Source organism: Pseudophryne corroboree, chromosome 7 (genome assembly GCF_028390025.1).
Source record: "Pseudophryne corroboree isolate aPseCor3 chromosome 7, aPseCor3.hap2, whole genome shotgun sequence".
Lineage (NCBI taxonomy): Eukaryota > Metazoa > Chordata > Amphibia > Anura > Myobatrachidae > Pseudophryne > Pseudophryne corroboree.
Window position 1 is genome coordinate 48,800,256 of NC_086450.1, and position 144,179 is coordinate 48,944,434.

Consider the following 144,179-nt stretch of genomic DNA (forward strand, 5'->3'; position numbering starts at 1 on the left):
ATAAAACAATTTTGTTGTCAAAGATTTAAAATGGTAAGAATTCTGCTAATATCCTGTTGAGGTGCTACTATAAACTCCAATTATATCATGATTAGCAAAAGAAAAAGAAGAGATTTACAATATGTGAGACAAGCACAATTTGTAGTTAACAAGGCCACTAAGACAAGGGGTTACATTTACTAAGATGGGAGTTCTATTTAAGATGGGATGTTGCCCATAGCAACCAATCAGCTTCTACTTCTCATTTATCTAACACCTTCTAGAAGATAAGAAGTAGAAGCTGATTGGTTGCTATGGGCAACATCCCATCTTAAATAGAACTCCCATCTTAGTTCCAGTAGGGGATGTGGGGGGCCACAAAGAGGCATGTATTAACCTGGAGAAGGCATAAGGAAGTGATAAACCAGTGATATATGCAAGGTGATAAAGCCACCAGCCAATCAGCTCCAATATGTAAAATAACAGTTAGGTTCTGATTGGCTGCTGCCTTTATCACCTTGCACATATCACTGGTTTATCACTTCCTTATGCCTTCTCCAGGTTAATACATCTGCCCCATAGTGCGCACCGCCACAAATGGGGGAGCATTGTGATGTCTTTGGGATCCCCATGCAAAAGTTAAGATGTACATGGGCCATAAAGAGGACTGGGTATGTTTTGGTATAGTCAATGGATTTCAACTGCAGAGAGGACAACATTGACGGTTAAACTATTGATGGTTCAGACCTGCACATGCAAAAACGAACAGGGTATACGGCCGCGCATATGTATGGGACCTCTCCTATTGACGGTAAACACTGGCAACCATCCATGGTGACAGGCCTACCCTCACTCACCACTTATATACTGCAGGCTTACTCCAGCCTGTACAATGAAAGAGCTGCGGCATGAGAAAACTGGCGTAGAAGTAAGCATCGTACTCTCCACCAGGGGCAAATTTAGAGGTCAAACCCTAGGTGCATTATTGTCATCCCCCATCACGTCACTGCCCCCTTCATGTTAGGCCTTCCCAACTGCCAAAGCAACACTTACCTAACCCCCACCCCCCCTCCTCCATTACCACCATGTTCTGGCCACAATTTATAGACCATTGGGCCCCAACCCCTCCCACCAGTTATTAACAAAAAAAAATAATAATAATCTGGCCTCATATTGCTTTCTCCCCCAGCAAGTGCCACCCCTAGGCACGTGCCTCGCATGCCTAGTGGGATATTCACCACCACTCTCCACCTATCTGGCAAGAGTGCTAGGTTGCTCATTCTAGGAATAGCTAGTGTCATAGCTTCACTGCTAGAACATAGTGTATCTGCTCAGGATACAGCAAGGAAAATGCTCAGTACAAAGCTGTCTCCTGGGCTCCATGTTTTTGCTTATAGTGCACAATGTAGTAAATTAAAGGAATATCATGTGCAATGACCTGTTAAAAGGTCTGCTTTTGTAAAGCCTTTAATTAGGGTGACATTAATCCAATTGTCAATACTATATCAGTTCTTCGTCTTCATTACCAGCTGGCCTTAAAAAAGCGAATCTCTCAGAAATGGTTCTTCAGATGATTTGTATACCTCAGCGGTACAACAGTCTGTAATCCTTTTATGAATAGGAGGTGCTATAAAAATGCAAATTGCAATTATTATGTAACTGCTGAAAGCCGGCGGAAATAAAGGTAAACTTTACAAAAGGTCTTGAAAACTGTAACATGTCTAATTAAGGGAGTCTTATTTATCTGTCATTGTTGCTCATGAAAAGAAAGCGTGGCTGATTAATTTGGAGTTCTGCTTTGTCTCATTCAAATCTTTGTGATTGTTAATGCTGCCTGTATTACCGGCTTATCTGCCATTAAAATAATTACACATGCAAAGCTATTCTTCTAATATGGTGTCACCCATACCATGGTGTGTTTTGTTGTTGTACATTACATTAGGGAAACTGGGGTAAATTTACTAAAATGGTAGTTCTATTTAAGATGAGATGTTTCCCATAGCAACCAATCAGATTCTACTTCTCATTTATCTAGCACATACAGAAGATAATACCTGCAATCTGATTGGTTGCTATGGACAACATCCCATCTTCAATAGCACTCCCATCTTAGTAAATTTACCTCACTATGGGCGGGATGTACTAAAAGAAAAATGCGGTGAAACCCCCGTTTTCGGCGGTTTTACCGCATTTTCAAATGTACTATCACCCGACCGCCGTTTTTGTGCCAATGAGGGTATCGCCATCTCTGGATCCGCCCTATGGGGATGTATTAAGATACATCACCACCCCTCGCCGCGCATCACAGCGATGTTGATCGCATATGTACTAAGATATGCAATCAATATCGCAATGCGGTGACGGAGGCCCCCCGCGATACCTGTGAGGTGGTGTGCGGGGGTCTCCGTCACCTCCCCGGGCTCTTCACCTGCGCCCCTGCCGGGAAGCAGGCAGCAGGCTGTCCCCGGCGCCTCCTCCTCCCCCCTGCAGCTGGAAGGATCTCCAACTGCGTTGCTAGGGGGAGGAGGAGATTACCTTCCGGGTCCAGGCTTCCTGGAGGAAGGTATGCCGGGGGGAGGCGTCTGCAGCGGTTGCGGCGGCCGGCGAAAAGAAGCCCATAGGCTTCTATAGATTATCGCCATCACCCTCATCGGCGAAAACGTGGCGGTTGGGTGATAGTACATTTGAAAATGCGGTAAAACCCCCGAAAACGGGGGTTTTACAGCATTTTTCCTTTAATACATCCCGCCCCGTATCAGCATGGTGTCTGTGAGTGCAATTGTGCATTCACTACATATACACACAACTATACACACTGTAGAGTCAGTGGCTGTCAGGTTTCAGATAGTGATAAAGTGATATCTCGCAGCCATGAGGTATCTCATGGACAACACCTCCCCTTGTCATCTTTAGGAGGTTTGATAAATCTATCATATGCCAATGACTTGTGTTTGCAATTCGAGCCAAAGGTTGCAAACTCTTGCAATAGATCTAGCTACACGACCTCTATACCAAACAAACTCCCTGCGCAACACACAGCCGTATTCATGACACTGCCTGTCTATGAATCATCATACTATACTTCACGTCGCCTTGCATAATGGCTCACCTCATCTGTCCTCTCTCCATCCATCCTCACTTAAGGTGCATACACACTGAGCGCTTTTCTCCCCTGCCCAGCAATGTCAGCGGGGGTGAGCGGCTTTCCACAGCAGGACGCTATGGAAAGCCGCTCACCCCGCCGTTCATCTACTGGTAATACCGGTAGATGAACGGAGGCTGCCAGCGATGAAGCGGGAGCGCGCATCAGCGCTCACCGCTCATCGCTTGTGTATACACACTGGGCGGCTTTGAGCTGAAAGCAGCTCAACACACCAAAACAGACCTGCTTTCAGCTCAAAATCGCCCGGTGTGTATGGGCCTTTACAGATGTAGTGTCATGTATGGGTATGTGCGTAAGCAACCGCTTCCACAGGAATGCATTGTGTGTATGCACGCTGCACCTAGTCGCAGCCAGGTGTGTGTATAATTGCTGCCGCAATGCACATGTGCTAGAGAAACTGTGTCCGCTGACTGCGTCACGCCCGCGACTGCCTATCCTCCCCTCTGCTACGTCCCAGGAACGTCTTCGAAGATCTGTGGCTTTTGCATCCAAATTCATCGGCGTCCCCTGACGGTAGCCATCAAAATGTATGCACTGTGCGACTCGGATGCATACACAACTGCGTGAATATCGCTTTGCGGGCACATCTGACTCTGGCCCTAAAGTGTGCAAACGCTTCAACTGAATAACTTGATGCCGACTGCTATCAAGGTAAGGGACACGGGGCCTAATACAGACCTGATCGCAACAGCAAACTTTTTCTCTAATGAGCGAAACCATGTGCAGTGCAGGGGGGGCAGATGTAACATGTGCAGAGAGAGTTAGATTTGGGTGGGGTGTGTTCAAACTGAAATCTAAATTGCAGTGTAAAAATAAAGCAGCCAGTATTTACCCTGCACAGAAACAAAATAACCCACCCAAATCTAACTCTCTCTGCACATGTTATATCTGCCCCACCTGCAATGCACATGGTTTTGCCTATTAGAGAAAAAGTTTGCTGTTGCGATCAGGTCTGAATTAGGCTGGGTGTTGGGCTGGAAGGGAGTCAGGAGGAGAGGGATAGGAGTAGTAGAAGAGATAGATGTAGATGGCGGATTATACTCAGAATGAAGAAATGAATGACACTAGGGATGCAAAAAGATTTGTCTGACACCGCTCACCAATAGTGGCGCACCAGGGAATTTTTCACATGTCCTTGTGAGTCTGACAGCCTCATTTTCAGGCCACATAATCAGCACTGCCTTGTTGTCAGGTGTTCATACCCGAAGTCTCTAGAGAGCTTCAATAAGTCACTCACAGGTTCCGTAACTGAGAGAGAGAAACACAAACAGTTAAAACCACTGACTAAAGCTACAGTAGCTCAGACTGACACTGGGTAACAACACAACTAGACAACAAATGCAGGGCAGGGATTTACAAAAGAAAACAATAAAAAATCCTTCAACAGTGATTCATTATGTCAACACAGGTTATTGCCACCCCCAAGTCAATAGGGAGCAATGATGACAGGAGCAACAAATTACAGCACCACGACAAAGGGTGCGGTTATCAGGGCTGTATTAATCCTTTGGTTCTAATTATTAGAATAATAAATAGAACACGTTTGTTTTTCTATATAAATGTCAATGGTTGAGCTAATTAGCCTCATTCCCAGTTTTTTATGCTGTGTATAGATTTTATATGTGATCAAATGTTCACATCATTGAATGAAGAAATCTTGTAAAAGCGTTTGGTGTTATTTACTGCACGTCTCAGCCGTCGAGGAATTCCAGCTTCATTCAGGGCTCTGTATCTGTATATGTCTTTGGGGCACGGTTCTGAAAACTGGTGAAAAGGAAAAAGGGTATTGTTGCTACTTTCATCTCCGTCACGCCCCCGTTCCGCCTCTGGCCCGCCCCCCTCTGCACATCACATCACTGCCCGCCCGCCTGCTGAGCCGACCTGGCTGCTCTCTCCCGGAGAGAGCAGACTTAAAGTCGGCAAGTATGGATACAGGGGAACCCCCCGATGGGCCACACTGCCTTAGGGCACACCCCTTCCTCTAGGGATCAGGTTCCAGACTGTGCACTTGAAATATATATTATACATAAGTTACATTATACTGCAGAGGACTATGGTGTATTTTCAGGATGTAGTGGGAATTTCAACGGTTGGTATCCCGACGGCCAAAATACTGATGCTGGAATATCGACCGCTAGAATGCCGGCAGCCCCGCCACAGCTATTCCCACTCCTGGGTGTCCACAACACCCAAGAAATGGGAATAGAACCTGTGGCGAGCGAAGCGATCTACCGAGCCCGCAGCATGGCGAGTGTAGCAAGCCCTCAAGTGGCTTTGTTCCGCTCGCCCCCCTGCTGGCATTCTGACGATCAGGATATCGGCGTCGGTATTTTGACCGCCGGGATTCAACCAAGTTTTTTCGGTGTCCTGAACACTGTTACCCAAAACGACCACATCTTTCTTTCTTTGCCAAGTAGAAAGATGACCAGTTCCAATACTCTGCACCCCTTTCATATAGGTCGGCGTCTTCCCCTTTACCTGAATCCACAACAGGTATTTGTAATGTGGAGTTAATGAAAGAACAGGCTGCGCTCCATAGTGCTTGTATCCGTCAGTATTTAATGGGTAAAATGACGTAAAAAGCAGATAAAATCACGTACCAAAATCTGCTGTCAGAACCACCGCAAGTGTATTAGCTTGAGGTTATCGTATAGCTTGTACTGTCACTTCAGTGCAATATTAACAGGCACAGATCTCAGTGATCCAATCACCTCCCATCACAAACACGCGAGGCCACGCCCGTATGTGTTTCGTCACTGGGACTTCGTCAGAGGGCTCATATACATATATATATATATATACAGTATATATATATATTTATTTATATAGGCTCAGACCATGCACTCTCTAATGTTAGCCAAGCCTCTGTGGTAACTAGCCACACCCCCTCTGGAGACTGGCCACACCCCTGAGTATGGGCCCCTATCGCTGCATTTACCAGTGGGCCCTTCATGCCGCAGTCCGACAGTGGTGCCAAATGCATTTAAACAGTTTTGGGCATCTTTGCAGTGTTGTAATAATGATCTGTATACATCATCCTTCATCAATCTCCACCTGCATCTACAGTATCATTTATTTCTCTTCACCTCTAACATGGCTGCTTCCTTACTCATCCAATTTTAGGACCCTATTCTGCATGGATCGCAAAACTTGCTTAAAAGCAGTTGCTGGGATCAAATAGTTACCGCCAGAGGCGGGCTGGCCCGGGGGACAGGGTGCCATGTGCCCCCCCAGGCCATGCTACTGCCGAGGGTCACGGGCTGGCCTCCACCTTCCACTACACCAGCGGTGGCCAAACCGCGGCTCTCGAGCCACATGCGGCTCTTTCTATCTCCGCATGCGGCTCGTAAGGTCCCGCGGCGCCTCCCACTGCCCTAGTCTGCAGTGCCCGGCGCCGGCCCGTGAGCCAATCAGAGCTCGCAGACCGGCAGCCAATCAGGAGTCTTAGCTGTCGGTCCGCGAACTCTGATTGGCTCACGGACCGGCGCCTAATTAGAGAGAATCAACGCCGCCGGAGAGTGAAGACTGAGGGGCAGGAGAGGCGCACGCTGCGCTCTACTCCCCTCACAAGCAGCAGACTGAGCAGAGCAGCAGCGCGGCAGTGAGCAGCACTTGGGAGGGTGCAGTGTGGGGACATGTGTATCTTACACTGGGGGCATATCTGGCACTGGGGGGACGTGTGTCTGGCACTGGGGGCACATGTGTTTCTGGCACTGGGGGCATATCTGGCACTGGGGGGGACGTGTATCTGGCACTGGGGGCATATCTGGCACTGGGGGGACGTGTTTCTGGTACTGGGGGCATATCTGGCATTGGGGGGGACGTGTATCTTGCACTGGGGGCATATCTGACACTGGGTAGACGTGTAGCTGGCAGTGGGGGCATATCTGGCACTGGGGGCATATCTGGCACTGGGGGCATATCTGGCACTGGGGGAACATGTGTATCTTACACTAGGGGCATATCTGGCACTGGGGGGACATGTGTTTCTGGCACTGGGGGCATATCTGGCACTGGGGGAACATGTGTATCTGGCACTGGGGGCATATCTGGCACTGGGGGGACATGTGTTTCTGGCACTGGGGGCATATCTGGCACTGGGGGGACATGTGTATCTTACACTAGGGGCATATCTGGCACTGGGGGGACATGTGTTTCTGGCACTGGGGGCATATCTGGCACTGGGGGGACATGTGTTTCTGGCACTGGGGGCATATCTGGCACTGGGGGGACATGTGTTTCTGGCACTGGGGGCATATCTGGCATTGGGGGGACATGTGTACCTGGCACTGGGGGCATATCTGGCATTGGGGGGACATGTGTTTCTGGCACTGGGGGCATATCTGGCACTGGGGGGACATGTGTTTCTGGCACTGGGGGCATATCTGGCATTGGGGGGACATGTGTTTCTGGCACTGGGGGCATATCTGGCACTGGGGGGACATGTGTACCTGGCACTGGGGGCATATCTGGCACTGGGGGGACATGTGTACCTGGCACTGGGGGCATATCTGGCACTGGGGGGACATGTGTTTCTGGCACTGGGGGCATATCTGGCATTGGGGGGACATGTGTTTCTGGCACTGGGGGCATATCTGGCACTGGGGGGACATGTGTTTCTGGCACTGGGGGCATATCTGGCACTGGGGGGACATGTGTTTCTGGCACTGGGGGCATATCTGGCACTGGGGGGACATGTGTTTCTGGCACTGGGGGCATATCTGGCACTGGGGGGACATGTGTTTCTGGCACTGGGGGCATATCTGGCATTGGGGGGACATGTGTTTCTGGCACTGGGGGCATATCTGGCACTGGGGGGACATGTGTTTCTGGCACTGGGGGCATATCTGGCATTGGGGGGGGACGTGTATCTTGCACTGGGGGCATATCTGACACTGGGTAGACGTGTAGCTGGCAGTGGGGGCATATCTGGCACTGGGGGCATATCTGGCACTGGGGGCATATCTGGCACTGGGGGGACATGTGTATCTGGCACTGGGGGGACATGTGTATCTGGCACTGGGGGCATATCTGGCACTGGGGGAACATGTGTATCTTACACTAGGGGCATATCTGGCACTGGGGAGATGTGCATCTGGCAGTGGGGGCATAACTGGCACTATGGGGACATATATGTATCTGGCTCTGTGGGGGCATATATGTATGGGTGGTCGGCTCTTGGGATCCCAGCGCACAGTATACCAGCGCCGGAATCCCGACAGCCAGCATACCGACACTTATTCTCCCTCTTGGGGGTCCACGAACCCCCTGGAGGGAGAATAAAATAGCGCGCCACCGTGCCCGCAGCGTGGCGAGCGCAGCGAGCCTGCAAGGGGCTCATTTGCGCTCGCCACACTGTCGGTATGCCGGCGGTCGGGCTCCCGGCGCCGGTATGCTGGTCGCCGGGAGCCCGACCGCCGGCATACCATACTACACCCATATGTATCTGACACTGTGGGGGCATATATGTATCTGGCACTGTGGGGGCATATATGTATCTGGCACTGTGGAGGAATATATGTATCTGGCACTGTGGAGGAATATATGTATCTGACGCTGTGGGGACATATATATATCTGGCACTGTGGGGACATATATGTATCTGGCACTGTGGAGGAATATATGTATCTGACACTGTGGGGACATATATATATCTGGCACTGTGGGGACATATATGTATCTGGCACTGTGGAGGAATATATGTATCTGACACTGTGGGGACATATATATATCTGGCACTGTGGGGACATATATGTATCTGGCACTGTGGAGGAATATATGTATCTGGCACTGTAGAGGAATATATGTATCTGACACTGTGGGGACATATATGTATCTGGCACTGTGGGGACATATATGTATCTGGCACTGTGGGGGCATATATGTATCTGGCACTGTGGAGGAATATATGTATCTGACACTGTGGGGACATATATGTATCTGGCACTGTGGAGGAATATATGTATCTGACACTGTGGGGACATATATGTATCTGGCACTGTGGGGGCATATATGTATCTGGCACTGTGGGGGCATATATGTATCTGACACTGTGGGGACATATATGTATCTGGCACTGTGGGGGCATATATGTATCTGGCACTGTGGGGGCATATATGTATCTGGCACTGTGGGGGCATTTATGTATCTGACACTGTGGGGACATATATGTATCTGGCACTGTGGGGGCATATATGTATCTGGCACTGTGGGGGCATATATGTATCTGGCACTGTGGGGGCATATATGTATCTGGCACTGTGGGGGCATATATGTATCTGGCACTGTGGGGGCATATATGTATCTGACACTGTGGGGACATATATGTATCTGGCACTGTGGGGGCATATATGTATCTGGCACTGTGGGGGCATATATGTATCTGGCGCTGTGGGTACATATATGTATCTGGCGCTGTGGGTACATATATGTATCTGGCACTGTGGGGACATATATGTATCTGGCACTGTGGGTACATATATGTATCTGGCACTGTGGGTACATATATGTATCTGGCACTGTGGGTACATATATGTATCTGGCACTGTGGGGGCATATATGTATTTGGCACTGTGGAGGCACCCGTTTTTTGGTGTTTTTATATGTATGTGGCACTGTACAGGGGCTTTATTTCTTTATTTGTATGTGGCACTGTACAACATGACTAAAAATGGGGTTATGACACAATGTCATACTCCTACAAACGTCAAACCGTAAGGTGTTCGCATAAAAATGCGGTGTGGCTTTGTGACAACTATGCCATGCCCCCATTTTTGCTCACACGCCTGCAGCACGCAAATCATATGGCTCTTGCCCTTCACTACAGATTTTTTCTGGCTCTTTGCCACTGACTGGTTGGCCGTCCTGCACTACACAGCTCTGCTGAAGCCACGGCCGCAATGACAAATTTATAATAAAGTATCTTTGGGATAATTTACACCAGGCCTAATTTCTTTTAATTAATAAATATTTTTTAAACAAAAAAAAACCTCCATTTAAAATGTCGCCATTACTTATGGGCCAGTGCTCTGGATTTGCCCCCCAAGCTAAAAGTTGCCAGCCAGCCCTTGGTTACCGCCCAGAAATAAAGAAAAATGCCCATTGCATAAATTGTGATCTCATCGCAATGCGCAATGTGATCACATAACCATTTGCAAATACCGGAACATAGAAGAGTTTTTCCATCTGCACCAGGCAAATTCGTCCACAATTTTGTATAGAGACTGAAAGTGGTCATCGCTGATGTCAGAGACCCACCTGAAAAAAAAAAAAAAACGCCTTGCCACGCCAGCATTTTTACAAACATACCCACAAAACGCCACAAAAATGCTGGCTTCCTTTAAATCTAAACGCGATTGCATTCACAGACATAATTGCACAATGCATTCACAGACATAATTGCAAATCGCGGGTGCGCACATGCAATGTGAATGCTGCGCATGCGCAGTCAGTTGATAATCGAACGGATTGCGTTGTCTTAATTTTGCAATCCGTTCTAAATAGGGTCTTTAATCTACACCATGGGTAGTAAACATGTGGAGCGAAACTGCTGTGGAACTAGACATCCCAGCATGCCTTGGCGCAGTTTTGCTGTTAGAGCATGGTAAATCTGGTATCCGGTCTCTAGGTCGACCACACTTAGGTCGACAACGTCTAGGTTGACCACTACGGGACGACAGTAACTAGTTCGACAGGGTTTCTAGGTCGACAGGGTCTCTAGGACGACTTGTTCTAGGTCGACAGGTCAAATGGTCGACATGCGTTTTTACAATTTTTTTCTTTTTTTAAAAACTTTTTCATATTTAATGATCCACGTGGACTACGATTGGGAATAGTAACCTGTGCTGAGCGCAGCGGAGCGAGTCACCTTGTCCGAAGCATGGCGAGGGGACACGGTGCACTAATTGGGGTTCCCGGTCACTGTACGGAGAAAACGACACCAAGTTGTTGTTTTTAAACTCATTTCGACCTAGAAACCCTGTCGACCTAGAATTCCTGTCGACTTAGTTACTGTCGACCAATACTGGTCGACCTAGACACTGTCGACCTAAGTGTGGTCGACCTTCCATACCACACCCGGTAAATCTGTAGCAGAGCATGCTGGGATGTGTACTGTAGCTCCACACCATGGCTACCCCTGATCTGCGTCCTCCTGTTCGTCCACCTGCCCCTTCCAATGATTTTATTGCCGTTTCCCCTCCCGCGCCTTAGAATGTTATCCTTTATTAGCATGATCCCACATGGCTTTTGAGTATACTAGGGCCCCTCTTGGTAACCCAGAACACAGTGTAGGCTCATACTTCTGCAGTCACATATTAGGGTGTTAGCCAGCCACATGTCCAATAGGGGAGGCACCCCTCAAGTGTTTGCAGACTGCGCATGCAGAAGGATGCAAGAGTGGCCAGTCTGCTCCATGCATGACCGGATCACTCCATGCATAGAATGGGTATGTCTGGGCAGCAACTAGGTGGCTAATTTGTAAAATACGGAAAACATTGGCTTTGTGGTAGTGTCGCGTGCCGGGGTGTGTGACCTCTGTTTGAAGTGTGTGTATGGAGAAGTAGGCTGGATTTTGACAGATCTTTTGCACCCACCAGGGGACTGGTGTTATTGCTAATAATGGCATCTTTGAATGAATAACAATGCAACCGTACACATGAAGGCGCATGGAAATCCAAAGTAGCATAAGGTTGTAGGTGTGGCTTAAGAGAAGAAAGGGCCCATGTGCAGGCTCCATTTGGGCCCTTTCTTCTCTGGAAGCCCAGTAGATGGCTTTGTGCCAGAGACTATTATGCATGTGCAGGTCTCCGAAAACATGGCACCCGCGCCCTTTTACCAGGAGCTTTTTAGTGTGCATGTGCAACTCATCGGGAAAATGGCCGATGCGCCATTTATCCTGTGATCTCAGCTGCTCTGCAGAGTCGGGCTGCCGGCTGAGACGAGACTCCAGAGACAACGGATAGGTAAGCATAACTATATATGGGTGGAGGGTGAGCGGCGTGGGCCCCCTGGACCCAGAGGCAAGTTTGCACCGCACACAAGGGGTCATTCTGACCCGATTGCACGCTGCACTTCTTCGCAGCCGTGCGATCGGGTCAGAAATGCGCATGCGCGGTAGCCGCATTGCGCAGGCACGTCGTTGCGTGGCGTCAGCCGTCGCCAGGCAGCGACACTGGGAATGAAGAAAGTGGTCTCAGCGGCGACCAGAAGAATATTGATAGGAGGAAGGCATTCTGGGTCGTCCACTGACCATTTTCTGGGAGTGGTGCGGTGAACACAGGCGTGTCCAGGCATTTGGAGGGCAGATGTCTGACGTAAATTCCGGGACCTGCATCGCTGGATCGCACAGGGTAAGTAACTCTTACCCTGGTCTACTTCTACACAAAACTTTTTTTGCATAGCAGGGCTGCACAAGCTTTCGCAGCCTTGCTATTCAAAGCAGCCCTCCCCCATAGGCGGCGTCTAGTTGATCGCACGGGCAGCAAAAAGTTGCTAGGTGCGATCAACTCGGAATGACCCCCATATTGCACCCATTATAGATATGCCATTGGTAGGAAAAGCAGCCTGCATGAAAAAAGAATAATAATTAATTTTCACCCCTTGCATTACAACATACTTTGCACAGTAAAGGCCCCCTTTCATCAGGAATCACAAATTCTAAGATTCTAAGATTTTTTTCCCCGGATTTGAAGAGTCTCCACTCCACCAATCTGCGCCCATACATTACAGATATTTTTCAGTTATTTGAAGATCATTTTCAGCAAATACCGAACTGCCAATCTTGAACAGCTCATCAGTTTAGTAGAAACGGTTTGCAAATCTGCTGATTTTTACCATACACTAGCAATCTACAGCCCCAGTTGATCTAGAAATCCAACATGTTGGGCAACCTGATTTTACATATAGGTGGTCATTCCGAGTTGTTCGCTCGTTGCCATTTTTCGAAGCAGAGCGATTAGGTGGAAAATGCGCATGCGCATGGTACGCAGCGCGCATGCGTTCACTAATTTAACACAAAACTTTGGAGATTTGTTCAAGCTCGAGCTACGTTTTTTCATCGCTCGAGTGATCGTAGTGTGATTGACAGGAAGTGGGTGTTTCAGGGCGGAAACTGGACGTTTTCAGGGAGTGTGCTAAAAAACGCAGGCGTGCCAGGTAAAAACGCAGGAGTGGCTGGAGAAACGGGGGAGTGGCGGGCCGAACGCAGGGCGTGTTTGTGACGTCAAACCAGGAACTAAACGGACTGAGGTGATCGCAAGCTAGGAGTAGGTCTGGAGCTACTCAGAAACTGCAAGGAATTATTTATTAGCAATTCTGCTAATCTTTTGTTCGCTATTCTGCTAAGCTAAAATACACTCCCAGAGGGCGGCGGCCTAGCGTTTGCAATGCTGCTAAAAGCAGTTAGCGCGTGAACAACTCGGAATGACCACCATAGTTACATAGATGTTGAGGTTAAAAAAAGACAACTGTCCATCGAGTTCAACCTATAGAGCTATATACTGTATTACATCTTTTTTACAGATCATATCCTTGGATGCTATTGTCGGCTAAAAATTTGTCTAATCCTTTTTTAAACACCTCAATTGAGTCAGACATTAAAACTTTCTCTGGCAGTGAATTCCATAATCTTACTACCCGCACTGTGAAGAAACCCTTCCTACGGTTGGTGTTAAACTTCCTCTCCTCTAACCTTAGAGTGTGACCACTTGTCCTGTGTACGGATATCTCAATAAATAAGCCGCCTGATAGTTCCTTATATTGTCCCTTGATGTATTTGAAGATATTAATCATGTCCCCTCTTAGACGCCTTTTTTCTAGTGTAAACATATCCAACCTAAATAGCCTTTCCTCATAATCCAATGACTCTAAGCCTTTAATCAATTGTGTAGCTCTTCTCTGAACCTTTTCTAGCTCTACTATGTCCTTCTTATAGTGAGAAGCCCAGAACTGTACACAGTATTCTACATGGGGCCGTACCAATGATTTATACAGTGGCAGGATTACACTTCCATCCCTAGTCTCTACTCCCCCTTTTATACATGCTAATACCCTATTGGCTTTAACTGCAGCATCTTGACATTGTGAACTACTGCTAAGTCTATTGTGAATGATCACCCCCAAATCCATCTCCATTACATACTGATTTTCCCAAAATTACCCCATTCAATGTATAGATTGTCTGTTTGTTTTTGGTCCCAAAATGCATAACTATACATTTCTCTATATTAAATCTCATACTCCACCGTTCTGCCCAAACCCCCAGTTTAGTTAAGTCTCTTTGGAGAGAGTCAACATGCTGATCTCATCTAATTATCTTACAAAGTTTAGTATCAACTGCTAAAATGTATACTTTGCTTTCAATACCATCTTGTATGTCATTTATAAATATGTTAAACAGCAGAGGTCCTAGTACAGACCCTTGAGGTACACCACTTAATACTTTAGTCCAACTTTAAAATGTTCCATTGACTACCACTCCCTATTTTCCAACCATTTTTTGACCCAAGTACAAATGCTGTCTCCAAGACCAATCTCTCTTAATTTAAGACACAACCTCATGTGAGGTACTGTGTTGAAGGCTTTCACAAAATCTAAAAAGACCACATCCACAGCATTTACCAATTCCAATAACTCTTTGATTGTAATCTATGATCTATGAACCCCATACATTGCAGACTTAAGGCCCTCATACATCAGCAATCTATAGGGGCAATTTTCCAATTTGCAGACGATTGTGTAAATAAAACTGCAATGTATGGGGTTCACAGATCATGAATTCAGACCAAAAATCAATTGGGTTTGTTAAATCAGGTTGTCCAACATGTTGGATTTCACTTGGGCTGTAGATTGCTGCTATTTGGTAACAATCAGCAGATCTGCAGACCGTTTCTAGTTAACTGATGAGCATTTCAAGATTGTCAGATCTGTATTTGCTGAAAACGATCTGCAAATCACTGAAAAATATCTGTAATGTATAGGCGCAGATTGGTGGATTGGGGAATCTTTAAATCTGGGACAAAATCTCAGAATCTACAGATTTTTTTTTTGTGATTGCTGATGTATGGGTGCCTTTATTTACACAATCATGTGCAAAACTCCAAATTGCCCCAGTTGATTGCTGATGTATGGGCACCTTTAGCCCCATGCTGTATAGATTTTTCAGCAGAGAATACATGTAATAGAAAATCTGCTTAAAAATCAAATGAGAAAATATGCGCATTATTTATGAATTTTCACTTTATTTTTTTGTGCATGAGAACAAGTCCTAACGCAATTAGGTTACTTTGCTGGGGCAATTTGCTTAAATAGTAAAAAAAAAAAAAAAAATATTCCCAGGCTAAAGAAAGCAATTAGATATTTGTTTGGAATAAAAATGAGCCTGAAAGAGTGACAGCGAAGTAAAGAAAATAATACACATTAAAAATGGAGAGATGAGCACCTGTCAACACAACTCAATAAACTCTAAAAATCAGCGAGACGTGACAGGATTGTCTGCGCAAATTTCTTTGTGTGACATTTGAATCTGTCTAAAAATCAGGGATAGCTTGCAAGTTCTACCCAAGAAGCACAGCTCGCGTGTTATAAATCTCAGGTAGACACAGAATTGCAATGCTTACTCAGTCTTGAACAGTTCCATGAAGCCAAACCTTAACCTCTCTCTCATATCTTGCACAACCTTCTCTGCAAATATATTAATCAGGGCTGTTTGCTATGCAAATCTGATCCTGTAAAGTGACTGGTTGTTCCAATAATGACCTCCTGTTTGTTTTCAGTGCTCATTCCTTTCCTCACAGTTTTTGAGCATGCTGGAAAAGATGTTTTGGGATATTGTCCCAGGCTATTAGCCCAAGACGGGTCTTTCCATATTCTGCAGCTATTATAACAGAAACAGAGCCAGAATAATTTTCTAGTGTAATAATTTCTTCTGATTTTGCATGTGACATAACGATTTGTTTCTTTGTGCTATTAAAATTAGATTATTCTTATTGAGCAATTTTAAAACTACAATTTTGAGAATGTGCCACAAAGCAGGTGGGATAGATCAAAGTTGTGCTTGTATTTCCAAACTGGTCACACACAGATATGGGTGTGAAGTGTCACCCCAGTACTGTACTTACAACCCCTTGACACATTTGGTTGTAGAAGCTGCTTCAAAATTTTTGGCTCTGCACAAATGTGCATTTTTTAAATGATATGTCAGTAAGAAATGTTAGTTATGTGTAAATATTTTATAAAATTGCCAGCCCAAATTTGGCAAAACTGGTTAGGACATCTTGTACGCATAACCAGAACTTTGTGGACCCCATAGCAGCATATTAAAGGGACCACTGTCCCACTGATTCTTCAGACACGCCTCTCCACAGCAGTTTTTCATTTTATGCCCCATAGTAGTGCCCTAGTTCATTTTCTGAACCATAACTGTGCCCTGGTTAATGTTATGCCCCATAGCAGTGCCCTAATTTACTTTGATGTCACAATGTAGGGCTGCCAGTGCACATCACAGTATCCACAATTCACATTATGACATACAGTGTCCTTAGTTAATATTATGCCACATTACAGTGCCCTCCAGGTCAAATTATACCACATTACAGTGCCCCACTTCATATTATGCCACACTATAGTGCCTCAATTTCATATGGTGCCACATTACAGTGCCCCCTGTTCATACCGGGCCACATTACAGTGCCCTTGAGGTCAAATGATGCCATGTTACAGTTCCCCAGTTCATATTATGCCACACTATAATGCCTCCACCTCATATTGTGCCACATTACAGCACCCCAGTTCATATTATGCCACACTATAATGCCTCCACCTCATATTGTGCCACATTACAGTGCCCCACTTCATATTATGCCACACTATTATGCCTCCACCTCATATTGTGCCACATTACAGTGCCCCAGTTCATATTATGCCACACTATTATGCCTCCACCTCATATTATGCCACATTACAGTGCCCTCCAGGTCAAATTATACCACATTACAGTTCCCCACTTCATATTATGCCACACTATAGTGCCTCAATTTCATATGGTGCCACATTACAGTGCCCCCTGTTCATACCGGGCCACATTACAGTGCCCTTGAGGTCAAATGATGCCATGTTACAGTTCCCCAGTTCATATTATGCCACACTATAATGCCTCCACCTCATATTGTGCCACATTACAGCACCCCAGTTCATATTATGCCACACTATAATGCCTCCACCTCATATTGTGCCACATTACAGTGCCCCAGTTCATATTATGCCACACTATAATGCCTCCACCTCATATTGTGCAACATTACAGTGCCCCAGTTCATATTATGCCACACTATAATGCCTCCACCTCATATTGTGCCACATTACAGTGCCCCAGTTCATATTATGCCACACTATAGTGCATCCATTTCATATTGTACCACATTATGACCTCTGCTTTGCCACAGTGATGGCCCCCTAAGTTTTGGGGCCCAATTTTTCTTAGCACCTCTGGCTCAGCCAATCCCTGTCAGTTTGAAGCGTAAGGGACTATGAAATCATTTAGCCCAGTGGTTCCCAAACTGGGTGCCACAGGGTACTTGCAGGGGTGTCACTGGTTGAAGGTCCATGGTCAATTCAACTTATTCATGGTCAATGGGATAGGAAAAACCAGTGCTAGCCACTGGCAATCATAAAATATGTGGACAAACACAAGCGCAGCACTATCCACCACCTCATAACTGACCCTAAGCACAGGCAAGCATAATTTACTTAATTTAATAATGTTTTCTGAATTTATCAGTAAGAAACTTTTGGGGCCAGATCAGGGGCATAGCCAGAACTTTGTGGACCCCACAGCAACATTTTGAAGGGGCCCCCGTCCCAATGCTTCTAGAGAGACACCTCTATGCAGCAGTTGTTAATTTTATGCCCTATAATAGCGCCCTTTTTCATTTTCTGAACCATAGCAGAGCCTCATTTAATGTTATGCCCCATAGTAGTGCCCTAGTTTATTTTATGAATCGCCGTAGTGCTTAAGTTCACCTTATGTCACATTTCAGAGCTGCCAGTACACATTATGCCACACAGTACCCCCAATTCACATTATGATATATAGTACCCCCTGTTCATATTGTGTCTCATTACAGTGCCCCAGTTCATGTTATATAACATTAAAATGCCCTCCAGTTCATTTTATGCCACACTACAATAAGCAGGTCCAGGGGCATACCTAGATATATTGCAGGCCCCAAGGAAAAAGTTTGAAAGAACCCCTATGTACCACCCAATGGCGAAAAATGTATATAACACATGTAACTGTGACAGGGAAGGTGTGCCCCTCTCAGCCCAGGGCCCCATAGCAGCTGCACCTATGGTAGCTACGCCCTTTGCCCAGATATAATAGTGGCCAAGTTTGCCGGAGGTGCGGGATGCTGGCCGAACTCTGACATTTTTTTAAAGGGACCATCATTTATAAGGCATGGTTTTGCCTTGTAAATGATTTCCCCTTTAAAAAAAGTCAGAGATTGGCTGGCACTCCGCACCACCGGCAAACTTGCCCGCTATTGCATCTGGCCCCTGCCCTTGGTGGCGCAGTCACACTCTAGGGTTGCCGTGGTTAAAGAAAGTTTGGGAACCACTAATTTGGCCAAAACAATACGTAAATCTGGCCTTTTGGCAAGAAATGTATTTAGGGGCCCATTTATCAACGAGTGATAAAACTCGTTGTATATGATAAATGGTGCTACAGCTAATCGGCTCCCAACTGTCATTTTTCAAACACATGACAGTTAGGAGCTGAACACATGACAGTTGGGAGCTGAACACATGACAGGAGCTGAACACATGACAGTTGGGAGCTGAACACATGACAGTTAGGAGCTGAACACATGACAGTTAGGAGCTGAACACATGACAGTTGGAAACTGAACACATGACAGTTGGGAACTGAATGGCAGGAGCGCCATTTATCATACACAGTGAGATTTATCATACATGAGCTTTATTACTCGATAAATGAGCTCCTAAATTTACTGCCATTTTTAATGCCTGTGAAAAGCATGTAGATAGATATTTAAAAAAAGGCAATTTATGCACTGGACTTATATCCATTTGTGCTAGTGCAAATGCATAACTTGATATGGAGGAACCTATCCAAAATTCAAGCAAATTTGAGGTTGTCCAATAGCTATGTGCATGCTTGCGCCACATTCACATTCACCATTCATTTGTAGTTCCAAATTTGTGGCTCATGTTTGCCCTTTCTATAACATTTGTTTTCAGTTGTGTATAGTTGTATACTGTAGTTGTGTATAATGTATAGCAAGTTTCTATATAAATTCTAAGCCACCATGATTGGTCATTCTCTCCCATTTATGTTTAACAAAAGCAACTTGCCCCTTATGTGCTGGATTACTTACTTTGATTCCCAATTTACAGGTCTTTGTTTAATAATCGGCATTACTGATCTGATTTTTGCTCCCTCTATAATTTCTCCCTCTCCTGCTTATGGCATACTTGCCTACCGGGTGACTCCTGAATCTCGGGTGGCACTACCTGATGCCCAGAAAAGTAGGCTCATTCCCAGGATACCCTACATTGCTGCAAACTCTTCAAGTGAAGTGGGCAATCCGCTCATCTTGATGACACAATTTGCATTGAGCTGCGTTATCCCAACCCCCTGCTTACAGTATCAGTGCCTCAATAACGCAAGTGCGGCATCAAGGAGGGGCAGCCAAAAAAGTCAACATCAATACCTTATGGCTACTCGCTATAGCCATCCCAAAGCCAGATCATCAATTACGCAACCTAGACTCCAACCTTTGGCCCCATGGATGCTGGGTGCAGAGCTGCATTAAAGGGTTGGGGGGGGGGGGGGGTCAAGCACTGAGCCCCCCTCTCAGGGGCATTTTAAGAGCAGAGGGGTCCCATGTGCAGCTCCTCCCCACGGCAGCGTAGGCTCCAGCATTGTGCCAGAGTCTACTGCACATGAGCAGGTCTCCGGAAACATGGCGTCCGCCATGGCCGGAGACATATTTCCTACTGCCCTTGCATGGAGGCCATTTTGGGAGTTATTTTTGCTGCTGCTACAGCACCCATCGCGGGACTCTGGCGAAATGCCAATGCCCCCTCTCCCGTGGTCCTTAGCACCCATTGCAGCCCAGCCAGCTCCTGCTCAATTGTCAGCACGACTGGCTCCCTGCAACTTTCGGGTTGCAGATGTCTTCTACTGACGCCGCACAGTTACAACACTGTTTATGTATAGAGCAGCTGGGAGAAGCAGCTAGGACTACATAGCTTTACTTATACATAGAACGTGAATGAGGTTACGGAGGTTCGTTGCTTGGTGACTGTAACCAAGTTCACACTGCATAACATACAGGACAAGTATGGGTGGCTGCAAATAAACCTATTATTTCAAAATACTAATCTCCAAATTTTTCATTGAATATCAATGTGCAATTAGGTTGTGAGATAATATATACTGTAACCAGAGGCGTCACCAGGTGTGGGTACACCCAGTGCGCACTCTGCATCACTACACCCCCCTCCCCTTCCCACCCTCACCCTGCCAGAGCCAGCTGAAAAGGGGAGTGTCCTAATTTAAAGGGGGCGTGGCCTCACTGGTCTCCTCTTCTTCACTCCGGAGGGTGTATCCAGCTTCCTCGGAAATGCAGCGTGCAGTGCCGGCTCCTTTTCTGTGACAGGAGCGGAGTGCTGCAGAGGATTATCACACTGCAGCACTCGGCTCCTGTCACTGCAGAAGAGCCAGCACTAGGTGTCAGCCCTTCTGTGAGTGACACCTGGGTGCGGGCCGCACCCCCCGCACCCGCCTTCTGACGCCACTGACTGTAACATTTCTCAAAGTCATCTCTTAAGGAGCAGATGTTATTCTAGGAGTGCGCTAATGAACAGTCTCCAGCATTGCTCCTCTGGGGATGATGCTTTATTCCCTCACCAAGATGTCCACCGGGGTATCCGGTCTTTAGGTCGACACTCATTAGGTCGACCACTATTGGTCAACATGCATTAGGTCGACATGGTCTATAGGTTGACATGGTCACTAGTTCGACCTGGATAAGGTTGACATGGGAAAAGGTCGACATGAGTTTTTCACTTTTTCCCCCCATTTTTTTTAGCTTTTTCATACTTTACGATCCACGTGGCCTATGATTGGGAATAGTAACCTATTCCGAGGGCAGCGGTAGCGGAGCGAGCCATGACGATGGAACACGGTGCACTAACTCATGTCGACCTTTTTCCATGTTGACCTTGTTCATGTCAACCTAAAGGCAGTGTCGACTTATTTCAGATGTCGACTTAGTCACTGTCGATCAATAGTGGTCGACCTAAAGACTGTCGACCTAGTTACTGTTGACCCTATGATCCACACCCATCCACCGGTGTTACTAGTTATTGAGCATGAAGAGAAAGTGGGGGGGACAGCGCTGCACTTTTAGGGGGCTGGCCTAAAAGATTACCCTAAGTGTTACCCTATAGATTACCCAATCCTATATGTAGTTATACAGTAAATTCGAGGGGGGGGGGGTTTACGCTCACCTTGTGTGTATGTGTATATATATATATATATATATGGAGGACAACACTGTGTGTGTGAAACTGTGAATTATATCATTTTATTCGTACAGTGTCAAAAACAAATATCAAATCACATACTGAATTGGAATGTTCTGTGGTACATACATACAGGTGCAGAATGTTATTACAGTAACACAATGCACAGTTTAGCCAAAATATAAACTGTGCATTATGTTACTGTAATAACATTCTGCACCTGTATGTATGTACCGCAGAACATTCCAATTCAGTATGTGATTTGATATTTGTTTTTGACACTGTACGAATAAAATAAGAATTTACTTACCGATAATTCTATTTCTCGGAGTCCGTAGTGGATGCTGGGGTTCCTGAAAGGACCATGGGGAATAGCGGCTCCGCAGGAGACAGGGCACAAAAAGTAAAGCTTTAGGATCAGGTGGTGTGCACTGGCTCCTCCCCCTATGACCCTCCTCCAAGCCTCAGTTAGGATACTGTGCCCGGACGAGCGTACACAATAAGGAAGGATTTTGAATCCCGGGTAAGACTCATACCAGCCACACCAATCACACTGTACAACCTGTGATCTGAACCCAGTTAACAGTATGATAACAGCGGAGCCTCTGAAAAGATGGCTCACAACAATAATAACCCGATTTTTGTAACTATGTACAAGTATTGCAGATAATCCGCACTTGGGATGGGCGCCCAGCATCCACTACGGACTCCGAAAAATAGAATTATCGGTAAGTAAATTCTTATTTTCTCTATCGTCCTAGTGGATGCTGGGGTTCCTGAAAGGACCATGGGGATAATACCAAAGCTCCCAAACGGGCGGGAGAGTGCGGATGACTCTGCAGCACCGAATGAGAGAACTCCAGGTCCTCCTTAGCCAGGGTATCAAATTTGTAGGATTTTACCAACGTGTTTGCCCCTGACTAAATAGCCGCTCGGCAAAGTTGTAAAGCCGAGACCCCTCGGGCAGCCGCCCAAGATAAGCCCACCTTCCTTGTGGAATGGGCATTTACATATTTTGGCTGTGGCAGGCCTGCCACAGAATGTGCAAGCTGAATTGTATTACACATCCAACTAGCAATAGTCTGCTTAGAAGCAAGAGCACCCAGTTTGTTGGGTGCATACAGGATAACAGCAAGTCAGTTTTCCTGACTCCAGCCGTCCTGGAACCTATATTTACAGGGCCCTGACAACATCTAGCAACCTGGAGTCCTCCAAGTCCCTAGTAGGCGCAAGGCACCAAAATAAGCTGGTTCAGGTGAAACACTGACACCACCTTAGGGAGAGAACTGGGGACGAGTCCGCAGCTCTGCCCTGTCCAAATGGACAACCAGATATGGGCTTTTTTGAGAAAAAAACCACCAATTTGACACTCGCCTGGTCCAGGCCAGGGCCAAGAGCATGGTCACTTTTCATGTGAGATGCTTCAAATCCACAGATTTGACTGGTTTTAAACCAATGTGATTTGAGGAATCCCAGAACTACGTTGAGATCCCACAGTGCCACTGGAGGCACAAAAGGGGGTTGTATATGCAATACTCCCTTGACAAACTTCTGGACTTCAGGAACTGAAGCCATTTCTTTTTGGAAGAAAATCGACAGGGCCGAAATTTGAACCTTAATGGACCCCAATTTGAGGCCCATAGACACTCCCGTTTGCAGGAAATGCAGGAATCGACCGAGTTGAAATTTCTTCGTGGGGCCTTTCTGGCCTCACACCACGCAACATATTTTTGCCACATGTGGTGATAATGTTGTGCGGTCACCTCCTTTCTGGCTTTGACCAGGGTAGGAATGACCTCTTCCGGAGTGCCTTTTTCCCTTAGGATCCGGCGTTCCACCACCATGCCGTCAAACGCAGCTGCGGTAAGTCTTGGAACAGACATGGTACTTGCTGAAACAAGTCCCTTCTTAGCGGCAGAGGCCACAAGTCCTCTGTGAGCATCTCTTGAAGTTCCGGGTACCAAATCCTTCTTGGCCAATCCGGAGCCATGAGTATAGTTCTTACTCCTCTACGTCTTATAAGTCTCAGTACCTTAGGTATGAGAAGCAGAGGATGGAACACATACACCGACTGGTACATCCATGGTGTTACCAGAACATCCACAGCTATTGCCTGAGGGTCTCTTAACCTGGCGCAATACCTGTCCCGTTTTTTGTTCAGACGGGACGCCATCATGTCCACCTTTGGTATTTCCCAACGGTTTACAATCATGTGGAAAACTTCCCGATGAAGTTTCCATTCTGCCGGGTGGAGGTCGTGCCTGCTGAGGAAGTCTGCTTCCCAGTTTCCATTCCCGGAATGAAACACTGCTGACAGTGCTATCACATGATTTTCCGCCCAGCGAAAAGTCCTTGCAGTTTTTGCCATTGCCCTCCTGCTTCTTGTGCCGCCCTGTCTATTTACGTGGGCGACTGCCGTGATGTTTTTCCCACTGGATCAATACCGGCTGACCTTGAAGCAGAGGTCTTGCTAAGCTTAGAGTATTATAAATTTACCCTTAGCTCCAGTATATTTATGTGGAGAAAAGTCTCCAGACTTGATCACACTCCCTGGAAATTTTTTCCTTGTGTGACTGCTCCCCAGCCTCTCGGGCTGGCCTCCGTGGTCACCAGCATCCAATCCTGAATGCCGAATCTGCGGCCCTCTAGAAGATGAGCACTCTGTAACCACCACAGGAGAGACACCCTTGTCCTTGAAGATGCGATCCGGACCATTTGTCCAGCAGATCCCACTGAAAAATTCTTGCGTGAAATCTGCCGAATGGAATTGCTTCGTAGGAAGTCACCATCTTTACCAGGACCCTTGTGCAATGATGCACTGATTTTAGGAGGTTCCTGACTAGCTCGGATAACTCCCTGGCTTTCTCTTCCGGGAGAAACACCTTTTTCTGGACTGTGTCCAGAATCATCCCTAGGCACAGCAGACTTGTCGTCGGGATCAGCTGCGATTTTGGAATATTTAGAATCCACCCGTGCTGTTGTAGCAGTATCCGAGATAGTGCTACTCCGACCTCCAACTGTTCCCTGGACTTTGCCCTTATCAGGAGATCGTCCAAGTAAGGGATAATTAAGACGCCTTTTCTTCGAAGAAGAATCATCATTTCGGCCATTACCTTGGTAAAGACCCGGGGTGCCGTGGACAATCCAAACGGCAGCGTCTGAAACTGATAGTGACAGTTCTGTACCACGAACCTGAGGTACCCTTAGTGAGAAGGGCAAATTTTGGACATGGAGGTAAGCATCCCTGATGTCTCGGGACACTATATAGTCCCCTTCTTCCTGGTTCGTTATCACTGCTCTGAGTGACTCCATCTTGATTTGAACCTTTGTAAGTGTTCAAATTTTTTTAGATTTAGAATAGGTCTCACCTAGCCTTCTGGCTTCAGTACCACAATATAATGTGGAATAATACCCCTTTTCTTGTTGTAGGAGGGGTAATTTGATTATCACCTGCTGGGAATACAGCTTGTGAATTGTTTCCCATACTGCCTCCTTGTCGGAGGGAGACCTTGGTAAACCAGACTTCAGGAGCCTGCGAAGGGGAAACGTCTCGACATTCCAATCTGTATCCCTGGGATACTACATGTAGGATCCAGGGGTCCTGCACGGTCCCAGCGTCATGCTGAGAGCTTGGCAGAAGCGGTGGAACGCTTCTGTTCCTGGGAATGGGCTGCCTGCTGCAGTCTTCTTCCCTTTCCTCTATCCCTGGGCAGATATGACTCTTATAGGGACGAAAGGACTGAGGCTGAAAAGACGGTGTCTTTTTCTGCAGAGATGTGACTTAGGGTAAAAACGGTGGATTTTCCAGCAGTTGCCGTGGCCCACCAGGTCCGATGGACCGACCCCAAATAACTCCTCTTCCTTTATACGGCAATACACCTTTGTGCCGTTTGGAATCTGCATCACCTGACCACTGTCGTGTCCATAAACATCTTCTGGCAGATATGGACATCGCACTTACTCTTGATGCCAGAGTGCAAATATCCCTCTGTGCATCTCGCATATATAGAAAATGCATCCTTTAAATGCTCTATAGTCAATAAAATACTGTCCCTGTCAAGGGTATCAATATTTTTAGTCAGGGAATCCGACCAAGCCACCCCAGCTCTGCACATCCAGGCTGAGGCGATCGCTGGTCGCAGTATAACACCAGTATGTGTGTATATACTTTTTATGATATTTTCCAGCCTCCTGTCAGCTGGCTCCTTTAGGACGGCCCTATCTATAGACGGTACCGCCACTTGTTTTGATAAGCGTGTGAGCGCCTTATCCACCCTAAGGGGTGTTTCCCAACGCGCCCTAACTTCTGGCGGGAAAGGGTATACCGCCCATAATTTTCTATCGGGGGGAACCCACGCATCATCACACACTTCATTTAATTTATCTGATTCAGGAAAAACTACGGTAGTTTTTTCACATCCCACATAATACCCTCTTTTGTGGTACTTGTAGTATCAGAAATATGTAACACCTCCTTCATTGCCCTTAACGTGTGGCCCTAATAAGGAATACGTTTGTTTATTCACCGTCGACCCTTGATTCAGTGTCCGTGTCTGTGTCTGTGTCGACCGACTAAAGTAAACGGGCGTTTTAAAACCCCTGACGGTGTTTCTGAGACGTCTGGACCGGTACTAATTGTTTGTCGGCCGTCTCATGTCGTCAACCGACCTTGCAGCGTGTTGACATTATCACGTAATTCCCTAAATAAGCCATCCATTCCGGTGTCGACTCCCTAGAGAGTGACATCACCATTACAGGCAATTGCTCCGCCTCCTCACCAACATCGTCCTCATACATGTCGACACACACGTACCGACACACAGCACACACACAGGGAATGCTCTGATAGAGGACAGGACCCACTAGCCCTTTGGAGAGACAGAGGGAGAGTTTGCCAGCACACACCAAAAACGCTATAATTATATAGGGACAACCTTATATAAGTGTTTTCCCTTATAGCATCTTTTATATATTTCTAACGCCAAATTAGTGCCCCCCCTCTCTGTTTTAACCCTGTTTCTGTAGTGCAGTGCAGGGGAGAGCCTGGGAGCCTTCCCTCCAACCTTTCTGTGAGGGAAAATGGCGCTGTGTGCTGAGGAGATAGGCCCCGCCCCTTTTTCGGCGGGCTCGTCTCCCGCTCTTTAATGGATTCTGGCAGGGGTTAAATATCTCCATATAGCCCCCGGAGGCTATATGTGAGGTATTTTTAGCCAAAAAAGGTTTTCATTTGCCTCCCAGGGCGCCCCCCTCCCAGCGCCCTGCACCCTCAGCAGGCACGGATAGAGACGGGGGCGATGGGGGCGGTCGCCCCCCCTAGCAAACTCCGTCCGACAGGCAGACAAACTGTCTGTGAAGTCCTGCTCCCTCCTCCCTCCTCCCTTCCTCACTCAGCTGGCTGTCAGCTATTGTCAGTGGCGCCGAGCCGAGCTCCCAGACGCAGCATCTCACAGCAGGTGCCCTTCCTCCCCACTCACCCCTTTGGCCTGGACGGCAGTAAATCAACATATTTTGTTGATTGAGACTGCTTTCTTGTGGCATCTAAACAGTGCTGATAAGACGAGGTCAGGAAGTGGCTGTGTGCTGGGGGCGTGGCTACAGTTACATGACAGGCCTGTGGGCTAATAGAAACAGTATAGTGTTGGGAGGGTAGAACCTGTTCTGTGTACACTGTACACAGGAAGAGGAAGCATAATGGAACTGTGCGTTCCATTTCTTTTTGTCCTGTGTTCCACTTTACTTTGCTGCACAGAGTGAGAGCACACTGCATTCCTGCACCCAGAGACCAGCCAGAGGGACTATCCTGCCAGTCTGCCACAGGGACCATCCTGCCAGTCAGTCACAGGGACCATCCTGCCAGTCAGTCACAGGGACCATCCTGCCAGTCAGTCACAGGGACCAGCCTGTTGCAGAGGGGCCATACAACCGGTAAGAGATCTTATTGTTAAATTCCCTAGGCAGGGTATTACAGGTTTAGTCTCCCATATGTACAATACGATAAAGGGTGTCTGTAATACTGTAGGTGCCCTTATACAGTAGGTTTTAAAACATACCTTGTATTTCATAATGTTAAAAATGACATATCACGTCCTATATTAAAACTATAGAGACGAGCGTAAAAGTACAGAAAGTGTGTATAAAAATACTATACAAAAAAACCTGTGTCTGCTAATTTGTCCTCTATTTGGTTAGTTTCTCATAAATAACACCGTACACATTCTATGAAGTATCAACTTGGAATTGTCTTCACCATATAATTAACCACCTACAAGGTGGCCCCGCTGTAGTCTTACAAATAAGTATTAGTTACAACTGTCTTCAAGTTCCTGTATATTATTGGTCCTATAATATGCATCAAATAGTTTATATATCACTGGGAGAGATCCAGCGCTACTGCATATGTAGGTTGTTCATAAATAGGCCACTTCGGATACAGCAGATGTCACATCTCACAGCATACGTCTCATTAGGCTCATTCAAATGTACCCAAAATGGATGGGATAAGAAAATATGGGGGGGTCATTCCGACCTGATCGTAGCTGTGCTAAATTTAGCACAGCTACGATCATCCACACTGACATGCGGGGGGACGCCCAGCACAGGTTCTATCCCGCCCCGCATGTCAGTCCCAGCCCCGTCGTAGAAGTACAAAAGCATCGGCGATGTTTTTGTACTTCAGGAGTAGCTCCCGGCCAGCGCAGCTTTTGTGTGCTGGCCGGGAGCTACTCGTCGCTGCCCGGGTCGCAGCGGCTGTGTGTGACGTCACACAGCCGCTGCGGACCAGCCACACCTGCGTTGGACGGACCGCGCCTACAAAACGGTGACCAAACGCCGCCGTGCCGCCTCCTCCCGGCCAGCAAACACCTCTGCCTGTCAATCAGGAAGAGTCGATCGCTAGGCAATGACAGCCGTCGCCTGTCAGCCATGCGCCGGCGCACTGCGGCGCATGCGCACTTCTGACCTGATCGCTACGCTGCGATGAATGGCAGCATGCGATCAGGTCAAAATGACCCCCATAGTGAAGTACTGTTTAATAATTTTAAAATTTCACATGACAAAAACATAAACTCCACACAGATCACATGTATTTCCAGTCCCACCCCCCATAGCAAGACGACCCGCCAAATTACTTGGTTGGGAAAGGCAGCCTCTAAGGTCCAAAGCCGGATCCCACCTGGGAAGGACCCGTTTCCAATTCCCAGGTGGGATCCGGCATTGGAGATGTGTAAGGGGGGGTGGGTGTAGTATGTTTTGCCGGCGGTCGGGTTACCGGCGCCCAGCAACAGGCGCCGGGATCCCGACCGCCGGCATGCCGACAGCTGGGCGAGCGCAAATGAGCCCCTTGCTGGCTCGCTACGCTTGCCACGCTGCGGGCACGGTGGCGCGCGTCCAGGGGAGTTGCGAACCCCCAAGAGGGAGAATAGTTGTCGGTATGCCGGGTGTCGGGATTCCGGCGCCGGTATACTGAACAGCCGGCACACTGAATACCACCCGTAAGGGGTAATAATATGCCACTTGTTACCATTTGTATCAATAAATGTTGGTAGTATCCCAAAGATCTCTGATTGATACAATTATTCTAAGTAATTATAGTTATTATCACATTTATACTATTTATCATCTTAATATAAGGTGCTTATATAGAGTCAGTCAATCATCAAGGTTTATAATACTGTATTTCATAACAATGTCAACATATCATAAAACTTGATTGACTGACTCTATTTCAGCACCTCATATTAAGATGAGAAATAGATGAGAATAATTACTCCAGACATTTGTTTTAATTTAATATATTTTTTTGCTATACCCTAATATTAGGGGATTACAACCTTTTATACTTTAGGTATCACAACTGTACATGACGTGTCATAAATTATGATGAACATATCTTTGGAAGATGTAATATTGGGGAACTTTGATTTGATGTGTTGTAGAAGTGATTATTATACCAAACACCCACTAACAAATCCTAAACCTGCTTGGCTGGCAATATATCCCTACCAGCTATTAGGGTGTCATTTATAATCAAGGGATCTCTCCCACTGATATATAGACTGTTTGATACACATTATAGGACCAATATTATGTAGAAACTTGAAGACAGTGGTAACTACTACTTATTTGTGAGACAACAGCGGGGCCACCATGTACAGTAGGTGGTTAATTGGGAAGCAGTCACTTTCCCGGCATATAGGATCCCGGCGATCAGGATACAGACGCCGGAATCCCGACAGCCAAGGAAATGCCAGCAGACGGAATCCCGAATGGGGCCCCTAATTCCTACTCGGGGGGTTGTCCACACCACCCCCCAAGGGGGAATTTAATAGTGTGGCGAGCAAAGCTCACCACCAGGCCTGGAACGTGGTGAGTGCAGCGAGTCCGCAAGGGGACACGCTGCTGTCGTCACTGGGACTCTGGCGTCGGTTGTTTGTTGCTTTCATTGTTGTTATTTATAGCTATTTAGTGTTTTGCTTAAAATAAAGCAAATAAACTTAAAATATATTTATTTGTGTGATGGAGGAATTGGGACTGGATAGGGGAGGAGTCAAGACTGAAGAGGGGAGGAGTTGGGACTGGATAGGGGAGGGGTCAAAATTAAACAGTAAACCGCCCCCCCTAAAAGAAAAGTCTAGATCCGACCCTGCATGTACAGTAGGTGGTTAATTGGGAAGCAGTCACTTTCCCGGCATATAGGATCCCGGCGATCAGGATACAGACGCCGGAATCCCGACAGCCAAGGAAATGCCAGCAGACGGAATCCCGAATGGGGCCCCTAATTCCTACTCGGGGGGTTGTCCACACCACCCCCCAAGGGGGAATTTAATAGTGTGGCGAGCAAAGCTCACCACCAGGCCTGGAACGTGGTGAGTGCAGCGAGTCCGCAAGGGGACACGCTGCTGTCGTCACTGGGACTCTGGCGTCGGTTGTTTGTTGCTTTCATTGTTGTTATTTATAGCTATTTAGTGTTTTGCTTAAAATAAAGCAAATAAACTTAAAATATATTTATTTGTGTGATGGAGGAATTGGGACTGGATAGGGGAGGAGTCAAGACTGAAGAGGGGAGGAGTTGGGACTGGATAGGGGAGGGGTCAAAATTAAACAGTAAACCGCCCCCCCTAAAAGAAAAGTCTAGATCCGACCCTGACCCTCAGTGACTGCCGTGTGAAGTGTGCTGAGAGGAAATGGCGCACAGCTGCAGTGCTGTGCGCTACCTTAAGAAGACTGAGGAGTCTTCTGCCGCCGATTCTGGACCTCTTCTCGTTTCAGCATCTGCAAGGGGGCCGGCGGCGAGGCTCCGGTGACCATCCAGGCTGTACCTGTGATCGTCCCTCTGGAGCTAATGTCCAGTAGCCAAAGAAGCCAATCCATCCTGCACGCAGGTGAGTTCACTTCTTCTCCCCTAAGTCCCTCGTTGCAGTGATCCTGTTGCCAGCAGGACTCACTGTAAAATAAAAAACCTAAGCTAAACTTTTCTAAGCAGCTCTTTAGGAGAGCCACCTAGATTGCACCCTTCTCGGCCGGGCACAAAAATCTAACTGAGGCTTGGAGGAGGGTCATAGGGGGAGGAGCCAGTGCACACCACCTGATCCTAAAGCTTTACTTTTTGTGCCCTGTCTCCTGCGGAGCCGCTATTCCCCATGGTCCTTTCAGGAACCCCAGCATCCACTAGGACGATAGAGAAAATTATATAATTAATATGTTGCCGTCCATATATATATATATATACGCATACACACAAGCTGAGCCCAACCCCCCCACCCCCCTCAAATGTACTAGTTACTGAGCATGCATGGCGCCATCTTGTTACTATGCATGAGTGACATAGTGGGAAACATATGTCTCATCATTAGCTCCAACAGTCAACAGTCACCGGCTGGTGAGCTGTTAGTAGCTCCCAGCCCGCTACAAGCTCCACTTCATGCCTGAACCAGTGTAACACTGAGGGCGGGATGTACTAACCTTGCGGTGTACATCCCACCACACATCACATTGATACTAATCGCATATGCATTAACTTATGTGATTAGTATCGCAAAGGACGGCTCTCCTTATAAGAGCTGTCCTTTACTCGGAAATCCATCTGCGGATACGCAGAAGGACGCGGTGGCCGCAGGGCATGCTGGGAGATCCCTCACACAGTGCAATGCAGTAAGAAGCCTATAGGCATCGGAGCCCCGGCGTTGGGGCTTTAGTACATTTGGAAATGCGGTAAAAACCCCAATTACCGATTTTCTGCTTTTGTACATCCCGCCCTGAATATGGCTGTACCCTCACTTATCAATAAACCACACTAGTGGTTAAGCCACTGGACTGGTATGTTACATACCATTACTGTACACACTTCATTTCCAACAAAGGTGGGAGATCAAAATTTGTCAGGGCGCCCATAGTTATTACGGACTTTTCTGCTAATATGTATCCACATTTGTTAGCGTGGGCAAAATATTTGTATATTTTGACTACGGGATATAATATTCAGCTCTGGCATCACAAATCTGTACATTTTTACTTAGTAGAAATGGTTTATAATAAATAAAAAGTATGCAATACTGTGGATTCTGCAGCAAATTGACCCATCACTTATCCCATTAATGTTTATTTTTTTTTAAGATTGCTGCACCAAACATGCTGGGATTACATAGATGAAGATAAGTGTAGTGTGATAATAATATTATGCAATAAAATAGAACATTGCAATGATTTACTGAGAAACTCATGGCTTTTGGTTATAATGTTTAGTTCTAGTTCATGTATTCTTTAGTATATTCTTACCCATAAGCAATTGCAAACCGGGACCCCCGCAAAGCGAAGGTGGCCTTGGTGTGGTGGGGAGCATTGGTCAAGGACATGAGGGCACGTCCTGGCTGCATGTCCCCCATTTTTTTGGCAGCCCCCGAGCTCTAGTATTTACACTGTATAGCTTCCGTGCGCATGTGCACAGCATCTATTCAGGGATAACCCGCTGCTTTGCTCTGCAGAATAGTGATGATCAAATACTCGCCAACCTCACCCCTCACCAGAGGGACATTACGGCCGTGGGTGGGACATCGGTACAGGGACTGAAAAATGGGAGTGTCCCGTTGGAATCGGGATGTTTGGGCAGGGCTGACGATTATTCTGTCTTGGAAGGGAGTGGTCAGCTTGGGGATGTGTGGCCAGGCCTCCTCCTTACTATCAGATCAAAAATATAGTATTCGCACGCCCACACAGCTGGCACACGTGCCGCACAGGGGGACACCGGTGGTTTATGGCAGGCTGGTAAGAGGGGAGAGAGATAAAGTGCCAGCCAATAAGCCCAAGGCTAAGTACATCTGCCCCACAGTGTACATTCTCCCTGGCGGTGATAAAGTACTAGCCAATCAGATTCTAACTGCCATGTTACAGGCTGGGTTTGAATGACAGTTAGGAGCTGATTGGCTGGTACTTTATCACCATGAGATTTATCACTCTCCAAGGTTTGATAAATCTGGGCCATACTGGTAGTTTAGCTGGATACTGCCAAAACACATGCTGTAACCTTAATGTGAATGTGTGTACATGCGATTGTAAGCTCTATCGGTGTAAGATGTGAATGATATATTCTCTGTAAAGCACTGCACAGTACGTGTGCGTTATATAAATGGGATAGTATCGGAATACTAACAGTCGGAATGCTGACTGATCCTGGTATTTTTACCATGACCCTACCGCTAACCCACCCATCCCGCAGCCTAACCCTATACGTCCCCTCCCACAGCCTAACCCTAACTCACCCCTCCCACAGCATAACCCTAACTCACCCCTCCCGCAGCCTAACCCTAACTCACCCCTCCTGCAGCCTAAACCCCGACCTATCTTAACCCTAACCCTCCCACACTAGTGCCTAAAACTAGCCCCAGTACTTACTGTCGGAATCCGTCGGTATTCCGCTGCCGGGTTTCTTACTGTCGGGATCCAGACCGCAGCCCACATAAATATATGTTAATACATAAATGATCAATACAATTCGGCAGCATAACACAGATTTTGTATCCGCGCTTATCACTGCGCTAGTAAATCTGTGTCGACACCTCAATGTGTGATAACTATCCTGTAATTATATCGTCGACACTAGCCAGGAGCAGTGAGCCAGCACTTGTCCATCTTTAGAGGTACTGAAGCGGAATTTTACCTCAGCTGAAGAAGCCCAGAATATCTACAGCCCATAGCTTATAATAAGCGTGTCAGCATCTGCTCAGATATAATGTATTTCATCTGTAGAACATTAGTAGTGAGCACTGCAGACATGTGTCCGGCATACTGCTGCCATCTGCATTATGGAAACTGCTGAAGTGGCTGGAATGCCAGTGTGACATTCCCTTCATTGTGACCCCACCCAGAGCCCTGTATGTTTGCCACTTCTGCTTTTAGGCTTTGGCCGACATTCCATGGTGGTTATATCACTTCTGAATATCGTTACCCTTCTGAACCTGCACTTAGATAACAGATGTTTTCTCTGTTGTATTAGTCTTCATGGCACTTTCAAAAGTTGTTCAATTATTTGGTACGTAGTCGTTATATCGACGCGGTTTGAATAGTAACAGTCACAATGCTGACATGGGTAAAATGTTGACTGTCATAATATTGTGAACACTGACAGGCACAATGGGGGTCATTCCGAGTTGTTCGCTCGTTATTTTTTTGTCGCAACGGAGCGATTAGTCGCTAATGCGCATGCGCAAAGTCCGCAGTGCGACTGCGCCAAGTAAATTTGCTATGCAGTTAGGTATTTTACTCACGGCATTACAAGGTTTTTTCTTCGTTCTGGTGATCGTAATGTGATTGACAGGAAGTGGGTGTTTCTGGGCGGAAACTGTCCGTTTTATGGGTGTGTGCGAAAAAACGCTACCGTTTCTGGGAAAAACGCGGGAGTGGCTGGAGAAACGGAGGAGTGTCTGGCCGAACGCTGGGTGTGTTTGTGACGTCAAACCAGGAACGAAACTGACTGAACTGATCACAGATGCCGAGTAAGTGTGGAGCTACTCAGAAACTGCTAAGACGTGTCTATTCGCAATTTTGCTAATCTTTCGTTCGCAATTTTGATAAGCTAAGATTCACTCCCAGTAGGCGGCGGCTTAGCGTGTGCAATGCTGCTAAAAGCAGCATGCGAGCGAACAACTCGGAATGAGGGCCAATGTCAGCTCAGCAGTCCACGTTAGTTTTAGGATTAGGTTTAGGTGGGGCAGATGTACTAAGCCTTGAAGAGAAATAGAGAGGAGAGAGATAAAGTACCAGGCAATCAGCTACTAACTGTCATTTTTCAAACACAACCTGTAACATGGCAGTTAGGAGCTGATTGGCTGGTACTTTATCTCTCTCCAAGGCTTAGTACATCTCCCCAATATTCAAGCTGTGGTTAGGGTCAGATCATGTCAACACAGTGTCGACATTGTGAATGTCAACGTGCTAATTTGTATTATATGTACACACACATACACACACACACACACACACACACACACACACACACACACACACACACACACACACACACTAAAATCAGGTATATGGATACAAGCACCTAATAGAGCTTAAAGTTATTTAAAATACTTGTTAGAAAAGAAAAAGCATGAAAACCTATATAAAAACATGAAATATATAAAGTGCTAAATTCAGCGTGTATATATATATCTCCTATATATTTGCCTTAATCTGTGACTCTGTGCTCGTAACGCTGGGCGGAGTCACAGAGCTGGGCGGAGTCAACTGCATCTGCTGCAGGGAGCTACTCCATACCCAGTGCCAGCAGCAGTCAGGTGCAAGACCCTCCGATATAGAACCAACCATACTGCCACCTAATTACTAAAGGTAATAGTTGGTGGCGTGGATAGTAGAGGAACTATCCCGCTGGCCTAGCTCCTCCCCCTTGCGTCGTAACTCCTCCCCCTTACGGAAAAGGTCCCTTAGCCCACTTGATTCTAGCATCTACCCTTACAGTATAGGAGGTGAGGATGGCCACCAGCTGCTGTGCCTGTCCTCCCCCCTCCAATCACCTGTGAGTCTGTGACAGCGGGCTGTGTGGGTCTCGAAAAGGGGGCGGAGCTACGGCGTCACGAGGGGCGGAGCTACACGGAATAGAGGGGCGGGGCTACACGGGACCAGACAGCTGAACAATGGTGGAATCAGCATTGCAGGGACGGCCAGCCAGACTTGGTAAGTGGAGGGTGAGAGAGAAATGTGTGTGTGTGTATATAGTGGGTGTGTGTATATAGTGTGTGTGGGTGTATATATGGTGGGGTGTGTGTGTTTGTATATATGTGTGAATTGTGTGTGTGTGAGGTATGTCTGTGTGTGCGCATTTTATGGATGCCACTGCTGGGGGGGCCATTACATGCAAGGACGCTACTAATATAGGGGGGGCATTACATATAAGGACGCTACTACTATAGGGGGGGCATTACGTATAAGGACGCTACTACTATAGGGGTGCATTACGTATAAGGACGCTACTACTATGGGGGGGCATTACGTATAAGGACGCTACTACTATGGGGGGGCATTACGTATAAGGACGCTACTACTATAGGGGGGGCATTACGTATAAGGACGCTACTACTATGGGGGGGCATTACGTATAAGGACGCTACTACTATGGGGGGGCATTACGTATAAGGACGCTACTACTATAGGGGGGGCATTACGTATAAGGACGCTACTACTATAGGGGTGCATTACGTATAAGGACGCTACTACTATGGGGGGGCATTACGTATAAGGACGCTACTACTATGGGGGGGCATTACGTATAAGGACGCTACTACTATAGGGGGGGCATTACGTATAAGGACGCTACTACTATGGGGGGGCATTACGTATAAGGACGCTACTAATATAGGGGGGGCATTACATATAAGGACGCTACTACTATAGGGGGGGCATTACGTATAAGGACGCTACTACTATAGGGGTGCATTACGTATAAGGACGCTACTACTATGGGGGGCATTACGTATAAGGACGCTACTACTATGGGGGGGCATTACGTATAAGGACGCTACTACTATAGGGGGGGCATTACGTATAAGGACGCTACTACTATGGGGGGGCATTACGTATAAGGAGGTTACTAATACTGGGGGGCATTACATATAAGGACGCTACTACTGGGGGGGGCATTATGTATAAGGACTCTATTACTTCTGGGGGGCATTATGTATAAGGACGGTGTTACTACTACTGGGAGGGCATTACATGTAAGGATGCTACTACTACTGGGGGGGCATTATGTATAAGGACGGTACTACTACTGGGGGCACATTATGTATAAGGATGCTACTACTACAGGGGTGGCATTACGGATAAGGACGCTACTATTACTGTTGGGGGGCATTACATATAACTGCTACTACTACTGGGGGGCATTACGTATAAGGACGCTACTACTACGGGTGGGGCATTACGTATAAGGATGCTACTATTACTGTTGTGGGGCATTACATATAACTGCTACTACTACTGGGGGGGCATTATGTATAAGGACACTACTACTATTGGGGGGGCATTATGTATTAGGACGCTACTACTACTGGGGGGGCATTATGTATAAGGATGCTACTACTACTACTGGGGGCCATTATGTATAAGGATGCTACTACTACTGGGGGGGCATTATGTATAAGGACGCTACTATTACTGTTGGGGAGCATTACATATAACTGCTATTACTACTGGGGGGGCATTATGTATAAGGGCACTACTACTATTGGGGGGGCATTACGTATATGGACGCTACTACTACGGGTGGGGCATTACGTATAAGGACGCTACTACTACGGGTGGGGCATTACGTATAAGAGGAATAAGATTGTGCTACATTGTGGCGTAATTTTAAATGGGGGTACTATTGTGTGGCCATGCCCCTTAGTTGTGAGACCACACCACTTTCCCCGATGCACAACAAAGGAATATGGGAGGGCGCAAAATTCATAGTTTGCAGGGGGGGCGCCGAACACCCTAGCACCGGCCCTGGCCACCAGTAGCAAAAGTACACCACGCCCACTGACACTATCTGCAGGGAGGGGAACAGCGCTGATATGGAGGGCACTTGCAGGCAGCGAGTCGCCGCCCGCAGCTCCTCTCCCACCTACACACCATACCTGCCGCCTGACACCCACACCCCAGGGAGAGGGCGCTAGCTCAGGCACCGCTAGATCAGCATCTGCAGCATACAGACAAGGGCTGCCATGCTCAGCGGCAAGCGGTGCGGAGCATGTGCAGCGGGACAGCGCCAGGACGGGACACGCACTAATCAACATTGCTGCTGGGCCGGAGCTCCCTCCGTCTGCAGCCTAAGGACGCGCGCCGCACCTCTCCAGGGAAACACCATGCCTGCCCGCCCACAGGGCTCCGGACGCTTACCTATGCTCCGCGATCACAGCAGCTGACGCTGCCATGCAGGATGGAGGAATGACGCCCGTCAGACGGGGCGGACAGTGTGCGGCGGAACGGGGCCAGGAAGGAATGCTGACCACGACCCATTGCTGCTGGGTCTGAGCTCCCTCCCTCTGCAGTCACCATCTCACAGCAGCAGCCTGGAGGTTAGTGGCCACCACGACCCGCACATCCTTACCTCACACATACCTCACACATACCTCACACATACCTCACATACCTCACACATGAGAGCAAAGGTACACACACTGTGACATCACACCTGTAGCCCACCCCTATATCTGCTAAGTACTAGAGATGAGCGGGTTCGGTTTCTTTGAATCCGAACCCGCACGAACTTCACTTTTTTTTTCACGGGTCCGAGCGACTCGGATCTTCCCGCCTTGCTCGGTTAACCCGAGCGCGCCCGAACGTCATCATGACGCTGTCGGATTCTCGCGAGACTCGGATTCTATATAAGGAGCCGCGCGTCGCCGCCATTTTCACACGTGCATTGAGATTGATAGGGAGAGGACGTGGCTGGCGTCCTCTCCATTAGAATAGATTAGAAGAGAGAGAGAGAGATTGTGCAGACAGAGTTTACCACAGTGACCAGTGCAGTTGTTGTTAAGTTAACTTTTATTTAATATATCCGTTCTCTGCTATATCCGTTCTCTGCCTGAAAAAAACGATACACAGCAGTCACACAGTGTGACTCAGTCTGTGTGCACTCAGCTCAGCCCAGTGTGCTGCACATCAATGTATAAAAGCTTATAATAATTGTGGGGGAGACTGGGGAGCACTGCAGGTTGTTATAGCAGGAGCCAGGAGTACATAATATTATATTAATTTAAAATTAAACAGTGCACACTTTTGCTGCAGGAGTGCCACTGCCAGTGTGACTAGTGGTGACCAGTGCCTGACCACCAGTATAGTAGTATATTGTTGTATACTATCTCTTTATCAACCAGTCTATATTAGCAGCAGACACAGTACAGTGCGGTAGTTCACGGCTGTGGCTACCTCTGTGTCGGCAGTCGGCACTCGGCAGGCAGTCCGTCCATCCATAATTGTATAATTATATACCACCTAACCGTGGTATTTTTTTTTCTTTCTTTATACCGTCGTCATAGTCATACTAGTTGTTACGAGTATACTACTATCTCTTTATCAACCAGTGTACAGTGCGGTAGTTCACGGCTGTGGCTACCTCTGTGTCGGCAGTCGGCAGGCAGTCCGTCCATCCATAATTGTATTATTATAATATATACCACCTAACCGTGTTTTTTTTTTCATTCTTTATACCGTCATAGTGTCATACTAGTTGTTACGAGTATACTACTATCTCTTTATCAACCAGTGTACAGTGCGGTAGTTCACGGCTGTGGCTACCTCTGTGTCGGCAGTCGGCAGGCAGTCCGTCCATCCATAATTGTATTATAATATATACCACCTAACCGTGGTTTTTTTTTCATTCTTTATACCGTCATAGTGTCATACTAGTTGTTACGAGTATACTACTATCTCTTTATCAACCAGTGTACAGTGCGGTAGTTCACGGCTGTGGCTACCTCTGTGTCGGCAGTCGGCAGGCAGTCCGTCCATCCATAATTGTATTATAATATATACCACCTAACCGTGGTTTTTTTTTCATTCTTTATACCGTCATAGTCAGTCATACTAGTTGTTACGAGTATACTACTATCTCTTTATCAACCAGTGTACAGTGCGGTAGTTCACGGCTGTGGCTACCTCTGTGTCGGCACTCGGCAGGCAGTCCGTCCATCCATAATTGTATTATAATATATACCACCTAACCGTGGTTTTTTTTTCATTCTTTATACCGTCATAGTGTCATACTAGTTGTTACGAGTATACTACTATCTCTTTATCAACCAGTGTACAGTGCGGTAGTTCACGGCTGTGGCTACCTCTGTGTCGGCAGTCGGCAGGCAGTCCGTCCATCCATAATTGTATTATAATATATACCACCTAACCGTGGTTTTTTTTTCATTCTTTATACCGTCATAGTGTCATACTAGTTGTTACGAGTATACTACTATCTCTTTATCAACCAGTGTACAGTGCGGTAGTTCACGGCTGTGGCTACCTCTGTGTCGGCAGGCAGTCCGTCCATCCATAATTGTATTATAATATATACCACCTAACCGTGGTTTTTTTTTCATTCTTTATACCGTCATAGTCAGTCATACTAGTTGTTACGAGTATACTACTATCTCTTTATCAACCAGTGTACAGTGCGGTAGTTCACGGCTGTGGCTACCTCTGTGTCGGAACTCGGCAGGCAGTCCGTCCATCCATAATTGTATTACAATATATACCACCTAACCGTGGTTTTTTTTTCATTCTTTATACCGTCATAGTCAGTCATACTAGTTGTTACGAGTATACTACTATCTCTTTATCAACCAGTGTACAGTGCGGTAGTTCACGGCTGTGGCTACCTCTGTGTCGGAACTCGGCAGGCAGTCCGTCCATCCATAATTGTATTACAATATATACCACCTAACCGTGGTTTTTTTTTCATTCTTTATACCGTCATAGTCAGTCATACTAGTTGTTACGAGTATACTACTATCTCTTTATCAACCAGTGTACAGTGCGGTAGTTCACGGCTGTGGCTACCTCTGTGTCGGAACTCGGCAGGCAGTCCGTCCATCCATAATTGTATTATTATAATATATACCACCTAACCGTGGTTTTTTTTTCATTCTTTATACCGTCATAGTGTCATACTAGTTGTTACGAGTATACTACTATCTCTTTATCAACCAGTGTACAGTGCGGTAGTTCACGGCTGTGGCTACCTCTGTGTCGGCAGTCGGCAGGCAGTCCGTCCATCCATAATTGTATTATAATATATACCACCTAACCGTGGTTTTTTTTTCATTCTTTATACCGTCATAGTCAGTCATACTAGTTGTTACGAGTATACTACTATCTCTTTATCAACCAGTGTACAGTGCGGTAGTTCACGGCTGTGGCTACCTCTGTGTCGGAACTCGGCAGGCAGTCCGTCCATCCATAATTGTATTACAATATATACCACCTAACCGTGGTTTTTTTTTCATTCTTTATACCGTCATAGTCAGTCATACTAGTTGTTACGAGTATACTACTATCTCTTTATCAACCAGTGTACAGTGCGGTAGTTCACGGCTGTGGCTACCTCTGTGTCGGAACTCGGCAGGCAGTCCGTCCATCCATAATTGTATTATTATAATATATACCACCTAACCGTGGTTTTTTTTTCATTCTTTATACCGTCATAGTCAGTCATACTAGTTGTTACGAGTATACTACTATCTCTTTATCAACCAGTGTACAGTGCGGTAGTTCACGGCTGTGGCTACCTCTGTGTCGGCACTCGGCAGGCAGTCCGTCCATCCATAATTGTATTACAATATATACCACCTAACCGTGGTTTTTTTATACCACCTAACCGTGGCAGTCCGTCCATAATTGTATACTAGTATCCAATCCATCCATCTCCATTGTTTACCTGAGGTGCCTTTTAGTTCTGCCTATAAAATATGGAGAACAAAAAAGTTGAGGTTCCAAAATTAGGGAAAGATCAAGATCCACTTCCACCTCGTGCTGAAGCTGCTGCCACTAGTCATGGCCGAGACGATGAAATGCCAGCAACGTCGTCTGCCAAGGCCGATGCCCAATGTCATAGTACAGAGCATGTCAAATCCAAAACACCAAATATCAGAAAAAAAAGGACTCCAAAACCTAAAATAAAATTGTCGGAGGAGAAGCGTAAACTTGCCAATATGCCATTTACCACACGGAGTGGCAAGGAACGGCTGAGGCCCTGGCCTATGTTCATGGCTAGTGGTTCAGCTTCACATGAGGATGGAAGCACTCAGCCTCTCGCTAGAAAACTGAAAAGACTCAAGCTGGCAAAAGCACCGCAAAGAACTGTGCGTTCTTTGAAATCCCAAATCCACAAGGAGAGTCCAATTGTGTCGGTTGCGATGCCTGACCTTCCCAACACTGGACGTGAAGAGCATGCGCCTTCCACTATTTGCATGCCCCCTGCAAGTGCTGGAAGGAGCACCCGCAGTCCAGTTCCTGATAGTCAGATTGAAGATGTCAGTGTTGAAGTACACCAGGATGAGGAGGATATGGGTGTTGCTGGCGCTGGGGAGGAAATTGACCAGAAGGATTCTGATGGTGAGGTGGTTTGTTTAAGTCAGGCACCCGGGGAGACACCTGTTGTCCGTGGGAGGAATATGGCCGTTGACATGCCAGGTGAAAATACCAAAAAAATCAGCTCTTCGGTGTGGAGGTATTTCACCAGAAATGCGGACAACAGGTGTCAAGCCGTGTGTTCCCTTTGTCAAGCTGTAATAAGTAGGGGTAAGGACGTTAACCACCTCGGAACATCCTCCCTTATACGTCACCTGCAGCGCATTCATAATAAGTCAGTGACAAGTTCAAAAACTTTGGGTGACAGCGGAAGCAGTCCACTGACCAGTAAATCCCTTCCTCTTGTAACCAAGCTCACGCAAACCACCCCACCAACTCCCTCAGTGTCAATTTCCTCCTTCCCCAGGAATGCCAATAGTCCTGCAGGCCATGTCACTGGCAAGTCTGACGAGTCCTCTCCTGCCTGGGATTCCTCCGATGCATCCTTGCGTGTAACGCCTACTGCTGCTGGCGCTGCTGTTGTTGCCGCTGGGAGTCGATGGTCATCCCAGAGGGGAAGTCGTAAGCCCACTTGTACTACTTCCAGTAAGCAATTGACTGTTCAACAGTCCTTTGCGAGGAAGATGAAATATCACAGCAGTCATCCTACTGCAAAGCGGATAACTGAGTCCTTGACAACTATGTTGGTGTTAGACGTGCGTCCGGTATCCGCCGTTAGTTCACAGGGAACTAGACAATTTATTGAGGCAGTGTGCCCCCGTTACCAAATACCATCTAGGTTCCACTTCTCTAGGCAGGCGATACCGAGAATGTACACGGACGTCAGAAAAAGACTCACCAGTGTCCTAAAAAATGCAGTTGTACCCAATGTCCACTTAACCACGGACATGTGGACAAGTGGAGCAGGGCAGGGTCAGGACTATATGACTGTGACAGCCCACTGGGTAGATGTATGGACTCCCGCCGCAAGAACAGCAGCGGCGGCACCAGTAGCAGCATCTCGCAAACGCCAACTCTTTCCTAGGCAGGCTACGCTTTGTATCACCGCTTTCCAGAATACGCACACAGCTGAAAACCTCTTACGGCAACTGAGGAAGATCATCGCGGAATGGCTTACCCCAATTGGACTCTCCTGTGGATTTGTGGCATCGGACAACGCCAGCAATATTGTGTGTGCATTAAATATGGGCAAATTCCAGCACGTCCCATGTTTTGCACATACCTTGAATTTGGTGGTGCAGAATTTTTTAAAAAACGACAGGGGCGTGCAAGAGATGCTGTCGGTGGCCAGAAAAATTGCGGGACACTTTCGGCGTACAGGCACCACGTACAGAAGACTGGAGCACCACCAAAAACTACTGAACCTGCCCTGCCATCATCTGAAGCAAGAAGTGGTAACGAGGTGGAATTCAACCCTCTATATGCTTCAGAGGTTGGAGGAGCAGCAAAAGGCCATTCAAGCCTATACAATTGAGCACGATATAGGAGATGGAATGCACCTGTCTCAAGTGCAGTGGAGAATGATTTCAACGTTGTGCAAGGTTCTGATGCCCTTTGAACTTGCCACACGTGAAGTCAGTTCAGACACTGCCAGCCTGAGTCAGGTCTTTCCCCTCATCAGGCTTTTGCAGAAGAAGCTGGAGGCATTGAAGAAGGAGCTAAAAGGGAGCGATTCCGCTAGGCATGTGGGACTTGTGGATGCAGCCCTTAATTCGCTTAACAAGGATTCACGGGTGGTCAATCTGTTGAAATCAGAGCACTACATTTTGGCCACCGTGCTCGATCCTAGATTTAAAGCCTACCTTGGATCTCTCTTTCCGGCAGACACAGGTCTGCTGGGGTTGAAAGACCTGCTGGTGACAAAATTGTCAAGTCAAGCGGAACGCGACCTGTCAACATCTCCTCCTTCACATTCTCCCGCAACTGGGGGTGCGAGGAAAAGGCTCAGAATTCCGAGCCCACCCGCTGGCGGTGATGCAGGGCAGTCTGGAGCGACTGCTGATGCTGACATCTGGTCCGGACTGAAGGACCTGACAACGATTACGGACATGTCGTCTACTGTCACTGCATATGATTCTCTCAACATTGATAGAATGGTGGAGGATTATATGAGTGACCGCATCCAAGTAGGCACGTCACACAGTCCGTACTTATACTGGCAGGAAAAAGAGGCAATTTGGAGGCCCTTGCACAAACTGGCTTTATTCTACCTAAGTTGCCCTCCCACAAGTGTGTACTCCGAAAGAGTGTTTAGTGCCGCCGCTCACCTTGTCAGCAATCGGCGTACGAGGTTACATCCAGAAAATGTGGAGAAGATGATGTTCATTAAAATGAATTATAATCAATTCCTCCGCGGAGACATTGACCAGCAGCAATTGCCTCCACAAAGTACACAGGGAGCTGAGATGGTGGATTCCAGTGGGGACGAATTGATAATCTGTGAGGAGGGGGATGTACACGGTGATATATCGGAGGGTGAAGATGAGGTGGACATCTTGCCTCTGTAGAGCCAGTTTGTGCAAGGAGAGATTAATTGCTTCTTTTTTGGGGGGGGTCCAAACCAACCCGTCATATCAGTCACAGTCGTGTGGCAGACCCTGTCACTGAAATGATGGGTTGGTTAAAGTGTGCATGTCCTGTTTTGTTTATACAACATAAGGGTGGGTGGGAGGGCCCAAGGATAATTCCATCTTGCACCTCTTTTTTCTTTTCTTTTTCTTTGCATCATGTGCTGATTGGGGAGGGTTTTTTGGAAGGGACATCCTGCGTGACACTGCAGTGCCACTCCTAGATGGGCCCGGTGTTTGTGTCGGCCACTAGGGTCGCTAATCTTACTCACACAGCTACCTCATTGCGCCTCTTTTTTTCTTTGCGTCATGTGCTGTTTGGGGAGGGTTTTTTGGAAGGGACATCCTGCGTGACACTGCAGTGCCACTCCTAGATGGGCCCGGTGTTTGTGTCGGCCACTAGGGTCGCTAATCTTACTCACACAGTCAGCTACCTCATTGCGCCTCTTTTTTTCTTTGCGTCATGTGCTGTTTGGGGAGGGTTTTTTGGAAGGGCCATCCTGCGTGACACTGCAGTGCCACTCCTAGATGGGCCCGGTGTTTGTGTCGGCCACTAGGGTCGCTAATCTTACTCACACAGCTACCTCATTGCGCCTCTTTTTTTCTTTGCGTCATGTGCTGTTTGGGGAGGGTTTTTTGGAAGGGCCATCCTGCGTGACACTGCAGTGCCACTCCTAGATGGGCCCGGTGTTTGTGTCGGCCACTAGGGTCGCTAATCTTACTCACACAGCTACCTCATTGCGCCTCTTTTTTTCTTTGCGTCATGTGCTGTTTGGGGAGGGTTTTTTGGAAGGGACATCCTGCGTGACACTGCAGTGCCACTCCTAGATGGGCCCGGTGTTTGTGTCGGCCACTAGGGTCGCTTATCTTACTCACACAGCGACCTCGGTGCAAATTTTAGGACTAAAAATAATATTGTGAGGTGTGAGGTATTCAGAATAGACTGAAAATGAGTGTAAATTATGGTTTTTGAGGTTAATAATACTTTGGGATCAAAATGACCCCCAAATTCTATGATTTAAGCTGTTTTTTAGTGTTTTTGGAAAAAAACACCCGAATCCAAAACACACCCGAATCCGACAAAAATAATTCGGTGAGGTTTTGCCAAAACGCGTTCGAACCCAAAACACGGCCGCGGAACCGAACCCAAAACCAAAACACAAAACCCGAAAAATTTCAGGCGCTCATCTCTACTAAGTACTCCCCGTCACTATGCCCTGTCACCCTCATCCTGCTCTCTAACTGCCTGTCTGTGTACTGGCCTTCACCCCTCTCACACCATCACCAACCCTCACTAACTACCACAGAGACTATGTGCACTGATATCTGCCCCTCCACCACCTGCAGCGCCCCTGGACCCCTCCCCATCCCCCGCAAACCCCCGCACCTGCCCCTCCACCACCCGTGGCACCCCCACCCACTGCGCCTTCGGACCCCCTAACCCACCCGCAGTGTCTTCCAAACCCCTCCCCCATCTGCAGCAGCCCCTCCCCCATCCGCCACACCCCGCATCTGGCTCTCCCCCGCCCGCTGCACCTTTGGATCCCCTACCCCACCCACGCAGCAGGCCCTTCCCAATCCGCATCGCCTACACCATTCGCAACAGCACCGCACCCGCCACTCCCCAACCCACGTTACCCCTGCATCCACCCCTCCCCCACCCACCGTGCCCCCTGGACACCTCCCCCATCCACTGCACACCCGCACCCACCCCTTCCCCATCTGCAGCGCCTTCGGAACCCCTCCTCCATCCGCAACAGCCCTGCAGCTGCCATCCCCCACCTGCGACACCCCTGCTCCTACCCCACCCACAGCGCCTTCATACCCCCTCCCCCATCCGCGGTCCCCACTCCCCAAACCCCTTCCTGTTGCAAGGGACTACGCCCCCTTCACCATCGGACGCCCTATCATTGTGCAATATTCAAACACTAACAAAACTAGGAATGCAGGTAATACTCCATATATTGAACCCCAGAAAGGCGTGCAGGGGTTAAGGGGGCGTAGCCCCTTCCGACGGTGTGAAGAGCGCCCGTAGGGCGCGATGAAGCACCTAGTATATATATATATATATATATATATATATATACACACTGCTCAAAAAAATAAAGGGAACACTAAAATAACACATCCTAGATCTGAATGAATGAAATATTCTTATTAAATACTTTGTTCTTTACATAGTTGAATGTGCTGACAACAAAATCACACAAAAATTATCAACGGAAATTAAATTTATTAACCCATGGAGTCACCCTCAAAATGAAAGTGGAAAAACACACTACAGGCTGATCCAACTTTGATGTAATGTCCTTAAAACAAGTCAAAATGAGGCTCAGTAGTGTGTGTGGCCTCCACGTGCCTGTATGACCTCCCTACAACGCCTGGGCATGCTCCTGATGAGGTGGCGGATGGTCTCCTGAGGGATCTCCTCCCAGACCTGGACTAAAGCATCCGCCAACTCCTGGACAGTCTGTGGTGCAACGTGGCGTTAGTGGATGGAGCGAGACATGATGTCCCAGATGTGCTCAATTAGATTCAGGTCTGGGGAACGGGCGGGCCAGTCCATAGCATCAATGCCTTCGTCTTGCAGGAACTGCTGACACACTCCAGCCACATGAGGTCTAGCATTGTCTTGCATTAGGAGGAACCCAGGGCCAACCGCACCAGCATATGGTCTCACAAGGGGTCTGAGGATCTCATCTTGGTACCTAATGGCAGTCAGGCTACCTCTGGCGAACACATGGAGGGCTGTGCGGCCCCCCAAAGAAATGCCACCCCACACCATTACTGACCCACTGCCAAACCGGTCATGCTGGAGGATGTTGCAGGCAGCAGAACATTCTCCTTGGCGTCTCCAGACTCTGTCACGTCTGTCACATGTGCTCAGTGAGAACCTGCTTTCATCAGTGAAGCGCACAGGGCGCCAGTGGCGAATTTGCCAATCTTGGTGTTCTCTGGCAAATGCCAAACGTCCTGCACGGTGTTGGGCTGTAAGCACAACCCCCACCTGTGGACGTCGGGCCCTCATACCACCCTCATGGAGTCTGTTTCTGATAGTTTGAGTAGACACATGCACATTTGTGGCTTGCTGGAGGTCATTTTGCAGGGCTCTGGCAGTGCCTTCCTGTTCCTCCTTGCACAAAGGTGGAGGTAGGGGTCCTTCTGCTGGGTTGTTGCCCTCCTCCGGCCTCCTCCACGTCTCCTGATGTACTGGCCTGTCTCCTGGTAGCGCCTCCATGCTCTGGACACTACGCTGACAGACACAGCAAACCTTCTTGCTACAGCTCGCATTGATGTGCCATCCTGGATGAGCTGCACTACCTGAGCCACTTGTGTGGGTTGTAGGGAGGTCATACAGGCACGTGGAGGCCACACACACTACTGAGCCTCATTTTGACTTGTTTTAAGGACATTACATCAAAGTTGGATCAGCCTGTAGTGTGTTTTTTCACTTTCATTTTGAGGGTGACTCCAAATCCAGACCTCCATGGGTTAATAAATTTGATTTCCATTGATAATTTTTGTGTGATTTTGTTGTCAGCACATTCAACTATGTAAAGAACAAAGTATTTAATAAGAATATTTCATTCATTCAGATCTAGGATGTGTTATTTTAGTGTTCCCTATATTTTTTTGAGCAGTGTATATATATAGTCAGGTCCATAAATATCGGGACATCGACACAATTCTCATATTTTGGGCTCTATACACCACCACAATGGATTTGAAATTAAACAAATAAGATGTGCTTTAACTGCAGACTTTCCGCTTTAATTTGAGGGTATTTACATCCAAATCATGTGAACGGTGTAGGAATTACAACAGTTTCTTTATGTGCCTCCCACTTTTTAAGGGTCCAAAAGTAATGGGACAAACTAAACAATCCTAAATCGAACTTTGAAATGTCTTCAGTTCCTGCTTGTTCTTGGGGCATGCCATTTTCCCTTCAGTTTTGTCTTCATCAAGTGAAATGCATGCTCAATCGGATCCAGGTCAGGTGATTGACTTGGCCATTGCATAACAATCCACTTATTTGCCTTAAAAAACTCTTTGGTTGCTTTCGCAGTATGCTTCGGGTCATTGTCCATCTGCACTGTGAAGCGCTGTCCAATGAGTTCTGAAGCATTTGACTGAATATGAGCAGATAATATTGCCCGAAACACTTCAGAATTAATCCTGCTGCTTTTGTCAGCAGTCACATTATCAATAAATACAAGGGAACCAGTTCCATTGGCAGCCACACATGCCCACGCCGTGACACTACCACCACCATGCTTCACTGATGAGGTGGTATGTTTTGGATCATGAGCAGTTCCTTTCCTTCTCCATACTCTTCCCATCACTCTGGTATAAGTTGATCTTTGTCTCATCTGTCATGTTTTTGTGGCTCACCAATGGTTTACATCTTGTGGTGAACCCTCTATATTCACTCTTGTGAAGTCTTCTCTTGATTGTTGACTTTGACACATATACACCTACCTCCTGGAGAGTGTAATTGATCTGGGCAACTGTTGTAAAGGGGTTTTTCTTCACCAGGGAAATAATTCTTCTGTCATCCACCACAGTTGTTTTCCGTGGTCTTCCGGGTCTTTTGGTGTTGCTGAGCTCTCCGGTGCGTTCTTTCTTTTTAAGAATGTTCCAAACAGTTGATTTGGCCACGCCTAATGTTTTTGTTATCTGATGGGTTTGTTTTGATTTTTTAGCCTAATGATGGCTTGCTTCACTGATAGTGGCAGCTCTTTGGATATTATATTGAGAGTCGACAGCAACAGATTCCAAACGCAAATGTCACACCTGGAATCTACTCCAGACCTTTTACCTGCTTAATTGATGATGAAATAACGAGGGAATAGCCCACTCCTGTCCATGAAATAGCTTTTGAGTCGGCTGTCCCATTACTTTTGGTCCCTTAAAAAGTGTGAGGTACATATAGAAACTGTTGTAATTCCTACACCGTTCACCTGATTTGGATGTAAATACCCTCAAATTAAAGCGGAAAGTCTGCAGTTAAAGCACATATTGTTTGTTTCATATCAAATCCATTGTGGTGGTGTATAGATCCCAAAACATGAGAATTGTGTCGATGTCCCAATATTTATGGACCTGACTGTATACTGTATACTGTATACTGACTGTATATATATATATATATATATATATATATATATATATATATATATAACATGCACAGTATATTATTATCCACAGTTGGCCCACTACCATGTGGGGTTTGGCTAGTGACGGCAGATGTCACTAGCCTCTATACTATCATCCCCCATAATATTGGGATCTCTGCGGTTAAAAAGATCCTGACAAATAATGATCAATTAACACCTGCCTTTGTTGAATTCTTGTTACAGCTGTTAGAGTTTATTTTGACCAGAAATTATTTTTTATTTGATGGGGACTATTACATACAGAGACTTGGGTGTGCTATGGGGTCTTTAGTAGCCCCAGCATACTCAAATTGCTACATGTTTGATATTGAACAGGATTTGTTTTTCTCTAATCAAGAAATTTGCTCTAATGTTATCTGTTATATGAGGTATATAGGTGACCTGTTTTTAATTTGGCAGGGTACTGAAGATATGTTCAGATCATTTATTAACCTACATAATGATTCTGACTGCCCAGTCAAACTTACAGTGGAGATGAGTCAATCTCAGATCCACTTTCTGGATGTTCAGATTACAGTAACTCCAGAAGGATTGAACACATCTGTATTTAACAAACCTACAGACCGCAACACTATTTTACACATTAACAGTAACCACCCTCGTGAACTTAAATTAGGTTTACCTTATTCCCAGATGATAAGGACACGCAGAATAAATTCTGATCCAGATGAGGCGTGTAGGCAACTTGATGAAGTGGTACAGAAATTTGTGGAACGCGGTTATGATTTTAGGAGTTTATGTAACATTAAAGACAAGGTTCTTAAACTTGACAGGTCCACTCTATTACAGAAAAAGGCTAAGAGGATATCATCTGATAGATTCCCGTTTGTTAGCAGATATAATGATTTATCCACTGATATCAAAAAAATCACTAAGAACAGATGGCCAATCATACAAACAGATAAGTCCCTCCACTTGGGACAACAGTCGATAATGCCATGTTATACCCGTGAAAAAAATCTCAGGGACCTACTTGTTCGTACTGATATCAGTGATCCCAATAAAGCCACTCACTTTTTAGCTAATAAAAAATGGGGTTGTTTCAGATGTACATGTGCTACATGTAGCTTTATGATTCCGGGTGATAAATTCTCACATCCACATTCAGGTAGGATATACCAAATCAGACACCATCTCACCTGTAATAGCACATATGTGGTCTATCAGATCATTTGTCCTTGCGGACTCTCTTACATCGGGAAGACCCAATGCAAATTTAAAGAGAGAATGTCGGCACATAGGTCGGCAATTAGAGCTGCCATTAATAGTGGTAAGAGCGAACAACCTGTTGCCCGACACTTCCTAACCAATAAACACAGCATAGCAAGTTTAAAGTATAGAATGATCGATCACATCCCCCCCTTACGTAGAGGTGGTGATCGCAATCGACTTCTACTTAAACGTGAAACAGAATGGATACATAAGTTGGAGACAGTCAGTCCCCGTGGACTTAATGAAACAATCACATGGTCCATGTTCATATAAAATCTCTAAAATCTCAAGAATATGCTTGCTCTGGTATAATATGTGGAACATCATTGAATAATCATTGCCCGATGCACCTAATTTAAGCAAGGATATATTTTGCATATATGATTATATCACACGCTATGTCATTCTCTCTTCCAGTGATGTTGTTGTGTACATTATGGTTGTTATGGTGATGGTGATGTCACGAGCATGCGCCGCACAGCTGAAGTGCGGACATGCTGTTGTGGGTGATTCTGACGTGAGCTGCGCCCCGCTTCCGGTCCGGCGGCGGCCGTGGAAACGCGTCAGACACTGCCTGCTGTTCACTGGGTGAGGTAGCAATTTAAGGTAAGACTTTGTTTGTTTGTACTTTATATCCTGAAGACGGTAATACACCGAAACGTTGATATACAACTTTGTTGAGCTTGTCATTTTTCCTGAGTGCCGCACCTGCTTGCTGTGTGTATATATATATATATATATATATACAATATTTATTGCACACAGAAAAAAGTTTAATACATAAAAACTACAAGGATAAAATGATTATAAAGTTCAATGAAGATATAAATATGACAGGTATAGAGGAGGTATGATTTTCTTATTTCAAATAAAGGTCCATGGGAGGCAAAAAGTATCATTTGTGTTCAACATCGCGGCTGGCTGCGTCGACATCTGAATCAGACCCTTAAAGTGGATGAAAATGGCTACTAACGAAGCTAGACCAATTTGCTCACATATGGCGTTCACTTGTGAAATTACTGGTAGAAACACTTACATATACAGGTTGAGTATCCCTTATCCAAAATGCTTGGGACCAGAAGTATTTTGGATATTGGATTATTCCGAATTTTGGAATAATTGCATACCATAATGAGATATCATGGTGATGGGACCTAAATCTAAGCACAGAATGCATTTATGTTACATATACACCTTATACACACAGCCTGAAGGTCATTTTAGCCAATATTTTATATAACTTTGTGGATTAAACAAAGTTTGTGTACATTGAGCCATCAAAAAACAAAGGTTTCACTATCTCACTCTCACTCAAAAAATTCTGTATTTCGGAATATTTGGATATGGGATACTCAACCTATACAAGTACCCAGTGTATTGTTCTGCTCAACCCACTTCTCTATAACTCCTATAGTTACCTGCAGTGTGTAAGGGGTATAGGGGTCTATGTACTGAGCCTTGGACAGAGATAAAGTGGACGAGGATAAATTTCCAGCCAATCGGCTCCTAACTGCCATGTTTGAAAAATAACAGTTATGATCTGGTTGGTTGGTACGTTATCTCAGTCAACTTTATCTCTCTCCAAGGCTTATAAAGTTGACTGAGATGCCCTGCAACGCGACATCACGTGGCATCGCACCGGCAGTTCAGGTATGATGAAATCGCACCTGAACTGCCAAAGTGATTACCATGCGATCATGCGATAGATCGCATGGTAATCACGTGATGGGCACGTCACCGCCGAGTGGGAGCAGGCAGGGCTTAAAGTGGTCCTGGAGAAGTGGGGGAACTCACCTCGCCCATGACCTCTCCTGCTTAGCGCGCGCCTTCGGCGCGCGTGCTCCCGACAAGGGTGTGTGGCCTCATTAAAATGGGTGTGACCTCATTAAAATGGGCGTGGACTCATCTGATCTCATCACGGCCACCACAGGAAGAAAAAAAAGTCCCATTTTACACAGTACGGCAGGCAAGAGTCCCCATTTTAAACAGTATGGCAGGCAAGAGTCTCCATTTTACACAGTACGGCAGGCAAGTGTCCCCATTTTACACAGTACGACAGGCACGTGTCCCCATTTTACACAGTACGGCAGGCACGTGTCCCCATTTTACACATTACGGCAGGCACGTGTCCCCATTTTACACATTACGGCAGGCAAGAGTCCCCATTTTACACATTACGGCAGGCAAGTGTCCCCATTTTACACAGTACGGCAGGCACGTGTCCCCATTTTACACAGTACGGCAGGCACGTGTCCCCATTTTACACAGTACGGCCAGCACGTGTCCCCATTTTACACATTACGGCAGGCACGTGTCCCCATTTTACACATTACGGCAGACAAGAGTCCCCATTTTACACATTACGGCAGGCAAGTGTCCCCATTTTACACAGTACGGCAGGCACGTGTCCCCATTTTACACATTACGGCAGGCACGTGTCCCCATTTTACACAGTACGGCCAGCAAGTGTCCCCATTTTACACATTACGGCAGGCACGTGTCCCCATTTTACACATTACGGCAGGCAAGAGTCCCCATTTTACAGAGTACGGCAGGCAAGTGTCCCCAATTTACACAGTGTGGCAGGCAAGTGTCCCCATTTTGTACAGTGTGGCAGGCAAGTGTCCCCATTTTGTACAGTGTGGCAGGCAAGTGTCAAGTGGGGGGGAAGGAAGGGAGAGGGAGGGGGGAAGGAAGGGACAACTTACATATGAAGAGGATCTTCCCGCTCTTCTGGTCGGGCCACCTCTTCTTCATCGCGCCGGCCCCCTTCTCCTTCCAGCTTGGCTCCCCCTCCTCCTCCCGAGTACTCCTGCTTGGGGGGCGGAGTTTCATGTCATTCCGCGAAACTCCGCCCCCCGAGCAGGAGTACTCGGGAGGAGGAGAAGGGGGAAACAGGGACCAGCAAAGTGCCGCGGCGGACGCCCCGTGCGGTTGCACAGCTCGCCCGCCGCAAGAAACGGCACTGCCTAGGAGACTATGGAACAGTACTGGCTCACGGACCAGCTGCCATTGAAGAGAAGCAAGGCACTTTGAATCTGGCGCCGTTTGTGCGCCATTCACAGCTCCCGGACCACCAGCTAATGAGAAGCTGCCACTTGGCAGCTTCTCATTGGCTGGCGGTCCGTGAGCCGTGACAGGCTCACGACAGATTTTAATAAAGCCGCCCGACTCCGCCCCCTGTATTACTCCGCCCCCTGCATTACTGGCCACCGACGTGCCTGACTCCGCCTCCCCCCGCATTACTGGCTGCCGAAGGGACCGATTCCATCCGCCCCCCACCGTATTACTGGCTGCCGAAGTGCCCGACTCCGCCCCCTTCTCTCTGCTTATTATGAGACTATCCTAACTGCTTACAGCTGCTATCAGCGCCCGCAGCAGCAGAGTAAGCAGAGAGAGGAGGGTGGAGTCGGGCACTTTGTCAGCCAGTAAGACGGTGACGGGTGGTGGACCCCAGCCAAGTCAGTGACTCGCTGCAGTGCTCAGTCAGTACACATTGTTTGTGGGCGGGGGGGCGTGGCAGAACGGTGACAGACAGACAGTAATAGTGCTGCAGCTGCTGTTAGTGCTGTAGATAGGCTAACTACTTAGAAAAGGTGGGCGGGATGGCGGCGGAACTGCGTTCCGCCTCCAATTACAAGTGCCGGAACGCAGTTCCGCCCCGTTCCGGCCCACTTTAACCCCTGGGAGCGGCCTCCCTCCGTTCCCGGCGGGTGCCCATCGCACATCGCAGTGCGATATATAGCATGTGTTTTTAAAAACACATGCGATCGCACTGCGAGTCGATAAATATTAAGTGCAGCACATACAATCTTGAGACGCGAGATTCGACTGGCGAGCTTGCGCATCGCGTCGAAAGGTACCTAAAATGTGCATACACTCCTTCGATTTCTCTCACAGATGCTGTCGAAATTGAAGGTTAGCACCGATTATCTCACGAGTGTATGGGCACCATAAGTACTTATACCCAGGGGCGTTTCTAGAGAGTAGGAGGCCTGTGTGCAGGTTCCGGCCCGTTCCTCTCTAGCTGGCAGTGCTGTGTAGACTCTGGGCACTAGAGTCCCTAGGGGACCCTAGCGTTGTCCCAGAGTCTACAACGCATGCGCAGATCTCTGGGAAAATGGAGTGGCGGCCATTTTCCCAGGAATTTCTTACTGCGCATGTGCGAATCACCGGGAAAATGGCGCCACACCATTTTCCCAGTGATTTTGGCAGTGCTGCTACTGTGCCGCGGGCCTCCGGAGGGTAAGTATTTCAATTAATGGGTGCAGGATGTGCGGTGTGGGCCCCCTTGGACCCCCGGGGGCCCGTGTGCACCACACACGCTGCACCCATTATAAATACACCAGTGCTTATACTCCATATTTACTGAAGTGCGGGTTTTTGAAGTGGAGATGTTGCCTATAGCAACCAATCAGATTCTAGGTATTATCTTCTGTGCTATATAAATGATACGCAAAATCTGGTTGCTACGGGCAATATCTCCACTTTTAAAAACCCACGCATTAGATAATATACCTCTAAGTCGGTGGTAAACAACTTGTAGGTTAGCAGCGAAAATCAGAATTCCCAGTTTCTCTTAAGGGCCCTACACATTGCGCGATCCACCGCCAAGCTGCCTGACGGCGGATACGACCGACGGGCGACCCGGCGGCGGGGGGAGGTGACGAGGAGAGTGAAGTTTCTTCACTCCCCCCGTCACCCGGCTCCATAGCAGTGCAGGCAAATATGGAAAAGATCGTCCATATTGGCCTACATGCACAAGCGACGGGGCACCAGCGATGAACGGGCGCGGGGCCAGGCATCGTTCGTCGCTGGTGCCTCCACACTGAAAGATATGAACGGTATCTCGTTCATTAATGAACGAGATCGTTCATTTCTTTCAGTATTCTCGACCAGTGTGTAGGGCCCATTACATATGTGTTGAGTGGAGAGATTTTCTATCACCTCATTGCATCAATACAAAAGTTTCCATCGCTGCTATTTATCATTAATATCTTGCCTGGGGCAGCTGTGGGAGGTTAACCTCCAATAATGAGAATCCAGTGCAAATTATGCACTTTAAAAAATATAAGGAAAATTAAATTAACAAGCGAAAAAGTTACAAAATAGAAGAAAAAAAAACATAATTTTAAAATAAGTTTGAATAAAAAAAAATGCTTTATTTAATGAAACATTTTTTCAGAACTATAGCTTTTTCCAGCTTCAGCACTTGGTAAATAGGGAGTAGCCCTATCTCTGGCGAAAATACCGCCAACTCACTGGATTTTGTTCCTGTCATAAACAGACCCCCCAAAGATACATTATCCCCAAAGGGTTGGTGGCAATGCAGGGGTGCACTGACTACTGGCATTTCATGTAGCTTCTGTGTCCAACTGGATGAAATGTCAGAAGGCAGAATTCCGATACGAGCGACCCTCGATATTCCCCGTGCCACGCATCGTTGTGCCTAATCTGCATTTTTACACCAGTTCTTTTGTGACAAAAGCACTAATCTGGTGTACACGGTAAATGAGGGTAAAAGTATGAATCGCTACCCAGGATGTAGTGTTAAAGTCGAGCCAAACGTCTCGCACTATATGGCACAAAAACGCTAGGTGAATATTGACACATGTCTAAATACGTGTACCAGACATACGGAGCTGAAAGACGACCTTTTCAGATAAACTGATCACAACACAGTAAAGGTCGTGATTGAAAGTGCAAAACGCGTGGAAGCGCAGAGACTTTCTATACACTTAGGTATGACTTTTCTCTGCCTTGTACACTTATAGGTGCACAGCTACTGTACAGCCAGGATTTAAAAAAAACTGAAAATCAATAATTTTGTGCGATTGAATATCCTGTATATTACAAATGTGCCTAGTGTATAGAGTGAAAACGTCACTTTAAAACGCCCCCTGTTACCACTTTAGGAGCACGCATTTGTGCGATTTAGCCTAATTACGTCATGAATTATATCATTAATTATCATTTATTAAATTGTGAGAGTGATGGGACAATAGAGGCCTATTTATTAACATTATTTGTACTAGAATAATGTGAAAAAGGGTGTTTTCACCCCCTTTTCACATTATTTTAGTATCACTCCAATGTATTAAAGGGCGTTTGGAGCAATTTTAATGAAAAACTGCTCCAAACCCTTTCATTGTAATTTTTTTAGTAACCCACATTGCATTTCCCATACTTATAATGGGAAATGCGAAGTGGCCAAATTTACTAAAAAAAAAAAAAACACTGCAGGCTGGCGAAATCACAGGGCAGCACTGCGATCTGCAGCTTTTGCCCAGCTTTCTCTGCCCCCTGGTCCGCGGAGCGCGTGCGCGGGGGGTAGTCATGACGAGGGGTCGCCGGCGGCAGTAGCGGCGATATCGGCAGTGGTGGCGCATTCGCAGCAGGACATCGGGATATTTTTCCCGAGAATTACCTCGATGATGCTGCGGAGTGTCATCGCTGGGACAGAGCATGCTCGCAAGCTCTATCCCTGCATGCGATAATTGATACATCCGTGCGATGTAATCGATTATCGCAGTGCGAATATGGGCGATTTTATCACCTCACATCCGCATCCAAGTGATAAATAGGCCCCTTAGTGTTTTAATGACATGTTTCTTTTGTGTGTTTGACGGTTTTTATTTAACTGGGTAAAATGCACCCAGAACTGTGGTTTCCTGAACAAATTACGCCCGAAATGTCCAAAGAGTATTCATTGAAATAGAGTAAGAGTATTAGCTGAAATACTCTCATCCTGCAACGTGAACGCTTGTCTCATTCATACACATAGCCCACACTCGTCCCCTTTCCACTGAGATGCTCTGCAGAATTCATTCACTTTCCTGTAGCATTAGGGACACGGAGGCGCATACTGTAGAACCGGCCTTTCATGCTGCATTTATTGGAATAGGAAAGTCACAGGGCAGTTCATGGATTTGCAGTGTATGTGGTGAATATAAACGTGCACAGGCAGCAAAATAATCTGAGCCCTTCGGGCAGTTGGGTTCTATAACAAGGAAATTAACAATGCAAATAAGCCAAATACGGACCTAGAGTGTTTGAGCAAACAGCATACATAAGCCGTCTATCTGCCAAACATTAATGAGGACATTCTGACAAAATGTGATATTACGTTGCAGAAACAATGGGGGTCATTCCGAGTTGTTCGCTCGCAAGCTGCTTTTAGCAGCTTTGCACACGCTAAGCCGCCGCCTACTGGGAGTGAATCTTAGCTTCTTAAAATTGCGAACGAAAGATTCGCAATATTGCGATAAGACATCTCTGTGCAGTTTCTGAGTAGCTCGAGACTTACTCTGCCAGTGCGATCAGTTCAGTGCTTGTCGTTCCTGGTTTGACGTCACAAACACACCCAGCGTTCGCCCAGACACTCCTCCGTTTCTCCAGCCACTCCCGTGTTTTTCCCAGAAACGGTAGCGTTTTTTTCACACACACCCATAAAACGGCCAGTTTCCGCCCAGAAACACCCACTTCCTGTCAATCACATTAAGATCACCAGAACGAAGAAAAAACCATGAGTAAAATTCCTAACTGCATAGCAAATTTACTTGGCGCAGTCGCAGTGCGGACATTGCGCATGCGCACTATGCGGAAAATCGCTGCGATGCGAAGAAATTTACCGAGCGAACAACTCGGAATGACCACCTATATGTTCAAATTCTGCAATTAAGATTACGAAACAAATTAGACATAGCATATACTGTAAATTGTATTTATATCTGAATTTGTCTATATAACCCCCCCCCCCAAAAAAAAAAAAAAAAAACAGAGGGGGGTATCACACATTGGAGAGAGATAAAGTTGGGAGAGATAAAGTACCAGCTAATCAGCTTCTAGGTGCCATGTTACAGGCTGTGTTTGAAAAATGACAGTTAGGAGCTGATTGGCTGGGAGGCACTCAATATACCGGCTGTTGGGATCCCGTCGCTCAGCATACCAGCGCCGGGATCCCAACAGCCGGTATACCGACAGCCGGTATACTGACAACTAATCTCCCTCTTGGGGTGTCCACGACACCCCTGGAGGGAGAATAAATAGCGTGGAGCGAATAGCGCGCCACCGTGCCCGCAGTGTGTCGAGCACAGCAAGCCCGCAAGAGGCTATTTTGCGCTCGCCCCGCTGCCGGCATTCCGGCGGTCGGGATCCCAGCGCCGGTATGCTGTGCCCTGGGATCCCGAACGCTGGCCAATCGTAGTACACCCGATTGGCTGATACGTTATCTCTGTCCACTTTATATCTCTCCAATGCTTTGTACATAGACCTCAAAGTACCAATTAAGCTTCTATCTATCTATCTATCTATCTATCTATCTATCTATCTATCTATCTATCTATCTGTCTGTCTGTCTGTCTGTCTGTCTGTCTGTCTGTCTGTCTGTCTGTCTGTCTGTCTGTCTGTCTGTCTGTCTGTCTGTCTGTTATCTGTCTGTCTATTCCAATATAGAGGATAGGTGTTTGCGTTCAAAGTTGACCAGCAGTGCCATCTAGAGGCATGACAGTGTTATAACAAGAATATTAAATTAAATTAGTTTTTTTTAAATATCTTTTGTATCAGCATAAAATATGGTACATTTTAATAAGATGAATCATATGTGGGAACATGACAACATTAAAAATTGATGAATATAAAAGCGATACTATGCTGGTACATTTTATAGGAAGCGCCAGATAAAGGAAAAGGCACACAGATAGAAATGGTGGATCCGAGGCTGTGTTGGCAAGGATTCTCCACTATGGACAAATGAATAGCTATCGCAGATGTGTTCGGGATAATCAGAAAATGAGAAAAGATGGCCAATGACTTAATGACCTTGTCTAATAAAACATATTTCTTACAGACACAAGGGAAAATGGTTTCACATCGGTTATTTAGGCTGTGATGATTGCATGGACAGAAATCCAAATAAGGGGACTATTTATCAACAAGTGTTAAAACTCGCTGCATTTGAAAAATAGTGCTCCAGCCTCCAGTGCAATCATCTCCTAACTGTCGTGTTCATCTTCTAACAGTCATGTGTTCATCTCCCAACTGTCATGTGTTCATCTCCCAACTGTCATGTGTTCATCTCCCTACTGTCATGTGTTCATCAGGGACGTGCAGTCAGGGGAGGTAGGGGAGGCAGTGCCTGCTCTGTCATTTATGATTAATTATTAAATTAAATTAAATTCTGTGTCATAAGTATCTGCTTTAGCTTCATATTATTTAAATCATTTTTATCATGTTAAAAAAGTTTTAAATGGTTCGGAGGCACCGCTGTCGGTGCCTCCTGCTGTCAATATGGAAGAGCCGAAAATGGGGGGTGGGGCCAAACATCGGGCAGTAAAAGCCCATTGGAAAAAGTACTGTAAGCGGCACCTCTAGAAGTGCCTCTGTGACAGGGGCGTGCTTTCAGTCCATATAAAAGCACGCCCCTGTCACTGAGGCTGATGTGATTGGGCAGTGGGCGGGGACGGATTGGCTACCCCACTTCCCAGGGCTCACTGACACTAACTACTCCCCTAGCTTATACCTGCGGCAGCTAATGAATCCCCCCACCATTCCCATGATTTTTTATTATCTATGGGGGCGTGGCCACGGGGGCCCGTAATTAGGCCACGCCTCCGACTATGTCTAGGCCCGCCTGCCTGTCTGTTCTCTACCTGCCTGCGGAATCCTTTGGGCATAGTCTCTCTACCCCCTCCCCCCCCCGCGCATATACAGCTAATAGAAGCCACACACACCCTACCTTGATGCCACAGTAAGTAGCAGCCAAACCCCTCCTTCCTTGATGCTACTGTCAGAAACTCCAGCGGCACTGACAGTCGATCTCCCAGCGATGCCCCCCGCTCCTGATACATTGCAGCTGCAGGCACTGGCAGCTTCCAGTTCATGCATGTAGCTCCACCCCCACCCAGGCACAAACTTTCCATGGGGCTTACCCAGTTTAGGCTGCTGCTGGCCGGCCAGGTGATGGATCGTGTTGCTGCTCTGAGTCTATCCGCCTTCATCCCAGACTCCTGACAGCCACAGGCATAGCCCACAGGTAAGCTATACAGTATTTTGCCTCCAGCTCCTCCACCACAGCCTGCAATATGCATTCTAACTACCACCTACGACTCCTGTAGCCAATCCCAAAACCTCCATCCCCATAGTCAGCCTGCAGCTATCTTCTGTAGTCAGTGTAGCCCCCTGTAGCCAGCCTTCATACTCCCCTCCCCATAGTGTGCTCCCCTGTAGCCAGCCTTCATACTCCCCTCCCCATAGTGTGCTCCCCTGTAGCCAGCCTCCATACTTCCCTCCCCATAGTGTGCTCCCCTGTAGCCAGCCTCCATACTCCCCTCCCCATAGTGTGCTCCCCTGTAGCCAGCCTCCATACCCCCCTCTCCATAGTGTGCTCCCCTGTAGCCAGTCCCCATAACCCCCTCCCCATAGTGTGCTCCCCTGTAGCCAGCCTTTATAGCCCCCTCCCCATTGTGTGCTCCCCTGTAGCCAGCCTCCATAGCCCCCTTTCCATACTGTGCTCCCCTGTAGCCAGTCCCCATAGCCCCCTCCCCATGGGGTGCTCCCCTGTAGCCAGTCCCCATAGCCCCCTCCCCATGGGGTGCTCCCCTGTAGCCAGCCTCCATACCCCCCTCCCCATAGTGTGCTCCCCTGTAGCCAGTCCCCATAGCCCCCTCCCCATGGGGTGCTCCCCTGTAGCCAGCCTCCATACCTCCCTCACCATAGTGTGCTCCCCTGTAGCCAGCCACCATACCCCCCTCCCCATAGTGTGCTCCCCTGTAGCCAGCCTCCATAGCCCCCTCTCCATAGTGTGCTCCCCTGTAGCCAGTCCCCATAGTCCCCTCCCCATAGAGTGCTCCCATGTAGCCAGCCTCCATACCTCCCTCCCCATAGTGTGCTCTCCTGTAGCCAGCCTCCATACCCCCCTCCCCATAGTGTGCTCCCCTGTAGCCAGCATCCATACCCCCTCACCATAGTGTGCTCTCCTGTAGCCAGCCTCCATACCCCCCTCCCCATAGTGTGCTCCCCTGTAGCCAGCCTCCATACCCCCCTCCCCATAGTGTGCTCCCCTGTAGCTAGCATCCATACCCTCCTCTCCATAGTGTGCTCTCCTGTAGCCAGCCTCCATACCCCCCCTCCCCATAGTGTGCTCCCCTGTATCCAGCCTCCATACACCCCCTCCCCATAATGTGCTCCCCTGTAGCCAGCCTCCATACTTCCCTCCCCATAGTGTGCTCCCCTGTAGCCAGCCTCCATACTCCCCTCCCCATAGTGTGCTCCCCTGTAGCCAGCCTCCATACCCCCCTCTCCATAGTGTGCTCCCCTGTAGCCAGTCCCCATAACCCCCTCCCCATAGTGTGCTCCCCTGTAGCCAGCCTTTATAGCCCCCTCCCCATTGTGTGCTCCCCTGTAGTTAGCCTCCATAGCCCCCTCTCCATACTGTGCTCCCCTGTAGCCAGTCCCCATAGCCCCCTCCCCATGGGGTGCTCCCCTGTAGCCAGTCCCCATAGCCCCCTCCCCATGGGGTGCTCCCCTGTAGCCAGCCTCCATACCCCCCTCCCCATAGTGTGCTCCCCTGTAGCCAGTCCCCATAGCCCCCTCCCCATGGGGTGCTCCCCTGTAGCCAGCCTCCATACCTCCCTCACCATAGTGTGCTCCCCTGTAGCCAGCCACCATACCCCCCTCCCCATAGTGTGCTCCCCTGTAGCCAGCCTCCATAGCCCCCTCTCCATAGTGTGCTCCCCTGTAGCCAGTCCCCATAGTCCCCTCCCCATAGAGTGCTCCCATGTAGCCAGCCTCCATACCTCCCTCCCCATAGTGTGCTCTCCTGTAGCCAGCCTCCATACCCCCCTCCCCATAGTGTGCTCCCCTGTATCCAGCCTCCATACACCCCCTCCCCATAATGTGCTCCCCTGTAGCCAGCCTCCATACTTCCCTCCCCATAGTGTGTTCCCCTGTAGCCAGCCTCCATACTCCCCTCCCCATAGTGTGCTCCCCTGTAGCCAGCCTCCATACCCCCCTCTCCATAGTGTGCTCCCCTGTAGCCAGTCCCCATAACCCCCTCCCCATAGTGTGCTCCCCTGTAGCCTGCCTTTATAGCCCCCTCCCCATTGTGTGCTCCCCTGTAGCCAGCATCCATAGCCCCCTCTCCATACTGTGCTCCCCTGTAGCCAGTCCCCATAGCCCTTCCCCATGGGGTGCTCCCCTGTAGCCAGTCCCCATAGCCCCCTCCCCATGGGGTGCTCCCCTGTAGCCAGCCTCCATACCCCCCTCCCCATAGTGTGCTCCCCTGTAGCCAGTCCCCATAGCCGCCTCCCCATGGGGTGCTCCCCTGTAGCCAGCCTCCATACCTCCCTCACCATAGTGTGCTCCCCTGTAGCCAGCCACCATACCCCCCTCCCCATAGTGTGCTCCCCTGTAGCCAGCCTCCATAGCCCCCTCTCCATAGTGTGCTCCCCTGTAGCCAGTCCCCATAGTCCCCTCCCCATAGAGTGCTCCCATGTAGCCAGCCTCCATACCTCCCTCCCCATAGTGTGCTCTCCTGTAGCCAGCCTCCATACCCCCCTCCCCATAGTGTGCTCCCCTGTAGCCAGCATCCATACCCCCTCACCATAGTGTGCTCTCCTGTAGCCAGCCTCCATACCCCCCTCCCCATAGTGTGCTCTCCTGTAGCCAGCCTCCATACCCCCCTCCCCATAGTGTGCTCCCCTATAGCCAGCCTCCATACCCCCCTCCCCATAGTGTGCTCCCCTGTAGCTAGCATCCATACCCTCCTCTCCATAGTGTGCTCTCCTGTAGCCAGCCTCCATACCCCCCCTCCCCATAGTGTGCTCCCCTGTATCCAGCCTCCATACACCCCCTCCCCATAATGTGCTCCCCTGTAGCCAGCCTCCATATCTCCCTCCCCATGGTGTGCTCTCCTGTAGCCAGCCTCCATACTCCCCCTCCCCATAGTGTGCTCCCCTGTAGCCAGCCTCTATAGCCCCCTCCCCATAGTGTGCTCCCCTATAGCCAACCTCCATACCCCCCTCCCCATAGTGTGCTCCCCTGTAGCCAGCCTCCATAGCCCCCTCCCCATAGTGTGCTCCCCTGCAGCCAGCCTTCATACCCCCCTCCCCATAGTGTGCTCCCCTGTAGCCAGCCTCCATAGCCCCCTCCCCATCAGTGGCGTAAGTTCGTCCCAGTTGCCCGGAGGCAAGATAAATATTGGTGCCCCCCGATTTCCTATATCAAGATAAGTGTGTGTGTGTGTGTGTAACAGCAGACACTTTACTGATGGACCTATTTGCTCCTGTAGAGTAAGCATGAGAATGATAACTATATGAAGTTACGTGTAATTGTCAGAGAAGTATCTTCATATAGTTAAAATTCTCATATTTCCTATACAGGCGCAAACAGCTTCATCAGTAAGATGTCTGCTTCCAGTGTAATAGGTTGTGGTTTCTAATCCTGGGTGTGACACTTGTAAAATGTGTATAATAAAGAGGGTGTGATTTGTAAGGTGTAGGGACCAGTGAGGAAGTCGGCTACTGAAAAGATAGCGGCAGCTATCAATTAACTTAATTCACTGGTGTCACAGAATGGGAGGAGAGGTGCCCCCCTTCAGAGCAGGAGCCCGGCGGCAGATGACTCCGTTGCCTCCCAGAGTTCTGCCTCTGCTCCCCATAGTGTGCTCCCCTGTAGCCAGCCTCCATACTCCCCCTCCCCATAGTGTGCTCCCCTGTAGCCAGCCTCTATAGCCTCCTCCCCATAGTGTGCTCCCCTGTAGCCAGCCTCCATACCCCCTTCCCATGGTGTGCTCCCCTGTAGCCAGCCTCCATATCCCCTTCCCATGGTGTGCTCCCCTGTAGCCAGCCTCCTTACTCCCCCTCCCCATAGTGTGCTCCCCTCTAGCCAGCCTCTATAGCCCCCTCCCCATAGTGTGCTCCCCTGTAGCCAGCCTCCTTACTCCCCCTCCCCATAGTGTGCTCCCCTCTAGCCAGCCTCTATAGCCTCCTCCCCATAGTGTGCTCCCCTGTAGCCAGCCTCCATACCCCCTCCCCATGGTGTGCTCCCCTGTAGCCAGCCTCCTTACTCCCCCTCCCCATAGTGTGCTCCCCTCTAGCCAGCCTCTATAGCCCCCTCCCCATAGTGTGCTCCCCTGTAGCCAGCCTCTATAGCCCCCTCCCCATAGTGTGCTCCCCTCTAGCCAGCCTCTATAGCCCCCTCCCCATAGTGTGCTCCCCTATAGCCAACCTCCATACCCCACCTCCCCATAGTGTGCTCCCCTGTAGCCAGTCCCCATAGCCGCCTCCCCATGGGGTGCTCCCCTGTAGCCAGCCTCCATACCTCCCTCACCATAGTGTGCTCCCCTGTAGCCAGCCACCATACCCCCCTCCCCATAGTGTGCTCCCCTGTAGCCAGCCTCCATAGCCCCCTCTCCATAGTGTGCTCCCCTGTAGCCAGTCCCCATAGTCCCCTCCCCATAGAGTGCTCCCATGTAGCCAGCCTCCATACCTCCCTCCCCATAGTGTGCTCTCCTGTAGCCAGCCTCCATACCCCCCTCCCCATAGTGTGCTCCCCTGTAGCCAGCATCCATACCCCCTCACCATAGTGTGCTCTCCTGTAGCCAGCCTCCATACCCCCCTCCCCATAGTGTGCTCCCCTGTAGCCAGCCTCCATACCCCCCTCCCCATAGTGTGCTCCCCTATAGCCAGCCTCCATACCCCCCTCCCCATAGTGTGCTCCCCTGTAGCTAGCATCCATACCCTCCTCTCCATAGTGTGCTCTCCTGTAGCCAGCCTCCATACCCCCCCTCCCCATAGTGTGCTCCCCTGTATCCAGCCTCCATACACCCCCTCCCCATAATGTGCTCCCCTGTAGCCAGCCTCCATATCTCCCTCCCCATGGTGTGCTCTCCTGTAGCCAGCCTCCATACTCCCCCTCCCCATAGTGTGCTCCCCTGTAGCCAGCCTCTATAGCCCCCTCCCCATAGTGTGCTCTCCTGTAGCCAGCCTCCATACCCCCCTCCCCATAGTGTGCTCCCCTGTATCCAGCCTCCATACACCCCCTCCCCATAATGTGCTCCCCTGTAGCCAGCCTCCATACTTCCCTCCCCATAGTGTGTTCCCCTGTAGCCAGCCTCCATACTCCCCTCCCCATAGTGTGCTCCCCTGTAGCCAGCCTCCATACCCCCCTCTCCATAGTGTGCTCCCCTGTAGCCAGTCCCCATAACCCCCTCCCCATAGTGTGCTCCCCTGTAGCCTGCCTTTATAGCCCCCTCCCCATTGTGTGCTCCCCTGTAGCCAGCATCCATAGCCCCCTCTCCATACTGTGCTCCCCTGTAGCCAGTCCCCATAGCCCTTCCCCATGGGGTGCTCCCCTGTAGCCAGTCCCCATAGCCCCCTCCCCATGGGGTGCTCCCCTGTAGCCAGCCTCCATACCCCCCTCCCCATAGTGTGCTCCCCTGTAGCCAGTCCCCATAGCCGCCTCCCCATGGGGTGCTCCCCTGTAGCCAGCCTCCATACCTCCCTCACCATAGTGTGCTCCCCTGTAGCCAGCCACCATACCCCCCTCCCCATAGTGTGCTCCCCTGTAGCCAGCCTCCATAGCCCCCTCTCCATAGTGTGCTCCCCTGTAGCCAGTCCCCATAGTCCCCTCCCCATAGAGTGCTCCCATGTAGCCAGCCTCCATACCTCCCTCCCCATAGTGTGCTCTCCTGTAGCCAGCCTCCATACCCCCCTCCCCATAGTGTGCTCCCCTGTAGCCAGCATCCATACCCCCTCACCATAGTGTGCTCTCCTGTAGCCAGCCTCCATACCCCCCTCCCCATAGTGTGCTCCCCTGTAGCCAGCCTCCATACCCCCCTCCCCATAGTGTGCTCCCCTATAGCCAGCCTCCATACCCCCCTCCCCATAGTGTGCTCCCCTGTAGCTAGCATCCATACCCTCCTCTCCATAGTGTGCTCTCCTGTAGCCAGCCTCCATACCCCCCCTCCCCATAGTGTGCTCCCCTGTATCCAGCCTCCATACACCCCCTCCCCATAATGTGCTCCCCTGTAGCCAGCCTCCATATCTCCCTCCCCATGGTGTGCTCTCCTGTAGCCAGCCTCCATACTCCCCCTCCCCATAGTGTGCTCCCCTGTAGCCAGCCTCTATAGCCCCCTCCCCATAGTGTGCTCTCCTATAGCCAACCTCCATACCCCCCTCCCCATAGTGTGCTCCCCTGTAGCCAGCCTCCATAGCCCCCTCCCCATAGTGTGCTCCCCTGCAGCCAGCCTTCATACCCCCCTCCCCATAGTGTGCTCCCCTGTAGCCAGCCTCCATAGCCCCCTCCCCATCAGTGGCGTAAGTTCGTCCCAGTTGCCCGGAGGCAAGATAAATATTGGTGCCCCCCGATTTCCTATATCAAGATAAGTGTGTGTGTGTGTAACAGCAGACACTTTACTGATGGACCTATTTGCTCCTGTAGAGTAAGCATGAGAATGATAACTATATGAAGTTACGTGTAATTGTCAGAGAAGTATCTTCATATAGTTAAAATTCTCATATTTCCTATACAGGCGCAAACAGCTTCATCAGTAAGGTGTCTGCTTCCAGTGTAATAGGTTGTGGTTTCTAATCCTGGGTGTGACACTTGTAAAATGTGTATAATAAAGAGGGTGTGATTTGTAAGGTGTAGGGACCAGTGAGGAAGTCGGCTACTGAAAAGATAGCGGCAGCTATCAATTAACTTAATTCACTGGTGTCACAGAATGGGAGGAGAGGTGCCCCCCTTCAGAGCAGGAGCCCGGCGGCAGATGACTCCGTTGCCTCCCAGAGTTCTGCCTCTGCTCCCCATAGTGTGCTCCCCTGTAGCCAGCCTCCATACTCCCCCTCCCCATAGTGTGCTCCCCTGTAGCCAGCCTCTATAGCCTCCTCCCCATAGTGTGCTCCCCTGTAGCCAGCCTCCATACCCCCTTCCCATGGTGTGCTCCCCTGTAGCCAGCCTCCATATCCCCTTCCCATGGTGTGCTCCCCTGTAGCCAGCCTCCTTACTCCCCCTCCCCATAGTGTGCTCCCCTCTAGCCAGCCTCTATAGCCCCCTCCCCATAGTGTGCTCCCCTGTAGCCAGCCTCCTTACTCCCCCTCCCCATAGTGTGCTCCCCTCTAGCCAGCCTCTATAGCCTCCTCCCCATAGTGTGCTCCCCTGTAGCCAGCCTCCATACCCCCTCCCCATGGTGTGCTCCCCTGTAGCCAGCCTCCTTACTCCCCCTCCCCATAGTGTGCTCCCCTCTAGCCAGCCTCTATAGCCCCCTCCCCATAGTGTGCTCCCCTGTAGCCAGCCTCTATAGCCCCCTCCCCATAGTGTGCTCCCCTCTAGCCAGCCTCTATAGCCCCCTCCCCATAGTGTGCTCCCCTATAGCCAACCTCCATACCCCACCTCCCCATAGTGTGCTCCCCTGTAGCCAGTCCCCATAGCCGCCTCCCCATGGGGTGCTCCCCTGTAGCCAGCCTCCATACCTCCCTCACCATAGTGTGCTCCCCTGTAGCCAGCCACCATACCCCCCTCCCCATAGTGTGCTCCCCTGTAGCCAGCCTCCATAGCCCCCTCTCCATAGTGTGCTCCCCTGTAGCCAGTCCCCATAGTCCCCTCCCCATAGAGTGCTCCCATGTAGCCAGCCTCCATACCTCCCTCCCCATAGTGTGCTCTCCTGTAGCCAGCCTCCATACCCCCCTCCCCATAGTGTGCTCCCCTGTAGCCAGCATCCATACCCCCTCACCATAGTGTGCTCTCCTGTAGCCAGCCTCCATACCCCCCTCCCCATAGTGTGCTCCCCTGTAGCCAGCCTCCATACCCCCCTCCCCATAGTGTGCTCCCCTATAGCCAGCCTCCATACCCCCCTCCCCATAGTGTGCTCCCCTGTAGCTAGCATCCATACCCTCCTCTCCATAGTGTGCTCTCCTGTAGCCAGCCTCCATACCCCCCCTCCCCATAGTGTGCTCCCCTGTATCCAGCCTCCATACACCCCCTCCCCATAATGTGCTCCCCTGTAGCCAGCCTCCATATCTCCCTCCCCATGGTGTGCTCTCCTGTAGCCAGCCTCCATACTCCCCCTCCCCATAGTGTGCTCCCCTGTAGCCAGCCTCTATAGCCCCCTCCCCATAGTGTGCTCCCCTATAGCCAACCTCCATACCCCACTCCCCATAGTGTGCTCCCCTGTAGCCAGCCTCCATAGCCCCCTCCCCATAGTGTGCTCCCCTGCAGCCAGCCTTCATACCCCCCTCCCCATAGTGTGCTCCCCTGTAGCCAGCCTCCATAGCCCCCTCCCCATCAGTGGCGTAAGTTCGTCCCAGTTGCCCGGAGGCAAGATAAATATTGGTGCCCCCCGATTTCCTATATCAAGATAAGTGTGTGTGTGTGTAGCAGCAGACACTTTACTGATGGACCTATTTGCTCCTGTAGAGTAAGCATGAGAATGATAACTATATGAAGTTACGTGTAATTGTCAGAGAAGTATTTCTAATCCTGGGTGTGACACTTGTAAAATGTGTATAATAAAGAGGGTGTGATTTGTAAGGTGTAGGGACCAGTGAGGAAGTCGGCTACTGAAAAGATAGCGGCAGCTATCAATTAACTTAATTCACTGGTGTCACAGAATGGGAGGAGAGGTGCCCCCCTTCAGAGCAGGAGCCCGGCGGCAGATGACTCCGTTGCCTCCCAGAGTTCTGCCTCTGCTCCCCATAGTGTGCTCCCCTGTAGCCAGCCTCCATACTCCCCCTCCCCATAGTGTGCTCCCCTGTAGCCAGCCTCTATAGCCTCCTCCCCATAGTGTGCTCCCCTGTAGCCAGCCTCCATACACCCTTCCCATGGTGTGCTCCCCTGTAGCCAGCCTCCATATCCCCTTCCCATGGTGTGCTCCCCTGTAGCCAGCCTCCTTACTCCCCCTCCCCACAGTGTGCTCCCCTCTAGCCAGCCTCTATAGCCCCCTCCCCATAGTGTGCTCCCCTGTAGCCAGCCTCCTTACTCCCCCTCCCCATAGTGTGCTCCCCTCTAGCCAGCCTCTATAGCCTCCTCCCCATAGTGTGCTCCCCTGTAGCCAGCCTCCATACCCCCTCCCCATGGTGTGCTCCCCTGTAGCCAGCCTCCTTACTCCCCCTCCCCATAGTGTGCTCCCCTCTAGCCAGCCTCTATAGCCCCCTCCCCATAGTGTGCTCCCCTGTAGCCAGCTTCTATAGCCCCCTCCCCATAGTGTGCTCCCCTCTAGCCAGCCTCTATAGCCCCCTCCCCATAGTGTGCTCCCCTATAGCCAACCTCCATACCCCACCTCCCCATAGTGTGCTCCCCTGTAGCCAGCCTCCATAGCCCCCTCCCCATAGTGTGCTCCCCTGTAGCCAGCCTCCATACCCCCCTCCCCATAGTGTGCTCCCCTGTAGCCAGCCTCCATAGCCCCCTCCCCATAGTGTGCTCCCCTGTAGCCAGCCTCCATACCCCCCTCCCCATAGTGTGCTCCCCTGTAGCCAGCCTCCATATCTCCCTCCACCAGGGGGGGTCTTTAAATAGTCAGAGGGGGCGTGCCTCTGAGCAGTCAGTCAGGGGGCCCATAGAAATTATGCTATGGGGCCCCCATTGGTATAGCTACGCCCCTGGCTTTGCCCCTCCTGACTCCTCAACTGGGCTCAGCAGAAGACTTGCTGAGTTGTTACCTTCTTTTCAGTGCTGCTCTTCAGGTAGCGGTGTCCCCTGTGTATCCTGTCTGGGGTGTTCCCTGCGGATGTCCTTTCCTGGTTCCTGTTGTTTCTGCTGCTGCATACTTTCATCATTCTCAGGCTCCTGCTGCTGCAGATGGCTCATCTCATCTCCAGTAACCCGGTATTTGTTTTGACCCCCTTGCTTATACCCCCCTCCTTTTGTGTCTCCCCCACTCCCCCTCCCCTTTCCCATCATCCTTCTCCTGTCTGTCTACTTTCCCTGTAACTATGGCCCTAATTCAGAGCTGATCGTAGATGTGAGGAAAAACGCACATCTGCGATCAAACTCTCTGACATGCCCAGCACAGGGCGACTCCCCCCCGCATACCGGGCCCTACCTGTCCCCCGCAGGTATGCGAAAGCATCGCACAGTGGCGATGCTTTCGCACTTACCGAGTAGCTCCCTGCCCATGCAGCCTAGCTGCTAAGGCAGGCGGCTACCCACCATGTTTTTGGGCACATCGGCTGCGTGACGAAACACAGCCGCCACAACCCACCCCACAAACGGTCCAGACACGCCTTCCTTCTTCCTCTATTCCTCTCTCGCTGTCTGCCGTCTCCCCAATTCCTCCTCTCTCCCTCTGCTTTGTCTCCCCCATTCCTCCTCTCTGCTATCTCCCCCTGTTCCTTTTCTCTCTACCATCTCCCCCTATTCCTTCTCTCTCTCCCGTCTCACTCTATTCATTCTCTCGCTTCCTTCTCCCCCTATTCCTCCCTCTCTGTCTGCCATCTCCCCCATTCCTCCTCTCTCCCTTTGCATTGTCTCCCCCTATTCTTCTCTCTCTGTCTGCTGTCTCCCCCTATTCCTCCTCTCCCCCATCTCACCCATATTCCTCCTCTCTCTTTCCCATAAATGTATAAAAGTTGACAATATATTAGCCTCCAACTCAACACAAGTTTGATGTGCAGGGGGGCTGCGAGCATTGGTAGGGGAGGCAGCAGTAGCGGGCATTGACTCGGCGACGGTAGGAGTCATCGTCGATACTCGAAGGACATTATGGCTGCAGTGCCTCACCAGCCACTGACCTCATCGCACGCCACTGGTGTTCATTTCCCAACTGTCATGTGTTCATCTCCCAACTGTCATGTGTTCATTTCCCAACTGTCATGTGTTCAACTCCCAACTGTCATGTGTTCATCTCCCAACTGTCATGTGTTCATCTCCCAACTGTCATGTGTTCAACTCCCAACTCATCTCCCAACTGTCATGTGTTCATCTCCCAACTGCCTGGGCATTTAGCATGTCAGTCAATTGATCACTGTTGGCTGTTAGGGGTTAAGGTTTTTTGGGGAAGGAACATTGGCCCTCATTCCGAGTTGATTGCTCGCTGCCGTTTTTCGCAGTAAAAGTGAAAAAGCGGCAATTCTGCGCATGCGCATGGTACTCAGCGCGCATGCGCTGAGTACTTTCACACAAAACTTTGTAGTGTTACCCAAGCTCGAGCAACGTTTTACAATCGCTCGAGTGTTCGTAGTATGATTGACAGGAAGTGGGTGTTTCTGGGCGGCAACTCCGCGTTTTCAGGGAGTGTGCTAAAAAACACAGGCGTGCCAGCCAAAAACGCAGGAGTGGCTGGAGAAACAGGGGAGTGACTGGCCGAACGCAGGGCGTGTTTGTGTCGTCAAACCAGGAACTAAACAGACTGCATTCATCGCAAGATAGGAGTAGGTCTGGAGCTACTCAGAAACGGCATGAAATTTTTCCTGTGCAATTCTGTTAATCTTTCGTTCGCACTTCTGCTAAGCTAAGATACACTCCCAGTGGGCGGCGGCCTAGCGTGTGCATTGCTGCTAAAAGCAGCTAGCGAGCGATCAACTCGGAATGAGGGCCATTGTGTATGTCCTGTTTTAACTTGATTGGTTGTTATAGAGTCAGGGGTGGTACTGCTAGGAATATAGGATTTCATTTCAGCCTAGAAGTTTCTGCCTCTTTCCAGTTTTCTCATTGGAAGGATAAGTATGGTGCTTCTGTTGAAGTGTGTTTTTGCTGTAATTCTGTATTCATACTTTTCTATTCTGCTCTTGTCTGCGTCTTCATTCTAACTCTTAATTCTTTTATTTTCCTCTATTCTTTTGCTTTCTCTATTGTGTATAGCTATGTCTGCTAGGCCTAGGCGCAGCGCGGGACTGCCAGCGCGCTTATCTGACGCAGACCAGGTGTCACAGGCGGGCGTTCAGGGTCGGGGCAGGCCGGAGGCTGATAGGAGTGGTGTGGGCCTTCGGGGACATGCTCATCCTCCGAGCTGCGTCACGGATAGGGCCCCTTCTCTGTCTCCCACAAGGTCCTCTATGGCGGTTAGGGATGTCGGATCTGGGTTGACGGCGGCAGCTGGGGGTGCTCCCCGAGGCGGGACTTAGTGACGAGCATTCCCGCTCCATTAAAGCTAGGTCGTCCTGCGTCGTTACGGGCGGTAGGGCTGATAGGACGGGGGGCATGGCTTCTTGTGGCCGTGGACAGCGGGTTAGGCCTTTGCTAACAGAGGACTCATTTGGGGGTGCTTCGGATGGAGCTATGAGTTCAGGTGCTGTGGGTATTGCGCGTGCTGGGGTATTGAGTCGACTACGCAGGGTCACATTGCCTTGGCGGAGAGGTCGTGCTTGGCATTAAGAGGCAGGCTTAGTGTTGTCGGGAATGCTGGATCCGCAGCCGGGGGATCCCAGTGTCTCCATGGCAGTGGTAGCATGCAGGCAGTGGAGAGAGGGGCTAACGCTAGGGAAAGGAGGAGAGTAAGGCGTAGGAGTGCGCAGCAGAGTTCCTCTGGGGTAGATGATGGTTCCACAGTGGCTGACAGTGAAGGCTCGGCAGGGCTGTTGCAGCCCACTGGGGGCACTCATTCCTCTCTTCGAGGCCATGGGACTTACACGGAGGTAGTGCGTGGCGTACCGCCTAGCGTGGCCGCTCCTGCTTTGGATGCATCGGTTTTATCTACAATTTGTGCGGCGGTTGTGTCAGCAGTAGTCCCCCTGCTAACCACCGTGCCAGGTGGGCAGGGCACTGATGATGGTTCATTGGCTACTGATATTACACGGGCCCATACACCGGTTTTGGCCTCAATAAGTGCACCTAGGGCGCAGGGACAGTTGTCTGGCTCGACTGTAGCGCCTGCGCTTGCGACTGGGAATGATGTTTCTCTTGTTTCCGCAGCTCCAGAGATGGCAGTCGCAATGGAAAGAGCAACAGAGTCAGGAAGTCATCAGGGTGGAGCTGAGTCAGCGACCGTGGCTGCGCAGGCTGGTGAGTCTTCTTCAGACCCTGACTGGTCCAGAGAGAGAGTGTTGGTATTCCTGGTAGTGGAGTGGACTCTGGTACCCGGTCTTCCTCCTCGAGTGAAAATAGGTATACGGGTAAGGGCTCCATCAAGTGAAGTAGGAAGAGGCGCAGACGGCGGGATTCACATGGTGAAGAGGCGACGGCGGCGTTCGCACAGGTATTCGAGCTCTAATTCTTCCCAGGTGTCCGTAGAGTCGGACACGGACCACTGTGCTGACACAGCGGTAATGCGTGGGTTGAGGGCCCGGGACCGAATCCAAAAAGGTTAATATATTAATATATTTGCACTGACCAGTGATGATAGGAAAGCGTTGCTAGCAGCAAGGAAGAAAGGTCAGGGTAGTGAGGATTCCTTTCGTTCTTCACAGACTTGGGTTAGGTGTATGCTGTTTTTTGCGCCCCGTTACTTGGAGTCGCGGCCCGATGAGTATATGAATTTGATTCGCTACTAATTTCTGATTCATCTGCTGTTCACTAAGTATAACGGATAAGCTTGGCTGCGCTATGATGAGGATTTTAGAAGAAAGCAGCATGGGCGTGAAGTTTACAATTTTGGTAAGAGGGATGTGGAATTATACGTTGAACTTACCCAGGCCGCTGGCGGAACGACGGACGGTAACGGCGCTAAATGCTGGGGGAAGCAATCAGGTCCTAGATACTCTAGCTATAGGGCAGACCCGTTGCGCGTGGAGCACGGGAAATGCTTTGACTTTAACAATGGCCAGTGTGAGTGGGGTGGAAGGTGTCATTTTCGACACTCCTGCATTAGGTGCGGTGGGGGCCACGCAATCAAGGACTGCAGCAAACCGGCGGCTGGAGGGACTGCCACATCCATGACTCGGCGATCCAGCGGCCCCTGTTGTTGGGTAGGGCTCCCACTCCGATTAAGCTGCCTGCGCTTTTGCCCCGGTTTCAGAGATATCCGCGTCAGTCCGATGCAGAGTTTCTGCGAGCTGATTTTGCAGACGGCATTCTGTTACCTATTGCTGGGTCAATTCAATGTGGTTTTGTGAGGAACTTGCGTTCTGCTTGTGACTTTCTGGATGTTTTGAAGCATAAGGTTTCTGCCGAGGTTAGTTTAGGACGGATGGTGGGCCCCTTTTCGGGAGGCTCCTATTCCGGATTTAGTGCTTTCACCGGTGGGGGTGGTACCAAAAAAGATTGCCGGCAAGTTTAGGCTCATTCAGCATCTTTCTTATCCCCTGGGGGCATCAGTGAACGATGTTATCCCAAAGGAGCATTGTCAGGTGGTTTACTTATCTTTCGACTCTGCTTTGGAGATAGTCAGATAATTCGGTAGTGGGGCGCTTATGTACAAGTTGGATGTGGAATCTGCCTTTCGCCTCCTTCCTTTACACCTGTCAGTGTTCCGGTTTATGGGTTTTAAGTTGGACGATGGGTTTTATGTCGACAGATGCCTGCCTATGGGTTGCTCAATTTCTTGTGCGTATTTTGAGCGGTTTAGTACATTTTTACATTGGTATCTACAAGAGGCTACTGCGGGGGCGGGGGAGTACGTACTATTTGGATGTTTTTCTGTTGATCGGTCCCCCAAATTCAGATCGGTGTAGGATTCTGCTAAACAAGCCATTAGCATTGTTCGAGGTTTTTGGAGTTCCAATTGCTGGGGATAAGACTGAGGGTCCTAAGGAGTCCTTGGTTTATTTAGATATCCAGATCGATACTCTGGCAGGTTTGTGCAGGCTTCCAGAAGATAAAGTTCGGCGTCTCCATGATGGAATTTTGTTTGCGCTTGCAGCAGGCAAACTCATTCGTAAGCAGGCTCAATCTCTTTTGGGACTGTTTAACTTTGCCTGCAGGGTGATCCCTATGGGGAGAGTGTTTTGTAGGAAATTGGAAAGGGCAACAGTGGGAATTAGAAGGCCGCATAATTTTTTGAGGTTATCTCTTGAAATTTGTAGGGATCTGCGCATTTGGGACGCGTTTCTTTTTCAATTTAATGAGGTGTGTTTATGGCAAGAATCTGCAGTTCCCAATACTGTATTGGAGCTTTTTTACAGATGCAGTGGGTGCCTGTGGTTTTGGTGCTTATTTCGCGGGTAGATGGTGTGCGGTGAGTTGGCCGGAGGATTGGGTAACCAATCGATTGATAGGAAACATGTTGTTACTCGAAAATTTTCCTATCATGGTGGCATTGGAATTATGGTGTCATTGCCTGCGGAATAAGGAGGTTGTTTTTTGGTGTGACAACCTAGGAGTGGTCTTTGCCATTAATAGGCAAAAATCTACTTCTTTGCTGGTCCTGAGGGTTCTTGCGCAAATAGTGTTGACATGCTTGGTGAACAACATCACGTTGCGAGCCTAGCATGTTCCAGGTGTACGTAACGACATTGCAGATGCCCTTTCCCGTTTTGATTAGAAATGTTTTAGACGGTTGCCTCCCTCTGAACGTCCATTGGGTGATGAATGCCCTGATTATGTGTGGCAGGTTATCCACCAGGACTAGAGGACCTAGCGCACAGGTCCTTGGCTCCTGCGACGTTTGCAGCCTATTTGGCTTCATGGGAGTGTTGGAACCGTGTCCTGCTGGAGAACTTTCATGACTTGATTCTTGCCTTTGGGTGGCGTTTTTATGTCGACGGGAAGTCACACGCGTACAGTACGTCGGACAGGTTCTTGCGGGCATCTCATATTTTTTGCGTCTTCGTGGGGAGAGGGACTTTACTAAGTCCTTTTTCCTTATGAGGGTTCTGAAAGGCTGGGCAACGGCGGTCCCACCTTTTCCTGACAGAAGGCACCCAATCGATAGTTCCCTGTAGAGGTGAATTTTGGGGTCGTTGAAGAGGATTTGTTCCTCGGACTACGAAGTTCGTCTCTTCAAGATGGCCTTTGTGATGGCTTATCATGGAGCATTCAGGGTGGGTGAACTGGTGGCGGTTTCTCATACAGCAGTTTTGCCTACGCTGGCGAGCCATGTCGTTGTGCGTCCCGACGGTTTGTGGTGCAAGATACAGTGCTCCAAGACTGACGTAGTGGGCAGAGGGCAGTGGGTCCGAACGGGTCAGGCCAGTGTACGCTGCATTTGTCTGGTGGTCGTGGCGAGGCTTATTTGGGCTTACGGCCTCATTCGCCTGACGGGTGGCTAGTTCATAGTGATGGTTCCCCGTTGACTCGTTACCAGTTCAGGTCGGTTTTGAAGCACTGTCTATTGGACCTGGGTCTGTCACTGGTCAATTATGGGACTCACTCTTTCTGCATCAGTGCTGCTTCAGCTGCCACTGTAGCGGGTTGGTCCGAAGTCGATATCCGGGCACTGGGTAGGTGGAGATCTGGTGCAGTTAGACGCTATATCAGGCCTTTGTGGATTAGCCGCTCATTTATCGCCCTTTACGATTGTGGGGGCCTTGAGGAATTATTGTTTTACCGTCGGTTTTAATTACGGCTTTTGCCGGCTGACGGATGTTTGTTTTTTGCCTCAACTCAAATTTGGTGACCCACATTTCCCCCCTTCCACGGTTACGGTTTTTCCTTCCATGTTATGCATTGGTTTACTCTTAATAATGTACTCTTACATAATTCTTTTACAGGACGGTGGTTAGATCCGCAGATTATTTAGGTGGTTGGCCACTCATATGTATATTGGCTTTCTGTGTCACCTTTGGTCAATGATGTTGGGAATTTCCCGAAGCTGCAGCTTATGCGTTGGTTGGGGCGAAGGGGCCTCAGGTGGGATGGTCTGAGAGACTGGTTGGTGTTCTCTGCAGCCAGGTTTGGTTATCCCTTATTTCTTATTGTTCATGTGGGGGGCAACGACTTGGTGGTTAGGTCAGGCCTCAATATTCGCTTTGAGATAAGACGGCACTTGTTGCAGTGGATAACCGACTGGCCATTTTGCACCGTCATTTGGTTGGCCATTGTGCCCCGGAGGGTTTGACAAGGAGCTTTTAACCCGGGAGCGATTGATCTGGTTAGACGTCGGGTTAATTCAGTGGTCGGTAGGGCTGTCCTGCAACACGGGGGTCTAGTCATGACTCACGGTAGGATTTCCTTCGGGGACCAGAGGATGTACTGGTCGGATGGAGTTCACCTGTCGGAAGAGGGTTTGGCGATCTTTTTTGAGGAGATGATTAGAGTGTTGAGGTCCTCTTAGTTTGTTTTAGGTTGTGGTGGCGGTGGCATGTTTGGAGGAACCTGGCAGTTGGCCGTTCCAGAACGGTTAGTTAACTTTTGATTTATTAGGTTTAATTTTCTTAGGTTTTGGAGTAGAGGTGTGGTTATATTTGATCTTTTTTGACTTATGGGCATCGTCGTCCTAGGTGGGCCCATATGCTATAGTTGACAATTATCATATGTGGATCTTGGGGCTGGTGGGCCAATTTTTATTCCGTAGGGGCTGAGTGTTAGCTCTGTCCTTACGAGTTGTGTTATAGTCAGGGGTAGTGGCAGGACGTCGACCCCTGGCCATGTAGGGGCAGATGGCCCATGGTTGGGTTGGATTCTGGATGGTCAGGGATGGTGGCAGAAGGCCGATCCCTGAACATCTGGGCAGAAGGCCCTCCAACATATATTGTATTATTATTTAATTTATATGTTCTATGTTTTATTTACACGTGATATTTGCATTATGTTGTCTTCATGCAAATTTTAACCGTTCTTCTCCCTGCCACCTTAGTTAGAAAGGGAGTTCTTCATCTGAGTTTAGTTTTTATAGGCCTTCCTCTCAATCAATAAAAAGCCGACCCCTTTCACGCCATATTTCAGTTGTCAGTGTCCTTATTTATTTAGATAAGTGAGTTTGAACAATGTGCAGCTGCATCCGGCCGTGTGATGTTTATGTGTGCAACTCCTAATTGTCACGTGTGCAGCTCCCAACTGTCATGCGTTCAGCTCCTGGCATGTGTTCGACTCCCAACTGTCATGTGTTCAGCTCCCAACTGTCATGTGTTCAGCTCCCAACTTTCATGTGTTCAACGCCCAACTGTCATGTGTTCAACTCACAACTGTCATGTGTTCAACTCGCAACTGTCATGTGTTTAACTCGCAACTGTCATGTGTTCAGCTCCCAGCTGTCATGTGTTCAGATCCCAGCTGTCATGTGTTCATCTCCAAACTGTCATGTGTTCAACTCCCAACTGTCATGTGTTCAGCTCCTAACTGTCATGTGTTCAGCTTCTGTCGTGTGTGCAGCTCCTAACTGTCATGTGTGCAGCTCCCAACTGTCAGGTGTTCATCTACTAACTGTCATGTGTTCAGCTCCCAACTGTAATGTGTTCAGCTCACAACTGTCATGTGTTCAGCTCCCAATTGTCATGTGCTCAGCTCCTAACTGTCATATGTGCAGCTCCTGTCATGTGTTCATCTTCTAACTGTCATGTGTTCAGCTCCTAACTGTCATGTGTTTGAAAAATGACAGTTGGGAGCTGATTGGCTGGAGCACCATTTATCATACTCAGTGAGTTTTATCATTCACAACGAGTTTTAACACTCGTTGATAAATGGGCCCTGTGATAATTTTCACCTGTGCTCAAGTATAGCTATCCTTAAAACCTGGACTGCTATTGTGCATTGAGAGCCGAGGTTGAGAAACACTGGGTGCATGCTGGGATAAAATAAAATTTAATATGGTCTATTTTCAATCACTTTGCAGAAATTTGGCACCCATAGTGACTTTGAAAAGTAAAAGACGGGTTTTACCTGCTGAAGATGAAGCTTTAAGAAAAAGATATCAATATAATCTAATATCACCAAGGTCCTAATGCAGAACTGGTCACACACTGACACCCAAAGAAGCATCACAGAAAAATAGCATATGTATGTATAACGGTATATACGGAGGCCTATGCGAGGCAGGATGCATACAGATGGGCGAATGTAGCATATGCACATGGATTATGCCAGGGGTATTGTACATCACATATACTCCGTGCCCATTTGTATTGCTTGCAAACTACACATTGGCAATTAGTTATCAATAACACTTCAATACTTTCCTAATACAGAAGAAACAACTACACATCTCATGTACTATAGTAGAAAACAGTTTGCTACAGCGCGCACACCAATAAATCAATATTAACGCAAGTTCTTTCTTTTCTTTCAGCACTGTGGGGCACTACAAGTCTCAGTGAGCCCTGGATACCAAGGCATTCTTGATCATGACATTCTGTAAGTGCAGTAGGCTCTGGCTGATATGGGTTATGTTGACATTTCTAGCATACTATTTTTTCATTATTTTTCAAATTTTTCCCTAAACCCAGTGTCCAGGGGTGTAGGGAATAGCCAGCGTACTATTACCACAGGCATTGGAGTAGCTATAGTGGGTGCAGGGGGTGCCACTGCTGTGGGGCTCAGAGATTTAGGGGGCCCCACACCAGGTTAACTACTATACATTAAAAACCAACCAGGCAACAAAACAACCCTCTCTTATACTCACCCACCTAAATACTAAGGATATGAGATAACACTACTGTGGTAAGAAGTAAGGGTACCCGTAGGATATTGATTGACCTGTCAATCATAATTATAATAAGACAGGATATATTTATTTAAAAAAAAAAATTTCTAAGAATATTTTCACCAGGGCAATCACAGGCTATCATTAAAGGGCGCATTTTAACGTAAAGTTCATGGCCCTCATTCCGAGTTGTTCGCTCGCTAGCTGCTTTTAGCAGCCGTGCAAACGCTAAGCCGCTGCCCTCTGGGAGTGTATCTTAGCTTAGCAGAAGTGTGAACAAAAGGATTACAGCGCTGCCACAAAAAAAGATTGTGCAGTTTCTGAGTAGCTCGAGACCTACTCCTAGCTTGCGATCACTGCAGACTATTTAGTTCCTGTTTTGACGTCACAAACACACCCTGCGTTCGGCCAGCCACGCCTACGTTTCTCCAGCCACTCCTGCGTTTTTATCTGACACGCCTGTGTTTTTACACACACTCCCCGAAAACGGTCAGTTTCCACCTAGAAACACCCACTTCCTGTCAATCACTCTGTAGCCAGCAGTGCGATTCAAAAGCGTCGCTAGACCTTGTGTGAAACTACGTCAGCTTTTGTGAAAGTACATCGCGCGTGCGCATTGCGCCCCATACGCATGCGCAGAAGTGTCGATTTTTTGCCTGATCACTGCGCTGCGAACAAAAGCAGCTAGCGATCAACTCGGAATGAGGGCCCATGTGCGGTATTTATTCTTAATTTTTATTAATGTCCGTTTGGCTTTTGCCACATTCATTTTACATAAATATAATTAAAAGTTACATTTTATCCTTTATCAATTTTTTACATTTTTTGTTTATTTATTTATTTATTAGCAGTTTCTTATATAGCGCAGCATATTCCGTTGCGCTTTACAATTAGAACAACAATTATAGAACAAAACTGGGCAAAGACAGACAGACAGACAGACAGAGGTAGGAAGGCCCTGCTCGCAAGCTTACAATCTATAGGGAAATAGGCATTGATACACAAGGATAGATGCTACCTGTCACATAATGGTTCCCCAGGTTGCTAGGTTCTTAATGGGTTGTATATGATATGATCACCCAGCAATGTTGGAAGACAAAATGTGAGTTTATGTGGACTGTACAGAGGGGATGTAACTTGATAGGGAAGCTGTGAAGGTTATGTGTGTGGGTCTGAAATTTGGTAGGCTTGTCTGAAGAGATGAGTTTTCAGAGAACGTTTAAAGGTTTGGAGACTAGAGGAGAGTCTTATTGTGCGTGGGAGTGCATTCCACAGAGTGGGTGAAGCCCGGGTAAAGTCCTGTAATTTTGAGTGGGAACAGGTAATACATGTGGATGAGAGACGCAGATCTTGTGCAGAGCGGAGAGGTCTGGTAGGGAAATATTTTGAGATGAGTGAGGAGATGTATGATGGTGCAGTTTGGTTAATAGCCTTGTATGTAAGTAAAAGTATTTTATATTTGACACGGTAGAAAACCGGTAACCAATGGAGGGACTGACAGAGCGGATCAGCAGATGAAGAACGTCTGGCGAGGAAGATTAGCCTCGCAGCTGCATTTATAATGGATTGAAGTGGTGATAGCCTATGTTTGGGAAGACCAGTAAGGAGACTATTACAATAATCAATGCGGGAGATGATGAGTGCATGGATTAGAGTTTTTGCAGTGTCTTGTGTAAGATAAGGGCGTATTTTGGATATGTTTTTAAGGTGCATGTAACATGATTTAGAGACAGATTGAATGTGTGGAACAAAGCACAGTTCAGAGTCAAGGGTGACACCTAGGCAACGAGCTTGTGGGGTGGGGTGGATAGTTGCATTGTTAACAGTTATAGAGATATCAGGTTGGTAACTACTCTTAGCTGGTGGGAAAATAATTAATTCGGTTTTGGAAATGTTGAGTTTGAGGTGGCGAGATGACATCCAAGATGAAATGGCAGACAGGCATCCTGTGACACGAGCCAATACTGGTGGTGACAAATCTGGGGAGGATAGGTAGATTTGAGTATCATCAGCATACAAATGATACTGAAATCCAAAGGAGCTGATTAGTTTACCAAGAGAGGAGGTATAGATTGAGAAAAGCAGAGGACCTAAGACTGAGCCTTGCGGTACTCCAACTGATAGAGGTAGAGAAGAGGAGGTAGAATCAGAGAAGTGAACACTGAAAGAGCGGTTAGATAGGTAGGATGAGAACCAAGAAAGGGCTGTGTCCTGAAGACCTAGGGATTGTAGTGTTTGTATGAGAAGAGAGTGGTCAACAGTGTCAAAAGCAGCAGAGAGATCTAGAAGAATAAGTAGTGTGTAATGGCCTTTTGATCTAGCAGTGACTAGATCATTCACTACTTTGGTCAGTGCCGTCTCTGTGGAATGTTGGGCACGAAAGCCTGACTGAAGTGGATCCAATAAGTTGTGCGAGTTAAGAAAGTGTGTAAGGCGAGTGTAGGCAAGCCTCTCAAGTAGCTTGGAGGGACTGGGTAGCTGAGAAATGGGACGGTAATTAGAGAGTGTGTTTGGGTCAGAGTTGTGTTTTTTTAGAATGGGAGTAATGACTGCATGTTTAAACAGAGAGGGAAAGATACCAGTAGAGAGAGAGAGAGATTACAGATTTTAGTTAAGGTTGGGATAAGCACAGGAGACAAAAGTTTTACTGACCTGTGAGGGTATAGGATCAAGAGGAGAGGTAGTGGAGTGGGAGGATGAAAAGAATGTTGATACTTCATCTTCACTTGTGGGATCAAATGAAGAGAAAGTGCCAGAGGGTTCAGGTAGGGAATTGAGCAGGTCACTGGCTGAGTTAGAGCATACCATTTCATCTCGGATTTTATAAATCTTATCCTTGAAGTAGGAAGCAAGTTCTTGTGCACGGATAGTAGCTAGTGGGGGAGGTGAGGGAGGGTAAAGAAGTGATTTAAATGTATTAAAAAGTCACTTGGGGTTGTTGGCATGATAAGAGATGAGAGATTGGAAATATGTTTGTTTGGCAGTGTCCAGGGCCTGACGATAGGAGAGGTAGGTAGTCTTATATGTGAGAAAGTCACTTGGATTCTGAGATTTCCGCCACTGACGTTCTACTTTACGTGACAGTTTTTGTAGGTGTCTTGTTGATTTAGAGTGCCATGGTTGGCATCTAAGCCTACGTGGAGTGTGATGGGTAGCTGGAGCCACTTCATCAAGGGCACTCTCTAGGGTCTGGTGCAGGTGTGATATAGCAGTGTCAGGTGTAGTAAATGTAGAGATTGGTGAGAGCAGTTGTTGCAGAGAAGTGGAAAGTTGTTGAAAATGTATATTGTTAGTATTTCTGCGGGTTAGAGGAGGCTTGCTTGGTTTTAGTGTCCTAGAATTTAAAGTAATAGAAGAGATTGTGAAGGTGATCAGGTTGTGATCAGAGAGAGGGAAAGGAGTGTTAGTGAATTCGGAAACTGAGTTTACAAGAGTGCCCCAACGAAGAGTCTTTCTTTTTTCTCCTTTTGAGCATACTATAATCTCTACTGACTCTGGACGCACCACCGACACCAGAGATACACTGTGGAAACACAGCGTATTTAATATAGAGTCGGTACCAGACATATATCCTCTTTGAGGTCTGCATGTCTGAAATAATCCAGTGCGGAACCAAATCCCCCTCCTGTATAAATACTATATATACCAATTTCCCGGATTTACCTGCTAAGCAAAAGCTGGAGTTACCCTACTCGTCAAAGACCCAGTGGACGGAGGTAAGTATATACAAAAATGCGGTAAAAACACTAAAAACTATTTTGTTTCCACTTTTTTATTTTAGTACATCCCACCTAGGGAGGCCAATCCCAGGATTGTGATCGGCAGGATCCTGGGATTTAGGGCCAAAAACGTCCGGGATTCAATCCCAGGATTGGAAGCTCCAATCCCAGGGATTGAGGGATCAGCATTGAGCGTCTTCAGGACGCTCAGACGCTGCCCGGCTTCCTCCTCCCGGCTGCCCAGCGCAGCGTGACGTGCAGTTAGAGGTCACACTGTGCCGTCACCCGCCACCGGGGGAGAGAAGAGGATGTGTCCTACCCGCCCACGCGATATGGTGAGTTATGTGGGCGAGGGGGCGGGCACATAGTGAAAAACTGATACCCAGGATTGAAAAAATTGCCCAGGATTGGCCTCCCTAATCCCGCACCCAGTACCTGAGTGGTTTATCATTCACAGCCTGCAGAGTGCCTTATTAATCATTATGGGGGAGGGTGTGTACCGGAGGTCTTGAACCAAGGGCCTAATTCAGACCTGATCGCCGTGCTGCAAATTACACTGTCCTGCGATCAGATAGTCGCTGCCCAGGGTGAGTGAAAATTCACCCCGTGCAAGTGTGCGATTGCATGTGTACTCTGTGCGAAAATTCCCCTCAGTCAGCGGACAGCTGCAAAACCGTTCACTTCACACTCACCACTTACTCTTCCAGTCAGTGGAGTCAGAAGGCGGGTGCGGGGGGTGACACCAAAGTGCCGGCTCTCCTGCATTGACAGGAGCCGATTGCTGCAATGTGAAAATCATCTGCAGCACTCGGCTCCTGTCACAGATAAGGAGCCGGCACTGCACACTGCCCAGTCTCCGTGGACAGCCAGCATCTCCGGGGAAGCTGGACATGCCCCCAGAGTGAAGAAGAAGACACCCGCGAGGCCACGCCCTTTAAATTAGGACACGCCCCCTTTTCGGGCGGCGGCTCCAGCAGAGTGAGTGGGTGGGAGTGTAGTAATGCAGAGTGCGCACCGGGTGTCACCACACCTGGTGACGCCTCTGCCTCCATTGCAAAGACATCAGGCTGATTGGGGCCAGAGATGACGTCACACACCCGCCCTGAAAACACTTGGGAACACCTGCGTTTTTCCAGACACTCCCAGCAAACGTCCAGTTACCACTCCCAAACATCCTCTTCCTGTCAAACAGCTGTGCGATCGAAATTTTCGCACCATCCTGTCGCTGCTTGGCGACATGCGTGCACATTGCGGTGCACACGCATGTGCAGTCATTCGATAATCGCCCGCTGTGCGAAAACCCACAGCAGTGATCAGGTCTGAATCGGGCCCCAAATCCTGACATTTTGACCTACAAAATAGGATGTCTGCAAACTTTGCACCTGCTACAATCTGTGTTAATTCCTGTTGAGACCCATGTTAATTTAATGCTGACTTCTAATACCCCTTTCACACCAGCAGCTTTGAACATTGGTTATTGGCACATGAGAACGCTTAACCAGTGTTCCTGTGCGGTGTGAAAGGTTCCATGGGCAATATACTGGGTTGAGCGACCCGGTATTTCAACCCCGCTAGCGAGCAGGGTTGAACTCGTGTTCCACCCGGTTCGCTGTGCGGTGTGAACAAGAGCCGGGTCAGTGTGACCCGTTTCCCGTTCACAGTGTGTGGACGGGCGGCGCTTGGAGATCATGTGATCTCCCAGCACCGCTCCCGCCGCGTCACCGCCGACGTCACCAACCCGGCACTATGCCGGGTTGCAGTCTGCGGTGTGAAAGGGGTACTGAGGCGGGTCGCACACTGGGAACTCCCGTGTCAGGCTCCCGGGTTTGACCCGCCTCAGACGGTGTGAAGGTGGTATAAGTGAATAACTAAATACCTGTTGTTTATGTAAAAATTGCTATTGTTAAAGTACTTCTGTAATATATAAGAAGCGGGGGTAGTATGGTATGCCGGCGGCCGGGATCCCGTCGGCCAGCATACTGGCGCCGGGATTCTGACCGCCAGCATACCGGCAGCTGGGCAAGCGCAAATGAGCCCCTTGTGGACTCGCTGCGGTCGCCATGCTGCGGGCACGGTGGCGCGCTACGCTATTTATTCTCCCTCTATTTAGAGGGAGAATAGTTGTCGGTATGCCGGGTGTCGGGAAATCGGCACCGGCATACTGAGCGCCGGGATCCCAACAGCCGGCATACTGAATACTACCCATAAGAAGCAATTATCCATCTCACCTGTGAGATTAAAAACTGAAAAAAATTAGCTTGAACACACAAAAGTATAATATAAGTCCAAACGAGTTAGAAAGCACTAATCAGCAATGCGCTGCAAATTGCCGATCGGATGCGGTTCACTAGTATTGGCAACATATGCTAATTGCACCTGCTAATACTGTAAAGCAGCTTTCTCAGGTGACAATGCATCTGTATGTATGTAGACAATGCAGTCTACATGAGTTTTCAATTGTGCAAAGGCCAAACTGCATGCGATAAGTGGTAGGATTTATCGCATGGAATATGCAACGCATGATACAGCCGCCCTTAGAAAAATTTTTTTTGTGCCCTGGCAAAAGTTACATTTTCCATTGTCAGAGGTCACAGATTTATCAGCAAGAGCCAGGATTCTCAAAAGGCTGAGACAACATCAAAGTAAAAACTCCAATGGATTTTGCTAAATCTGTATCCCTCAGCCTGAGAATCCAGAAAGACATTTGTGACATATTTAATTGTTGTCAGTCTTTAACTGACAGCAGTAGGATGTAGTGGATGATTCACTCAGTGGAGACTTCTCATTCTCACCTCTATTTGATCATTTATTGACTTCTTATATCAATATCTTTCAGCCTTCTAGCAAGTCTAAATGGCCAAAAGTACTAGGACATCCACAGAGGGAGGCAATGGAACCTATACCCCCCCCCCCCCCCACACACACAATTTTTGGAAGTAATGAATGAGGAAAAGGGGCGTGATCGTGTCACAATGGGAGTAGTTATACCATCGTAATGTGAGACCTTAACACCGATGGGCGTGTGTAGCCTTGGAACGCCATGCAATGGAGACATCTGCACCCACTGAGTACCGCAGGGGACTACCTCCCAGCCACCTACGGATCTAGACAAATCACAGAATATCGGGACAGTCAGGAACTGTCCTGCCAAATCAAGATGGCTAAGACGTAGGACGAAACCAGAGTCTGAGCTACAACAACATCAGAGACCTGCCCTCAAGTGCTGCAAGGTAGCTGGTTCATTTAACTCCAAATCAATGCACCAAATCAAAAGCAATAGAAGATACTGTTGATAAGGCTCACAGTAAGACATCACCATGGGTTGGGTATGCGTGACCGGCAGACGCTGGGGTCACGGCTTTTGGATGGCTGGGATCTCGGCAGGACTGACCCTTCTTCTGCTGATGCAGCCTTGCATGAGGAGACCCTACACCACCACGTCACTCTGCACTTCTATGCTACTCTGCTATGGTGCAATTTCCCGCCTGCCCTCTTTGTCCATGTGGCAATAATGTTAACATGGCAATGTAGACAGTGGTGAAATGTCGACATGTTAGACTGTCGATATTTTGTCCTGTGGCCCAATGGTGACTTAGCTGCTCTTGGTAGCTGCAGTGGGTCCAGCTGCGTCTTCTGGGTCCTAGCAGACGTATGGTCTTCACTTGCAGGTCAGACCTACCCTCCGGCGTTCTGGTCAGCATTTGACCACTATCCCTAACCTTAAACCCTCCCTTCAGTGCCTATCCCAACCTCCCCCCTTCTGCCTAATCCTAACCCTCCTGCCCACAGATTAACCCTACTGTCGATATTCAACAATTCACCTATTGACATTCTAAGGGGGATATTCGGGTGTAGTATGGTATGCCGGCGGCCGGGCTCCCGGCGACCAGCATACCGGCGCCGGGAGCCCGACCGCCGGCATACCGACAGTGTGACGAGCGCAAATGAGCCCCTTGCGGGCTCGCTGCGCTCGCCACGCTGCCGCCACAAGGGAGAATATATGTCGGTATGCCGGGTGTCGGGATATACTGTGCGCCGGGATACCGACATTCGGCATAGTGAAGACCACCCGGGATATTCAATTGTTTGAAAATTCAGTTGGGTGACTGGTTTTTCCTATCTGATAGACAGGGAAAAAACAGACACCCAACCGACTTTTCAAACATTTGAATTCCCCCCCTAAGAATGTAGACATGTCGCCCATCAATGTTTTAACAATATGGGCAGCACGGATGGTGTAATAGTAACATAGTAACATATAGTAACATAGTATTTGAGGTTGAATAGAGGCAAATTGCCCATCGTGTTCAACCTGTTTTAAGTTGTGATGATTCTACATACTTGCTGAATAATGTTTTTTGACTAGTTAGCTACTATAACTCATGTTATCCCCGGATTAACCACGTTGATATTTTAAGTATTATAACCTTGGATAGCTTTTTCATTCAGAAATTTATCCATTCTTTTTTTAAATTCAATTACAGAGTCCGCCATTACCACCTTCCCTGGCAGGGAATTCGACATCCTAATTGCCCTAACAGTGAAGAACCCTTTCCTCCGTTGCGTTCGGAACTTTCTCTCCTCCAGTCGCAGCGAGTGCCCACGTGTCCTAAACTGTGTTCTTTTAATAAATAATTCCTCTGATAACTCTTTGTGATGTCCCTTTACATATTTGAAGATATTAATAATATCTCCTCTTAGGCGCCTCTTTTCTAGTGTATACATATTCAGCCTAGTAAGTCTTTCCTTATAATCCAGTCTTTCTAGGCCTTTAATCAATTTAGTAGCTCGCCTTTGAACACTTTCGATGTCTTTTTTATACAATGGTGCCCAATTACCTTACACAGCAAAGATTGACACTGTGCTTTCCAGGCCTATTTCTGGTTAGCATTACTGCCTCACAGCACTGAGATCATTGGTTCGATTCTCCCCATGGCACTAACTGTGTGGAGTTTGCATGTCCGAACCATTTGCGGGGCGGGCCGTGGTGGCTGCGTGACATCACACGCAGCCGCTGCGACCGAAATGATGGCGGGTAGCCCCCTGCCTGCGCAACCTAGGCAGATGGCTACCCACCATCTTTTGTGTCGCTGCTGAGCGAAGTGTTTGCATGATAGCGGGGGGGGGGGGGGGGGGAGGTCCGACCGGCATGTGGGGCGGACTTGCCCCGTGCTGGGCGCCCCCCGCATGCTATTGTAAAGGGTTGTAGTTGTGCGATTTTTCGGACAACTACAACCCATGCTGAGTTAGGCTCATCGATTGTAAGCTCCACTGGGGCAGGGACTGATGTAAATGGGCAAATATTCTCTGTAAAGCGCTGCGTAATATGTGTGCGTTATACAAATAACTGATAATAAATAATAACATCATCAACAAGTATTGACATTGTTACTCTCGACCTTTTTACTACATCCCCTCCCCCCAACATGTTTTTATTATAGTCAGGCTAGTGAGGTCTGTATAAAAGCACCAATGAAGGCCAATTTTTTCAATTGCGGAATATAAAAAAATAGGTTTTAGAATATGAAACAATTTTCAAGGATAAAAAGGTAAGAGCACAGGCGAAAAAATAAAATTCCGCAAATGACTCTTCTTAATAAGGACACGATCAGTAAATGAATCCATGTCCCAGGTTTACAACAGTACTGCTGTAACAAATAAGACAATTGTGCTGCAGTGAACGGTGCTCTAAAAATAATGACCTCTTTTCGCTGCGGCTGCTGAAATGTACAATTTACACATTTATGGAATGGGGCTGTAAAACACAAGTACATTGTCACAGCTCCTTTTTAACTTCATTCTTCAATGCAGAAATCGTGTGCACCAGAACTGGAAATTCGATTAGCCCCATGTATATTTGCCTGTTAAATATCTGCCATAGCATTTCCATAACCTCTGACAGATTATCTTTTATTCTGATTTACAATTACATTTTTTTTTTTTTACCACCCCTCCTCCTCTTCTCTTTTCCCTCCATGTAAGCGTCCTGATTGTTTGTGTCTGGAAACCAGAATTAAATATTCAGAGAATCAGAAAGTGGAGGACACAGTATAACTCGCTGTCTCTCCCAATACACATGATAAATTTGAATAATCTAAATTTTTATTGCGGTAATATTTTTTGTTAAAAAGGGGGCCACGTTTCTTTTTTTCACTTTTTTTATTTTTTAATAAAACCCCAAATTCTTAATAAACAGTTCAATCTCTACCACAGTAAAAGGAGCACTCTTTATGGCGCTGACAGATTGTGGAAAATGATTACATGCCGATTCCAGTTTAGCTCAGCTATAAATCTTTGTTCCCCCCTCCGTTTCTTCTCCTGTTATTAATGTTATAGTTCTGGCTGTTTTATGGCACAAAAAAAGAAGCCTTCAAAGTTTTTGCCGAACAGCAGCAGAACTGATCAGAAAATACTAAAGTTAGTCAAGTAAAACAAAGATATTACCCTAATCTCCTCTGGGGGCTAACCCTTTCTTTGCTGATTTTTTTTTTTTAAGATGTGAAAAGATTAACCATTCGCTGCTAAGGATCACCATCCTTTGTGAGAAGCTATGCCCCATCTGTACTGAGTGATCTGGAAATGAAAGTGTAAAAACTGATGTTTTATGATAATTTGTGTCACAGATTAAGATCATATTTGTGTTATTTGGCCTCCCTGACACCCACCTCGCACCTCTCCAATCCATCATCAGTGATGCTGCGCGCCTCATCTTTCTCTCCTTCAGAACGGTTGTTTCTTCCCCACTCCATCTGCTCCTATGCTGGTACCACTCCATCTGCCCCTATGCCGGTACCACTCCATCTGCCCCTATGCCGGTACCACTCCATCTGCCCCTATGCCGGTACTACTCAATCTGCCCCTATGCCGGTACCACTCCATCTGCCCCTATGCCGGTACCACTCCATCTGCCCCTATGCCAGTACCACTCCATCTGCCCCTATGCCGGTACCACTCCAACTGCCCTTATGCCGGTATCACTCCATCTGCCCCTATGCCGGTACCACTCCATCTGCCCCTATGCCGGTACCACTCCATCTGCCCTTATGCTGGTACCACTCCTGCTGCCCCTATGCCGGTACCACTCCATCTGCCCCTATGCCGGTACCACTCCATCTGCCCCTATACCGGTAACACTCTATCTGCCCCTAGGCTGGTACCCCTTCACCTGCAGAATCCAATGCAAACGCTTCTTACTCAACTGTAAGAACACCACCCAATTGTCCTCCCCTGACCACGTCTCCCTCCACACTGCCACCTGCCCACTGTGTTCCGCCAACAACTGCTATCCCTCTTGCCAACTGATCCTCCTCCTTGGACCTAAACTTATTACAGATGGTCTAAATTAGTTAAAAGCACTCTGGAAACAGAGCTACTGGAAATAAGATATATGGTAACAAGGTAGGAAGAATTATATTACTTCTGTGTTTTATGTGATTGTGTTTTGGTTTATTTTGTAACTGTGAGGTCTATGTACCAAACTTTGGAGAGAGATAAAGTGGACGAAAATAAAGTACCAGCCAATCAGCATCTAACTGCCATGTCACAGGCTGTGTTTGCAAAATGATAGTTAGGAGCCGACTGGCTGGTAGTTTATCTCTGTCCACTTTATATCTATCCAAACTTCGTACATAGGGTCTAATTCAGACCTGATCGCAGCAGCAACATTTTTCTCTAATGGGCAAAACCATGTGCAGTGCAGGTGGGGCAGATATAACATGTGCAGAGAGAGATAGATTTGGGTGGGGTGTGTTAAAACTGAAATCTAAATTGCAGTGTAAAAATAAAGCAGCCAGTATTTACCCTGCACAGAAACAATATAACCCACCCAAATCTGACTCTCTGTGCACATGTTATATCTGCCCCACCTGCAGTGCACATGGTTTTGCCCATCAGAGAAAGAGTTTGCTGCTGCGATCAGGTCTGAATTAGGCCCTATGACTTGTATGTGATAATTGTTTTAAAATGTATTTAATTCAATAAGATGTAGTGAAATAATTAGATTTAGTGGTTTACTATTTGTATATGCCTTTACATTTGTCTCACTGTCTACAGTTTTGTGTATTTAACTCTATATCACCCTCTTCCCCACCTGTACCCAGATGTGTAGCTAGGCGCCATGGTGCCCGGAGCAAGGGTATGTTTTGGCTGCCCCCTCCCCTGTAATGAATTTGGGGCCTAGCCAACATGTGGGATCATGTTACATTTGAAAAGAAACAATAATTAAAAGTCCTAAATTGGTAACAGGGACGGTTCAAGACCTTGGGGAGCTCAGGGCGAAAGTTTCCTTTAGGTACCCCCATGTTTAAAATAGGGTCAGTGTGTGCCGAATGATTGCAACAACAATATAGGGACATGGCAGTACAGACGGTGTAATGGTTAGCATTAGTGACTCACGGCACTAGGGCAGGGACTGATGTGAATGGCGAAATATTCTCTGTAAGGCTGGGGCCACACAGCGGTGAAGCGTGTCCCGTGCTCAGGGTTGGACTGGCCCACGGGGGTACAGGGGAAACCACCGGTGGGCCCTACTGCCGGGGGGCCCTCCCCTCCTCTAGGGATCAGGTTCCAGACTGTGCTGTTACTAATCTAGTACATTATCTTGCACGCACTACAGTATTTACTGTATATATTTATCTAGGGGACCAACACTTGCAAAATGGTTAGGAAAACCAATGTGGTGGCTGGGCACACCCCCTCTAGAGACTGGCCACACCCCTAAACATGGGCCCCTACCACTGCTTTCCCCCGGTGGGCCCCACATGCCCCAGTCCGACACTTCCCGTGCTTGGCTGGAAGGAGGGTTTTGTGTTCACACGGATCCTGTTCTGCTGGATGCCGCAGAACAGAATCTGGCCAGTGCCACGACGGGATGTCAAATAGAAGACATTATAAATAAATAATGGCTTCATTGGGAAGGTGCGTGGCCACAGAATAGTATAAATTCACATCACACTGCACAGTCGTGTCCGTTATTCACTTTATACCACACGGTAGTACCCATTATACATGTTATGCCACACAGTAGAGTCCCTTATACACGTTACACCACAAAGTAGAGCCCCTTATATATGTTACACTATGGTTGAGCCCCTTATACACATTACACTATGGTAGATCTGCTATGAAAGTAACTGTACTTAACTATTTACTTGTTTAATTCAAATTAATTAAAAAAACACTTTATATGCCTGAATGACCTGACCTCACAACCCCCCAATTCCTTAATAAAAATAAAGCCCCAAATGTGACCGCCTCCCACAGACCTGATAACCCCCCAATCTCTGAATGAAAATAATGCCCAAAACTGCACCCCCTCCACATCTGATAATCTCCCAATACCTCAATGAAAATAATGCCCCAGATGTAACCCCCCCACAGACCTGAAACCCCCCCAAACTGTCAATGAAAATAAACACCAAAATTGCCTCAACCCAAGACCCCCCAACCCCGATTTGATAATCCCCCAATGAAAATAATACCCTATAATTGCCATACCTGGCCTGATAATCCCGCTTCGCTTCATGGAACATAATGTCCCAGAATTGCCTGAGGGGCAGAGAGAGCAGTGCCACAGCAGCCTGAGGGGCAGAGAGAGCTGTGCTGCAGCAGCCTGAGGGGCAGAGAGAGCTGTACTGCAGCAGCCTGAGGGGCAGAGAGAGCTGTGCTGCAGCAGCTTGAGGGACAGAGAGAGTTGTGTCACAGCAGCCTGAGGGGCAGAGAGAGCTGTGTCACAGCAGCCTGAGGGGCAGAGAGAGCTGTGTCACAGCAGCCTGAGGGGCAGAGAGAGCTGTGTCACAGCAGCCTGAGGGGCAGAGAGAGCTGTGTCACAGCAGCCTGAGGGGCAGAGAGAGCTGTGTCACAGCAGCCTGAGGGGCAGAGAGAGCTTTGCCACAGCAGCCTGAGGGGCAGAGAGAGCTGTGCTGCAGCAGCCTGAGGGGCAGAGAGAGCTGTGCTGCAGCAGCCTGAGGGACAGAGAGAGCTGTGTCACAGCAGCCTGAGGGGCAGAGAGAGCTGTGCTGCAGCAGCCTGAGGGACAGAGAGCTGTGCTGCAGCAGCCTGAGGGGCAGAGAGAGCTGTGCTGCAGCAGCCTGAGGGGCAGAGAGAGCTGTGCTGCAGCAGCCTGAGGGACAGAGAGAGCTTTGCCACAGCAGCCTGAGGGGCAGAGAGAGCTGTGCTGCAGCAGCCTGAGGGGCAGAGAGAGCTGTGCTGCAGCAGCCTGAGGGACAGAGAGAGCTGTGCTGCAGCAGCCTGAGGGACAGAGAGAGCTTTGCCACAGCAGCCTGAGGGGCAGAGAGAGCTGTGCTGCAGCAGCCTGAGGGGCAGAGAGAGCTGTGCTGCAGCAGCCTGAGGGACAGAGAGAGCTGTGCTGCAGCAGCCTGAGGGTCAGAGAGAGCTTTGCCACAGCAGCCTGAGGGGCAGAGAGAGCTGTGCTGCAGCAGCCTGAGGGGCAGAGAGAGCTGTGTCACAGCAGCCTGAGGGGCAGAGAGAGCTTTGCCACAGCAGCCTGAGGGGCAGAGAGAGCTGTGTCACAGCAGCCTGAGGGGCAGAGAGAGCTGTGTCACAGCAGCCTGAGGGGCAGAGAGAGCTGTGTCACAGCAGCCTGAGGGGCAGAGAGAGCTTTGCCACAGCAGCCTGAGGGGCAGAGAGAGCTGTGTCACAGCAGCCTGAGGGGCAGAGAGAGCTGTGTCACAGCAGCCTGAGGGGCAGAGAGAGCTGTGTCACAGCAGCCTGAGGGGCAGAGAGAGCTGTGCTGCAGCAGCCTGAGGGGCAGAGAGAGCTGTGCTGCAGCAGCCTGAGGGGCAGAGAGAGCTTTGCCACAGCAGCCTGAGGGGCAGAGAGAGCTGTGTCACAGCAGCCTGAGGGGCAGAGAGAGCTGTGCTGCAGCAGCCTGAGGGGCAGAGAGAGCTGTGCTGCAGCAGCCTGAGGGGCAGAGAGAGCTGTGCTGCAGCAGCCTGAGGGACAGAGAGAGCTGTGCTGCAGCAGCCTGAGGGACAGAGAGAGCTTTGCCACAGCAGCCTGAGGGGCAGAGAGAGCTGTGCTGCAGCAGCCTGAGGGGCAGAGAGAGCTGTGCTGCAGCAGCCTGAGGGACAGAGAGAGCTGTGCTGCAGCAGCCTGAGGGACAGAGAGAGCTTTGCCGCAGCAGCCTGAGGGGCAGAGAGAGCTGTGCTGCAGCAGCCTGAGGGGCAGAGAGAGCTGTGTCACAGCAGCCTGAGGGGCAGAGAGAGCTTTGCCACAGCAGCCTGAGGGGCAGAGAGAGCTTTGCCACAGCAGCCTGAGGGGCAGAGAGAGCTTTGCCACAGCAGCCTGAGGGGCAGAGAGAGCTGTGTCACAGCAGCCTGAGGGGCAGAGAGAGCTGTGTCACAGCAGCCTGAGGGGCAGAGAGAGCTGTGTCACAGCAGCCTGAGGGGCAGAGAGAGCTGTGTCACAGCAGCCTGAGGGGCAGAGAGAGCTGTGCTGCAGCAGCCTGAGGGACAGAGAGAGCTGTGCTGCAGCAGCCTGAGGGACAGAGAGAGCTTTGCCGCAGCAGCCTGAGGGGCAGAGAGAGCTGTGCTGCAGCAGCCTGAGGGGCAGAGAGAGCTGTGCTGCAGCAGCCTGAAGGACAGAGAGAGCTGTGCTGCAGCAGCCTGAGGGACAGAGAGAGCTTTGCCACAGCAGCCTGAGGGGCAGAGAGAGCTGTGCTGCAGCAGCCTGAGGGGCAGAGAGAGCTGTGTCACAGCAGCCTGAGGGGCAGAGAGAGCTTTGCCACAGCAGCCTGAGGGGCAGAGAGAGCTTTGCCACAGCAGCCTGAGGGGCAGAGAGAGCTGTGTCACAGCAGCCTGAGGGGCAGAGAGAGCTGTGTCACAGCAGCCTGAGGGGCAGAGAGAGCTGTGTCACAGCAGCCTGAGGGGCAGAGAGAGCTTTGCCACAGCAGCCTGAGGGGCAGAGAGAGCTGTGTCACAGCAGCCTGAGGGGCAGAGAGAGCTGTGTCACAGCAGCCTGAGGGGCAGAGAGAGCTGTGTCACAGCAGCCTGAGGGGCAGAGAGAGCTGTGCTGCAGCAGCCTGAGGGGCAGAGAGAGCTGTGCTGCAGCAGCCTGAGGGGCAGAGAGAGCTTTGCCACAGCAGCCTGAGGGGCAGAGAGAGCTGTGTCACAGCAGCCTGAGGGGCAGAGAGAGCTGTGCTGCAGCAGCCTGAGGGGCAGAGAGAGCTGTGCTGCAGCAGCCTGAGGGGCAGAGAGAGCTGTGCTGCAGCAGCCTGAGGGGCAGAGAGAGCTGTGCTGCAGCAGCCTGAGGGACAGAGAGAGCTGTGCTGCAGCAGCCTGAGGGACAGAGAGAGCTTTGCCACAGCAGCCTGAGGGGCAGAGAGAGCTGTGCTGCAGCAGCCTGAGGGGCAGAGAGAGCTGTGTCACAGCAGCCTGAGGGGCAGAGAGAGCTTTGCCACAGCAGCCTGAGGGGCAGAGAGAGCTGTGTCACAGCAGCCTGAGGGGCAGAGAGAGCTGTGTCACAGCAGCCTGAGGGGCAGAGAGAGCTGTGTCACAGCAGCCTGAGGGGCAGAGAGAGCTTTGCCACAGCAGCCTGAGGGGCAGAGAGAGCTGTGTCACAGCAGCCTGAGGGGCAGAGAGAGCTGTGTCACAGCAGCCTGAGGGGCAGAGAGAGCTGTGTCACAGCAGCCTGAGGGGCAGAGAGAGCTGTGCTGCAGCAGCCTGAGGGGCAGAGAAAGCTGTGCTGCAGCAGCCTGAGGGGCAGAGAGAGCTTTGCCACAGCAGCCTGAGGGGCAGAGAGAGCTGTGTCACAGCAGCCTGAGGGGCAGAGAGAGCTGCACCGCAGCAACCTAAGGTACAGAGAGAGGTGCTGCAGCTGCCTGAGAGACAGAGTGAGGTGCTGCGGCTTCTAATCCGGCGAGAGGTGCTGGGGCAGAAAGAGGTGCTAAAGCATCAATGTAGAGAGAAGTGCTGCAGCAGCTGGGTCAGAGAGAGGTGCTGCAACATCAATGTAGAGAGAAGTGCTGCAGCAGCCAGGGCAGAGAGGTGCTACAGCAGCTAGGACAGAGAGAGCTGCTGCAGCATCTGAAGTAGAGACATGTGCTGCAGCTTTCATCAGGAAAGAGAGATCTGCTGCAGCGGGGAGAGTGGTGCTGCAGGACAGAAGTAACAAGCAAGTAACAAGTAACAAGCAGACAGGGAGACATATAAAGAGGGTGAGCAGAGCTTCGGCATGTTCTGCTGTCGCCTCTGTCCTGCCCTGTTCCCTACCTAGTCTCCAAGTCAGTGTGTGCCCCCTCTGCTTCTCCTCCTCCTGCTCTGACAGTACAGTGGCCTGTGGGAAGGGGTGGCAAGCGGCAGTGTGTCCTCTTAACTTTTTCAGCGCCCGGAGCTCGCGCTCTACCGGAGCCACCCTCGCTACATTTCTGCCTGCCCACTCAGCATAAGCCTCTGCCCACGGTCCCCAGGAGCTCTCCAACAAGCCCAGACCCCATGTAATCAGTACCCACCACCCCCTCCCTTGGCGCTATTATATATGCCATCTCAGCATCTTCTTGGAATTACGCGATCGTGCCTTTGCTGTGCTCTGCCAGCATTAGTTGGTCCCTTCCTTCCGCTGTCTGTCTCTTCAAGTGCAAGCGAGTGAAAGTGTCAGATACCAATGGAAACCCGCATTGGCTCATGTGTGTGAGCTGTTTTCTGGATTTCAGTTGAGCGATTCCATACCTCCCACCTGTCCTGATTTTCTGGAGACGATCATGCCATCAGGTTAATTTTGCTAACTTCCCTATCTTGGATTAAATTTGGGTAATATTGAGAGGTATGGATCTTATGGCCCAGTTTTATCAAGCTTTGGAGAGTGATAAATTGCATGGTGATAAAGTAGCAAACAATCAGCTTCTAAATGCCATGTTACAGGCCGAGTTTGAAAAATGAAAGTTAGGAACTGGTTGGTTGGTACTTTATCACTGTGCAATTTATCACTCTCCTAGGCTTGATAAATCTAGGCCTATGTATTTTATTTTCTGCAGCGGGGAACACTGGTATTCCACAGGGAATAACATCGGGGTGTAGAGTAGGATCTTGATCCGAGGCACCTACAGGCTAAAAGCTTTGACAGTTCCCAAGATGCTCAGCGCTGCCTCCTCTATAAACCCGCCTCCGTGCACAGGAGCTCAGTTTGCAGCTAACAGGCAGGGCTGCTCCAGCAGCCCTAAGAAAAGCTATTTTAAAGAAGATAGAAGACTTCAAGGGCTGCAGCAGAGGCACTCTAGTGCTAGATATCATTCTGATGTCTCCTGCTGCAGCTCCATCACCTCCCCCAGCGGCGCTGTATACTCCTGCATCCCTGGTTGCGGGGTACTTACAGCGGGGGCTCCGGTTCTTTACCCAGGGCACACACACTAACCGAAGTTCTCCGGGATCGCGTGGCCGCACTCAGGGAGGAGGTAAGAGGGTTCCCCAGGCGGGACCCGCTGCAAATCGCGATCCGCCGCTGCCATTAGGAGGTGGGTCGCACGCACTGGTGTGGACATTGTGGTAGTACAGGGACCCCACTAGACCACCAGGGCAAGGGCACAGGTCGGATTAGGCTATAATCCATTTTATTAAGGCCCGCAGCACCCGGTGGTGAAGTCCAGCAAGGGGATAAGGCTCTGGCCTGTAGCCCCTCCCCCAGCCCCTGGGAGCCATTTAGAGTAAATGTTCCCACACTGGAGCTGCATCTCTCTGTCTCCCTCAGTCCCTGTCAGCGTTTGGTCGCCATTACACACAGCTGCGCTGATTCTGGACTGCTGGGTGATGCCGCCTCTGTAAAGCTGCCTGCATCATCAGCGCTGTGCATTTACAGGACATTTAAGTATTCTACATGTTGTTTAGACAGTGTTAGTTAAGAACAAGTGCATACTTCAGGGTTATTTAGTGCAAGTACCCTGTGATATTCATCCAGTTTTTACTGTGCATTGATATATGTGCGAATACACACCTCGTAGCAGTTTCTGAGTAGCTCCAGACTTACTCGGCATCTGCGATCATTTCAGTGCTTGTCGTTCCTGGTTTGACGTCACAAACACACCCAGCGTTCGCCCAGACACTCCTCCGTTTCTCCGGCCACTCCTGCGTTTTTTCCGGAAACTGTAGCGTTTTTTCCCACACGCCCATAAAACGGCCTGTTTCCGCCCAGTAACACCCATTTCCTGTCAATCACATTACGATCGCCAGAACGATGAAAAAGCCGTGAGTAAAATTCCTAACTGCATAGCAAATTTACTTGGCGCAGTCGCAGTGCGGACATTGCGCATGCGCATTAAGCGGAAAATCGCTGCGATACGAAGATTTTTACCGAGCGAACAACACGGAATGACCCCCCATGTATCTCACTCCTACTGCTATTCCTATATTCTGAAACCTGAGGGGGCTCCGTGCGTCAGGGTTATTAGATAATATAGGTATTTCACAGAATATATGTATTTTGGATTTTTCTCTGTGTTCTTCAGTCACATTTTACCTCAGAAATCCTCTGTTTGTGCTGTCACGCTGCACGGGGGGGGGGGGTTTGTACTGTGTCGCCCGTGGTTTACGCTTTCATATCATGTCAGCTACAGGGGGCGATGGGTCTGGGGCTGATTCCGCCGTGCGCGGTTATGATGTCCCAGATGCATTTGAGGATATCATGGCTGCGGAGGGTTCAGGTTTTAGGGGCTCTGTACCCCCCCCAGTCAGTTTGTAACAACGGGGGCACATCAGGGCCCGCCTTCGTCTGCCTTTTCTAATTTACTGACTACGCTGGTAACTAGACTTGCACCCCCTATGGGACCTCCTGTGCCTTATCAGCCTTATATGGCACCTGTGGTTAATCCGCCATGGACAGATGCTCTGTCCACTCAGTTACAGCACTTGAATAACTCTTTGGATAAACGTATTCCTGACCCTCGCCCACCTAAGACTAAACCTAAGAAGTTCTCTAAGCGGGCTGTTACTTTCTCTCAATCCACGCATGTTCCGGATACCCCACAGACTCTGATCATGACGTTTCTGATGGGGAATCTGTTTCACAGGTGGATGTTCCTGATCTCTTAGAGGCTATCAGGCTCAGTCTTCAGATTGATGATGATCCTGAGCCTGCTACTACATCTAAGAAACCGGACAGGTTCAAATGTCAGATGGTTACTAAATTGGTTTTACCTCATTCTGACCACTTGGTTGACATACGTCAGGAATCCTGGGAGAACCCAGGAAAGAAATTCACCCCGCACAGGAAGATACTAGCCCGCTATCCCATTGCGGCAGAATTGAGTAAAAATTGGGAAAGGCCACTGCCGGCGGATTAGCGAATCGCTCGGCTGGTGGTGTCATCTGCTCTGCCTGTCACTACCGTCACTTTTCTCAAGGAGCCGACGGATAAGCGTGTGGAGGGCTGCTTGCAGGGGCTGCGCATAGGCCCACCATTGCGGCTACTTGGGACGCAGAAGCTATTGAGGCGTGGGCTCAGGAAATAGAGGCTGAGTTTCCATCCAATTTTTCTGAACATGCCAGACAATGTCTCTTATATTGTCACGGCATCTCGTTTACATTAAAGAAGCTGCTTCAAATGCAGGTGTTCTGGCAGCCAAGGCTGCTACGACATCCATATTGGCTTGCTGTATTCTCTGGTTGCGGTCCTGGTCGGTGGACTTGGACTCTAGAAAAACCCTGGAGGTGCTCTCATTTTAAGGAAACATCCTCTTTGGTGAGGATCTCAACAAGATTGTCGCTGACTTGGCGTCTGCTAAGACTACATGTCTACCTAGTGCTACTCCTCCGGCCCTGAAGGCTAAGAGGCTAAGAACTTTCGTTCTCCAGGTAAAGCAAAGGGTCAGGCATACCCGAAACAGTCTTGCACTTCCAAAACCACCAAGCCCAAGCCTAAACATGCCTGGGCTGCCCATCAGCCGTCTTCTTTATCTGACAAGCCTGCGGCATAATGGGGCAGGCCTCCCCCTGGGGGATCCCAGGGTGGGATGCCGACTTCTTCAGTTCACCCAGGTATGGTTGAAGACCACTTCAGACGCTTGGGTATGGGAAGTCATCACTCATGGATACGCTATATCCTTCAAGACACGTCCCCCTCCTCGCTGTTGCCTGACGGACATCCCTTCGGACCAGGTGAAGGCAACAACTCTCCATTTAGTGGTACAAGCCCTCCTGGACACCGGAGTGGTAGTGCCGGTGCCTCTGGCTCAGAGGAGCAGGGGTTACTATTCAACATTGTTCCTAGTCCCCAGACCGAATGGTTCCTCCCGGCCCATTCTCAATCTCAAATCTTTGAACAAGTTTGTGAGGGTCTCCCGGTTTCGTATGGAGACCCTTCGCTCTATTGTCCTGGCTTTGAAACCAGGGGACTATATGATATCCCTGGATATAAAGGATGCTTATCCCTATTGCCATGTCACATCAGCAATACCTGCGGTTTGCTATTGGCAATCTCCATTACCAATTCCGGGCCTTACCGCTTGGTCTGACCACGTCTCCGCAAATTTTCACCAAGGTCATGGCAGTTATGATGGCTTCACTCCGCTGTCGGGGCATCTGGATCCTGCTGTATCTGGACGACTTGCTGATCCTGGCCAATTCCCCAGAAGTTCTCCTCCGTCATTTGGATCTGACGGTCCAGTTTCTGCAAGCCCACGGGGGGCTCATCAACTGTAAGAAATCATCCCTGGTCCCTGCCCAGAGCATGGTGTATCTGGGAGCGTTGTTGTACACACACACAATCAGAGGTTGTTTTTGTCACAGGAGAAAGTCCTGAAGCTTCAGGACAAGATACGTTGCTTCCTCTCTCGTCCGCGTGTGTCGATACACTCGGCGATGCAAGTACTAGGCCTCATGGTGTCGGCTTTCAACATGGTGGTGTATGCTCAATTTCATTCCCGCCCTCTGCAGAAACTGATTCTTGCCAAGTGGGACGGCCTGCCTCACCGGATCAGGTCTCAAATTATCTCCTTGTCTCCAGAGGTCCGTCTGTCACTGACCTGGTGGCTGCAGGACCAACGATTGAGCAGGGGTCGTCCCTTCTGGATCTCCAACTGGGTCCTTCTAGTTACGGCACCGTTGCTAGGTATCCATTTCTCTGGCCCTGAGCAGGTCCCCCTCACCAGATCCTCTCCAGGGGTGAGGGGGTGGACTTGGATGGGATGGGGGCCCAAAGCATTTTGTCGCACCTGGGCCCACCGCTCACTAGTTCCGCCACTGCTCAGACCTAAAGGGTCTCTCGCTAGAGCGTCCTCTTCTGCTTCCGCAACAACCAGACCTCCTCGTTCAGGGCCCTTGTGTTTACCAGAATTTGGCCCGACTGGCTTTGACGGCGTGGCTTTTGAAGCTTCCGTACTGAGGGCCAAAGGATTTTCTGAGGCGGTCATTCCAACTATGTTGAAGGCCCGTAAGCCGGCTTCTGCCCGGATTTATCATAGGGTCTGGAATTCTTACTTTGCTTGGTGCGCATCTAACAATCATGACGCTTACAAGTTTAGTACGGCCAAACTTTTGGCCTTTCTACAACAGGGCCTGGACTTGGGCCTTCGTCTGGCCTCCCTCAAGGTTCATATTTCTGCCTTTTCGGTATGGTTTCAGAGAAAAATTGCGACTCTGCCTGATGTTCATACATTCACTCAGGGTGTTTTATGGATTCAACCGCCCTATGTCCCACCTGTGGCTCCTTGGGATTTGCCTGTGGTTCTGGAGGCTTTGCAAGAGTCTCCATTTAAACCTCTTGAATCTGCGGACCTTAAGAGGCTTTCCCTCAAGGTCTTGTTTCTGCTAGCTATTGCCTCTGCTAGACGGGCATCAGATTTGGGTGCCTTGTCTTGTAGGGCCCCCTATCTGATTTTTAACCATGACCGGGAGGTTCTTCGAACGCACCCTGGTTATCTACCTAAGGTGGTGTCTTCTTTCCACCTTAACTAGGAGATTGTGGTTCCGGCCTTTGTGTCTCCGGTCTTTGGATGTGGTACGGGCTCGCCGTATCTATGTGAAGAGGACAGCCTCCATTAGGAAGTCTGATTCTCTCTTTGTACTGTTTGGTTTTCACAAACGTGGCTGGCCTGCTAGCAAGCAGACCTTGGCCAGAAGGATTAGAATTTTGATTGCACATGCTGATGTACAGGCTGGCCTTCCAGCTCATGCTACCATCAAAGCCCATTCTACTCGGGTTGTTGGACCTTCTTGGGCGACCCACCATGGTGCGACCCTTGAACAATTGTGCAAGGCGGCTACGTGGTCCTCAGTGAACACGACCATAAGGTTCTATGCCTTTGATACTTCCGCCTCCCAGGATGCTTCCTTTGGACGCTGGGTTCTTGTGCCCGCTACAGTGCGTCCCCTCCCATGAGGAACTGCTTTAGGTCATCCCCGATGTTATTCCCTGTAGAATACCTGTGTACCCCTCTGCAGAAAAGGAGATTTATGGTAAGAACTTACCCTTGTTAAATTTCTTTCTGCGAGGTACACTGGATTCCATAGGGCGCCCACCCTGACGCAATTATATTCTTTGGGTTGGTATGGCATTAGCCGCTGATACCTACTCCTGTCGTGAGAGTGTGGTGTATGTGGCTACTAATGGTTGTCGTCTCTTTTACCTGCTACTGCATTGGACTGGTTGACAAAACTGAGCTCCTGTGCACGGAGGCGGGGTTATAGAGGAGGCGGCGCTATGCATCTTGGGAACAGTCAAAGCTTTTAGCCTGTTGGTGCCTCGAATCAAGATCCTACTCTACACCCCGATGTTATTCCCTGTGGAATCCAGTGTATCTCGCAGAAAGAGATTTAACAAGGGTAAGTTCTTACCATAAATCTCCTTATATGCAAACCGGTCTAGGTCTCACTTTGATTTGCTAAATGTGGCCCAGTGTGCCAGACCTCTCCACCCTCAATTGCTCATATTGATTGTGGAAGGAAGTCCCTTCTGATAATACTAGACCTCTGCTACAGTGATGAGGTCCTAGGAACCCCACCAAAATTCTAGTACGGGGAAGAGAATGGTTAGAAATAAGTTATGTAAGTTTGCAGTCCATGGTGGTCATTCCGAGTCGTTCGCTCGCTAGCTGCTTTTAGCAGCCGTGCAAACGCTAATCCCCCGCCCTCTGGGAGTGTATTTTAGCTTAGCAGAAGTGTGAACGAAAGGATCGCAGAGCGGCTACAAAATAATTTTGTGCAGTGTCAGAGTAGCTCCAGACCTTCTCAGCGCTTGCGATCACTTCAGACTATTCAGTTCCTGTTTTGACGTCACGAACACGCCCTGCATTCGGCCAGCCACGCCTACGTTTCTCCAGCCACGCCTGCGTTTTTCCACTCACTCCCTGAAAACGGTCAGTTGACACCCAGAAACGCAGACTTCCTGTCAATCACTCTGCGGCCAGCAGTGCGACTGAATAGCTTCGCTAGACCTTGTGTGAAACTACATCGTTCATTGTAATAGTACAACATTATGCCGCATGCGCAGAAGTGCCGTTTTTTTTTGCCTGATCGCTGCGCTGCGACCGAAATCTGCTAGCGAACAACTCGGAATGACCCTCCATATTCGCCTCCTTATTGCTCTGTCCACGCTGACCTTTGCTTGATCTGAACTCACCTGTTCCCAGTTACCCATTTTCTCTTAAATTATGAATATGACACTGAACACGTATAAATTAGCAGCAATCTCCAATGTGCATCTTTTCTTTCTGCGCTTATAATAACAAAGCTCTCAGCACTATCAATACAGCAAAGCACTAATTACATCTTTACAAACCTGACACAGTTACCTGAACTATTGCTGCTGGAATACATCAATGCGCAGCAGACCGTGAGGGCCTGGAGATATATGTTACTCTATAATCTCGGGTAATCTCTGCTGCGGTTTCCTCATATAGCTGCATCGCCCATATTCTAATCACAGTGTACTCCAGTACAATACAGAGAAAGGCATGCATATTTATACAGGTACACCACCGATTTTCCGGCAACCGATGATCCGGAACCTCTTTTAATTCGGACAATTTTGATTTGTCCGCATTAAAGGAGGTTAGGGACATCCTTTAATCCGGAACATTTTCTGCGCATGGGCGTAACACGCAATACGCGCAAGTGTCAGTGGGTACAGCTTCCACGGACACTGCAGTTGACACAGCAAGCATCAGTGGGGCTGTTATGGCGTCCAAGGTCACAGCAAGTACCGCACATGGGCGGAAGACACAGCGCGCACAAGTGTCAGTGAGTACAGCTTCTGAGGGCACTGCAGGTGACACAGCAAGCATCAGTGGGGCTGTTATGGCGTCCAAGGTCACAGCAAGTACCGCACATGGGCTTGGTTTAGAGTTGGGCTGTGGAAGGTATAGGGTAGGTTGTTGGGCTGTGGAAGTTATAGGGTAGGTTGTAATAGGAGTTGGGCTGTGGAAGGTTTAGAGTTGGGCTGTGGAAGGTTTAGAGTTGGGCTGTGGAAGGTATAGGGTAGGTTGTAGTGGGAGTTGGGCTGTGGGAGGGTAAGAGTTGGGCTGTGGAAGGTATAGGGTAGGTTGTTGGGCTGTGGAAGGTTTAGAGTTGGGCTGTGGAAGGTATAGGGTATGTTGTAGTGGGAGTTGGGCTGTGGGAGGGTAAGAGTTAGTGTCATTTTGCATGAGGTTTAGTACTTTCCTTGTAGTGACTGTTTCACTTACTGTTAATGGTTGTTCAAAACGTACCTGATACCCGTTTTGCTTATAAACAGTTTTGCATACACTACTGTGTTTATTCATTAATTAATATTATACTGTAGCATATATTTTACTATTTATTGCTTTAGAAATGTTCTGAAGGTGCAAAATTAGTTTCCACCGTTAATCCGGCAAAATCGATAATCCGGCACGGCACTGGAACCGAGGATGCCTGAAAATCGGTGGTGTACCTGTACTTGGCTCAGGCTCACAGTGTACTAGAATCAGAATATAAAATTTCAGTGTAGACACAATGGGCCTAATTCAGACCTGATCGCAGCAGCAAATTTGTTAGCTAATGGGCAAAACCATGTGCAGTGCAGGGGGTGCTGTCACAACTGAGGGCTGAGGCTGACATGGGGAAGCCTCAGACGTAGGGGCTGGCGTGTATGTGAAGCGTGGAGGTAGAATAGGGTTCTTGGACATGCAGGAGGTGAAGCACCGTAGGAACACTGCTGGAGTCAGGCAGCACATCAAGATGGTAACCGGTCTCTTTAAGTGGAGCAAGGTCACAGGAGCTGCTATACCTGGAAGCACAAGCTGGAACATCCACAGACAGGAGAGACATGTACCACTAGGATAGACAGCCAAAGCCCTGACAATCAGGCAGCTTTGATGCAGGATATTTATACCAGCTGGGAAGCAGGTATTGGCTGACCAATCAGGCAGAGTCCAGAGTGCAGCGGATAGGCTGTAGAATGACATGTGATGAAATCAAAACATGGCTGCGCCCATGTTTGAATCTGGAGGGAAAGTCTGTTTGAACTTTAGTATGAGGAAATCAGTGGTGATGGCGGCGGAGGCCGCGGGTGACAGGAGACGCCATTCACTATGACAGAAAGGATTAACTGTATAGTTGCCATGACAGCGCTGCCGGGATAACGGAGGGGAGACTGAGGCAATGTTGTACAGCGCGCTGCACGCAGACAGCGCAGGTTGAATCCAGGCTTGGAACGCTGGGCCAGTCTCAGGAGACACTTGGAAGGTAAGAAGTGGTGACTAATTACCCGGATCGTGACAGGGGCAGATATACTGTTACATGTGCAGAGAGAGTTAGATTTGGGTGGGGTGTGTTCAAACTGAAATCTAAATTGCAGTGTAAATATTAAGCAGCCAATATTTATCCTGCACAGAAACAAAATAATACACCCAAATCTAACTCTCTCTGCACATGTTACATCTGCCTCACCTGCAGTGCACATGGTTTTGCCCATTAGCTAACAAATTTGCTGCTGCGATCAGATCTGATTTACACCCTGAATTAGGCCCAATACACCCTGTGCTTTTCTAAGTCATGATAGGTCATGAGAATATGCAAAAATGGTCCCTTGTAAAATAATATTTTTGGGACTCCCGACCACTGACGCTCTGCAACACTCGTCCCCCAGTCAGGCTGGGCATGTGCAAGCAATAATTACAAGCAGTTATGGGGGTGGCTGCTGCGACCGCTGTTGTTTATAAAGCAGTTGGATATATGATCACTGTATTTATGTATCTATGTGAATTTATCTACTGACTTTACTCATACTTGCCTACTTTCCCGGAATGGCCGGGAGGCTCTTAAAAATCGGGTGGCCCTCCCGGCCCCCCAGAAAAATGGGCCTACCCTCCCGATTTCCCTGCTGCCCCTCCACGACCCTCCTCGGTCGCCCGAAGCAGAGAACAAGTGGGAGGTCCGAGGGGGTCAGATGACGCAATTCACGCTGAATCGTGTCATCTTAGCTCCGCCCCCCACTATACAGCACCTCTTTTCTCAGCACTGCATAGCGGGGAGCGGAGCCACTATGACGCGATCCTGATGCCACATCCCCCGGATTGTCCACTTCCCTGTTGGCCACGCCCCCTGAATGCCCATCCTGCTGCCGGCCACACCCCCATGCACCTACAACGCTGCCTCCTCCCGGAGGAGGGGGCAGCTAAGTAGTTAAGTATGACTTTACTTATATCTCTTGTTGTCAGCTTTATCCCCTTGGACGGCGCTACGGAAACCTTGGGGCACCTTATAAATAAAAGTTAATAATATCTATTGCTTTATAAACTTCTCAAGTAGGGGTGATTCGTAATGCTGCCTTAAACGTTTCTGCAGTTTTAAAGGACAGATTTAGGTCCCGATCCAGACCTGATTGCTATTGATGCATACGGAACATAACTGCAAAATAATCCATCATCCTTTTTGATCGCTAGGCGTACGCAAGTTGACTGGTAGGAAGCGGATATGGTAACTGGCTGTTTTCTGGGAGTGTCAGGGAAAACGCAGGCGTTCCCAAGCGTTGTCAGGGAGGGTGTGTGACGTCAGCTCCGGCCTCGATCAGCCTGTTGCTATCGCACTGTAGGAGTAGGTCCTGGGCTACGCACAGACTGCGCCGACTGGAAAAAACATTGGATGATGAGTGAATTGCGAGCGGATTTGCAGCTGACCGGCGTACGCAGAGTCTTTCGAACGGCGTATGCAGATGTGCACGGGGCGGGTATTCACTCTGTTTGGGCAGCGACTATGTCATCGCAAACCTCTGCAAATTCGCAGAGGAGCGATCATGTCTGAATAGGGCCTTTCATTTGATAAATAAGCCCCTAAAAAGTTGCAGAAAGCCCTGCTTCAGATCTTAGCACCTGATTCGGAGATGGACGCAAACTCAATTTTTGCGCAGTTGATTGATTATCGTCAAACTGCGCAATGTGTCTATGCCGCACAATGGACTTACAATGGCGGTCACAGAGAGGTTCTAATTGCAAAGTGATTGACAGTCAGGGGCAGTTACGGGGAGTGGTGGAAAAAAAAGCAGACGGGCTGTGGATGTTCTTGGGGCGTGCCTCAACCTGCGAATGAGATCCCGTATGCAGCTGCAATGACTCCAGCGCCTTAGTGCGGTCATGCTGTATTCTATCTCACATCACTATAAACTGCCACAAAAACATTGTCATCGAGATCGCCATGACGCCCCTCTGTGCATTCTGCAGCCGCTTGCTTATGAAATGCTAATACTAGGTTCCTGTATGGTGGGGGAGTTGGGAGCGTAATCTGTAGCTGGCGACGTTTGCCGACATGAAAAGAACAACACAAGCTCTGAGGTCCCTGCAGCTGAGTGCAGCCTGTTTCTAAACAGGATCTGTGTGGGCCAGCGAGAATTAGCAGGAACAAGGGCTGCCCTGTTCTATCACTGCCTCTCTCTCGGAGGACACAACAGTGTAGGCAAAATGAATATAACATAATCATCCCACATAATAATTCTGACTGCTACCGCGCTACACTGACTTATTTTTTAGAAAATGCTACAGCGCCATCCAAACTGTGTCACTATAGCTTTACATGACTGAAACCAAATATAAAATAAAACCTAGATATGTATTTTTTTATTTATTCAGTTTGTTTCAGAGTAGAAGACATTTGTGCAGAAGACTGCAAAATGTGATGCAGTTATTCCCTTCCTGGTAAGACCAATCCCCCAGCGTGACGAAAACGGAGGCCATACCTCCTTTGTCCTCTGTCCTATAATAGGAGGTGACAGAGTGAGTAGGCGCACCCTAGTGACATCATTGCCTCATGCGACCTGATTCAGTGTTGCACTCAGGCGGACATTCCGAGTTGTTCGCTCGCTAGCAGTTTTTAGCAGCCGTGCAAACGCTATGCCGCCGCCCACTGGGAGTGTATTTTAGCTTAGCAGAAGTGCGAACGAAGGGATCGCAGATAGGCTACAAAAAATTTTTGTGCAGTTTCAGAGTAGCTTCAGACCTACTCAGCGCTTCACTTCAGACTGTTCAGTTCCTGTTTTGACGTCACAAACACCCCCTACGTTCGCCCAGCAGCGCCTGCGTTTTTGCTGGCACGCCTGCGTTTTTTTGAACACTCCCTGAAAACGGTCAGTTGACTCCCAGAAACGCCCTCTTCCTGTCAATCACTCTGCGGCCAGCAGTGCGACTGAAAAGCTTCGCTAGATCCTGTGTGAAACTACATCGTTCATTGTAATAGTACGTCGCGCGTGCGCATTGCACCGCATACGCATGCACAGAAGTGCTGATTTTTTGCCTCATCGCTGCACATCGAATGAATGCAGCTAGCGATCAACTCGGAATGACCACCTAAATTCCTAATGCAGCTGGTTCTCGAAAAATGCTCGGGCGAATCGGCCTGCATACACAATTTAGAGCATTGACAGGCGATTCGGAAGTCAAACTCCCTGGGTTACTTCTTATTTAAGGTTGAATTGGTGTAAATGGGTGGCATTGGGGCATTTGCACTGTGGAGTGGTCAGAATGAGTTCCACTAGAAGGGTGCTGTGTTACAGGATGAGCACAGATTGGATGGCAAAAACCACTTGGTGTTATAAAGTCCTCTCTTTGCAGAAGGGAATGGTGAGGATGTTCTTGTTTTGTTTTTATCTACCTAGCTGTATCTGTAAACTACATTAAAGAGTTATGGGTGCGTTTGTAAGGAAACAATTTACTTGATGATGGCAAACTAGAGAAAGAGGTGCACAGGGCAGTGTGAGGTGACAATAGTGGCGCAATAGGGGTGCCAAGCCACCTAATAAAAAAAGAGACCCAACTGGCACTCTTCTTTCCCACCCAGTCACCCAAGTGTGCCCGTCATCACCTCACTTCCTCCAAGAAACTATCCATATTTCTCTAACGTCCTAGTGGATGCTGGGGACTCCGAAAGGACCATGGGGAATAGCGGCTCCGCAGGAGACTGGGCACAAAGTAAAAGCTTTAGGACTAGCTGGTGTGCACTGGCTCCTCCCCCTATGACCCTCCTCCAAGCCTCAGTTAAGATTTTGTGCCCGAACGAGAAGGGTGCAATCTAGGTGGCTCTCCTGAGCTGCTTAGAGTAAAAGTTTAAATAGTTTTTTTTATTTTCAGTGAGACCTGCTGGCAACAGGCTCACTGCATCGAGGGACTAAGGGGAGAAGAAGCGAACTCACCTGCGTGCAGAGTGGATTGGGCTTCTTAGGCTACTGGACATTAGCTCCAGAGGGACGATCACAGGCCCAGCCATGGATGGGTCCCGGAGCCGCGCCGCCGGCCCCCTTACAGAGCCAGAAGAGTGAAGAGGTCCGGAAAATCGGCGGCAGAAGACGTCCTGTCTTCAATAAGGTAGCGCACAGCACCGCAGCTGTGCGCCATTGCTCTCAGCACACTTCACACTCCGGTCACTGAGGGTGCAGGGCGCTGGGGGGGGGCGCCCTGGGACGCAATGAAAATACCTTAAATGGCTAAAAATACATCACATATAGCTCCTGGGCTATATGGATGTATTTAACCCCTGCCAGTTTTCCACAAAAAAGCGGGAGAAAGGCCGCCGAAAAAGGGGCGGAGCCTATCTCCTCAGCACACAAGCGCCATTTTTTCCTCACAGCTCCGTTGGAGGAAGGCTCCCTGACTCTCCCCTGCAGTCCTGCACAACAGAAACAGGGTAAAACAAGAGAGGGGGGGCACTAAATTGGCATATTAATATACAGCAGCTATATTAGGGAAAAACACTTATATAAGGTTATCCCTGTATATATATATAGCGCTCTGGTGTGTGCTGGCAAACTCTCCCTCTGTCTCCCCAAAGGGCTAGTGGGGTCCTGTCCTCTATCAGAGCATTCCCTGTGTGTGTGCTGTGTGTCGGTACGCTGTGTCGACATGTATGAGGAGGAAAATGGTGTGGAGGCGGAGCAATTGCCTGTGTTAGTGATGTCACCCCCTAGGGAGTCGACACCTGACTGGATGGTCTTATGGAAAGAATTACGTGATAGTGTCGGCACTTTACAAAAGACTGTTGACGACATGAGACAGCCGGCAAATCAGTTAATACCTGTACAGGCGTCTCAAACACCGTCAGGGGCTATAAAACGCCCGTTACCTCAGGTCGATACAGACACTGACACGGACACTGACTCCAGTGTCGACGGTGAGGAAACAAACGTATTTTCCAGTAGGGCCACACGTTACATGATCACGGCAATGAAGGAGGTTTTGAACATTTCTGATACTACAAGTACCACAAAAAAGGGTATTATGTGGGGTGTGAAAAAACTACCCGTAGTTTTTCCTGAAACAGATGAATTAAATGAGGTGTGTGATGAAGCGTGGGTTTCCCCCGATAAAAAACTGCTAATTTCTAAAAAATTATTGGCACTATACCCTTTCCCACCAGAGGTTAGGGCGCGTTGGGAAACACCCCCTAGCGTAGATAAGGCGCTCACACGCTTATCAAAACAAGTGGCGTTACCGTCCCCTGATACGGCCGCCCTCAAGGAACCAGCTGATAGGAAGCTGGAAAATATCCTTAAAAGTATATACACACATACTGGTATTATACTGCGACCAGCAATCGCCTCAGCCTGGATGTGCAGTGCTGGGGTGGCTTGGTCGGATTCCCTGACTGAAAATATTGATACCCTGGACAGGGACAATATATTATTGACTATAGAGCATTTAAAGGATGCATTTCTATATATGCGAGATGCACAGAGGGATATTTGCACTCTGGCATCAAGAGTAAGTGCGATGTCCATTTCTGCCAGAAGAGGATTATGGACGCGACAGTGGTCAGGGGATGCGGATTCCAAACGGCATATGGAAGTATTGCCGTATAAAGGGGAGGAGTTATTTGGGGTCGGTCTATCGGACCTGGTGGCCACGGCAACGGCTGGAAAATCCACCTTTTTACCCCAAGTCACCTCGCAGCAGAAAAAGATACCGTCTTTTCAGGCTCAGTCCTTTCGTCCCCATAAGGGCAAGCGGGCAAAAGGCCACTCATATCTGCCCCGGGGCAGAGGAAGGGGAAAAAGACTGCAGCAAACAGCCTCTTCCCATGAACAGAAGCCCTCCCCCGCTACTGCCAAGTCCTCAGCATGACGCTGGGGCCTTACAAGCGGACTCAGGCACGGTGGGGGCCCGTCTCAAGAATTTCAGCGCGCAGTGGGCTCACTCGCAAGTGGACCCCTGGATCCTGCAGGTAGTATCTCAGGGGTACAAATTGGAATTCGAGACGTCTCCCCCTCGCCGGTTCCTGAAGTCTGCTTTACCAACGTCTACCCCCGACAGGGAGGCGGTATTGGAAGCCATTCACAAGCTGTATTCCCAGCAAGTGATAATCAAGGTACCCCTCCTACAACAGGGAAAGGGGTATTACTCCACGCTGTTTGTGGTACCGAAGCCGGACGGCTCGGTGAGACCCATTTTAAATCTGAAAGCCTTGAACACTTACATAAAAAGGTTCAAGTTCAAGATGGAGTCACTCAGAGCAGTGATAGCGAACCTGGAAGAAGGGGACTATATGGTGTCTCTGGACATCAAGGATGCTTACCTCCATGTCCCAATTTGCCCTTCTCACCAAGGGTACCTCAGGTTTGTGGTACAGAACTGTCACTATCAGTTTCAGACGCTGCCGTTTGGATTGTCCACGGCACCCCGGGTCTTTACCAAGGTAATGGCCGAAATGATGATTCTTCTTCGAAGAAAAGGCGTCTTAATTATCCCTTACTTGGACGATCTCCTGATAAGGGCAAGGTCCAGAGAACAGTTAGAGGTCGGAGTAGCACTATCTCAAGTAGTACTACGACAGCACGGATGGATTCTAAATATTCCAAAATCACAGCTGATTCCGACGACACGTCTGCTGTTCCTAGGGATGATTCTGGACACAGTACAGAAAAAGGTGTTTCTCCCGGAGGAGAAAGCCAAGGAGTTATCCGACCTAGTCAGGAACCTCCTAAGACCAGGCCAAGTGTCAGTACATCAATGCACAAGGGTCCTGGGAAAGATGGTGGCTTCTTACGAAGCGATTCCATTCGGCAGATTCCACGCAAGAACTTTTCAGTGGGATCTGTTGGACAAATGGTCCGGATCGCATCTTCAAATGCATCAGCGGATAACCCTGTCTCCAAGGACAAGGGTGTCTCTCCTGTGGTGGTTACAGAGTGCTCATCTCCTAGAGGGCCGCAGATTCGGCATTCAGGATTGGGTCCTGGTGACCACGGATGCCAGCCTGAGAGGCTGGGGAGCAGTCACACAGGGAAGAAATTTCCAGGGCTTGTGGTCAAGCATGGAAACGTCACTTCACATAAATATCCTGGAACTAAGGGCCATTTACACTGCCCTAAGTCAGGCAAGACCTCTGCTTCAGGGTCAGCCGGTGTTGATCCAGTCGGACAACATCACGGCAGTCGCCCACGTAAACAGACAGGGCGGCACAAGAAGCAGGAGGGCAATGATGGAAGTGGCAAGGATTCTTCGCTGGGCGGAGAATCATGTGATAGCACTGTCAGCAGTGTTCATTCCGGGAGTGGACAACTGGGAAGCAGACTTCCTCAGCAGACACGATCTTCACCCGGGGGAGTGGGGACTTCACCCAGAAGTCTTCCACATGATTGTGAACCGTTGGGAAAAACCAAAGGTGGACATGATGGCGTCCCGCCTCAACAAAAAACTGGACAGATATTGCGCCAGGTCAAGGGACCCTCAGGCAATAGCTGTGGACGCTCTGGTAACACCGTGGGTGTACCAGTCAGTGTATGTGTTCCCTCCTCTTCCTCTCATACCAAAAGTACTGAGAATCATAAGAAGGAGAGGAGTAAAGACTATACTCGTGGCTCCGGATTGGCCAAGAAGGACTTGGTACCCGGAAATTCAAGAGATGCTCACGGAAGACCCGTGGCCTCTACCTCTAAGAAAGGACCTGCTCCAGCAGAGACCATGTCTGTTCCAAGACTTACCGCGGCTGCGTTTGACGGCATGGCGGTTGAACGCCGGATCCTGAAGGAAAAAGGCATTCCGGATTAAGTCATCCCTACCCTGATCAAAGCCAGGAAGGATGTAACCATACAACATTATCACCGTATGTGGCGTAAATATGTTGCGTGGTGCGAGGCCAGGAAGGCCCCTACAGAGGAATTTCAACTGGGTCGTTTCCTGCATTTCCTGCAAACAGGACTGTCTATGGTCCTCAAATTAGGGTCCATTAAGGTTCAAATTTCGGCCCTGTCAATATTCTTCCAAAAAGAACTGGCTTCTGTTCCTGAAGTTCAGACGTTTGTCAAGGGAGTACTGCATATACAGCCTCCTTTTGTGCCTCCAGTGGCACCTTGGGATCTCAATGTAGTTTTGGGATTCCTAAAATCACATTGGTTTGAACCACTCACCACTGTGGACTTAAAATATCTCACATGGAAAGTGGTAATGCTGTTAGCCCTGGCTTCAGCCAGGCGTGTCTCAGAATTGGCGGCTTTATCCTATAAAAGCCCTTACCTAATTTTTCATACGGACAGGGCAGAATTGAGGACTCGTCCTCAATTTCTTCCTAAGGTGGTTTCAGCATTTCACTTAAACCAGCCTATTGTGGTGCCTGCGGCTACTAGGGACTTGGAGGATTCCAAGTTGCTGGACGTAGTCAGGGCCCTGAAAATATATGTTTCCAGGACGGCTGGAGTCAGAAAATCTGATTCGCTGTTTATCCTGTATGCACCCAGCAAGCTGGGTGCTCCTGCTTCTAAGCAGACGATTGCTCGTTGGATTTGTAGTACAATTCAGCTTGCACATTCTGTGGCAGGCCTGCCACAGCCAAAATCTGTAAAAGCCCATTCCACACGGAAAGTGGGCTCATCTTGGGCGGCTGCCCGAGGGGTCTCGGCTTTACAACTTTGCCGAGCAGCTACTTGGTCAGGGGCAAACACGTTTGCTAAATTCTACAAATTTGATACCCTGGCTGAGGAGGACCTGGAGTTCTCTCATTCGGTGCTGCAGAGTCATCCGCACTCTCCCGCCCGTTTGGGAGCTTTGGTATAATCCCCATGGTCCTTTCGGAGTCCCCAGCATCCACTAGGACGTTAGAGAAAATAAGAATTTACTTACCGATAATTCTATTTCTCATAGTCCGTAGTGGATGCTGGGCACCCATCCCAAGTGCGGATTGTCTGCATTACTTGTACATAGTTATTGTTACAAAAATCGGGTTATTGTTGTTGTGAGCCATCTTTTCAGAGGCTCCTTCTGTTATCATGCTGTTAACTGGGTTCAGATCACAAGTTGTACGGTGTGATTGGTGTGGCTGGTATGAGTCTTACCCGGGATTCAAAATCCTTCCTTATTGTGTACGCTCGTCCGGGCACAGTATCCTTACTGAGGCTTGGAGGAGGGTCATAGGGGGAGGAGCCAGTGCACACCAGCTAGTCCTAAAGCTTTTACTTTGTGCCCAGACTCCTGCGGAGCCGCTATTCCCCATGGTCCTTTCGGAGTCCCCAGCATCCACTACGGACTATGAGAAATAGAATTATCGGTAAGTAAATTCTTATTTTTATATAGTGGGAAGGGTCAGCGCTTTACTCCACTACATCCTTACTCAGCTACTGTTAAATTAATATTTAATTCTTGCTAACCCAATGAATCCCATTATGTCATGATCAACTGCCCCAGACCTATAGAACCTCCAACAATGGGACAGAGGAAAGTAGAAGTGACAGTTCTCTACCAGTCTAGCACCTCTTCCAGTCTTCAGCCCAGTAGAGACCCCACAAGAATAGAATGCTAGAAGAGCGGGTTAAACATGATCAGGGTAATCTGGCTGTGAAGCTGCCACCTGTTGCTCTCTCATGTTTGTAATGATGTGAGGTAGCGATGCGGGTGAATGGGGAAGCGCATGAGGGGGGGACCACATAGAACACCCAGAACCCACACACTAGACCTGGGAATGAGTACAGGGGGATGAATGTTTAGGCAGAAACATCAACAGAGCATTAAGCAGGGTTCCCCCATTTAATTGACCCCTACACTGCTCAGACAGAGTTGGGAGTTGGCCCCAGTGATCAGAGTTATAGGGGTATATTCAATTGGTGTCGAATCCCGCCGTGGATTCATCATTTTTCAGATTCGACACTATTCGACAGCCGAAACCCTCCACCCGGGACACTGAATTCGACATATTCAATTAAAAACTGATTCAACACGCCCCCGGTCGAAAACGGACCAATCGTCGAATAGTGGCCGGCCTGGATTCGACTTCCCGCCGTTTGGAATCATATATAGGGCTTGTTTGCTGCGTGCTCAGCAGCCATTTTGTGAACCTGCAGAGCGGAGTGAGGAGCTGCAGAGTCATAGGCGTGCGCAGCTAATTTTATTAGGGGGTGCACCACAGGAGGGGCGTGTCTAGCACTATTTACATTCTTTCAGTAAAATCCCATGACTTAATCTAATTTCTTCCTAGTTCCTAATAAGAAAGAAGATATACAGTAATACACCCCAGAGCCGGCCAGTACTGACTGTAAGTTACGGCATAACCCTGAGTCCTAGCTGCCTCTGCATCATATCACTCTTTACACTTCCCCAACCTATCTCTGACCCAGTGGCAGAACAAGAGTGTGGTGGACCTAGGTGCATATGCATCCACCCCCTTCCCTACACACACACACACACACACACACACACACACACACACACACACACACACACACACACACACACACACACACACACACACACACACACACACACACACACACACACACACACACACACACACTCCTTGCTCCTACAGCCTGATATTGAGTTGGCCGCTCTGAAAAGTACGGGAGATTTAGGGGGCCAAACATTTGAGTTTTAATATAACACAAGTAAAGTATAAAATTTACACGTGCCATCAGAGCCACATTTCCCTCTTTCTATGCCATCAGAATCCACCTCTGCAGGACAGCAGCATTTGTCACACATGTCCCCATGCTCTCCAGCTACCGAGAGTTGTGACACTTATTCACAGTACGCCATACAGCATGAGCTGAAATTCACATTACGCCACACAGTATGAGTTGAAATTCACATTACGCCATGCCGTATGAGCTGAAATTCACATTACGCCACACAGTATGAGCCAAAATTCACATTATTCTGCACGATATGAGCTGAAATTCATATTATGCCACACAGTATGAGCTGAAATTCACATTACGCCATGCAGTATGAGCTTAAATTCACATTATGCCACATGGCATGAGCTGAAATTCACATTATGTCACATGGTATGAGTCGAAATTCACATTACGCCACACAGTGTGAGCCAAAATTCACATTACGCCACACACTATGAGCCAAAATTCACATTATGCCACACAGTATGAGCCTAAATTCACATTACGTAACATGGTATGAGGACAAAATTCACATTATGCCACGTGGTATGAGCCAAATTCACAATACGCCACACAGTATGAGCCAAAATTCAAATTACGCCACCCGGTATGAGCCAAATTTACATTACAACACACAATATGAGCCAAAATTCACATTACGTCACACGGTATGAGCAAATTTCACATTTCGCCACACACTATGAGCCAAAATTCACATTACGCCACACAGTATGAGCCTAAATTCACATTATGCAACATGGTATGAGGACGCAATTCACATTATGCCACGCAGTATGAGCTGAAATTCACATTATGCCACATGGTATGAGCTGAAATTCACATTACGCCACGTAGTATGAGCTGAAATTCACATTATGCCACATGGTATGAGCTGAAATTCACATTACGTCACCCGGTATGAGCCAAAATTCACATTATGCCACACGGTATGAGCCAAATTCACATTATGCCACATGGTAGGAGCCGAAATTCACATTACGCCACACACAGTATGAGCTGAAATTCACCTTATGCCACACGGCATGTTCCAGAAATTGCATATGTGCCAGCGAATGGGTAGTGATCTGCGATGCATTCGCAAACTTGCACGGGGCATTTTTTCTTTCCTGTCGGGGAGGCGCCTTTCTACTCACAGACAACTGCAATTTCTCTGAATAGCGATCCATGGTGGATTAGGCCCATATAACATTTCATGAGCACACAAATTGTCGTCTGCATATGTGTAACTTAAGTATGCAATAAAATCTGAAGTAGACGGTCAGTAACACATGCACTGAATACAGAATAAACGTATAAGTGCTGAATTAAACCTTCCCCAGGGAGAACACTTGAGCTTTTTTAGAAACACACAGTCAACGATGGCAATTAGTGAGAGAAATACCTGCACAGCTCTCTTTGAAGAAAGTCTGCCTGGTATCAGTACACTCAGAAATGATGAACTTGTTTTCGTGCCAGATGAAGTTTATGGGAAGGTGCAGAATGCAGCGACGATGAGGTTCTATAGTGCAGATAACAGTGTGCAAGAAGAGATTTACGTTCCTTCTATTATCTTATGCCAAGAAGTGAGTTTTGTTGTATCCCCTGGGAATGGTGATAGGACACGGTAAACTGAATAATTAAATATGTTTTAAGGCTGTCGCCTTTTTCTAACAACTGCATGGTAGCAGGGGCGTAAATTCATACCAGGTACCCGGAAGGTGAAATAGAAGTAGTGCCCCCCCCCCCCCAGTGGCACCGGCTTGCACATGGGCTGATGTCCCAGTGATTTGCCAATGGTACATCTAGGAAATAAAAAATCCTTATTGTAGCTAATTATTGCGATAAGGAATCTTTATTTTTCGAGCGCTGCCTAGAAACTATAATAAATAGAGCCCTAAGGGGGGGTTTAATCAAAGCTCAGAGAGAGAGAAAATTCTGAGAGACACAGTACGATTCCCACCATGGCCCTAACTGTGTGGAGTTTGTATATTCTCCCCGTACTTGCGTGGGTTTCCTCCGGGTACTCCGGTTTCCTCCCACAATCCAAAAATATTAACCCTAGTGTGAATGTGTGTGCGTGTACATGTGGTAGGGAATATAGGGGGTAATTCAGACCTGATCGCTAGGGTGCATTTTATGCATCCCTGCGATCAGGTAGTCGCAGCCTACAGGGGGAGGGTATGGAGTGTGTGCAGGTGTGCAATCGCATTTGTAGCAGAACTGCACAGACATCAGTTTGTGCAGATTCTGCTCAGCCCAGGACTTACTCAGCCACTGCGATGATTGGGGCCGGAGCGGACGTCAGAAACCCTCCCTCCATACGCCTGGTCCCTCCTGCATTTTCCTGGACAGTCCTCTAAAATGGTCAATTGCCACCCAAAAATGCCCTCTTCCTGTCAGTCACCTTGCGATCGCCCGTGCGATCGCTTTTTTTGCACCATCCCGTCGCTGTGCACCGATGCCTGGTGCAGTCGTCCGACGTGCCGGCGCATTGCGATGCACACGCATGCGCAGTACAGACCTGATCACATGGAATATGTGTGCGCTATATAAATAATTGGTAATAAATAATAATAAGTACTAGTCAATCAGCTTCTGCCTTACATGTTACAGGCTGTGTGTGAAAACTGACAGGAGCGGATTTGTTGGTACATTATCTCTCACAATTTTATCTCTCTCCAAGCTTTGATAAAAATCATCCTAAAAGTTTTAGTATAATAATGAATGCATTTCCTTAAAACAACTTCTGCTCTCCTTTCTTTCTTCATAGAAGACACAGCAGCAGAGCTGTAGCTCACTATATACAGTACTCAGTTTGAGCTATTATTTACCTAGATCTCAAATATAATACTAATGAGGTGCACCAATAAAATATTTGAAAGCCAGCAGCAGGGGAGGTTTAAGAGAGGAGGGGGCCAGTGAGTGGTACCCCGTCATCTCCGGCGCTGCAGTAGATTCTGGCCTTGTGCCAGAGTCTAGCGCACATGCGCAGGACTCCGGGAACATGATGTCCGCACCTTGTCCCTGGGACATCTCTACTGTGCATGCGCAAATCACCAGCGCCCATTTTCCCAGTGATTTCTGCATCGCTGCAGCCAGCGCAGGACCGACTGCGTGGTACGTATAATTATATAGGTGCAGAGTGTGCGGTGTGTGAGCCCCCCTGGATCCACACGTGCATCATGCATTTGAATAGCCAACTCCCAGACACCGTCCAGGAATGCCCAGCACATTTCCCCTGCATTTCTGAAACTGTGTGTACAATATCTCAATCACAATTGCACCTCTGCATATAAACACTGTGGGTCGAGTAGTCCTTAGACGCATGCATGTAGCAAAAAGCGCTCAGCTGCGTCCGAAAGTGACATTTTGGCGCCTCTGACTCATTCTGTATTCTTGCCCTCTGCTAGGTACTGCCTCATTGTCGGCTGAACTGCTTTTACCTCCTGTGGTAACTTTACCCTTTCACTATAAACTACAGAACGCTCCTACACATATTCAATTAGCCGTGAGGTTTCTCACGGGCTTTTTGCAGTGCCCGGAGTTATTCCATTGCAGACCAGGGTAAGTACACAGGCTGCACTTGCTTGTACCTTCCTGAGGTGCAAGTAGGACTTATTGCCCCTACTGGCTCTGTTCACACATACCGTGGGCACTTAACCCAGAACCTAGGGGTTAACAAGCGTTAGCCGTGAGTTTACCACGGGAGGAAATGGGTTTAAAATTGAATAGCTCCAGTCATTAAAGCTCAAGGCTGTCCACCCCTGTGCTTAGCCCCTTGGCTAATTGACTGCAATCTCTCTGTACCATGGGCCTGATTCAGGTTTGTAAGTAAAGCAAAACAAATCAAGCAACTGGGCAAAACCATGTGGCACTGCAGGTGTGGCAGATGTAACATGTGCAGAGAGATTAGATATGAGTCTGGTGTGTTCAAATTAAAATCTAAATTGCAGTGTAAAAATAAAGCTGGCCAGTTTTTGTGGACTACATGCAAAAGTAGCCAGTATTTACCCTGCACGGAAAAAAATATAACCCACCCAAATCTAAATCTCTCTGCTTATGTTACATCTACCCCACCTGCAGTGCAGCATGGTTTTGTCTAGGAGAGACCCAGCGTTGGTAAGTAGCAGTGTTACAGTTCATTCGGAGCAGCTGTTCCCACACTGAAGCAATGCTGAATTGCTGCGGTAATTAAGCATCCACTGCCACAACTTGCTGCGAGTTGGATACTTAATTATAGAGGGACATCCAGCCCTTGATGATGAATACACCCCAAAGTATGTTAACTTTCATTTGCTTTATCATTGATATGTCAGTTTATCTGCTACAATGTATATTCCCTATAATAATGCAGTGAGAAGAGTATGGGGCGTATTCAATTAGCAGCTCCATAAGCGGCCATTCTCCTTTCCAAGTCATTAATGGCTTGAACGATTCATTCCATAATGTACGTAGAGGATACAGTCACATCAATGAGAATTGGAAGTCCAGAGGGTAACTCTGAACAGGAGATTAGGACAATATGGGGCCAGTGTGACAGCTGAAGCAGAATCTTGGGCATAAGTAAATCAGCAGGAAAGCAGCAGGCAAAAGAGGAGCAGAAAGCTTCCACAGGGTATCTCTGAACAGGAGACTGAGAATACTGGAGCAGCAGGTAGAGCGATAAGGATATCTTAATCACAGTGAGACTGGACAATGGTCATTCCGAGTTGGTGGAAAATGCGCATGTGCATGGTACGCAGCACGCATGCGCTAAGTTATTTAACTAAAAACTTAGCAGTTTTGCTGGTGTTCGTGCGGCGCTTTTCAGTCGCACTGCTGATAGGTGAATGATTGACAGGAAAGGGGCGTTTCTGGGTGGTAACTGAGCGTTTTCCGGGAGTGTGCTAAAAAACGCCGGCGTGCCAGGTAAAAACGCAGGAGTGTCTGGAGAAATGGGGGAGTGGCTGGCCGAACGCAGGGCGTGTTTGTGACGTCAAACCAGGAACTAAACGGACTGAGGTGATCGCAGTCTAGGAGTAGGTCTGGAGCTACTCAGAAACTGCAAGAAAATATTTAGTAGCAGTTCTGCTAATCTTTCGTTCGCTATTCTGCTAAGCTAAGATACACTCCCAGAGGGCGGCGGCCTAGCGTGTGCAATGCTGCTAAAAGCAGCTAGCGAGCGATCAACTTGGAATGACCACCAATGCAGGAGAGCCAGCACCCCAGACGTAGCCAGGAGTAGAAGCAGCCACAGCTAAGGACAAACTCACTACCCTTTACATTACAGCACAGACACAGTGTTGTCTATATTTTGTCTTAAGCTGGGTACACACTGGTTGATATATTTGTAGATGAATGGATTTGCAGATATATCAACAGACAGACCAGGCAGTGTGGTGTGCATACACACTGACCGATCCGTCGTGACTGACATAACGAACTGGGCAGGCGTTTACATGCGCCCGCCCAGTTCAGCCGCCGGCTTCTGCAAAGTGTGTATGGGAAGCTGGCTGAATGCAGTCTATCCATTCGCTAGGTACAAATGGTGTCACTGAGGCACCTAATGATTGATTCATGAGCCAATGGGTCCTGTTGAGGTGTTAGGCTGCATCCTAATGAATATTGGTTAAATACACAAAATGGTTTCCTCCATCATGTGTGAGTGACAAGTGCTTCAGGAAAAGTAAATATTTGAGGTTAGAGCACCAATGTAATGTTATATAATGTGTATAGAATGTTATTACACTTATGGCGGTTTTCAATTAGCCGCGGTAATTTACCACTGCTAATTGACTCACCTGGGGCTATCCTATTAGTCCCAATACCAGCGCTTATCAGGGCTAATTGCATACCCCCCTTAGAGAGACAGATCACATCAGTAAGGCTGAGATGTGTAAGCTGCCTACACACTGTATGCTGTGATACTGCCGCTGATATCCGCCAGTTGGTTGGGTGTCACAGCACGTGTCGCCTGAGAACAGCTGAGGTGCCCCCCCCCCCCCCCTGGACCCAGGGGCCCGTGTGCACCACACACATTGCACTCATTATAGAAACACCAATGTATCTACTGTATCTTATGTCTAGATGACAGCTCATCATAGAAACAAGAGGTATTTTAACATAATGGCAGAAGATATCATTAAAAAGTTCTCTATCAATAATGATATTAGTACGTTAGAAATGATTTTACAATTGATATACCAAATACTGCGGCAGATGTATTAAGCCTGGAGAAGTGATAAAGCAGTGATAAGTAGAAGGTGATAACGCACCAGCCAATCAGCTCCTAACTGTCATTTTTCAAATCCGTAATGATTGGCTGGTACGTTATCACCTTGCACTTATCACTTCTCCAGGTTAATACATCTGCCCCATAATGACAAACAAGCTATAAAATAAATTGTATGAATAACATATTAATAACCGATACCTAATGGAAAATTGACACTTAATATAGAGAGATAGGGACTAGCGTGCTGCGTAATAAAGAGGGATAGGGACCAGAATGCGGCGTAATATAGTAGGATGGGGATCTGTGTACGGCATAAAATAGAGCCCTCCCCCACCCGCTGCACCTTCCGGACCCCCTACCCCACCCGCAGCACCTCCGGAACCCCTCCCCCATTCGCAACATCCCAGCACCTGCCCCTCCCCCACCCGAAGGACCCCCTACCCTCCACCACCCATAGCGGCTCCGGACCCCTCCCCCATCTACGGCCCCCACTCCCCCGCCCCTCCCCCACCCGCAGCACCTCCCGACCCCCTCCCCCATCCGCGCACCACCCCACATCGACCCCCCCTCCACCCGCAGCATCTACAGACACCCTCCCCATTCACGGTCTCCCCCGCACCCGCTACATTCTCTTACATCGTGCCCACCAGGCCAGTGGCGTAACTACTGCCCCCGCAGTCCTCGCGGTGGCTTGGGGGCGAGGGGCTGCGGGGGCGCCGCCACTGATTTAGAGCAGATTGACATGCGGACGAGCGTCCGCATGTCAATCTGTTGTCACTAACCCTCCCTGCTGTAAGGAGGGACACGGAGGGCACAGCGCGCGCCTCTCCCGTGTCCCTCCTGCATCTCCGTCGAGTCTAATAAAGGAAATGCCGTTCGTGAGCTCTGATTGGCTCACGAACCGGCACTTCCTTTATTAGACCCGACGGAGATGCAGGAGGGACACGGGAGAGGCGCGCGCTGTGCCCTCCTTGTCCCTCCTTCACAGCAGCGGGGGAGCACTGAGGGGACATATATGGCACTGGGGGTGGGGCACTGAGGGGGCATATATGGCACTGGGGGGGCACTGAGGGGGCATATATGGCACTGGGGGGGGCACTGAGGGGGCATATATGGCACTGGGGGGGCATATATGGCACTAGGGGGGCACTGAGGGGGCATATATGGCACTGTATGTGTACCTGGCACATGGAGGGGGGGCTATATTTGGCACTGGGGGCACGTGAGCACCTGGCACTCTGGGGGAATATCTGGCACTGGGGGCATATGTGGCACTGGGGGGGGGGGGGGGGGGCTATATTTGGCACTCGGGGCAAGTGAGTACCTGGCACCGTGGGGGAATATCTGCCACTAAGGACATATGTGGCACTGGGAGCACAGCCCTAGCAACAAGCACTACCCCATAGCAACGAGCATGACACCCAGTGCATGAAACCCCTGGCAACGAGCATGACACCCAGTGCATGAAACACCTGGCAACGAGCATGACACCCTGAACATGAAATCCCCTGGCACCGTGCATGGAACCAAGAGCATGAAACCCCTGGCAACGAGCAGGTAATTTAAAAGTAATTAGAAGCCTTACTGTAGGACTTAATGTGTAATGGGAATTACGGTGTGTGGCATAATGTATCACGGACATTGCGGTGTGTGTCATAATGTGTCAGGCATTACGGTGTGTTGTATACTATATCACGGGCATTGTGGTATGTGGTATAATGTCTCAGGGTCATTGCAGTGTGGCATAATGTATAACGGGCATTGCGGTATGTGTCAGGCATTACTGTGTGTTGTATACTATATCACGGGCATTGTGGTATGTGGTATAATGTCTCAGGGTCATTGCAGTGTGTGTCATAATGTGTCACAGGCATTGTATGTGCTATAATCTATCAGGGGCATTGCAGTGTGTAGCATAATGTATAACGGGCATTGCGATTCCTGTCGTCATGTGTCACAGGCATTACGGTGTGTGGCATAATGTGTCACAGGCAATACGGTGTGTGGCATAATGTGTCACAGACATTGTATGTGCTATAATGTATCAGGGGCATTGCAGTGTGTAGCATAATGTATAACGGGCATTGCGATTCCTGTCGTCATGTGTCACAGGCATTACGGTGTGTGGCATAATGTGTCACAGGCATTACGGTGTGTGGCATAATGTGTCGGGGGCATTATGGTGTGCATATTGTGTCATGTGCATTATTGTGTGTGGAATAATGTCTAAGGGCCATTGCAGTATGTGGCATAATGTATACTGGGCATTACTATAAGGAGGAAAAATGACAAATAATGTAAGGGGCATGAATCAGGATTATTTTTCTTTCCTGTGGTGGCTAACGTCTGGGCGTGCAGGTTGCAAAACTGGGGTATAAGGAAGTCTTTTTCTGCAATGCCACGCCCCTTTGTGCAAAGCCTCGCCCATCCCAACGAAGCGACGCCCCCTGTTTGCGGCGCGCGCGCATGTTTATCCCTTTACTAGTGCCAATTATGGGGGATGGGGGGGGGGGGCGAAGAATTTTTTGGCTTGGGGGAGAAAAACTTCTAGTTACGCCACTGCACCAGGCGCTGTTCACGCTGTCACAAGGGGCTAGGCCCCCTTCACCATCGGACGCCCTTTTGTCGTGCAATATTTAACCACTAAGAAACTAGGAATGCAGTTAATACTCCATATAATACAAATATTGAACCCCAGAAAGGCGTGCAGGGGTTAAGGGGTCGTAGCCCCTTGCGACAGTGTGAAGAGCACCCGTAGGGTGCTATAATGTATTTGTCCAGGGACGGACAGGGCACGTCGAGACTCAGGTTGCAGTCCTTGTATAATGACGTACAATGCTATTGGCTGTGCCAGGCTGTGGTATCAGGCGGTGCAGACCCAAATGCTGTTTGTTTGGATAGCACTGCAGGTGTAGGATCAGAAACAACGAGAACAGAAGACAAGTGACATACATAATTGTCTGTACCCATTGGCTCAAAATAAAGAGAATTAAATCAGTTATCATATTTTATTTTAATAATCTGCTGGAATTAAAAATTGGCAACAACAATTCTCACAGCAGGTTATATAAATCACTACTAGAGTTTAGTTACCTCTTTTGCCTGTAATCTACATCAATTTGTGACTGTGTTGTTAAAAGTGGATATTATTTTACATGAACATGAAATGCCTTGAAAAATGTACATGGTATAAAAATGTAAGCTGGAACATTTTGCGGATAATGAGAGCAATTTGTCAGTGCCATGATGTAATGCATTGTCACCTTATTTACTGGTAACTACAATGATATGATTTGTTATTTGCAGAAAGGTTACTTCATCAGTGTAGTGCTGACACCGTGTGGCAGAACCTGGTATTGTACCTGCCACAGGACATGAGGAATTAATCTCATGTGCTTTGTAATTCATGTAAATAGCAATGCAAGGCTAACAGCTCTGGTAAAGCAGATAGTTTAGGAAATCTTCACTCATCCTGAAAGTGGCACTGTGGGAATATTAAAGGGCTTCCATTTCTAGCTCCTAGTGGAAAATTAGCAAATTGCAGAGAAACTTCAATTATGTATGGTAATGTGTTTATAAAAGCTGCATTTACATATACCTAAAGTGCTTAAAGTAAAAATAGGCACAAGTCAGTCGTTGTAAATTAATGATTTATAATCAACAATTCATCATAAAAACAGACCGACATTATATATAGTATGGTCCAGCATTAAGATGGTCCAGCATTAAGATGCTGTTTTAATTGCACTATATCTTGACAAGTGTTTCACTGTTGGAAAATGTACTCAGTAGACCTTTTATTATCATTATTATTATTATTATTATTATTATTATAATTATTATTATTATCATCATCATTATCTTTTACATCTAGGCTGCCACAGTGTCGTACAAGGTGTAAGAGCATAACAATGTAAAATGACATAACAAACTTAGGACGGAATTCAAATGTGTTGTCCGCTAGCAGCCACTAAATGGCTCCCAATGGGGCAGTGATGGCTTCCGGCGTCTACATTTCAGCTCCTACCCCGCCCCCCCCACCTCCCACCCCCGTGAAATGAACAAAAAGTTACTAATTTGGGCGCCCAAATGGCACTTTAGCAATCACGCTCAACACTTTGGTTGGGTTTAGCTACTTTACGTGGCTAAACATGACCTTTATAGGCGCAATCAGCACGGAAAAACAAAACAATTGAATTGCGATCCACAATCTCCCGTCACTTTAGAATTCCGCCCCAAAATAACAAAACATACATAAAGTACACAACAATAAAGCCACAGACTAAAATGTCATAGGAAAAGCGCAAAACACAGTCAAATCACTGACGGGGTAGACCGAGTGGCGGGGCAAAAGTACAATAGGGCAACTCGCTGTAGCTTCAAGTGGCAAGGTGGGGGGAGTTGCAAGGTGAGGAAGGCAATTGAACACTCAAGGAGAGATGTATCAAGCCTTGGAGAGAAATAAAGTGGAGAAGTTACCAAGGCAACTAATCAGCTTCTGTCATTTATCTAGCACAGTCTTTAAAATGACAGAATCTGATTGGTTGCTTTGTGCAACTCCTCCACCTTTTTTTTGTAGGGATCAGGTTCCAGGCTGTGCACTTGAATTACACCATACTTACCGACTTTTGGGCTGCTCTCTCCGGGAGAGAGCAGCTGGTCGGCTCAGCAGGGCAGACAGCCGGGCTGTGTGGTGACGTGCTGAGGGGGGCGAGCCGGAGGCGAAATGGGGGCGGGCCAGAGGTGGAACGGGGGCGTGGCTGCTGGACGCGCCATGTAAGCCTCGCCCCCGCTGTGTAATGCCGCTCTTACCGGCATTATACAGCAGGGGGCGTTGCTATGATGACGCGATTCAACAAGAATCGCGTCATCACCTGCCCGGACCGCCCACTTTACTCGCTAAGTGGGTGGCCGGGCAGGGGGTGACCCTGAAATCGGGAGACTTGCCTGCTCTACCGGGGGGCCGGGAAGGTCACCCAAATTTCGTGAGCCTCCTGCCCATTCCGGAAGAGGTAGGCAAGTATGAATTACACACTATACATATGTTTCATTATACTGCCCAGCAGGGCTGCCATCAGAAATTGCGGGGCCCGAGACTGACAAAATAGGCAGCCCCCCCCACTGTAGAATAGCACCAGTTAACGTGTGTGTGTGTGTGTGTGTGTGTGTGTGTGTGTGTGTGTGTGTGTGTGTGTGTGTGTGTATTATATACAGTATACGCAGTTTGGACATGCCTGGTTTATAGGTTCTTAGGTTTCAGTGTTAAAAATATAGCTTGTTGTCAGACTGAGACAAACTGTAGAACAAAGTCTGCATTGTGTCACCACCAGAGATCTGGGGCATGCATTAAAGCACCACCCAGATATGGGGTCTGCATTTTGTTACCACGAGAGATCTGGGATCTGCTTTATATCACCACCCAGACCTGGAGCATACATTGTAACACCACTCAGACCTAGGGTCTGCATTGTATCACCTCCAGAGACCTGTGGGTCTGCATTGTATCACCTCCAGAGATCTGGGACCTGCATTGTCTCACCACTGAGATCCGGGGCCTGCATTGTAACACCAACAGAGATCTGGGTTCTGCATTATGTTACCACTAGAAATCTGCTTTAGATCACCACCCAAATCTGGGGTCTGCATTGTTTCATCTCCAGAGACCTGGGGTCTGCATTTTATCACCTCCAGAGACCTGGGGTCTGCGTTGTATAACCTCCAGAGACCTGGGGTCTGCATTGTATCACCTCCAGAGACCTGAGCTCTGCATTCTATCACCTCTAGAGACCTGGGGTCTGCATTGTATCACCTCCAGAGACCTGAGGTCTGCATTGTATCACCTCCAGAGACCTGAGCTCTGCATTGTATCACCTCTAGAGACCTGGGGTCTGCATTGTATCACCTCCAGAGACCTGGGGTCTGCATTGTATCACCTCCAGAGACCTGGGGTCTGCATTGTATCACCTCCAGAGACCTGAGGTCTGCATTGTATCACCTCCAGAGACCTGGGGTCTGTATTGTATCACCTCCAGAGACCTGGGGTCTGCATTGTTTCATCTCCAGAGATCTGGGGTCTGCATTGTATCACCTCCAGAGACCTGGGGTCTGCATTGTATCACCTCCAGAGACCTGGGGTCTGCATTGTATCACCTCCAGAGACCTGGGGTCTGCATTGTATCACCTCCAGAGACCTGGGGTCTGCATTGTATCACCTCCAGAGACCTGGGGTCTGCATTGTATCACCTCCAGAGACCTGAGGTCTGCATTGTATCACCTCCAGAGACCTGGGGTCTGCGTTGTATAACCTCCAGAGACTTGGGGTCTGCATTGTATCACCTCCAGAGACCTGAGGTCTGCATTGTATCACCTCCAGAGACCTGGGGTCTGCGTTGTATCACCTCCAGAGATCTGGGGTCTGCATTGTATCACCTCCAGAGACCTGGGGTCTGCGTTGTATAACCTCCAGAGACTTGGGGTCTGCATTGTATCACCTCCAGAGACCTGTGGTCTGCATTGTATCACCTCCAGAGACCTGGGGTCTGCGTTGTATCACCTCCAGAGACCTGGGGTCTGCATTGTATCACCTCCAGAGGCCTGGGGTCTGCATTGTATCACCTCCAGAGACCTGGGGTCTGCATTGTATCACCTCCAGAGACCTGGGGTCTGCATTGTATCACCTCCAGAGACCTGGGGTCTGCATTGTATCACCTCCAGAGACCTGTGGTCTGCATTGTATCACCTCCAGAGACCTGGGGTCTGCATTGTACCACCTCCAGAGACCTGGGGTCTGCATTGTATCACCATAAGAGATCTGGGAACTGCATAGTATCACCACCAGATGTGTATGGATTAAATATTAGGTTTAGTGAGACTTAAAATGGCTTTCTTTCATGCTTCATATAGGGCAGGCATGTCAAACTCAAAATCTCAAATGGGCCGAAAAATCAAGGTCCAAGTCTTGTGTGGGCCACAAGAAAAAGTTTTTTTATGCGATTTTTAAAGGTTTATTAGAAAAACCAACACTAAAGTATAATCAAAGAGATGTCAAGTATCGGGAAGAAAACAACTCTGTTATTCTCCCTCAAATATCACTGTGCGGTCCCCTCTCCTCTATATATTAATAATACCACATATCAGTGTGAGGTGGGAGCTGTGTTATTCATTGTGCGGTCCCCTTTCCTCTATAGTACATATCAGTGTGAGCTAGTAAAATCTGTCACTTCCAGCCCCCCTCTATCCCCCCAGTCCAGCCACATGCCCCCTGGTATCCCCTCTTGCTCCTTGTGTCCCCTCCAACAAGTCCTCTTTGCCTCCTGTGTCTATTCAACCTTCAACCCCTGTGCCAGCCCTCTCCAATATACTTTCTTCATTGAGAGACGTTTTTCTGTCCAGATTCCAGAAGAATTCTCCTGCAATTAGGGCAGGTGTGCACACAGGGCAATCGGGCACACAAACATACACGGTGTGACGGTTTCAGGGATGCGGCGGGGGGCAGAGCTTTGCAAAAGCAGCTGGGCATGCGCACTAGCTCCCCCCGTGGACATTTCCCCATCTCTATCACTATCTTCTCGTGCATGTGCAGAATGGTGAATGCTGCCCGATCGTAGCTAAGCTCATGGCAGATGGGGCCAACAGTAACTCATCCGTGGCGGGCCGCATTCCATTGTTTTTAGAACAGTAAGCTTGGGCCACAAAAGTATGCATTGTGGGCCGCGAGTTTGACATGTCTGATGTAGGGCATACTTGCTTACAGGGCCGGATTAAGGTATGTGGTGGCCCCTGAGCAACAAATTTGTGGGGCCCCCACACACTGTCCTCACAACTGCAAAAAAAACATCGGAGTAAAAGTACAGCATTTACCTGTCTCCTCTCCGTCCTCCTCGGCAGGTGAGTCGTTCCTTTACTGCTGCGGCCGCCGAGGAGCTTCACTCACAGCAGTCTCGCGAGATAATGTCAAATCTCGCAAGACTACACACTGCAGTGAGTGAAGCTCCTCGGCGGCCGCAGCTGTAGTGGAATGTCTCAGCTGCCGAGAAGGACGGAGAGGAGATAGGTAAATGCTGTACTCCTACTCCGATGTTTTTTTTGCAGTTGTGAGGACAGTGTGTGGGGGCCCTGGGACAACCGCCCCTTCCGCCCCGCCTTTAATCCGGCTCTGCTTGCTTATTCTCCCAGGATATCTGTAAAATTCCTGAATTTCAAGGTTTTTCCTGGAGTCCTGTTAGAGCATTGCCCTTCCCGCATCCCGCACACTTCAACGAGCGCTTCAGTCTCGCACATCAGTTCAATGGGTTGTAAGAGACACTGACTGCAGCTAAAATTACTGTGTGGAAGTCCTGGAGCCAAAGGCGTGCGCAGCAAAAAAAGGGCCGGGGTCTTGCTGAAATGGGCGTGGCTTTGCATAAAGGGGCGTGGCATTGTCGGAAAAGACTACCTTATACCCCTGTTTTGCAACCTGCTCGCCAAGACATTGGCCACCACAGGAAAAAAAATAATCCTGATTCATGCCCCTTACATTATTTGTCATTTTTTCTCCTTATAGTAATGCCCAGTATACATTATGCCACATACTGCAATGGCCCTTAGACATTATGCCACACACAATAATGCCCATGACACATTATGCCACAAACCATAATGCCCCCGACACATTATGCCACATCGTAATGCCTGTGACACATTATGACACGCATCGCAATGCCCGTTATACATTATGCTACACACTGCAATACCCCTGATACATTATAGCACATACAATGCCTGTGACACATTATGACACACACCGCAATGTCCGTGATACATTATGCCACACACTGCAATGTCCGTGATACATTATGCCACACACTGCAATGCCCCTGAGACATTATACCACATACCACAATGCCCGTGATATAATATACCACACACCGTAATGCCTGTGACACATACCGCAATGCCTGTTATACCCTATGCCACACACCGCAATGCCCGTTACACATTATGCCACACACTGCAATGCCCTTGAGACATTATACCACATACCACAATGCCCGTGATATGGTATGCCACACACCGTAATGCCTGTGACACATTATGACACACACTGCAATGTCCGTGATACATTATGCCACACACCGCAAAGCCCATTACACATTAAGTCCTACAGTAAGGCTTCTAATTACTTTTAAATTACCTGCTCGTTGCCAGGTGTTTCATGCTCTTGGTTCCATGCACGGTGCCAGGGGTTTTCATTCTCAGGGTGTCATGCTCGTTGCCAGGGGTTTCATGCGGTAGGTGTTATGCTTGTTGTCATAGGTATCATGTGCTGGGTTTCAAGCTCGTTGCCAGGGGGTAATATTCATTGCCAGGGGTTCCATGCACTGGGTGTCATGCTCGTTGCTAGGGGGTAATGCTTGTTGCCAGGGATTTCATGAGCTGGATGTTGTGCTTGTAACCAGGGTATAATGCTTGTTGCTAGGGCTGTGCTCCCAGTGCCACATATGCCCCCAGTGCCAGATATTCCCCCACAGTGCCAGGTACACATATGCCCCCAGTGCCCCATATGCCCCCCCCCCCCAGTGCCAGCTACACACATACCCCCAGTGCTAAATATGCCCCCCCCCCCCAGTGCCAGGTACACATATACCCCCAATGCCAAATATGCTCCCCCAGTGCCAAATATCCCCCGCTGCTGTGCGTTTTGGAAAGTAGGACACGGAGGGCACAGTGCGCGCCTCTCCTGTGTGACCCTCCTGGGTCTCCAGTGGCAGCGGCGTGTCTGTCAAATGAAGTGCCGGTTCGTGAGCCAATCAGGGCTCATGAACAGGCACTTCATTTAACAGACACGCTGCTGCCGCCAGAGCCCCAGGAGGGCCACACAGGAGAGGCGCACACTGTGCCCTCCGTGTCCTCCTTTCCAAAACAGAATCAGTGGCGGCGGCGCCCCCGCAGCCCTGCGCGCCACCAAGCGACCGCAGGGGCTGCGGGGCCCTAGTTACGCCGCTGCTTGTACAGCTGGAGAATGTGACCATTGTTGCATGACAATGTTGATACTGCGTCATATCTGCCTTCTCTTTAGGAGCATTTGAGGAACTCACAATGTTTGGGGAGTCCCACAGGGATCTCTTATGGCATATAAATAGACATGAGGGATCTCTATGGCAAATAAATGGGCATGATGGAGCTCTGATGCCATATGAACTGGCATGTCTGATATATAATAACTAAAATTGTTGTAACCCTACTGAGGTTTTTGACCACACAACCTTGTCATGCCCCCTGTCCGGGAATCTGAAAATAAAAAGGTGGTAACCCTAAACAGGATCAGTGGCCAATTTATCTACACATGTAAGTGGCCAAAGTGGATGAGGACCACTGATGTCACATGATATGAGCAGTTTAGCGGTTAAAATAATAATTTTGTCTATTAGAAATGTGAAACGTCTGCCCAGCACTGTTGTTTTATGAATATTACTTTTCTGCTTAAAACAGTAAAATCTAAGTAGGCATTTCATACCTTTAAATCTTAAGATTGAAGAGCTTGGATTACATAATCAATTGATTAAATGTTTTATTTAACACCATAAAACTTGAACTAAGTATACTGAATGTTTTTTCAGCTCAAACCTCTTGCTAAAAAGATTGTATCAAAAATATTTATGGAACACTGCCATCTTGTGGCCAGGTGTTGGTCACTGCGAACATTTCATGAACTGCCTTGTGAAACCCCCCCTCTTCCACACCCCACCACACAGATGGCCTTATTCATGTTTGTAAGTTAAGCAAAAAAAACAAGCAACTAGGCAAAACCATGTTGCACTGCAGGCGGGACAGATGTAACATGTGCAGAGAGAGTTAGATTTGGGTGGGGTGTGTTCAAACTGAAATCTAAATTGCAGTGTAAAAATAAAGCATGTGTGGGATACATGCAAAAGCAGCCAGTATTTACCTTGCACAGAAAAAATATATAAATGTATTTGCTCCCCTTGCATGGTAACATGTTTTATTCCGGACACAAAGTAGCTTGCTTTTTTTGCTTTACTTACAAACATGATCAGGCTCATAGGGGGTAATTCCAAGTTGATCGCAGCAGGATTTTTGTTAGCAATTGGGCAAAACCATGGGGGTAATTCCAAGTTGATCGCAGCAGGATTTTTGTTAGCAATTGGGAAAACCATGTGCACTGCAGGGGAGGCAGATATAACATGTGCAGAGAGAGTTAGATTTGGGTGGGGTGTGTTCAATCTGCAATCTAATTTGCATACCTCCCAACTGTCCCGTTTTTTGGGGACTGTCCCGCTGTCCCACCCGCGGGCCGCAGTGTCCCGCGGTGGGGGGGGGGGGCAGTTGGGAGGCTCTGTCTGTCGCTGCCCTGCTTAGCAGAACAGCGGTGAATAGACGCTGTGTGCATGCGCACAGCATCTATTCACTGAAGTCAGAGGGAGAGGGGGCATGCCAGCGGCTCACAGAGCGCTGGGCATGCCCCCTCAGTGACGAAAATGGGGGCGTGGCTCGCGATCACGGGTCCTCCGCAAAGCCACGCCCCTTTTTCTTAGGCCACGACCCTTTTTCGGGAGCGCGCGCGGCTTCGCCACGCGTGTGTCCCGCTTTAGAAAGAAGAAATGTTGGGAGGTATGAATTTGCAGTGTAAAAATAAAGCAGCCAGTATTTACCCTGCACAGAAATAAAATAACCCACCCAAATCTAACTCTCTCTGCACATGTTATATCTGCCTCCCCTGCACTGCACATGGTTTTGCCCAACTGCTAAAAAATTTCCTGCTGCGATCAACTTGGAATTACCCCCAAAGCCAATTGTTTGGCTAAATTGACAGATCACATAGGGCACAGTGTTTCCTGGTATTAATACTAAATGACATGACACAGATAAATGTACTGTAATCTCTAATTACTGCCTAGACTACTCATAATCATAACATTTGCATTTTGGCTAGTCTGCTGAAAGAAAAAATACTTTTACTTCAGGCCATTTTAGACTAAAGGTATTTAGAGCTGGGTACACACCTAAACAATCTGGTGATCATGCAATGTGCGATACTATATAACTATATATCGTGCCCATGTACACACTGCACGGACCGCCATACGGCTGCACCATACATCGTTACAGTATCGATGTTAGCAAAGTGCACAGTATGTTGCATGGTCCCATCCGATGTGCAGCACATCAGACGGGAAGATGAGACCACACAATTCATCATATGATGAACTGGGGCTACACACTGGTGGTCATTCCGAGTTGTTCGCTCGTTGGCGATTTTCGCTATGCTGCGATTTGTTGCTAAATGCGCATGGTATGCAGAGTGCATGCGCTAAGTTATTTTACACAAAACTTAGTAGATTTGCTGGTGTTCGTGCGGCACTTTTCAGTCGCACTGCTGATCGGTGAATGATTGACAGGAAAGGGGCGTTTCTGGGAGGTAACATGGCGTTTTCCGGGAGTGTGCTAAAAAACGCAGGTGTGTCTGGGAAAAACGCGGGAGTGTCTGGAGAAACTGGGGAGTGGCTGGCCGCACGCAGGGCGTGTTTGTGACGTCAAACCAGGAACTAAACGGACCGATTGCAGTCTAGGAGTAGGTCTGGAGCTACTCAGAAACTGCAAGAAAATATTTAGTAGCAGTTCTGCTAATCTTTCGTTCGCTATTCGGCCTAGCGTGTGCAATGCTGCTAAAAGCAGCTAGCGAGCGAACAACTCGGAATGAGGGCCACTATACGATGGTCACTGTGATCCATGGCGGATCGCAAGATTGACCAATACATGGTAAGGTGTGTACCCAGCATTAGTTTGTGATTAAAGTGGCCTATGTCTAGCTGTCTGCGGGAAATAAAACTGCACCTATGAATGTCAATTACATCAAGTCACAAGCTTTAAAATATTCCTGTTACTGTTGAGGAAATTCGTTTCCTTACATGATACAATGGGGGTCATTCCGACCCGTTCGCACGCAGCGGTTTTGCGCTGCGGTGCAAACGGTCGGGACTGCGGCTGTGCGGCGCCCGCAATGCGCACGTGTGCCGTTGCCCGGCGCCGCCGCCAGCACAGAAAGTGATCGCAGCGGCGAACGCATGAAGACTGACAGGCGGGAGGCGTTCTGGGGCATCAACTGACCATTTTCAAGGCGTGGTGAGGCGAATGCCGCAGGCGTGTCCAGGCGTTTGGAGGGCGGATGTCTGACGTCAATCCTGGGACCTTTCGTCGCTCGCTGGATCCGTCGCACAGGGTAAGTAGGTGTGACCCTGGTCTTGTTTTGCAGGAAACTTTTTTAGCATAGCAGGGCAGCACAAGCGTTCGCAGCCCTGCTATGCTAAAATACACTCCCCCATAGGCGGCATCAAGTTGATCGCACCAGCAGCAAAAAGTTGCTAGCTGCGATCTACTCGGAATGAGGGCCAGTGTTGCGGAGAGTATAAAATACAGACACCAGGAGGCGCTAAACTGTCCTGAGGGGATCAGTATGATTTACCTACAATCAAAATCCCAACGGTCAAAATACAGACAACAATTGGCCGATGGTCAAAATACAGACAAGGTCAAAATACTGACATTTCAAATGACGACAGGTCAAAAAGTCGACACGAGTTTTAAAAAAAATAATAATTGGTGTGTATGTTGACATAGGTTGACATGGACACCGTATAAGTGTACCACGGCCCCTCTCATGGTGCCTCGCTGCGCTTGGCACACTATTCTATTCCCCCTCCACATTTACTGGGATGGTAAAATATGAACAAGTTGGTTTCAATGAAAAACTCATGTCGATTTTTTGACCTGTCGACATTTGAAATGTCTGTATTTTGACCTGTCGACATTTGAAATGTCAGTATTTTGACCATGTTGGTATTTTGACCATCAGTCAATGGTTGTCTGTATTTTGACCGTCGGAATTTTGATTGTAGGTAAATTGACCGCATCCCGTCCTGAGACATTAATACCTTATTGTTTGGAAATTGCGGGATGCAGTCAATATACCGGCTATTGAGATCCAGGTGTTCAAAAGGCCGACGCAGGTATCCCGACAGCAGGTGAAATACCGACGTCCGGAACCCCGGCAATCGCTCAGTATTCCCACTCGGTTGGTGGGTCAACGCCACCAACTCAGTGGGAATAGAACCTGTGGCGAGCAAAGTAACCCACCGGGCCCGTTGAGTGGAGAGCGCAGCAAGCCTGCGAGGGGACTCACTGCCGGGATATCATATGTATTCCCAAATTGCCACCTTATATAAGGTCTCTTACTTAACATAATTTTTCCCCCAAAAAATTCAACAAGGGTGTTTTTACACGGGTGGCTCTTGATATACTGGCTGTTGGGATCCCGGTGCTCACTATACCGATGGCGGAATCCCGACCACCGGCATACCGGAGGGAGGTATACTGGAGGGAGAAGAAATAGCGCTGCGCACGTAGCGCGCCACCGTGCCCGCAGCGGGCTCGCAAGAGGCTCTTTTGCGCTTGCCCCGCTACCGGCATTCCAGCGGTCGGGATCCCGATGCTGGTATGCTGGGCGCTGTGATCCCAAGCGTCAGGGAAACGTACTACACCCTTCCTAAAGATTCATATTGTGTTTATCAAAGGAGTATTGGTGGGAAGTTCATTTCAAGCGAATGCACTGAGCTTTCCATGGGCCTTATGGGTGGTCTTCAGGTTGCCGGCGGCCGGGCTCCCGACGACCACCATACCGACGCCGGAATCCCAACCGCCAGCATACCAACATCTTTTATCCCTCTTGGGGGTCCATGACCCCCCTGGAGGGAGAATAGATAGCGTGGCGCACGTAGCGCGCCACCATGCCCACAAGGGGCTCATTTGCGCTCGCCCAGCTGTCCGTACGCCGGTGGTTGGGATTCCGGCGCTGGTATGCTGGCTGCCAGAAGCCCAACCGCCGGCATCACATACTACACCCGGGCCTTATATAGCGTCAGTTTTGACTCATGGTCAGTGGTGCAGAGAGAGGGGGGGATAGGGTACAAATTACCCAGGCCCAGGTCTGATAGAGGGGCCCAGCGAGGACCTTGTGGGGGCCCTGAGCTTCCTCCTCATTAACTGGCGGCAGCAGCTACAGCTCTTCTCCTCCGGTCAGCACATGTTGCTGACTGCTGGGCTTGAGTGAGGCCATGGTGGCGCTTAAAATACCAATTTTTGGATATTTTTTCAAAGGGTGCATGACCACGCTTCCTGTGGTTAGGCCATGGCCCCTGAAAAGTACCTAGTCCCAGCCAGACTCTCTACTGCCCTGAATGGGTGTGTCATATCTATCTATATACTGTAGTATATATGTGTGTGTGTGTGTGTGTGTGTGTGTCTATCTCTATATATGTCATGGCTGGCACTCTGTCCAAAATAGTGTGTGTGTGTGTGTGTGTGTGTGTGTGTGTGTGTGTGTGTGTGGTGATTCCACTTACACACTATAGCGCGTCCTTTGTCCCTAAATTACAATGGAGGATCCACTTTCACAAACTGATGGTGTTCCAGGGAATGCGCTCTGCAACCAATGCAGATTTTATGTGACTGACCCACCATCCTAATAGCGAACACTTTTGTCCCAACTGCTGGGAGGTAAGTCATGCTCCTGTGAGTGGGTACTTCTTGTGTGCTAGACATGCCTCCAAAGTGGTGCAGCCATGCAACTAACAGGGTGTGGCCACACACCCTGCAGGGCTGGCCCTCGGGAAGTTACTGTACTGGGGCCCAGGATTTCTCCTGGCAGCCGTGCTCATGGTTTGACTATTTTCAGTCTCAAATGTAAATTTTTATTCACTGCACATCTGCATATTTTTGCAATCCATATTTAAAAAAAAATAAAAAAAATTTCAAGCCTGAGTTTACACTCAGTGCGACCAGGGGGCTGGATTGGGTGAGTACTTGCAGAAAATGGTCATGAATGTGACTACAGTGGGCGTGCAGCTGCAATAGAAGTACATTAAGGGTGTATTATAGGTGTGTAGTCTCAAATGAAGACATATATGGCCTCCAAAAAGTTGCAAATGCAGCCTCCTCAAAGGGTCTCAGCTATGTCAGCTCAGACCCTGGTGCCAGTGTTAAAGTTGATAGCGACGACTGTGAAGCTGCTAATTACTAAGAGAAATGCTTCAAGCACCTTGGATACTTATTAGTTGCACAGTCTAGGACCATCATAATGTTTCTAGGGACCTAAGAGCAGGGGTGGGCTAGGCCAGCGGGCAACTGCCTCCAGAGCTTCTTGGGAGGCAGGTAGAGCATGCAGCCTGGGCACTCTGATTGTGAATTACACCCAGTCAGAGAAGCCAGGCAGCATTCTCTCCCTGCCTTCCAGACAGGAGCAAGACACAGAATAACAGAAAGCTTGCTGATTGGTGGATGACTGGAGCTATCCACCAATCAGAGTGCAGCATTCTCTACTTGCCTCCAGTCTGCAGCCAGTGAACGGTTGTAAGCTTGCTAATTGGTAGATGGTTGGAGCTAACCTGCAATCAGAGTGCTGACAGACATTCACTGTATGGAGGCCCAGGCCCTTCAATGCTGTTAAGATCAACCTGGCACAGTCTAGCCATTAACTACAGTATATTTTTATTGTTTTTTGTTTTTGTTTTGCAATTTTTAGCATTTGCGTACTATCCATGAAGCCACGCCTACAGTCACAATCCAGTCTCATCTCAGCCAGGCATGACTAGTGGGGGAACCCCAGCTCAAAAAGGTCACAGATACGCAAATAGCAATTATATATACAGGTAAGACAGAGGGTAAATGAAATAGCCTCCGAGTTACCTGGTTATGTTTTGGAAATACATAGTAACATAGTAACTAAGGTTGAAAAAAGACAATTGTCCATCGAGTTCAACCTATTTGTTGTCTCCTATGCTGTCTTATTATAGGACTAGTTATTTTTATGTTAGGACTAGTTATATTAACTATAATCATGCCTATGCACCATAACCCTGAATATCTTTATCCAATAGGAATTTATCCAACCCATTCTTAAACATTCTTAAAGGTGTTGACTGAGTCCGCAGTTACTACTCTCTCAGGCAGGGAATTCCAAACACGTGTTGTCCTTACTGTGAAAAAATCCTTTTCGCCTCAATGGCCCTCATTCCGAGTTGTTCGCTCGCTAGCTGCTTTTCGCAGCAATGCACACGCTAAGCCGCCGCCTACTGGGAGTGAATCTTAGCTTTGCAGATTAGCGAATGAAAGATTCGCAAAATAGCGAATAGAATAGCGATCAGAAATTTCTTTGCAGTTTCCGAGTAGCTTGATACTTACTCTGCCACTGCGATCAGTTCAGTCCTTTTCGTTCCTACTTTGACGTCACAAACACACCCAGCGTTCGCCCAGACACTCCCCCGTTTCTCCAGCCACTCCCGCGTTTTTCCCAGAAACGGCAGCGTTTTTTCACACACTCCCATAAAACGGCCAGTTTCCGCCCAGAAACACCCACTTCCTGTCAATCACACTCCGATCACCAGAACGAAGAAATTTCTTCGTTAAGCCGTGAGTAAAATACCAAACTTCTTAGCAAATTTACTTGGCGCAGTGCGAACATTGCGCATGCGCAGTTTGCGGAAAATCGATGCGATGCCATGAAAAATAACGAGCGAACAACTCGGAATGAGGGCCAATGTGCGGAAACTCCTCTCCTCTAACCTAAGCGAGTGACCACGTGTCCTCTGTGCTGATCTTATAGAAAACAGGTCCCTCCAAAGATCTGTATATTGTCCCCTTATATATTTGTAGATGTTGATCATGTCCCCTCTTAGTCTCCTCTTTTCTAATGTAAACATGCCTAGCCTTGCAAGCTTTTCCTCGTATTCCAGCATCTCCATACCCTTGATTAGTTTGGTCGCCCGTCTCTGAACCTTTTCTAGCTCCAGGATATCCTTTTTGTAATATGATGTCCAAAATTGCACACAGTATTCAAGATGTGGCCTCACTAGTGATTTTTATAATGGGAGTATAATACTCTCGTCCCTTGCATCAATTCCCCGTTGTATGCATGCTAATATCTTATTAGCCTTCTTTGCTGCACACCTACTTTGGGTACTGCTGCTTAATTTGTTATCTATGTGAACCCCTAAGTCTTTTTCCAGTACAGAATCCCCTAGTATTACCCCATTTAGTATGTAGGTGTAATTTTTGGTCTTGCCCCCACAGTGCATTACCTTACACTTGTCTGTGTTGAATCTCATTCTCCATTTTGCTGCCCATGCTTCCAGTTTAGGTAAGTCGTTCTGAAGAGACTCAGCATCCCCCTCCGTATTTATAACCTTACACAATTTGGTATCGTCAGCGAAAAATTTACACCATGCTCTCTAGACCTACTGATAGGTCGTTGATGAAAATGTTGAACCGCTGAAACTGAAATGATTGCTGCTTTAAGAAAATGGGCGGACTTGCAGAAAGTCCCGCACTTCCGGCTACTCTGAGGCTATTACATGTAGCCCAGACTCTGAATAAGGTCCCATATTTTTATATCCCCAAATGAACATTTATTACAGCTAATAGAAGACGTCCTGACAAATTCTGAAATTAGCCCGGCTTTTGGGACTTTCCCTGTAGTTAGGAATTCTGTAGACTATGATCCTGTTCCTTAATCAGGTTACAAATACCACAGTCTCATCTTCTGTATTTTTAGCATGTCATTCTGGCCTGCAGGGGGATTCTAAGGAATTTCTCAGCTAGTTCTGAGTCATGCAATAGATGTGATATATATATGAGCTGACAATGAAATACTCCCACAGTGGATTAATCCTGTCCAGATATCTATTTGTCAGGCATCGGGATTACTGATTGGGCTCATCTAGAACAGAGTACTAAAAAAGTTCTGTAAAGGTAGTTAAGGAACATACAGTAAACTATTCTGTAGATACCATTTCACAGGAGAGGAAGTGAGAGATCTTATTTTCCCATTTAGATGCAGTACACAGACGCCTCTTTTTCAGATGGTGTGAAAGTAAAGAGTTTATTGGGAAGCAAACTTCACCAATGAATTAAAGTATAACAGGTTAAAATCTGGTATCTTTATTATACATGCTAGCTAGACACCAGTGGTGTCTTATGGACACATACAGTAACCTCCCACACCAGCACCCATACAGTGACCTCCCACACCAGCACCCATGCAGTGACCTCCCACACCAGTACTCATACAGTAACCTCCCACATAACATTAATAGTTAATACCCAACACACACCAGCACGCATACAGTGACCTCCCACATAACATTAATACCCAACACACACCAGCACCCATACAGTGACCTTCCACACCAGCACCCATACAGTGACCTTCCACACCAGCACCCATACAGTGACCTCCCACATAACATTAATACCGAACACACACCAGCACCCATACAGTGACCTTCCACACCAGCACTCGTACAGTGACCTCCCACATAACATTAACACCCAACACCCACCAGCTCCATACAGTGACCTCCCACACCAGCACTCATACAGTGACCTCCCACACCAGCACCCATACAGTGACCTCCCACACCAGCACCCATACAGTGACCTCCCACACCAGCACCCATACAGTGACCTCCCACACCAACACCCATACAGTGACCTCCCACACCAGCACTCATACAGTGACCTCCCACACCAGCAACCATACAGTGACCTCCCACACCAACACCCATACAGTGACCTCCCACACCAGCACTCATACAGTGACCTCCCACACCAGCACCCATACAGTGATCTCCCACAACAGTACTCATACAGTAACCTCCCACATAACATTAATAGTTAATACCCAACACACACCAGCACTCCTACAGTGACCTTCCACACCAGCACTCGTACAGTAACCTCCCACATAACATTAACACCCAACACCCACCAGCTCCATACAGTGACCTCCCACACCAGCACTCATACAGTGACCTCCCACACCAGCACCCATACAGTGACCTCCCACACCAGCACCCATACAGTGACCTCCCACACCAGCACCCATACAGTGACCTCCCACACCAGCACCCATACAGTGACCTCCCACACCAACACCCATACAGTGACCTCCCACACCAGCACTCATACAGTGACCTCCCACTCCAGCACCCATACAGTGACCTCCCACTCCAGCACCCATACAGTGACCTCCCACTCCAGCACCCATACAGTGACCTCCCACACCAACACCCATACAGTGACCTCCCACACCAGCACTCATACAGTGACCTCCCACACCAGCACCCATACAGTGATCTCCCACACCAGTACTCATACAGTAACCTCCCACATAACATTAATAGTTAATACCCAACACACACCAGCACTCATACAGTGACCTCCCACATAACATTAATACCCAACACACACCAGCACCCATACAGTGACCTTCCACACCAGCACCCATACAGTGACCTTCCACACCAGCACCCATACAGTGACCTCCCACATAA

General features: G+C 48.6%; 1 long non-coding RNA gene across 3 annotated transcripts; it reads left to right on the plus strand.

The window, feature by feature from the left end:
• The first annotated feature begins 26,968 nt into the window (after positions 1 to 26,968).
• Positions 26,969 to 88,964, plus strand: LOC134944523 (uncharacterized). Of its 3 annotated transcripts, XR_010181889.1 has the most exons (6): positions 26,969 to 27,616; positions 30,959 to 31,071; positions 51,630 to 51,818; positions 74,058 to 74,147; positions 80,245 to 80,309; positions 88,802 to 88,964. It is a non-coding gene; the product is annotated as an uncharacterized LOC134944523 (long non-coding RNA). The 3 variants fall into 3 exon arrangements; XR_010181890.1 differs by lacking the exon at positions 30,959 to 31,071; XR_010181891.1 differs by lacking the exons at positions 26,969 to 27,616; positions 30,959 to 31,071 and adding an exon at positions 35,666 to 35,863.
• The last annotated feature ends 55,215 nt before the right edge of the window (positions 88,965 to 144,179 follow it).